At 40.1% G+C, this 142,495-nt stretch overlaps 11 protein-coding genes and 1 long non-coding RNA gene across 21 annotated transcripts in view; 4 read left to right on the forward strand and 8 right to left on the reverse strand.

Moving 5' to 3' along the window:
* Nucleotides 1-227: 227 nt before the first annotated feature.
* Nucleotides 228-13,759, reverse strand: LOC108893343 (pterin-4-alpha-carbinolamine dehydratase 2). Its single transcript, XM_018691302.2, has 4 exons — nt 13,550-13,759; nt 12,385-12,516; nt 1,927-2,007; nt 228-544 (listed from the first exon to the last, which is right to left on the reverse strand). The coding sequence occupies exons 1-4, from the start codon at nt 13,661-13,663 to the stop codon at nt 449-451; spliced, it is 423 nt and encodes a 140-aa protein (XP_018546818.1). The 5' UTR covers nt 13,664-13,759; the 3' UTR covers nt 228-448.
* Nucleotides 13,760-14,194: 435 nt separating this feature from the next.
* Nucleotides 14,195-26,677, reverse strand: txndc15 (thioredoxin domain containing 15). 3 transcript variants are annotated; one of them, XM_051078408.1, is made up of 6 exons: nt 26,614-26,677; nt 16,113-16,432; nt 15,734-15,880; nt 15,091-15,254; nt 14,790-14,920; nt 14,195-14,558 (listed from the first exon to the last, which is right to left on the reverse strand). In XM_051078408.1, the coding sequence occupies exons 1-6, from the start codon at nt 26,660-26,662 to the stop codon at nt 14,362-14,364; spliced, it is 1,008 nt and encodes a 335-aa protein (XP_050934365.1). In that variant the 5' UTR covers nt 26,663-26,677; the 3' UTR covers nt 14,195-14,361. The 3 variants fall into 3 exon arrangements, with proteins under 3 accessions (XP_050934365.1, XP_050934364.1, XP_018546816.1); XM_051078407.1 differs by lacking the exon at nt 26,614-26,677 and adding an exon at nt 22,191-22,254; XM_018691300.2 differs by lacking the exon at nt 26,614-26,677 and adding an exon at nt 17,457-17,664.
* On the forward strand, nt 19,161-21,620 carry LOC108893342 (E3 ubiquitin/ISG15 ligase TRIM25). Of its 2 annotated transcripts, XM_051078406.1 has the most exons (2): nt 19,161-19,939; nt 20,920-21,620. In XM_051078406.1, the coding sequence occupies exons 1-2, from the start codon at nt 19,337-19,339 to the stop codon at nt 20,989-20,991; spliced, it is 675 nt and encodes a 224-aa protein (XP_050934363.1). In that variant the 5' UTR covers nt 19,161-19,336; the 3' UTR covers nt 20,992-21,620. The 2 variants fall into 2 exon arrangements, with proteins under 2 accessions (XP_050934363.1, XP_018546817.2); XM_018691301.2 differs by having other exon boundaries at nt 19,166-21,620.
* On the forward strand, nt 23,623-26,038 carry LOC108893339 (tripartite motif-containing protein 16). Its single transcript, XM_018691299.2, has one exon. The coding sequence runs from the start codon at nt 23,757-23,759 to the stop codon at nt 25,428-25,430; it is 1,674 nt and encodes a 557-aa protein (XP_018546815.1). The 5' UTR covers nt 23,623-23,756; the 3' UTR covers nt 25,431-26,038.
* A 1,470-nt stretch (nt 26,678-28,147) lies between the features above and the next one.
* LOC108893345 (tripartite motif-containing protein 16-like) lies at nt 28,148-30,127 on the forward strand. Its single transcript, XM_018691305.2, has one exon. The coding sequence runs from the start codon at nt 28,178-28,180 to the stop codon at nt 29,855-29,857; it is 1,680 nt and encodes a 559-aa protein (XP_018546821.1). The 5' UTR covers nt 28,148-28,177; the 3' UTR covers nt 29,858-30,127.
* Nucleotides 30,128-34,039: 3,912 nt separating this feature from the next.
* lg20h5orf24 (linkage group 20 C5orf24 homolog) lies at nt 34,040-37,822 on the reverse strand. 4 transcript variants are annotated; one of them, XM_018691307.2, is made up of 3 exons: nt 37,358-37,822; nt 36,730-36,830; nt 34,040-36,232 (listed from the first exon to the last, which is right to left on the reverse strand). In XM_018691307.2, the coding sequence occupies exons 2-3, from the start codon at nt 36,799-36,801 to the stop codon at nt 35,606-35,608; spliced, it is 699 nt and encodes a 232-aa protein (XP_018546823.1). In that variant the 5' UTR covers nt 36,802-36,830; nt 37,358-37,822; the 3' UTR covers nt 34,040-35,605. The 4 variants fall into 4 exon arrangements, with proteins under 4 accessions (XP_018546823.1, XP_018546822.1, XP_018546825.1 ...); XM_018691306.2 differs by having other exon boundaries at nt 34,040-36,235; XM_018691309.2 differs by lacking the exon at nt 36,730-36,830.
* Nucleotides 37,823-37,967: 145 nt separating this feature from the next.
* On the reverse strand, nt 37,968-48,483 carry ddx46 (DEAD (Asp-Glu-Ala-Asp) box polypeptide 46). Of its 2 annotated transcripts, none has more exons than XM_018691304.2 (23): nt 48,330-48,483; nt 47,919-48,092; nt 47,330-47,452; nt 47,045-47,132; nt 46,780-46,948; nt 46,376-46,617; nt 46,114-46,224; nt 45,661-45,826; nt 45,216-45,336; nt 44,606-44,781; nt 44,121-44,242; nt 43,677-43,755; nt 42,443-42,525; nt 42,011-42,175; nt 41,639-41,801; nt 41,307-41,500; nt 40,866-41,003; nt 40,396-40,545; nt 39,976-40,203; nt 39,531-39,749; nt 38,896-39,040; nt 38,642-38,715; nt 37,968-38,444 (listed from the first exon to the last, which is right to left on the reverse strand). In XM_018691304.2, the coding sequence occupies exons 1-23, from the start codon at nt 48,344-48,346 to the stop codon at nt 38,397-38,399; spliced, it is 3,195 nt and encodes a 1,064-aa protein (XP_018546820.1). In that variant the 5' UTR covers nt 48,347-48,483; the 3' UTR covers nt 37,968-38,396. The 2 variants fall into 2 exon arrangements, with proteins under 2 accessions (XP_018546820.1, XP_018546819.1); XM_018691303.2 differs by having other exon boundaries at nt 46,780-46,951.
* Nucleotides 48,484-49,095: 612 nt separating this feature from the next.
* On the reverse strand, nt 49,096-54,766 carry camlg (calcium modulating ligand). Of its 2 annotated transcripts, none has more exons than XM_018691311.2 (4): nt 54,419-54,766; nt 53,036-53,496; nt 52,710-52,775; nt 49,096-52,064 (listed from the first exon to the last, which is right to left on the reverse strand). In XM_018691311.2, exons 1-4 carry the CDS (start codon nt 54,567-54,569, stop codon nt 51,873-51,875), a joined length of 870 nt encoding a protein of 289 aa, XP_018546827.1. In that variant the 5' UTR covers nt 54,570-54,766; the 3' UTR covers nt 49,096-51,872. The 2 variants fall into 2 exon arrangements, with proteins under 2 accessions (XP_018546827.1, XP_018546826.1); XM_018691310.2 differs by having other exon boundaries at nt 53,036-53,499; nt 54,419-54,763.
* A 2,203-nt stretch (nt 54,767-56,969) lies between these two features.
* Nucleotides 56,970-76,487, reverse strand: sec24a (SEC24 homolog A, COPII coat complex component). Its single transcript, XM_018691756.2, has 23 exons — nt 76,101-76,487; nt 72,580-73,206; nt 70,039-70,218; nt 68,782-68,844; nt 67,811-67,977; nt 67,058-67,245; nt 66,459-66,561; nt 65,603-65,729; nt 64,811-64,920; nt 64,525-64,637; nt 64,170-64,288; nt 63,829-63,884; nt 63,374-63,580; nt 62,584-62,707; nt 62,298-62,456; nt 61,919-62,092; nt 61,688-61,798; nt 60,449-60,624; nt 60,048-60,185; nt 59,618-59,722; nt 59,392-59,484; nt 59,097-59,200; nt 56,970-58,655 (listed from the first exon to the last, which is right to left on the reverse strand). Exons 1-23 carry the CDS (start codon nt 76,159-76,161, stop codon nt 58,541-58,543), a joined length of 3,420 nt encoding a protein of 1,139 aa, XP_018547272.1. The 5' UTR covers nt 76,162-76,487; the 3' UTR covers nt 56,970-58,540.
* Nucleotides 76,488-76,989: 502 nt separating this feature from the next.
* On the forward strand, nt 76,990-85,569 carry sar1b (secretion associated, Ras related GTPase 1B). The gene is made up of 7 exons (XM_018691757.2): nt 76,990-77,169; nt 80,370-80,445; nt 82,055-82,174; nt 82,428-82,493; nt 82,670-82,773; nt 83,177-83,308; nt 83,850-85,569. The coding sequence occupies exons 2-7, from the start codon at nt 80,388-80,390 to the stop codon at nt 83,964-83,966; spliced, it is 597 nt and encodes a 198-aa protein (XP_018547273.1). The 5' UTR covers nt 76,990-77,169; nt 80,370-80,387; the 3' UTR covers nt 83,967-85,569.
* Nucleotides 84,416-88,089, reverse strand: LOC127143672 (uncharacterized). The gene is made up of 2 exons (XR_007815238.1): nt 88,031-88,089; nt 84,416-87,843 (listed from the first exon to the last, which is right to left on the reverse strand). It is a non-coding gene; the product is annotated as an uncharacterized LOC127143672 (long non-coding RNA).
* Nucleotides 88,090-109,597: 21,508 nt separating this feature from the next.
* The window catches only part of jade2 (jade family PHD finger 2), a 169,315-nt gene continuing 136,417 nt past the window's right edge, over nt 109,598-142,495 (reverse strand). Inside the window, exons 12-14 of one of the 2 annotated variants that reach the window (XM_018691333.2) lie at nt 131,418-131,549; nt 120,218-120,363; nt 109,598-117,952 (exon numbers count right to left, since the gene is read on the reverse strand). In XM_018691333.2, the coding sequence (XP_018546849.1) occupies nt 117,155-117,952; nt 120,218-120,363; nt 131,418-131,549 (1,076 nt within the window). In that variant the 3' untranslated portion in view covers nt 109,598-117,154. The remainder of the gene's footprint in view (nt 117,953-120,217; nt 120,364-131,417; nt 131,550-142,495) is intronic. The other variant, XM_018691335.2, reaches the window with a different exon arrangement.

Consider the following 142,495-nt stretch of genomic DNA (forward strand, 5'->3'; position numbering starts at 1 on the left):
TCTGCAGAGCAATTACACTCTGTTCTAATTCCATGTGTGAAAATAAACACTGCTGAAAACAAGAAAACCACACGGTGACACACACAATGAGGCAAAATCTGCCAGAATCAGTTAGTGATGAAATTCTGAATTGAAACCACAGGGCAAGGTTTTCTGCAAAGCCTTAAAAAGTCTAATTCAAGAGTTAGAACAGGGCTACATCACTGTAAATCAATTACACAGACAACTCTGTTTCAAGTTTTATTCTTACAGAAAGCTTTTAGAAAATACGCTGTCAACAAAATAGAAACATGAAATTAGACTATTCTCACAGATTTTATTTAAAGCAAAAGCAGAGGCAGGATATGGACATGTGGGAGACAAAATACATTTCTTGGTTGGGACTGAAAGGGAAGCTAGAAAAACTGAAAAAGAGAAAATAAACTTTCAGAACTAAGGAACAAAAATATTACATGGAGAGTGAAATTTTGTCGATAAACTTGGCCATTTTGATGTCCCGTTTTGACAGTCCTCCACAGTCGTGTGTAGTCAGTGTAATCTGGACCTGTGAGGACATGTAAGCATTGTTTGCCATCACAAAGAAATCAGTGGTCGAGTAGAGATAATGATCATTTTTGTTGCAACTATTGTTTTACCAGAAAACAATCTGGAGTTGAGCATTTGATCATCAAGACACAGTTTTTTCATGGAGTGTCTTAACTGTTTTGCAATTCTGAAATAATAATAAGCCTTCTATAAGCTTTGATCCACATAAAGTGACATGCACTTAGATGCCAGTTAATTAGGAACACCTAGCTAAAACTAATGCTAATGCAGTCCTACAATAAATCCTACCTTTATGAAGATTCTTAAGTAAAACTGTTTTAATGAGGTGTTGATTCAACTGGTGGCCATTTTGCACGTGAACTGGTACGAACTGGTCACTGCACGAATACTGTCTCGTTATTTTGTGAGAATTGTAATAAATTCAGTGGACGTCCAACTCTTCCCTCAGCAGAATGCATTCAGAGGAGATGCTTTTAGCTCCACCCACTGACTCAGCCAATGAGACTGCTTTCAGGAGAGCTGCCCTGGCTCAGGAAAAAAAAATTCTAAACTCACATTTTAATATTGACAGAAAAAACAGAACAGACCATGAATGAATATTAATAGGATATTAACAGTAGCTCGGTATACAGCATCTATTTTGTCGAAGGCTGAGACTCAGTCAGTGTGGGATTTATGTGTAAGTGTCTGGTGGAAAGTGCTGTGGGGCCCAGAGACCTGTAGCACTATTCTACAGCCACTTTAATAAAGAGTGGATTAGGAGCAGCATTCCTCTCAGAGTGGCCCAGTCCACCACACAGTAACTCAGTGGCTACAGCCTAATGCTGAGAGATTTTCAGGGACTGGGTTTGTCATATCAACCATTACTTTATTTCTGAGGCAAAGAAAGTGAGAGAGAGAGTTTGTGTGTGTGTGTGTGTGTGTGTGTGTGTGTGTGTGTGTGTGTGTGTGTGTGAGTGTTGGGGTTGCGGGGGCTTCGTGGAGGGGAGGCAGAGATATTTGCAGAGCTTTTCACAAGAAAAACGACAGGATTACAGAGTGAAGCTACTGCTTTTTTTTTTTTTTTTTTGTTGCTCTGACTAATGAAGTGTGTTTCAGGCGTTTGAGAAGGGAGCTCTTCAGAACCTGTGGGGATTGTTTGACATGAAAAAATCTGACTTTATCCAGGGTTGATTGATCTTGGTGTGTCTGTAATTTGTTACAAACCAACCATAGAACTGTAAATATGGCATTAACTCAAACATGCAGCCATGATAACACCATTTGATTCTACAAGCAGTGATTTCTGTAATGGATACTAAACAAATGCAGCACTGTAAGTGAGACCTCAGTCACTATTATAAAGTGTGATTTGAACCATGATGTGGAGATGGTTATTACCTTATTATAAACATTGAACCATTCTGGGTGATGGTTCATCTTCTCTGCCTGCAGAGCCACCCGAGACATGAAGCCAAATGCCTGGTTAGGAGGAAACAATCGACTGTCAATCAAAAGCAGTTCAGGATGTAGATTTCTCTTCTAATAAAACCTGCAAAGCTATTCCCATAAAAAAATGCTTTTTTATGCAATGCTTTGTTTGAGGTTTTTGTGTGGTCTGTCCAAGTGTGGTGGACAAAATACTGAGATAAATCAACACTTTAACCAAAATTAAAAAAAAGAAATTAATAGAACTTTCATAAAACTGTTCTGTTCTACACAAACAACCAACTTGACATAAAAACATCCATCTCTAAACCTTACTGACAGAGATGACACTTTACTTCGAGTCTCTCTATTTAGCATTTATAAGCACTACACAAATGTGTGAAAAGAAGACATTTTATGTAATTGCAACTGTGTTTTAATTTCATTTTTCAAGTTTAATGTGACTGTTTTAAATCTCAGCTGCAGGAGTAAAGCTGCTGTTCTCAGGAACAGAATTTAAAGCAGCATGAAGGAGAGGGGAGAAGAGGAGGGGAGAGCTGCCTAAAATATATACTTAACATTAAAATATTCAATCAAAACATTTCATTTGATTTGACAGAATCTTCCTGGAAGAAAATCTGGATTTTGCAAAATTAAAAAAAAAAAAAAAAAAAAAACTCCAACACAGCGACAGCCCCTGCACCTCTGTTGAAGCATTGATTCAACTTTTTCTATTTAGGTCTGAGTTAATAAACTGAGGATGAAAAAAGTGAAACATGTAGTTGCAGACACATACAGCACAAGGAGCAATGCTGCCATCTGAGGCCCAGAGAAGCACACGTAGACAGCCGTCATGAATGCATGTGTGCATACTTCCACGTTAAGGAGCAGGGAGCTTGCATGCACATGCTCAGAAACATACACACTCTTCATATTTCAAGTTCGGCATGTGGCTCTCTCCAATCACAGGCCATCCAGGGAGTGATTATGGTTATTCTAATTATCTACAAAGAGAAGAGTGAAATCCCTCGTCATGCCCACTGTGAGCAGAGGGAAAGAAAAAAATCAGGTAGGCCTATTTCAGAGCAATTTCCCACTGCAATCTCAATTAAGCCCCTAAATACTTCCTCCCTGCCTAATTAAATCAACTGAAACGCCATTGTTTACGGGCCGTGGCTACGGACCCGTCCACCACCTGACATGACGAAACAGAATTACTCTCACAGAGGAAATTGCGTTTAGCCTTTTTAGTGCGTTGTAACCAATTTCTGAGACGTCCTGTTCGGTGCCCATGCAGCGCGACGTGTGTAACACGATCGGCAGCTTGATCAAATTGGTTATCAAGGAAACCGTCTCCTGATCAATTTAAGTAATTGGCATATTCCTGCAACTTGACCCCACTGGCACCAATTTGGAGACTGAGGCGGTCTGCTTTTTCTCAGCTCCCATTGGCTCTAATGGAGATGGTTAAGCAGCCTGTCATGTCAGGTGTTGTCCAAACATGTCCCCCCCTCTCTCTCTCAGGGCCGAGCTCAGGCTAATCTGCTGCTGAGGAACATTGAGTGACAGGTAAAAGGATTCTGTGTGAACACTTAAGGGTTCATGCACATTGTCCCATTTCACAACACACACCATGTTATTTCAAAAACTCACTCTTCATTATCTGAGATACTGGTAAGGGAGAAATCAGTTTCTGCCTAAAAAATCCAGTATTAGGTCTCTACTTAAAGCATGTATACTTTAGATTTTTTATACTAACAGTGTATTATAGGACAATGTGAAAGGGGTCGCTCATAGTGACAAACCTGAATCTGCAGCTCGCCTCTCACAGCTCTCATAGCATCGTTTTCAGCTGTTTTTAGTGAATAAGCGTCTCAGCACCAAACGGCAGACACACTCTGGTTCTTAACTGCTGGGTGTGTATATAAGCAACTGTTATCAACATAAAAGGGGACGATATCAGTGTTGTGTTCACATCTTGTTTCAGCTGCCCCCAAGTGGCCAAAAAAATCTGGCATTAAACCTGCAATAACTGTTTACTTCTTGGCTAAATTTGTGGATTTTCGTCAGCAGTCCAAATGCTGTATGCTGATTACGGCCGGGCTCATGACTGTAAGAAAATAAGGTTGCATTTTACTACAACTATTTCAGATATGAATCACTGGAGACAAACCGGCTCCTGGCCTTGATCAACATGTGTGGATAATGGGTGTACTTCCCTCTTTAATACAGGGAGGATCCCTTTGAACTCTACATGTCTGCCAACTGGGTCACGCCACTCTAAAGCAAAATTATCACAGTAACACAGTTGTAACTTCACTGACATTATGATGGGTCTGCAACTGCAAACATCTGCAGTCACATCTGTGTGATGCATTCCCACACATTTCCAAACTTGGCAGAGGAAGGAACTTCTAGTCTGGACCAATAATTGGTCACTTCACTTCAGTTTTAATTCAAGAAGTATATTTTTCTTCCAAAGCCAGCTCATGGCATGATGAAGCTTGCCAATGATTAAGAACAAATGCTGTATTAGTATCCAAATAAGTGTGTTTTTTATTTGCATTTTGAATCAATTGAATTGACAGTGAACCAACCCCAACCAGGGCTTATACTCATTATCCAAACTTCAAAGTGCTGTACAAAACGCGGGCTGCACCGCTTTTATCAGGCAAAGTGTCACACTTCCCAAAATATTACATATCCCTGTTTAGAATTCACTGATGTGCAAACGAACCACAAAGCAAAATGTTATGTGGAAGAGAAGGAGGAATGTGAAACAGAATACGGGAAGTCCAGCCTGCGTGCAACATGAACCCTGAGAAAATGTTTCAAGAAGACAAAAATGAGAAGAGAAAAAGCACAGGAAGCAGTAATCTCCCACTACAAATGAATTGGAGTTGAATGTCCAAAACACCTAAAATCCTGAAAAGGCCTGAAAAATTGTGCCCTACATCGGCCTCCTCTCACAGGTGGTGGTCCCTTGGGGGCAGTAAGCAGAGTAGCGGGACACAATGATGGCGAAGTGGTGGTGCTACGCCTGTCTGTCACCTGTAGGTCATCTCAACGCCCTCCACTTGGGCCAAACAAGAAAATAAAACCAACATTCAACTCCCAGCTGAGGTCTTATGTCAGCAAAGGTCAAGGACTCTCCCTCTCAAAGTGCTTTGTTTACCCCGTTTGCATTGTGCGGGCCACACTTCCCGAGTCAACAGGTCAGCCAGCCAGTCGGCTATCCATCCTTTTTGCCAGCCAGCCGTTCGTTTCCAACCGGCCTGACAAGCTGTAGCTGTCAGAGTCAAATAATTTGACATGACATTATGCAGGCCCCCATCTCAAATAATCAGAAACACCCGAAGGCAGACCCCCACTATGCCCCTTTCCCCATGCACCCGCTTTTGAGGAGTCATTTTGGTGCTATTACGGCATGATTGTCATACAACACTGGATGAGACAATTTGACGTCGGAGCAGAGTGGTGTTCTCTCTCTCATTGCGGCCGTGGGCTGGAATACAGGACTCAGTTTCAAACACATGTGTCTGTTATTTACAGATCGGTTTTCCACTGCCGCGCGGTCCAGGGGCTTAGAAACGCCTGCTCTGCCTTGCCAGGACTAAGTGCATGCAGATTGTGCCTACTCTTACTAGCCTCTGACAGACACACACACACATGCACTGCACACTGATGCATGTATGAGTGCGCACATGCGAGCCTCCTCGGTGTACACACAAGTATGTGCCGACACACACAAGAAGACAAGCCGCTCTCCTCCATTACACACCGCCATGACTACCCGATGATTACCCTGCGAGCCCCATCATCACCCGCGTCAGCGTCAGCCCCCTGTAAAACCTTCGCTCCTCCGCAGTGAAAGGCAAGAACGCTGTGAATTGCACGGCGGTGCTGGTGATGATGATGATGATGACCACACCTCTTATGTCTTATTTCTCTTCTTTCCCAAACAGCTCTTCACAAGCTTCCAGCTGGCCGGACAAGGCTACCCGCTAAGTTGACATGTAACTTCAAGCTAAATATCAAATAATTACGAAGCGAAGCTGCCAAGTGCTGAGGTTCTTTCATGTAGTAGAGAGCATGTGGGCATGTGTAACATCACTGGTATTAATCTTCTCAAATTAACGTTCTTAAGGTTGAGAAACTCCGAGAAGAGCTTCAATCTGATACTCTGACAAAGGTGATACATGCTCTGCAATGCTGCGAACACCCCTTAAGTGGCTAAGATCATGTGTAACAAATGTTCATGCATGTCAGCTCCTATTTGTGTAAAGAGTGTCATGTAATGCTCAAGCATGGCGTTAAGGCCAACTTATGCAAACCCTCTCATTAACTGCGGGGTTACCAGCAAGGGCTTAAAAAGACATTGGGCTCGTCAAAAGACAGCAGACGTCAGGGCCATCTTAGCTTACCCAAGGACTGATAGCCAGATTATCTAACCACCTCCGCTTGGGCGCCACACCTCGCAGCTTCCCTCCAGCCATTTTCACAGGATGAGGTGAATGCAGGATGCCACCAGTTCCCAGGGAAAGTTCCATTTTGGAGACAGAGGTGGGAACTGAACACCACTGAGCCGATTAACCAGTCTCTCACTCTGAGTAAGGGATATATGTTGTGAGCAATTGTCAACGGTGAGTTATGAATACATGTGTTAGGTGAGTTAGTTTTTGCCAAATTATTAAATATTTCTTGAACATTTTCAACAATTTAGAAAATTTTCCTCCCAAAAAATTCCGGGTCCTCTGTGTTTTCACCAGAATTGTACTTTTGTCGTGGTGGAAATGCCGCTGAAATGGCTTATTTACGACACCAAAACTGTCCACTGACTGAATTCTTTGAGGGTTAGCAGCTCTTTAAAAACAAGTTGACTCACCACACCCATTCCATAGTACAGAAAGCCTGGGAAACTCTGCTAACGTCATACAAAAAAAGTTCAATTGAATAGTTAATTAACCTGGAGCTCATTACTTCCAATACTAACTTGTTTATCAGGTAGTTTTTCAATTAATAATTTCATCCTTATTCAAAAATATTCATTCTATTATAATATGACACGAAGAAAACCATGCTAATCGTGGTATTTTTGTAGTCGTAGCAAATTTGTACTTAACTGGCCAAAATGATAACTGATCATCATAATAAAGTATTTGTCAAACAACAAACAAAAAATTTAATCAACTGAGTACTTGTCCAAAGAAATTACAGTTGAATTCTGAATTTAGTAAATTGTTCATAAGTCAGAAGAACCTATAGGTAGAGAGAACAAGGAAGCAGTGAATGTTAGCCAAAAAAAAAGTCTATATATATAGTGTGTGTGTGTGTGTGTGTGTGTGTGTGTGTGTATGTATGTGAAAGAGAAACAGGAGGGGTGCGGGGGGTGTGTGGGGGTGGTGGTGGTGGTGGCTCTGAGAGTTTGGTTTACCCAGGGGCTCAGTTTTAGTTGTAGGACAACTTATTCAACACAAGCAGAGCAAGGCCCATAACGAGAGGCAGAGGCTTGAAGGAGATTTGGTGGGGAGGGAGCCCCCGACTGAATATAAAAAGGAGGATCAGCCCCCGAGAACGGAGCGGAGGGAGCAGTCTGATCACGGCACTGCTCTCCTCAGAATTCACAGCGGCCGCCTCAGTCTCAAAATTGGAACTTAAATCCAGAAGCTGTGTGGACGCGGCAGCTTTTTCCGGTGCTTGTAATGCGGTTATTGTCTGTGGTGAACCGCAACTTTGATGTATTGTTTGTCTCTAGTTTGTGTCATGTTTCTTTTTGTTGTTGTTCTTTGTTGCATTATTGCACAGATATGAATTTGATTGCTATTTCATTTATGTATTACAACAAACAGGAGTTTCACTGCCCCTCTGCATCAGTCTAGGACACAGTTGCAAAGTTGTCCTCCTTGTCCTCGTCTACTTGGAGGCCTGATTGCTGACCATTGAAACACTGAATTTCAATATACATGTATGTCTTTTCATCTAAGGCATGAACATATACAGGAGTCACTGAATGGTTAAGAGAACATACATGCAGCAATATGGCCCCTACTAAGAAGATATTATCATATTAATGATGCAAACATTAACTACGTATCTAACAATATATTTTATCATATTAGTTGATGCTATGTGTCCCATCAAACCATGAGTTTTGTGCATACTTACGTCCCTTTCACTTAAAATGTCATTCATAAATGCCAATTCTCCTGGGACATGCAAGGAAATGTGTTTAATACTTGATTTCAATGTGTGCATTGATAATGGTTTGACACATGAGGCCACGTAACATGAGCTGTGTAAATTAACTAGGTGAACTCAGTTGATGAAGTATCCTAAATAGGGATAAAACTAAAGTTTAACCTTTGATTTATCTGTTGCTTAACTGGTCAATTTATCAATCATCAGTCTTTTAGTGTCATGATATTGTGGTAAACAGAAGTCTAAAAATTCAATGTACAGTGATATAAAACGGCAATGGACGTTTACCTGATTAAAAGTTTCTGCTCTTTAGTTAAGGACTGGCTTGTTCACTTTGCAAGAGAGGCTTGAGAGAACAAGCGGCCATTTTTCCACTCAGCAGTGCAGCTTTTGACTGATTTTACTTGCGGGGAAAGAAGGAATGTCATCGTTGTCAACCTCAGCTAACACAGCACAACAGTTGAGCATGCACAGCTCACCTCTCCTATACAAACTGCATCTTAAGGCTAAACATTTCACTTGTGTCGCATGAATGTTTCCACTTCATCCACTGAAATATAAAGCAGATGGTCATCTGTAAACATACATAACATAAAGCTTGATGCGTAAACAGTATCAGTGCCTGCAACTTAAAAACATGCACAATTCCAACCAAAATTTACAGTATTAAAGACACACACACACACACACACAGATGTTTCCACATATGATTGCAGGGATTCTCACTGACCAAAGCGACTCCAGAAAGAGGATTTCACCTCTCAAACCTGATTAAATACACTGGACTTGACGAGGAAAATAACTCACAGTTACTTCTCAGACTACTGCCACTAACAACGCACAGTATACCCACATGCCGCAGATAAATTACTGCACTGGTTACAAGAGCATCACAACACTTTCCACTTGCTGTAATCAAAGAAAAATAAACTCAAAAAAGCAAGTCCAGCTGTCATGTTCTTTTTAACATCATTTGCAGCTCTGAGTGGCTCTGTGCCTCATGTATTCAGCTCCACTTCAACAGACCGTCACTGTGGATTTACAGTCATGGATACAGCTCTACCGCCCCCTAGAGACCACAAGAGGAAGCGTTTCAACTCACAGAAAAGGGATTTGTTATTCTCATTATAAACTCTCAGGGATCTGATTTCCTCAAGCCCATCACTCGCAGATAAGTGGTGAATGGAAATCAGCCAGCATGTCGCTCTTCATCTCCATTCTCCTCTGGTAAAAGCCCTTTAAGAACAGCCATGAAAAACCAGCTAGGGAGTTTGTAAAAATGCATCAGAGAATTGGGGGGGTGGTGGTGGTGGCTGGAGAGAGAATAAAAGAGAGTGAAAAAGAAGGACAGAGAGACAGACGGAGAGAGTTGCCAGCATGTAAAATTGGAACAACATGAGCTCATTCCCCAATAACATGGGGCACAGAATGGGAATGAGAGACAGACAAAGACAGAGAGACGGAGATGGGGAAAGGAGGGTGGCAATGAGCAAGAAAAAAAAGAGAAGGCAAAGCACATCTACCAGAAGGAATGATGGGGTTGTTAGTGGTTTGTGAACCAGATGAAACATTTTAACCAATTTGATTGTTTGTGAAAGAAATCATTCTGATCGAAACCCCAATTGCTGCCAACTGGCTGCCTGGCGTGTCTCAGGGTAATGCGGCCTGACGTGTCGGGGTAAGAGGAGAGGCTTTAGAGCCAGGAGGAGCAGATGGGGGAGGTCAGCACTCGCCCCTCGACTTCAAACACGGGGAAGTGTAAAAACAGACTATTTTAGGGGCTAAAACAACTAACGACAGGATTAGAGGAAGTCCGCTAAGTGGCCTTGAGATGTTGCAGTTTACTTCGACCCAGTACAGGGCTGAGGCAAAGTAGCAAGCTGCCTGCCAGTGCTCTGTCAAAAAATATTTCTTTAAGCTTTTCTCATACCCCCAGAAGCATCAGAACTGGTATCATTATTATGATACTGCTGAGAGTGAGAGGTCTCCTGATATTGTCTGACTTGTCCTGATTTAATAAACCCAGCCCGTCTGGTACAACAAGTGCATTAAACACTTAGTGTGTTTTCAGTACTTCCTCAGGTCAGTCTGTTACTCAGAGAGACTGACTCTTTTCACAAAAAACACATGCTACAAATACCTATCTGTGAGAACACCCATCTGTGATGAAACATTCTAACCTCAAGGTCTTTTTTCTGGACCTTTCAATCGTATCACACAGCTTCATCAACTGGACATATATAGTTGTTTAAGGACTTGTACATGTGACGACTTGTTATCACGTGACCAAACTGTGGATTAGGATCACAATAACACCTATACAAGATCCATTTGCTGAAGAGGGCCATGGGATACAGTCAAAAGTTCTGGAAAATGCTAGTAAGTGAACCATGAGTTTAGAATAATTTACAGAAACACTATTTATATATCATATTTTCTTCATTTCCCAAGCGTGCTGAATTTTAAGTGCAGAATGTTGTATAAAGACTTGTTTCAAAAGTTTCCATCACAATTTCTCACAACTCATCAGGACAACATAAAGTATGAACCAACCAAAAACATATTCTTTCAGTGTCTGTTGTGCATAACTGCATATATTCTTCTGTGTCTATTGTTTATAAACTTTTTAGCACATTAGCACTATTATTTTCACCTCTGTTTCTGATTTAAATAATTCTTGTACAGTTTTCTTCAGTGGCTTGAAAAAGGTTTAAAAATTAAATACATTGTTTTACATCTGTTGCATAATAATATGCAAAGGATGCACATAGATATTAGATCAATATCAGTGGCACCAATTACATGCAGCACACGCTTAAGCAACATGAAGTGCCAAACTGACTGACATCACCCAAAATGCCTCAGTGTGATTAGGGTTGTGCACTAGACCCACAACTTGTTGAGTTCTGACCGAGATGCGTCTGTAGAATAGAGTACTGATTTGGCAGTGGAGCCTTGTTTAAATTCACAGTCTTGTTCAGTTGTTCTCTGATTAAATATTTTCTGATATAAATCATAACTTTGTTTGGTTTAGACTGTGTTTTATTTGGGAAAAGTTCTTGATCAGCTGCTTGTGTTGAGACAATGTTAAACACTGATGCTCTGAGAGGTTTGGTGTGTTTTGTGAAATGATAAAACAAGGAGGATTTTTTTCCCCATGATCTGAGGAACAGGTTATTCAGTTAAATTAAAACAGGTTGTGATTAAGTTTTCTGAAATAATTAAAAGAGTTTAAAACTGACACTTTTAGAATATCAAATTGTTTAAACTATACACAGACACAAAGAAAAATTGTGTTATCTAAGTATATATCATGTGTTTATATTTCAAGTGTATATCCAATACCCAGTCCTTGATATGATAAACCTGCCCGTTTGGTATTTCCAGTCCTCCAGTATGCTCTGTTTTAATTAGAGCCTGATTGTGTATGTACTGATCAGATAACAGAGATCAGGAATGAAGGCTTCTTTCAGAAACAACATTTAAAATAGTCATTATTGCTTTCCTTTACAAGTAAGAGTAAAAAACTCAGGAACTAAAAGAAACCAGTGAAAGCAGAGAGAAACCTGCCCCCCTGCTACACCTGTAACCAATCAGCGCATAAACACAGATGAATCTGTGTGTGTTTCTAATGGTTGGCGAGCCGGTTGTGCGTCTGGTGGTCTGCGTTCAGATCCCCATCAAACAAACCCCCAGCTAGTGTGCCTCAGCCCCCTGAAGACCACAGCAGATCGCAGACGCAGACAGATTTCCACTTCTACATAAACTAAAAAAATGACATGAGTTTCATCGCAGACTCTACCATCTGGAATAAAAAACTACAAAGACTGAAGCAGATGTCAGCTGCCTGTGTGTGTGTTCTTTCTCTCAAGTAAAAATAATATACACACTCTAACCAGCTGCACAGTGCCACAGATTTTGTTCAATCTTGTGATCTCATAGAATATTCATAACTGTTAACAATTTGAGGAATACGATTATTTTTATCTGACTTGTAAGTTCTTATACATTATGCAAGGAATTGACATTACCCACACCTGCCTCTAACCCACCTATACTGACTAAACCGTCAACCGCACCTATTTGTAATTTCAACTTTAAATCCAAGTCTAAACCCAAAACTAAACAAAGTGGCAAAATAACCTCACTTTACAACAAATGTGCATACCTCAATGGTCTAACATTTGCTATACAAAATAATCAGTACATAATCATAAATATATGCACACACACCTGATTAAAGGTTTTAAAATGAAGCTCTTTGAAGATGGCATCACGGTCCTCCACCTCCATCCAGCCTGTGGCCCTCAGCTCCAACACCAGCTCCTCTCGGTCTGCAGGGGAGAGCCAGTGGGAGTCCGACGACTGGAGACAATCACATGTAAGGAGTACATTGTGCATCATTTAGTTGTCATTTGTCATAGTTATTACATTGGAATAAAATTTTATTTTGTGTTTGCAAACACTGACTACTGTATTACAAAGAATACACAACTTAACAACACATCTCTAAAACTAACATTTTAACTGATAAATCACATTATAATCAGTGGTTCTTGGTGTTTATTTTCTAGATGTCACCCTTCACTCTAATTTCCTAGGTGCTATTAGCACTGCGTCCACAAGGTGTCAGCCTAGCACTAGAAATGAGTACTAACGCTGGCCCTAACTTTAAACCAAACCGGCAATAGCCACACAGATGTTGATGTACTTGCCTATATAATTACTGAGTATGAATACCAAACTTCATTTTTAATTAATAACAGTTTGTTTATAATGGCCGACTTATTAGCAAACGTACACTCACAACACTATGAATTTAACTTGTCTGAGTGTGTCAACCCACTCTTCACTTCGGCACTCTTAACAATCCACACATAAGTCATTCATATAAATATTATAAATATCATAAATTCACAAAAAATCACAAATATTCAACTTTGTGACACGGAAAACACCTGCAGAATTTAAGTCCTAAATTGATGAAATAGAAAAGTAAAGGTTGGAGAGGAAAGAGCGACTAATGCATTCATAACTTTAAAGTTAATATTGTCTGGCGAGTTATATACATCTAACTATTTACGCCGAACTGAAGCATAGCTCCTATGCGACTGAAATATGTCACAAATTCTACTAAATATATCTCTGGATTCACTGCTATACATTGAAGTGTTTAATTTGAAGTTGTTCGAATGGAGTTTGGCATATGTTTCCCCCATATGACCAAGAACTGAGCGGGCTCCATGGGGGCTGTCGTCAGTTGCTATGTCAGCGCGCGCAAGTGCTTGGCTTGCCTCATGAGATTTCAACACCTGCACAACTCCTGCCTCGTAGGCAACACGCAGATAAGATGCTTATAAATGCTAACGCTAAGACTGACAGTCACTGTGGCACTCACCATTTTAGACGAGTTGTTCCTGGAGGGCGGAGGTAGCAGCAGACTACTCAGCCGGGACAGATGGCTGCATGGCCATGAGCTGCCTGTTCTCAGGCTAAACATTAACCCAAACATAACCAGCGCTTTGTCTGCTATCCTCCCTTTCCACTATCACCTCTTCTGCACTCTGCTTGTCCTCTCCTGTCCTCTCACACTTCGCCATAGCTGTTCAATATAATGCCTGATTAAAATCTCAAATTTTACATAGGAGTCTGGTTATGCCAAGGTGACCACCTCAAGTATTCTTCATACACTGATATGGGAAGTGTTTTAAACCAGATCTTCCATATACAATCAGTTAAAATTCCGGAAGAGAAAATAACTTTTAAATAAATCCTAATTACATGTTTAAATTATTTGTACCAATTTATGTCATCTTAAAAAGGTGGAGGTTCAAGTGTTAGAAAAATTTAATGAAATTATTGTTAATTAACACTCCACTGCAGCTTTTGCTTTGTGTGACCCTCCTCCTACTTCAACTTAATAAAGTTACAGTTTGCTTGGACTTTGTACTTAAGGACAATGGCTGAGAATGTCATACACGGCATAGAAGAAAAATGCAAGCTCAGAGTTTTGACCTCTGTAATACAGTCAACAGCCCAGAAATGTTGACCCCAGAAAATCATTACATTCTTTATTATAAATCACAATGGCTCAAATCATTAATCTTGTCCATCAAGCAAATTAGCAACTGTTAACTTTAATAACAAACTAAATGGTTTATCAGATAATGTTTACATCCAGTGATTTGCGGCGTGTTTGTGGGCGTGTTTTCAGTCCTGATGTTCGTGCTCCTGTCCCGGGATGAGCCAGCGGATGCTGTCTGTCCGCAGGATAGCGTACAAAGTGAAGCCTGTGATGAAGAGGATGGAGAAGACTAGCAGCCAGTCGATGCTCTTCACTGGGACGCTGGGGAGGGGGCCCAAGCGGTCTGCGTCTGTCACATTTCTGTCAGGGCCAGCTTCAAACCCTGGAACAGACAGAGTTTCTTAGGAAAACAGCTGTGTAGGAATATACATGTACGTGGTTTAAAGTTTAATGAGTTTAGTAGTGTGGTTTAAAGTGAGCAGTGAGTCAAATGAGCACTCTATCTAGAGTCCATCAGTGGACTACATTAAATAAATTCATGACTGCCTTTAGGATTGCTCATGATGCAATCTTAAACATATAATTATTTTGGACTGATCCACTACATTTGTACCTGTCTGGTTAGCGATGAAGGAAGTTAGCGTCTCCAGCGTTCGGTCCGTGTGGTTGAAGCGAGCCATGGGTTTGGCCCCCTGGAACAGAAGGATGTTGGGCACTGCCACGGTCCCAAACCTCGTGGAGAGGCTGGGGGGAGGATGGAGTCGGACGAGACACAACAATGACAAATGATGATTCCATTTTAAATATATATCAGAGCCACAGACAACAAAGGGTGACTAAATTCAGAAATTCTTTAATGCCCCTTTTAAGTGGGCATCCACAGGGGAAGGATGACACATTTTAAAACCCTTCACCTGCTGTGTTGAGAGGCATCAAGTGCCAGGAAGTGCATGCTGGGAAAGACTCGGGGGAGGGCGTTGAAGTGAGGTGCCAGGCCGGCTGAGAACTGGCACCAGGCGGTGAAGAACAGCACCACAGAGCACTCTGTGCTGTTGGCATTCAGGAACTCCATCAGGTCCTGAGAGAAATGAGGAGCAGGGACAAAGAGAGGGAGGGGTTTAGTTTTCTCCTTATGAGTCAATTCAGTCCTCTTGTATTTTAATCTGAGAATTAAAAACAGAAGACTGTCTGGACTTTTTTGCTCTGACAATGAGAAAACTAGGTGCCAAGCCAAACAGTGTTCATTAAACAAGCATCAATATGAGGTGGTCAGTTACACACTGTTTTTTGTGAATTATGTTTAAAATACAACATGTGAATGAAATGAAACAGAATTGGATTTTTACTGGAGTTTACACAACAATACAGTCTTGGATTTCCAATTTTTATATTAGGCTACCAATATTATGAATGAATGATTACGAAAAAGATTCAAAATTTTAAAAATGTGTTTAACACTAAGTTGTCTAAAATGTAAGAAATGAAGGAAGCAGCATTCAGATGTGTAGTGTTCATGACATTCCTCAACTAGTGAGCCTCAGAGGGCAGCATGAGTACCTGAGAAGCGTTGAGGACGTGCACAGTGAAACTGTCCATTCCTGTGATGTTTCTTTTATCACAGTTCACCTTGTACGTCTTGGCAGTTTCTGTGGTGTTCTGCTCCTCAGTTGCCGTGACGTCCGCCCGCACTATGTCAAGGGTGACCTGAGGGTGAACAGCCAAGGATAAGTCACCTTCTGGCTACTGCTTAAACTGATCTTACCTAAGGTCTGCAGAACAGATTCTAAGAAGGAAATGACAATGTAATCTAAAGCAAAATAAAGCTTAAAGGGAAATGCCACCAATTTTACTGGCACTCTGGAGGAGGTGAGTATTCTTACCACCCACTGTTTAGGGTGCAATGTGCAACACTCCTATAGTGCTTCTAGTCACCAACCTGCTGTGGCGGCTCTGTGTTTCTCTCCTCTGGTGATGCTCCTTTAGCAACCAAAGCAGGTGAACCGCACTGGGCACTGTTCTCGTCACAAGGTGGGGAGAAGCCTGACTGGAAGTCTTTCACATTTTTGGGGAAGAGGGACTCGATGTCAGACGGATCGATGGGGGCTTCGGTGCCCATCACAGCATCTGCAATCTCAGCTGTCTTGAACTGCCTCTTCGGCAGAGATTCCAGGTCTTCTGATTCCACAAACTTGGGGCTGTTCTCTAAGTCGGAAACTGCATCTTCTGACAGCACGAGCTCCAGTGACTTGTCATTTTCTGAAATTAATAAATTTCAATGTATGCTGAGATCAGTACATGAGACATTTCTGTTGTAGATGTCCTGTTGTAGATATTCGCCTTTTGATAGTGTTTATTTCAAATAACAGACTAATTTCCCTACCATTAGCTGACATTTACCCCCCATGAAAATAGCTGACCCGAAAGCCCCAAATCTTCATATCTGAGGCAGGTTTTCCATTAAAGGAAGATGCACTGAAAAACAGGCCCGGTGAATAAATGAAGGTGAAATTAAACAGAAATTCAGACTCAATGATGTTCATTCAGTTACCAGGTAATAAGGTACACCAATTAAAGAAAAGAAGGGCTGCAACTAATGATTACTTTACTTACCAATTAATTTAATTATTATTTGATCAATTACTTGATTAGTTGTTTGAACAATTACATGTCATAAAACTGTAGTCCAAGGTGACAACTTCAAATGTGTTGTTTTGTTATACAAAGTGTCTAAAATCCAAAGATGTCCAGTTTCCAGTGATATAACGGAGAAAAACAGAAACTCTTCATATTGGAAGAGATGGCACTCTCTACTGGTGAGAATAGGGTCAAATTAAGCATCATAAGACATGGCTGTTAAGGGTGATGGTTAGGTTCAGGTTAAAGTTAAGGAAACACATATCAACAGGGAAGCAAACTTCCGTTCTCCCAGAATCTGTTCCCGTTGCGGATTCATTTTCAGTCTTTCGGCAAACCATTGTTGTTATTTGCCGTGAGTTTATCGCTAGCTTTTCAATCAAAATCCTAGGCCATTTTATTACAATGATGTGTTTAGGAACCTTTTATTAGCATCTATAATTTCAGTTAGTTTGGGGCAATGAACAGGGTAACATGTTAAACATTATTCAGCGGCCACTTTAGTTGATCTTTTCAAAGCTAAAACACCAAATTCAGACAAAAAAATCCTCTTTAAATAAACTGAAATCATCATGTTAACATTAACTATTACCTGTCAGTTAGCAGTGTTATGCTAGCACTATGTAGCTAACTGTCAGTCTCTTACCTTGTGCTGTCACTGACGAAAACCTGAAAACACCAGAATGATGCAGCACAAATAATAAAACATAGGAGATATAAAGCTTGTTCACAGTCCCCGTCATATTTTTCAAATGTATCCAGCTAGACACAAATACGAATATTATCATGACATGTTGAGATGTGAGCTCATGTTGTTCGGCTCATGGGAACCAATATATTTCGAACTGTGGCGGAAGAAAATAAATGCTACACCTCCAACTTCCGGGCATGGACCGTAAACTTTTAACGTAAAGTCTGTGGCGTGGACATGGACCAGCTACAGGAATTTACTTTATACTACAAAAAATAAATTGATGTTACGTTTTTTGTTTGTTTTTGCTTTTTTTAAAATTTTCTTTTGAAATCAACGAGGAACTACATGCTTGCCGTTTCTTTGTAATAAAATTGGACAGAAAAAATACAATATGAATGTTTCTTTACCAGACTTTATTTACTGAATAGTCTCATCATGTAGACAGGTAGAGATAAAGAGAAAATAAATATGAATAGTTTTAAAATTGTAAAGTTGACCCAGAAACCCATTACAATATGTGAATAAGTGATAGCCTGTTAAATGTATTTGACATAGGCTAACCTACGACTTGTATTTGTTTTCAGACAGAAATGCCACTCGTGTAATTACACAGATTTCTGTTATTCTTTGCAATCTAGTTATCTTCGATGCTGGTTTTAATATTTTTTCTTTTCCTGGTCCTGTGGGTATACTCCTGCAGCAGATAAAGTATAACAGGCAGATCACATTAGATTCAAATACAGCACACAGATTTTTGTCATAGTCAAACAGGAACAGAAAAGCAACAGTAACATTTAAGATTGAGTCATATGCAAATCACCCAGAGAGATTCTATGAAATGTGGCAGGTCCTGAGCACAGAGGGTCTGACTGGACATGGGTACTGGGAGGTAGAGTGCAGCAGTTGCATACAAAGATATCAGAAGACTCAGGACAAGGAGTGAATGTGGGTTTGGATATAATCACAACTCCTGGGCATTGAGTGTCGCAATTGTAATTGTGTATTTAACCATAATAATAATTCTACCCCCATCTCAGGCCCTCAGTCCTCCAGAGTATATCTGGATCACAGGGCAGGTACTTTGTCTTTCTACAGCATCACTGAAGCCGCCAGAGTCCAGACCACGTTCACCAGGTGATTGGCAGAGATTGAGTGGCGTGGCTGGAGAGGCAGCAACACTGATAACAGGCAAGCACACTAGAGCACAAAAAAAAAAAAGCAAGCTGAGGCCAAACACTCTGCTGTTACTGCTCTGTCGGGTTCACAGTAAAGTACAACACCCTCATCTGTATTCATGTAAAAGACTGGGTTCATCCAAGTTCATCCAAGTCAAATCAATATCTGATGTATAAATCAGGTCACTGGTAACTTGTTTTTGAACAAGACAAATATACACAGATGGAAAACAAAAGTACAAAAGTGGTCTGATAATTTTATTCTTATAAGGATACACATACTTAAGTATACATAAGTGTTTTTAATTTCCTGACAAAGACAGAGGCACCAAGTGTGACTACTTTATTCAAACTAAAAAAAAAAAAGAACTCAAAATTGTGTACTGCTTATCTTTCAGAAACAAACTACAGCCTAATGATCCCTCCCTTTCCCTCGAACTTTCAAAGTCCATTTAACAGATATCATTCGCTCCCTCCCCTCTCACAAACCTACCTCTTTAGAGGTGGGTGTAAACACCAAGGAGTGGTGCAGCAGAGCTGAAAAAGCCATACACTACAGATCAGTTAAAGAAATGAACTAGCTTTTGGTTTGGCTAAGGGCACAGTATTTATATTGTAACAGGGAGTGAAACTTACTGACTGATTCCTAGAGGAGAAATGGCGCAGCAAGTGATTCAGCTGGATCAAGAAAAACTGAGCTGTTCAATCTGTCTGGATCTCCTAAAGGAGCCGGTGACTATTCCCTGTGGGCACAGCTACTGTATGAGCTGTATTAAAACCTACTGGGGTGAGGATGATCAGGAGAAAACACACAGCTGTCCTCAGTGCAGGCAGAGTTTCACACCGAGGCCAGCCCTGGTGAAAAACACCATGTTTGCAGACTTAGTGGAGGAACTGAAGAAAGCAGGACTTCAAGCTGCTTCACCTGATCATCTCTACGCTGGACCTGGAGACGTGGCCTGTGATTTCTGCACTGAGAGGAAGCTGAAAGCCTTCAAGTCCTGTCTGGTGTGTTTGGCCTCTTACTGTGAGCAACACCTTCAGCCTCACTACGATGTAGCTCCATTGAAGAAACACAAGCTGGTTGAACCCACCTCCAGGCTTCAGGAGAATGTCTGCTCTCTCCATGACGAGGTGATGAAGATTTACTGCCGCACTGATCAGAAGTATATCTGTTATCTCTGCTCCATGGATGAACATAAAGGTCATGACACAGTGTCAGCTGCAGCAGAAAGGGCCGAGAGGCAGAAGGAGCTCGAGGTGAGTCGTCAAAAAATCAAACAGAGAATCCAAGACAGAGAGAAAGATGTGAAGGTGCTTCAACAAGAGTTGGAGGCTATCAACCTCTCTGCTGATAAAGCTGTTGAGAACAGTGAGAAGATCTTCACTGACTTGATCCGTCTCATCGAGAAAAGAAGCTCTGAAGTGAAACAGCAGATCAGATCCCAACAGAAAACTGATGTGAGTCGAGTTAAAGAGCTCGAGGAGAAGCTGCAGGAAGAGATAACTGAGCTGAGGAGGAAAGATGCTGATCTGGAGCAGCTCTCCCACACAGAGGACCTCACCATTCTAAACAAATATCCATCTCTGTCACATTTGGGTAAATCAACAAGTTTACCCAGCATCAAACAAAAATCTAAGCAATATTTTGAAGATGTGACAGCAGCAGTGTCAAAGGTCAGAGATAAACTAAAGGCTGTTCTGAATGAGGAAGGGGCAAAGGTCTCACTGAAAAATACTGGAGCGGATGTTTTACCGCAACATAAAGAGCCCAAAACCAGAGCTGAGTTCTTGAAATATGCCCGTCAAATCACACTGGATCCAGTCACTGCAAACATATTTTTGTCACTGTCTAAGAACAACAGAAAGGCAACGCTGATGCCAGCAGGAGCAGAGATGTTTTGGATTCACCCAGAAAAATTCTTTAAATGGTGGCAGGTCCTGAGTACAGAAGGTCTGACAGGGCGTTGTTACTGGGAGGTGAAGTGGAGTGGTAAAGTATTAGTAGCAGTTGCATACAAGGATATCAGAAGACTCGGGACAAGGAGTGAATGTGGATTTGGAAATAATCACAAATCTTGGGCATTAGAGTGTGATAGTGATGGTTTTACATTCAGACATAACAATAATTCTACCCCCATCTCAGGCCCTCAGTCTTCCAGAATAGGAGTGTATCTGGATCACAGGGCAGGTACTTTGTCTTTCTACAGTGTTACTAAAACCATGAATCTCCTCCACAGAGTCCAGACCAGGTTCACTCAGCCTCTCTATGCTGGACTTTGGCTTCCAGAAATGGCTGGAGACAGTGCTGAGGTGTGTGAGCTCAGGTAGACAGGCGTGTGATTCATCTGTGATACAATGTTCAGGTGTGCCTGAACTGCAACGATCAAACTCAATCAGTTCGATTGTGAAATAAAAACAAAATCATTTCTTATTTTATTTGCTACATAGGGATAAAACTGGTTGATAAAATTTGATTCTTATATTTATGCAAAATGTCTAATTAAATATTATATTAAATAAATAAATATTATCCTATTTAAATCAAATTTGGTTATTATATACTAGAAGATGAAAAAAAGCCATACATGTAAAAACTTATGTCTATTAAGACTTGAATTTTGTTGCTTTAGAAAAAACCATCTGTCAGATTAATGTAATATAAAGGTAAAAACAGGGTCATTTTAGTTGTGCTATGTCTTCATGAACTTCAATAAATACAGTTTTGAATGTAAATATTATCCAAAAAGTAAATAAAAAAATGTAAATTTCAATAAAATTAGTTACACTGATAATTTGAAATATAACGCTTTGAAGAATACTTTTTAAGTGTGTATTCAAGTATTGTTGCTTAACAATTATGTCAACTTTTTAGGAAGTATGTGTGCAAATATATTGTTTATCAATATTCTAATAAATATGTAGTTCATTATTCACCATCTGATCAGCAAATGCCTTTTCTTTCTTTTTTTTTTTTAAAACTGCACCAACAAAATGTTTAGGATTTAACCCCAAATGTTCTGATATTCTTACTTCACTGCCATGGTATCACAAACAAAATTTAAGATCTTTTAGTAACAGATAGACACACGGTAATTGGAGGTGATGGGTTATTTTATCAAAAATAGCACAATCATAAAAGGAAAACAAGTTTGAGCACTAATGTAACTTTAAATATTACAGCTAAAAATACCAATGTCAATAAATTTACCATTTTATTGAGTCTATTTTAGATAATCCTCCCTCTATAATCATCCTTCATGCTGCCGGGGGGCAATGAACCAAAATGTCAACGCCTTTCATCATGTAAACAAAATTTGGAGGAAAAAAAAGTTTTTAGAAACATGTAAGTTCTTACATCTTGTCCATACAGTTAAAACACATAAACTCAAAGCTAAACAGCAAAATAGATGTATGCACAAAAAACTGTTTCCATAAACTGCAATTAACTAAACTATTAACTGCCAGTTTGCAGTGTTATGCTAGCACTGTGTAGCTGTCAGTCTCTTACCTTGTGCTGTCACTGACGAAAACCTGAAAACACCAGAATGATGCAACATAAATGATAAAACAGAGGAGATATAAAGATTGTTCAAAATCCAGCTAGACACGTGAATATTATCATGACATGTTGAGATGTGTCCTCATGTTATTTGGCTCATAGGAACCAATGTTTTGTGCTATGGTGGAATGAAATAAATGCTACACCTCAAGCTTCTGGACCTAATAGAATGATTTAATTTATGTTGCAAAAAAGTAAATTATGCTTTTTTTCCTTTTTAAATTAAGAGGAATTAAATGCTTTTTATTTTTCCATAATAAAACTGGACAGAAAAAAATAACTTGAAGGACCAATGTGCAGGATTTAGTGGCATCTAGCAGTGAGAACACAGACTGCAATCAACTGAGTACTCGTCCCCTCACCCCTCCCTTTACAAGTGTGTCATAGAGTCTACGGTGGCCATTGGGTGACAAAATGGCATCTGCTGCATGAACTAGTCTGTCAAATGGAAAGGTTTGTTTATATAGCCATATTTAGATATTGTATTTAGTTATTAATCTGTAGAACTATAGGTAACAACTTACATGTACTCTCTCCTTTCTTCCTCTTTGTCTTCCGTATACAAGATGCAAAGTTGATATAAAAACACAAAAGGCGTTTGGTTTGTCCATTCAGGACTACTACAGAAACATGGCAGTGGGGGATGGCAGACGCCATGGAAGAGGACCTGCTGTAGATATAAATGGCTCATTCTAAGTAAACGAAAGCAGAATGAATTAATGCATAAATGCATTAGTTTTAGGTGATTATAAAATAATAAAAACATACTTATGTATACTACATTTCATTTCTGCCAGAAGATCCCTGTAAACGTAAACACTGGTCCTTGAAAATATGCTTGTTCTGTTTCTTTACCTGACTTTCTTTACTGATTAGCTTCATCCTGCAAACACATAGAGATAAAGAGAAAATAAATATGAATAGTTTTAAAGTAGTGAAGTGGACCTGGATACCCTTTACCTCATGTGAATTATTGGTACTCTATCAAATTTATCTGCACAACATAACTAATGATTTGTATTTGTTTTCAGGCAGAAATAGCACTGGTTTGTGTAATTACAAAGGCTAGATTCTTGTGTTTATATTTATTCTTTTCGCATTCTATTCATATTTGATGTTGTTTTTATGAAAATAGTTACTATTTCTTTTCCTGGTCCTGTCCAGAGTTGGCATACTCCAACTGATTGCTTTCAGCAGGTAAAGTGTAACAGGCAGCTTGTTGTTTTCAGGTGTTCTTAGTATGTTTATGTCACTTTGTGTCATGTATAGAAGCCACCACCAGAAGTAACAGCTGGTACATATTATTTCAACCCCAGAGCATGCCTCTCTGTAAACATATTCAAGGACTTACCCACAACAACAGGCCTATTTGGTTGACACGATAGAGTCCTTAGATCCACACACTGCTGCCCACATCTGCTGTGTGGTGGGCGGTCAGAAGATGACGTGGGAGCTAGATAACAAGGAAATGAGGGACAGGCTAACGAGTAACACAGAAAATGAAACTTAGGAGAAATGGCGCAGCAAGTAATTCAGCTGGATCAAGAAAAACTGAGCTGTTCAATCTGTCTGGATCTCCTAAAGGAGCCGGTGACTATTCCCTGTGGGCACAGCTACTGTATGAGCTGTATTAAAACCTACTGGGGTGAGGATGATCAGGAGAAAATACACAGCTGTCCTCAGTGCAGGCAGAGTTTCACACCGAGGCCAGCCCTGGTGAAAAACACCATGTTTGCAGACTTAGTGGAGGAACTGAAGAAAGCAGGACTTCAAGCTGCTTCACCTGATCATCTCTACGCTGGACCTGGAGACGTGGCCTGTGATTTCTGCACTGAGAGGAAGCTGAAAGCCTTCAAGTCCTGTCTGGTGTGTTTGGCCTCTTACTGTGAGCAACACCTTCAGCCTCACTACGATGTAGCTCCATTGAAGAAACACAAGCTGGTTGAACCCACCTCCAGGCTTCAGGAGAATGTCTGCTCTCTCCATGACGAGGTGATGAAGATTTACTGCCGCACTGATCAGAAGTATATCTGTTATCTCTGCTCCATGGATGAACATAAAGGTCATGACACAGTGTCAGCTGCAGCAGAAAGGGCCGAGAGGCAGAAGGAGCTCGAGGTGAGTCGTCAAAAAATCAAACAGAGAATCCAAGACAGAGAGAAAGATGTGAAGGTGCTTCAACAAGAGTTGGAGGCTATCAACCTCTCTGCTGATAAAGCTGTTGAGAACAGTGAGAAGATCTTCACTGACTTGATCCGTCTCATCGAGAAAAGAAGCTCTGAAGTGAAACAGCAGATCAGATCCCAACAGAAAACTGATGTGAGTCGAGTTAAAGAGCTCGAGGAGAAGCTGCAGGAAGAGATAACTAAGCTGAGGAGGAAAGATGCTGATCTGGAGCAGCTCTCCCACACAGAGGACCTCACCATTCTAAACAAATATCCATCTCTGTCACATTTGGGTAAATCAACAAGTTTACCCAGCATCAAACAAAAATCTAAGCAATATTTTGAAGATGTGACAGCAGCAGTGTCAAAGGTCAGAGATAAACTAAAGGCTGTTCTGAATGAGGACGGGGCAAAGGTCTCACTGAAAAATACTGGAGCGGATGTTTTACCGCAACATAAAGAGCCCAAAACCAGAGCTGAGTTCTTGAAATATGCCCGTCAAATCACACTGGATCCAGTCACTGCAAACATATTTTTGTCACTGTCTAAGAACAACAGAAAGGCAACGCTGATGCCAGCAGGAGCAGAGATGTTTTGGATTCACCCAGAAAAATTCTTTAAATGGTGGCAGGTCCTGAGTACAGAAGGTCTGACAGGGCGTTGTTACTGGGAGGTGAAGTGGAGTGGTAAAGTATTAGTAGCAGTTGCATACAAGGATATCAGAAGACTCGGGACAAGGAGTGAATGTGGATTTGGAAATAATCACAAATCTTGGGCATTAGAGTGTGATAGTGATGGTTTTACATTCAGACATAACAATAATTCTACCCCCATCTCAGGCCCTCAGTCTTCCAGAATAGGAGTGTATCTGGATCACAGGGCAGGTACTTTGTCTTTCTACAGTGTTACTAAAACCATGAATCTCCTCCACAGAGTCCAGACCAGGTTCACTCAGCCTCTCTATGCTGGACTTTGGCTTCCAGAAATGGCTGGAGACAGTGCTGAGGTGTGTGAGCTCAGGTAGACAGGCGTGTGATTCATCTGTGATACAATGTTCAGGTGTGCCTGAACTGCAACGATCAAACTCAATCAGTTCGATTGTGAAATAAAAACAAAATCATTTCTTATTTTATTTGCTACATAGGGATAAAACTGGTTGATAAAATTTGATTCTTATATTTATGCAAAATGTCTAATTAAATATTATATTAAATAAATAAATATTATCCTATTTAAATCAAATTTGGTTATTATATACTAGAAGATGAAAAAAAGCCATACATGTAAAAACTTATGTCTATTAAGACTTGAATTTTGTTGCTTTAGAAAAAACCATCTGTCAGATTAATGTAATATAAAGGTAAAAACAGGGTCATTTTAGTTGTGCTATGTCTTCATGAACTTCAATAAATACAGTTTTGAATGTAAATATTATCCAAAAAGTAAATAAAAAAATGTAAATTTCAATAAAATTAGTTACACTGATAATTTGAAATATAACGCTTTGAAGAATACTTTTTAAGTGTGTATTCAAGTATTGTTGCTTAACAATTATGTCAACTTTTTAGGAAGTATGTGTGCAAATACATTGTTTATCAATATTCTAATAAATATGTAGTTCTTTAATCACCATCTGATCAGCAAATGCCTTTTCTTTCTTTTTTTTTTTTTTAAAACTGCACCAACAAAATGTTTAGGATTTAACCCCAAATGTTCTAATATTCTTACTTCACTGCCATGGTATCACAAACAAAATTTAAGATCTTTTAGTAACAGATAGACACACGGTAATTGGAGGTGATGGGTTATTTTATCAAAAATAGCACAATCATAAAAGGAAAACAAGTTTGAGCACTAATGTAACTTTAAATATTACAGCTAAAAATACCAATGTCAATAAATTTACCATTTTATTGAGTCTATTTTAGATAATCCTCCCTCTATAATCATCCTTCATGCTGCCGGGGGGGCAATGAACCAAAATGTCAACGCCTTTCATCATGTAAACAAAATTTGGAGGAAAAAAAAGTTTTTAGAAACATGTAAGTTCTTACATCTTGTCCATACAGTTAAAACACATAAACTCAAAGCTAAACAGCAAAATAGATGTATGCACAAAAAACTGTTTCCATAAACTGCAATTAACTAAACTATTAACTGCCAGTTCGCAGTGTTATGCTAGCACTGTGTAGCTGTCAGTCTCTTACCTTGTGCTGTCACTGACGAAAACCTGAAAACACCAGAATGATGCAACATAAATGATAAAACAGAGGAGATATAAAGATTGTTCAAAATCCAGCTAGACACGTGAATATTATCATGACATGTTGAGATGTGTCCTCATGTTATTTGGCTCATAGGAACCAATGTTTTGTGCTATGGTGGAAGGAAATAAATGCTACACCTCAAGCTTCTGGACCTAATAGAATGATTTAATTTATGTTGCAAAAAAGTAAATTATGCTTTTTTTCCTTTTTAAATTAAGAGGAATTAAATGCTTTTTATTTTTCCATAATAAAACTGGACAGAAAAAAATAACTTGAAGGACCAATGTGCAGGATTTAGTGGCATCTAGCAGTGAGAACACAGACTGCAATCAACTGAGTACTCGTCCCCTCACCCCTCCCTTTACAAGTGTGTCATAGAGTCTACGGTGGCCATTGGGTGACAAAATGGCATCTGCTGCATGAACTAGTCTGTCAAATGGAAAGGTTTGTTTATATAGCCATATTTAGATATTGTATTTAGTTATTAATCTGTAGAACTATAGGTAACAACTTACATGTACTCTCTCCTTTCTTCCTCTTTGTCTTCCGTATACAAGATGCAAAGTTGATATAAAAACACAAAAGGCGTTTGGTTTGTCCATTCAGGACTACTACAGAAACATGGCAGTGGGGGATGGCAGACGCCATGGAAGAGGACCTGCTGTAGATATAAATGGCTCATTCTAAGTAAACGAAAGCAGAATGAATTAATGCATAAATGCATTAGTTTTAGGTGATTATAAAATAATAAAAACATACTTATGTATACTACATTTCATTTCTGCCAGAAGATCCCTGTAAACGTAAACACTGGTCCTTGAAAATATGCTTGTTCTGTTTCTTTACCTGACTTTCTTTACTGATTAGCTTCATCCTGCAAACACATAGAGATAAAGAGAAAATAAATATGAATAGTTTTAAAGTAGTGAAGTGGACCTGGATACCCTTTACCTCATGTGAATTATTGGTACTCTATCAAATTTATCTGCACAACATAACTAATGATTTGTATTTGTTTTCAGGCAGAAATAGCACTGGTTTGTGTAATTACAAAGGCTAGATTCTTGTGTTTATATTTATTCTTTTCGCATTCTATTCATATTTGATGTTGTTTTTATGAAAATAGTTACTATTTCTTTTCCTGGTCCTGTCCAGAGTTGGCATACTCCAACTGATTGCTTTCAGCAGGTAAAGTGTAACAGGCAGCTTGTTGTTTTCAGGTGTTCTTAGTATGTTTATGTCACTTTGTGTCATGTATAGAAGCCACCACCAGAAGTAACAGCTGGTACATATTATTTCAACCCCAGAGCATGCCTCTCTGTAAACATATTCAAGGACTTACCCACAACAACAGGCCTATTTGGTTGACACGATAGAGTCCTTAGATCCACACACTGCTGCCCACATCTGCTGTGTGGTGGGCGGTCAGAAGATGACGTGGGAGCTAGATAACAAGGAAATGAGGGACAGTGTAATGAGTAACAGAAAATGAAACTTAGGAGAAATGGCGCAGCAAGTAATTCAGCTGGATCAAGAAAAACTGAGCTGTTCAATCTGTCTGGATCTCCTAAAGGAGCCAGTGACTATTCCCTGTGGGCACAGCTACTGTATGAGCTGTATTAAAACCTACTGGGGTGAGGATGATCAGGAGAAAACACACAGCTGTCCTCAGTGCAGGCAGAGTTTCACACCGAGGCCAGCCCTGGTGAAAAACACCATGTTTGCAGACTTAGTGGAGGAACTGAAGAAAGCAGGACTTCAAGCTGCTTCACCTGATCATCTCTACGCTGGACCTGGAGACGTGGCCTGTGATTTCTGCACTGAGAGGAAGCTGAAAGCCTTCAAGTCCTGTCTGGTGTGTTTGGCCTCTTACTGTGAGCAACACCTTCAGCCTCACTACGATGTAGCTCCATTGAAGAAACACAAGCTGGTTGAACCCACCTCCAGGCTTCAGGAGAATGTCTGCTCTCTCCATGACGAGGTGATGAAGATTTACTGCCGCACTGATCAGAAGTATATCTGTTATCTCTGCTCCATGGATGAACATAAAGGTCATGACACAGTGTCAGCTGCAGCAGAAAGGGCCGAGAGGCAGAAGGAGCTCGAGGTGAGTCGTCAAAAAATCAAACAGAGAATCCAAGACAGAGAGAAAGATGTGAAGGTGCTTCAACAAGAGTTGGAGGCTATCAACCTCTCTGCTGATAAAGCTGTTGAGAACAGTGAGAAGATCTTCACTGACTTGATCCGTCTCATTGAGAAAAGAAGCTCTGAAGTGAAACAGCAGATCAGATCCCAACAGAAAACTGATGGGAGTCGAGTTAAAGAGCTCGAGGAGAAGCTGCAGGAAGAGATAACTGAGCTGAGGAGGAAAGATGCTGATCTGGAGCAGCTCTCCCACACAGAGGACCTCACCATTCTAAACAAATATCCATCTCTGTCACATGTGAGTGAATCAACAGATTTACCCAGCATCAGTCTTCAGTCTCAGCAGTATTTTGAAGATGTGACAGCAGCAGTGTCAAAGGTCAGAGATACACTACAGGCTGTTCTGAATGAGGAAGGGGCAAAGGTCTCACTGAAAAATACTGGAGCGGATGTTTTACCGCAACATAAAGAGCCCAAAACCAGAGCTGAGTTCTTGAAATATGCCCGTCAAATCACACTGGATCCAATCACTGCAAACATATTTTTGTCACTATCTAAGAACAACAGAAAGGCAACGCTGATGCCAGCAGGAGCAGAGATGTTTTGGATTCACCCAGAAAAATTCTTTAAATGGTGGCAGGTCCTGAGTACAGAAGGTCTGACAGGGCGTTGTTACTGGGAGGTGAAGTGGAGTGGTAAAGTATTAGTAGCAGTTGCATACAAGGATATCAGAAGAAAGGGAACCAGGAATGAATGTGGATTTGGAAATAATCACAAATCTTGGGCATTAGAGTGTGATAGTGATGGTTTTACATTCAGACATAACAATAATTCTACCCCCATCTCAGGCCCTCAGTCTTCCAGAGTAGGAGTGTATCTGGATCACAGTGCAGGTACTTTGTCTTTCTTCAGCATCTCTCGAACCATGACTCGCCTCCTCACAGTACAGACCACGTTCACTCAGCCTCTCTATCCTGGATTTTGGCTTCCAGAGATGGCTGGAGACACTGTTGAATTGTGTAAGCTCAAGCAGACATGAGTTTAAAGTGTAATTCATCTGTGGTGCTGTGCAGTATGTTGAGGTGTCTGCACTGCAGAGATCAAACTTAATGAGTTGGATTATGAAATGAAAAAAAAAAATTTAAAAAAAATCTTATTTGCTACACAGACTTAAAACTATTTGTTTGATAACATTTTATTCTTATGTTATATTTACTTAATAATTTCATTATACAGTGCACGGAAAATATTGCATATGCAAAATGTGAAAAATATTTTTTTGTCCTACTTAAAATTAAATTTTGTGATTAAATAATATAGATGCAAGTTTTTGAAATAAAACTGTTCAAGAAAAGTTTTCATCAGACTATTTTACTTTCTGATTTATTACACAACTTTTGAACATTCCACAACAATCATGCAGGAATAAAATGGGAATTATACAAAGCTTTACAGGCTTCGCCAACCACACTGTAGGAATAACTGAGCTTCACATCTTCTTAAAAACACTCAAAATGTGAGGTAATTTTTTTTTTAATTATCATGTACTGGCAAAAGACCATGTGTTGATTTAATGCTGAAGATGGTGAGAAAAAAAAATCACAAAAAATTATTTAAAAAAAACAAAACAACCATTAATATCTGTGCCTTGTGTGTGCACTAACATAACTTTAAATATTACAGCTAAATATGGCACCGTCAAATAAATCAATGAGTCCATGTTAGGTAATCCACCCTCTATAATCATCCTTTAATCCCTAATCCTTTCTTCAATGTCCTCCTGGAGAGTCATAAACTAAAATGTCATCAAATGTGGACAAAATTTTGAAAATGAATAGTTTTGAGAAACATATAAGTTCTTACACCTTGTCCATGAGATAAGAACTCAAACTACATAGTAAAACAGATGTACACAGAACTTGAAGGTGCTCTGAGATTACACCTAACATGCTGGCAAATTAATTCAGTCATTACACTGTCATTACCTTAAGGCCCTGCTTTTATTCTTACTGAAATCTTAGCCATGTCAAATGCCTGGCTAACCTCAATCACCTTTAATCCTGGTCTAAACATACCATTTTCACTTCAAGCACCTATATGCTGATCAGACAGTATTTAGAAATCCCAGTCACCCTGACATCAAAGCCAACATTTATAACTCGTTCTTCTTTTGTCAGTCTGAATCTGAAACATGTTCCTGGAGTTTTCTGTCCATATTCGAAACCAATTGAATACCTACTGCTACTGTCCTTAATAATAAACTTGGCACAAACTTGTTATTATAATATTAACTGAGTCGACATGAAAATCATTTTGTAAGCTTTCAATGACAACGGTATTTCCCATTAAGCCACAGAAAGCCAAAGTGGAACAGAAATCTCTGTGTTCTGTTCTAAAAGACTTAATTCAAAATCATGTTTGTAGTAACACAAATTATTACAAAATTCTTGCTCCAGCCTGGTCAGCAGAAAGTCATTTTTCACTGAAATGATAGACAAATCTGACATGAGGACAGCAATTCAGAAGTCTGGAACCAGGCTAAGCTAGGCTTTTTTTCAACAGGACATCACGCTGTTCATTCTTTATGCTAAATAAGGGTGGCACAGTTTTGAAAGAAATGTCTGAATTTATTGTTATTTAATTTCTTTTACTGTTAATTTTCTCACCAAACACTTTTAAACAAGTTCAAGACCTTTGTTTGTCTAGCTAACTGTGGAGCGGCTGCTAGCTAACTAGCACACTGCCCAAAACCTCATCAGGGCTGCAGTTGTTGAAACAACAGTAGATACCCAGTTAGCATAGAATACGGACAAAAAAAAAGAAAGAAAAAGAAAGAAAAAATAACAACATGTTTCAGCTTTTCAGAAACTAAGCCCCATTAAGACTTAGAAGCTATTGCAACAGAAGCTACATAGAAGATGACTTGGGACAGGCAAAAAGTCTTTTTCACAGCAGATAATTTCTGCTACTGGGGACATTAACGATATATTTAAGCATCCCAGGAAGCCATGACAGTGTGACGGTGGACCAGCATGAACAATACCAGGACCATAAAACTGAAGCAGCTAAATGGAATGAAACCATCATTAATTTTAGCATTTATATCTGTGCTTTTCATGCTGTCACACGTCAAAATATTCGCTGTAAAAAAAAAAAGGCCAATCTAGATAACAGTGCACTGGTAGCTAGATTGGCTACACAGTTTCCTACAAAGAAATGTAGGAAACTGTGTACATTGTCAATGTATTGCAATTTACAATGCATTCAAGAAACTGTCATGTTAATCACTTGAAACATGAAACACATACACCTGCAATGGCCAAGAGCTTCAGATGCATTATTTAAAGGTTTTGTATTAATCCAAACAATCATACTATAATTTATGGGATAGTCGTCTCCAAGTGCTTTTTCATTTACAGTTTATACAGGAGTTTTCATGCTAAGGTTATTTTGTGTGATGTTGGGATATTTTTTTAAAATCAAATAGAATAAATGCCTACAGTTAGATAACATCATATTCTTTGGTAAAGGAGGATGAAAAGGATGCTTGTATGTGACATTTCAGTAACCTTTGTTAACACTTCACACATCAACAAAACAAGTGATAAAAGGCCTTGTACACCAGTATCAAAATACAACAATAATAAAAACGGATAGTATCAAAGTTTCCACAGCACAATACATATGACAGATTATTGCACCAATTTTAATAATTTAAAATTTTGTCATGAGAGAGCAACTCAGTGAAGCTGTATGTACTATTTCTTCACTCTCAGGATTTGAATTCCCTATATATGAGTAATACCAAAAACTGAATGTTCACTAGGGCAAGTTGTAAGATTAAATTCTTGCACAAAACTAATTTGCCAAATGATGAAAACTTGAGCACAAAGCAGTGACAGGTACTCCAATATCCAAATGCTTATTTTGGATCAAAATCATATTTCACTACATGTGATTGACTGTATTTACAATGCATTAAGTAGGTTGTGAAATAATGAATATTAAACCAATAAACTATTGCATCTCTCCATTTCTTCCTTAAGCCTTTTTGAGCTCATGTTACATCAACATTTCACAAAAACACCAGCTTCTCCAACAGTCAGATTCAAGTGCTCTACAGGGCTATGATAATGTACCTACAAAAACATTATAAATAAATACAAAATCAGATATGATTTGACCTTGCAATCATTTTTAAAAAACTGACAGATTTGTACCGTTATTTAACGAGTGACTGTGCAAAGTCAGAGGCAATGTGTAGAAATTATAACATCAATGTATAAATGTCAAATTCTTAAGACTTGATTATAACTTGGTGTGATCATTGTAAATAAATGAGACCATGGGTGAGATGATGGTCTCTGTCACACGCTTGTGGTAGTGGTTATAAATGGTCCGCAAGTCTCCACAGTTGTTCTTCTCTGGCATATATTGATGAGGATCTTGCTGGGAGTAATTTTTATATTTACTGCCAGCTGTTTTCCACTGCTTCTGATATCTCTGAGAGCGTTGGCTCTCTGCTCTGGGGGAACAGCGCCCTCTGTAGCTGCAGCTGCAGCTTTCCCACTAATTCGAACCTGGCGACTCAAAGTAAAAACACAGAGTACAGGCCAGCAGTGGCTGACAGCCTTCTCAGAGATGGTCTCATTTGTTCACAATCATTTCCTCTGTATCAAATTGTAAATCAAATGTCTTGTAAGTGTTTGTTGATCTGTGAGCAAAGATACCAATAAAATATCTTACAACTTTTTACAACTACAATGTAACTGCCATATCAATCATAGTCAGTGCATTCAGTGACACATTCATGTTGCAAAGCTGATATTTTCAATATCAGTCTGCTCATTTTCTTGGGACTAATAGAAAAATCTACTTTATTTGTACTCAGATTTTGCTTCTCAACTAAGTTTATATCTTCGTTTAGACTAAATAATGCAACCAGTGGTTTTGATGTATAATGCAAAAGATACACAGTTATTCTTTGGGTGACAGACTTTCCCAGCAATGTGACAACATTACAAAGCGTCCCTTTTCAGTAAAGCCATGCAGTCTCTCTCTGTATATATGTATTTAGATCTGATTAGGCCAGAGTTGTACCAGTTGGGACATTATAGCAAAAAAAAGAAAAAAAAAAAGAAAGAAAGTCAGATTTGATAGTGGATATTGGACTAAGGATTTTAGGACTAAGATTAAGGCTGGATGTCCTCAATACTTATTTTTAGATTAGATATTAACAAATTCAAAAATTATGCAAATTAAATAGAATTTGGAGTAAAGTTTTTGTTTTGCTGCTTTTAGGTGAAACACAAGTAAATGCAGCTGCTTTTATTTGTGGTATTATGGAAATCTGAAAAAGCAAACAGTTACAAGACATGTAATTTTGGTATCTGTAGCAGCACCCAGCCCATGGCAAGCTAACAAAAACAGACCAGAGAAACCATTTCTACCAGGAGTACTCTGACAAATTTTCCTTTTCTTGAGTGAGAAGGGGTTTTGTACTGTCTAGTGGTCAAGATGAACTACCTCAAATTTGACTATTATGAAGAGCGATCAAGTACCAAGCAGAACGTAAACACTGTTCATCCACATGTTTACCCACAGACAAGTTTTCCATGACGATTAATGAGCAGCTGAGGCAACTGCAGTCCATATTAACCAATTTTTAGCAGGCTGTAAAAATATAAACAAACATTAGTTCGAACTTTGATTTTCCACAAGAATCTGTAAGTTGACTCAGCTGTTTTGGAAACATTTGCATGCAAATACTATGCAGCCATTTTGTGAGGTGACCTTTAGTGAGTGAACAGTAAGAGTTTAGTAGGAGGAGTCATGTTTTTTAGTGTTAAACCTGGAGCCGAGTGTTCCAGCTAGAATTAATTTTTGGGGTGCTGTTCGCCTGGGGGAATATCTGTACATCTATAGTTGAAGTGCCATTGAGCAAGGCACTTAACCCCCAACTGTTCCTCTCAATCTGCTCAAAAGCAGAAGACACTCAAACAAAAGATTTGAATCCAGTGATACGCCTCCCATTTCACACATGTGACACATAAAAGGTACTACACATAGCATTTTGTTTTTAAATGAAAGACCACGTTTCCATTAAACCTTCCTGCTGCAAAGACAACACTGCTGCTTGACCCTTATCAGATTTGATAGTGGATATTGGAGATATAAAGAGACATTTCTTGCTTCTCCTTCTTTCTTGCTTTGCATGTGTTTTTTTAAAGCGCACGGACAAGAGTGGATACCCAGCAACATTAGCTAATATGATATTCAAGCTGTGGTGTGATGAATGTACAAAGTAAAATTAGTCCTTGTTTTCACGCAAATTTCACACAATTGTGGCTATCTCAATGATAGTCTCCTTTGTTTATAGCACTTAAACATTTAAAAATGAATCATTTGTTGATGTTAAAATGCTACATATAGCACATTAAAAATCAAACTTGGTCATGAATTACCACCACAGTTGTTAGTAAGATAAAAGCCCCTTGCTCAATGAACATCCAGTATTACTTTTTTTCCTCAAGAAAACAGATACAGCAATGAGTAGTTAAACCTTTCACAGGCTATAGATCTCCAGCAGTAGCACTGAAAGACTAACAGTATTATATCAGGTGGCAGGCACACAGATGACACCAACACAAATCATAGAAAATCTCCTCCTCTCAGCATCACAGCAGACTGGGAAAGATTACAGTCATCCCCAGTATCTGGCAGGAAACCTGCACACATGCGTCTCTTATTCCACTGATGAAGAGTGAGTAGAAATAGGGTAGAGCCTTTACTCATTAGCTGTCTTCTCTTTGCAGGAAGGTTCACAGAGGATTTCTTTGTGTGGTAGGGGATAAGGGAAAGCCGCTCCGCTGCAGGTGCTACCATAAGCCAGTTTATTGAGGCGAGAGAGGCCTTTGATGCTGCCGGGAGGCCGTCCGGGGCTGACCTTGTACCCCGCCGCTCTGGTTGTACCAAGCGGCCTTCCAGGGCTTGTCTTGAAACCGGCAGCTCTGGTGGTGCCGAGGGGTCGCCCCGTGCTGGTTCTGTATCCGGCCAGCTTGGTGGTTCCCAAAGGCCTCCCACGTCTGCCCGTCTTCCCGACAGCCTTGCTCTTCTTCTTGGAGTCATTCGCCGCTTGGTCGCTGCTTTTAATGCCTGGTAGTTTTCCGGGTGAGCGGGGGTCGCCCCCGAGCACTTCCTGTCTCTGGCACACCATGGGCTTGTGGCTCTGGGTGGGTAGGGCCATGGGCGTCAGTGTCATCTGAAGGGACGTCGGAGGGGGAGGAGGGTAGAACTTGTTGGACTGGGAGGTGCACAGGTCAAAGTGGGAGGCAGGGTGGTGACCGTCCTCTGCTAGGCACGACGGCCTGCTATTCATGCAGAAATCACTGCTTGTCACCTGGCGCATCATCGTCTGCTGGGAGTCGGAAATAAATTGTAATGGTGTTATTATCACACAAAGATAAAAGGACTAAATATCTCTGGTCAGTACTGTTGTCAATGTCATCCTCAACTCTGCAATAAAACTTGAGGACGTCAGTATTTATGACCTGCAGAAAGAAAAGAAACGTGGGCACATTTAGGGCTTTAGATCCTTGCATTTCTAAGGTTGGGGTTTAGGTAAGTCCCAAGCCTAAAACATGCAAGTGGGTAAAACCCTAAATGTGTCCAGGCAATACAATACATATTACAATGTGTTCTGTTCTCCTCCTCTTGTTCTCCTGCAATTGTTTTACTCTGTCAGTGTCTGGATGTGTGTGTTTGTGTGTCCTATCCTGAATCCAGGTTGATGCTGGATTTACCCAGCCTGGGTATCTAAACCCATCAGTTATGCCTGTTTTCTTTTGTCTGTTTCAGATTTTGAGTAAATCTGTTCTATTATGAATATAAGTGCTGTGTGAATATACAAACAGTTTTGTAATTGGATTGTAGTCCACATGTCCTGCAGCCCTTTTCCTGATGGTAGGCGATCAGACAGTCCATTGGACAGGTATCCCTTATGGATTAAAGAGCTAAAAAGACAAGCAAAGTGTCATGGTGGAGGAGGATTTTCCACAACCTGGCAACCCAAAAACTGTATTATCAATGGCTCATAAGTGATTTACAAAACCTAAATCATCAGTACCATGCTAATGCGAGGCTATAAATACTTTCAGAAAAGCCAAAAGTCAGAGTGCTGCTGATGAGATCCCTGTCTTCTCTCCTCTGCAGATGAGGATGCAAGGAGGTGTGGACTTTACTATCACATACACCACACTGCCTGTAGTAATATTCATTCACAAAAAATATGCACAGGGATTCCGCATCTTTGCGTCCAGACGACAAAACCTCCTGCTCTGCGTGTCACTTTGCCCCCGTGTAACGTTACTCGTTTTGGCCTGAATAACGGTTTTGTTGGGGGAAAAAGAAAGGTTTAATGTCTTGACGAAAGACCGGAAAAGTGCGCACATATCTGATTTGAGTGGCTTAGATCTCAGCCATACAATCAACCTAAATACACCCTCCTGCCACCAGCGTTAGCACTATAAGGTTACTGTACCTCGATTGTTCGCAGATCTCGGAGCAGAAAGGGTTAAGGAGAAAAATGATCTTTCATCCCTCAAAGCGAGAGTCGATCCATTTTCCCAAATATTTTTCGCAGCAGAGGACACGGGCCAGCCAACGTGTGATCACCACATCGGATCGTTTTCGATGTGACTGTTAATAAAAGACGCGAAATGGTTCTGCTAAACGGGTTTTTATTTGCCAGCTCCAGCGGTTTGGATAAGAAACGCAGCCATTTTCCATTAAAAATTAATAAGACGAGGAGCGCAGTCTGAGCATGCGCAGAGAGGATTTGCTCCTTCCCCTCCTGAACCAGTTTGACACCCAATCGCTGTTTTCACTTTAAAAATTCATAAAACGGTTTATTTGCTTCCAACAAGCGGCAACAATGGTACAAAAGCCTGCCTTATTTATTTATTTATTCTTAATATAATTGTCCTTATTGTCCTGAAACTGAGCCATGATGAATTTGCACTGGTTACCAAATAGCACTTCCCACTCTTGATGAATAATAAACAAACGAAAGGCTACTGAATAATTAAAACAGTGGGTAAGTGTGCACAGTATCTACCAGATTTGTTAATGCAAACAGCTGGACACATGAGTTTACATCCTTAACAACACATTGTTTTATTCTGAGGGAAAGTAAAAACATCTTTCATCTGAGGCTTTCCTCATAAAGACAATGGCTGGTCAACAGAGTGTAATCTGACCAAATAACAAACACTAGAGAAAACGTGTCTTATATTTAAAGACATATTGTATTTAGCTTATTGTAGAATTGTGATGGTTTAATGACACTGAAAGTGAGAAGAGCATCAGATTTATGGTTTGTTGGTATAAAATTACTGGAAACTCAAGTGAAGCACAGAGAAAGCTTTGAGGGGAGAAAAAAAAGAGGAAAAATAAAAACGAAACCAGTTAACATTATTAAAAATATAGACTAAAATATTCTTCAACAAATCTGATGAAACAGGAGAGATGACAGGAGACTGCTGTGAAATGGAAACTCCTCCTTGGCCTTGGTTTCTGCTCTACAACACTTTGTACCGGCCTTTGCTCGTCGGCTGGTAGGAATTTTGCTAAAGAGAAAAAGAGGGAAAACAAAAGGACAATGAGCAACATATGTTATAGATATTTGCTGAATAACAAACTGCCACGTTAAACGTTTCCTCCTCTAAAATCTTGCACCAGAAAAATACGAAACAGGCACCAATTTAACCTGATATCAACATGATATCCACTACTGATTACTGATGTCAAGAAACAAGATACTTACTAATCTGATGAGCTCTTCCTTGATTAACCGTGTAATCTCCGTTTTGGCTTTCTGCACAGCCAGTTCATTAGCACCTAGAGAACAAACACAACTTTAATATACAGAATATGCAATTCTATCTAACACAAGTGAAGAGGAAACTTTTTAGATTCTTCAGAGATAAAGGGTGTTAGAAGAAAGGGGAACTACATTTAGAAAGTGTAAAAATTCCTAAAAAAAAACCTGCACTGAGACATTAGTTCCCAGACACATACTTTCAATAGCCAGATAGATCTTGCGTTCTCCCTCCTTGGGCTCTTTGCCTGGAGGGAAATAGGTTCCTCTGATGGTGATAGCGGCTTCAGAGTATTCTCCAATCCTCTGCAGAGCTTCTTTAGATGTCACCTTCCACCTGGCCGTCTGGGGAGGAACAGAATAAGGAACAGTGCATATGACTTAATAATTTCTTATTCTCAATTTACACCAGAGTTTCAAAGCAGAAAACAGCAGGATGATACCAAGTGCTCTGAATTTAAAAAGCATGTGAAATGCTTTATTCCTAACCAGCAGGGAAACCACACGGAACAATTTCTTAAATACTCTCTACTTAAACAAGTCTTCAGCATAAAAGGCCCTGAAATCAAATATTTGCAACAGTGGCATAGTGGGCTCTCCACAAAAATAAAATTTTAGATTCAGGCAAAAATATTCTTTAAAGTAAAAAGAGTGTATATCTTCATCTCTTATTTGTCACATGTGACTTTGCTAAATTAAAGTTAGTGGTTCTCAGTGAACATCCACACTATGGTATAATGAAACCCAAGCGTTGAAAAATCAAAAACCAAAGATCAAAAATAAAACCGGAATCTGCTGAATATTTTTGCACAGCCTTGCACAGTGTGCTGCTGACCTGAGGGAAGTCGTTGATCTCCAGCTCCTCTTCGTATCTTTTGACGGTCTCTGCCTGTTCAGCTGCCTGCCGCTCCTCCTCCAGCTTCTCCACAGGGGTGTAGTTCAGCTTGGCATTGATCTTCTCCGCCAGCTGTTCGGCGATAGTCTTGGCTGACACAGAGGGTGTCATGATGGTGCCGCCCCGCAGGATGGCGTTTGTGGCCTGTTGCATCACGTCCTGTGCATGGAGAGAAAGCTAGTTTGGCTTTTTTTGGTACAACATGATACATATTACAAACTGATCAAACAGTATAAAAAACACGAAAAGCATTGCAGAAAAAGACCAAAGAAAAGACACATCACGTGAAGAGCTTGTTGCACATTTTAAGTTTAAGTTACTCTGATAATCCATGTCAGTGTGCACAGACAGACTTGCACGTATATATTACATATGTTTGACGTACCTGAGCCTCGGCACCCAAGTTCTTCTGAGCATTGATCTTGAGCGCCAGCCTCTTGGCCATTTCCAGTTTCTGGATGTTTCCAGCGGACGTGGGTCCAAGGCCTGGCAGCCCTCCGGGAGCAGCTGCTGTGGTGGCAACTGCTCCTGCGGGTCCTGTGGCAGCTCCAGGAGCAGACAGATCCTTCACCCTCTTCTTGGAGTTGAACATGCTCTCGATTTGCTCCTCGATCTGAGGAGGGGGGAAAAGCAGGGGTGATGTTTAAGATGGGATGGACTGGTGGATGTAATGATTGTGTGATTGTAACTGGGGAGACAGCACACTTGAAACACCAATTGTGATGCTGAGAGAGAGCTTCCTGCTGCATTTTGTTCCATAAACATGATGCCAAAGTGACGAAAAATGTTTTAAAACTTTACTCACATCCAGGGCTCCGTCCTCATCATCAGAGTCCTGCAGTCCAAGAGCAGCTTTCTGCAGCTTCTTCCTCTCATTGGCCAGGGCGTGTTCTGTCTCGTCAAATTTGAAGCCTTTTCCTGAGAAGCCGCTGCTGCTCTTAATGGTCTTACCCTCCTGTGAGGATGAAGAAGAGGAGAAAAAAGGATGAAACAATACAAGGACTTCAATATCAAGGCGATGCTGCAGATTTAACATTTACATGGACCACTTTTAAAAGCTGTACCGGATGATCACCCATTAGGCCTACTGGCCAACTGAGACGCCACAAATTCCCACAGATTAAACCCACTCAACTATGACTCTTTTCACAAAGTGATATTATCATTCTTAGCAAATCTGCTTAATACAAAGCAAGTGATAAATGGATGAAGAGTGAAATATAAAACAGTGAGCTGGTACTGTGTAAGCTCAGATTCTGCTTTCCCTCATCTTACCGCTTTCTGTTGGTCTTTGAAGGAGGCCCAGAGCTGCTCCAATTCTGGCGGGACGGTGGAGCCCGACAGCTCCAACGCTTTGATGATGTCCCCAGCATAGCGAACCTGATCCTCTGTGATGAAGGTGTAGGCGTAGCCCTGGAAGAAGGAACAAGATGTAGAGAAAAGATGATGTGTCAAGATTTTAACTGTCGTCCACACAGAGCCAGAGATAACATCCTCTTTATTCAATGCAATCTTCTTCTTTATCATAACCTGATGCCTCCATTACCATTACCCACAATGCAACTCGACTACCGGTGTGTTAAGCAAGTAGCATTCGCACAGCTCCCTTTGGAGCCACAAACAGCTTTATACAACTTTTCACATTTGCAGAAGTGCTCCTTAAGGTTTAAAGCATACCCTGATGCATAAAACTGAGCTCCCCTTAAAAAGACTGACCTTGTTGCCTGCTCGGCCTGTGCGTCCAGCCCTGTGGACATAGTCCTCATAGTGGTTGGGACAGCTGTAGTTGACTACCAGGATCAGCTGCTTGACGTCAAGGCCTCTGGCTGCCACAGAGGTGGCTACCATCAGACGACAAGCTCCATTCTTGAAGTCATTGATGATGCTGTCTCTGTCGTACTGGTCAATTCCTAAGTGGTGCACAGGGAAGGAATATATGAAAGACCACAGTACTAGACGTGCACATGGCAGAAATTATTTCACCTTTATCTACCTACAGAGTTATGGTACGGCAAGAATCAAGAGTCTAGTGGTAATCAGTGCCTTACCTCCATGCAGTGACATGCATGGGTATGAAGCTTTCATCAGGTCTTTTAGCAGTCCGTCTGCGTGCTCCTGTTTGTCCACAAAGATGATGACCGAACCCTTCTCCTGGTAGTGACCCAGAATCTCCAACAGCTTCAGGAACTTCTTGTCCTCATCAATCACCAACTAGAGAAATGAGAGTATGTCAGTGAGAGGTGGGGGGTCTGATGGGATCTGACTAATGTGAATTTGAAAAAAAGGACAGCCTAACAAAAACTAAACAAGAATACTGGTAAGTTAGCACTACAGCTGGTTTAGATACTGGACAAAGAACCAAATGCTGTCTTTTAATAAAGCCTTTCCAATGAGAGTGACATGAAATGTAGATAATTTACCACGTGTTGTTCCACATCAGAGCAGACGACACTGCGGCCTCCCACCTGGACCTCAATAGGTTTAGACAGGATCCTCCGAGCTAGTGCCTCCATGGCTCTGGGGAAGGTGGCTGAAAACATGACTGTCTGACGGTCTGGACGCACGTTGTCCACGATACGCATCACCTGGTAGAGGAAAAAGACGACACATGGAAGTTAGTGAAATTTATCCACTCTACAGTTTTTTCCTCTTATGTATCTCACAGAAGAAACTGGCACTATTGTTAAAATATTATTTTTTCCAGGCTTTAATTCCTTCATTTGTGCTGGTTTTCAGTGTCTGTGCAGTTACACATCTCTTTGCCATTAACTGTGCAAGTTAACAAGTTAGCATTAGACAAAACATTATGAGAAACCATGCAGGCTAAAGTATAAATAATAAGTGACACCCACCTGTGGCTCGAAGCCCATGTCGAACATCCTGTCTGCTTCATCCAAGACCACATATGTTACTCTGCGCAGGTTGGTGACTCGACCTATACACCAAGGGAGCGAGCAAAGGGAGAACTGTTGACTTCAAGAAATGTCTGTCTTCATACACATCCTGCCTTCTTTGACACACATGTAACTAATCTAACACACACAGAAAACCTTTTGCGGCTACTTGACATTACTTGACAACAAAACAAGGCATCCTAACTTCGGCACATACTTTAGTGGTTTATTTTCAAGTGGCCAGGGTTTGTATTTAAAATGTTTTTTTTTTGTTTGTTTGTTTTTTTGCTTGTCTCTGGTCTTGCGTACCATCTCAGGGGCATGAGGGACCTGTAAAAGTCAGAAAACAGCCTCAAGATACAATACAAGAGATGGAGCCCCATCAAGCATTATCTGACCAAGCGCCTTTTCACCTACAAGGGAAACATATTACAGATTACCTCGCATGTGTGGAAACAACAAAAACCCCCTTTTACTATAATAACTGTTCAAGATTTACATAATGCACAGTAAAAGAGTCAACAAATATAACAGGTACTGCTTTCTAAAAACATTTCCAACATTTATTCACATCTTTATGTAAATGCTCAGTGTGGCACAGGGCTCTACAATGAGTTATTCTCAGAAGCCACATGAATGCCAAATCAAAAAATAATTAGGGAGACAGATGAGATATTATGGATGCATGAGAATCTTTCTCTGTGCTTTTAATATCAAGTTCCAAATGTGTGCTTTCCATCTCCTCTAGGCAGTTTGAATTTATTTGAGAGAATAAGTACTAAATTAACAACACAGCAGAACCCTGGTAGAGCATTCAGACTTCTCTCATTTCATATAGTAAATTACAAATCCTGATCATCCTATATCCATATTATGATACAAACATTATGATCATCTCTGGCTTGGAGACTGAGGAACCACGGAGGCAGCACCAAGTCCACCTACCTGTACTTGCCCTGATCTTCAGGAAACACATCACTGTCTTGTAGATATGACTGATCGCAAAGGTGGTCAAATAATGTCAACAGTTTAGTAAGTGGTACTGACTTGGTTCATTATGTACTTCATCATATTGTAACAGTTATTCCATGCAAGGTAATTAACGAAAGGTTCACAAGGCATTAAAGGTGCTTATTTGCATTTACGTCCCATCAGAATAAAGGAGTGAGAGGGTCAGGGTGTATGAACTCACCGCTGTTGGCCCCCAGCATGTCAATCATTCTTCCTGGTGTGCACACAATGATCTCAGCTCCTCTCTTCAGCTCAGCAATCTACAACCCAACAACAACAGACATCATCAATGCAATGTTCAAAGAGTATTTGTCTTCACTGTTCAGTGACAGGTGTTGTGTCGCATAACGTATTTACATGTTTGTCATCCCAGGAGAAACGGCAAAGCAATGCACTGTGCAGTGTTTGTTTGCAAAATGTGTTGTATGTGTATTTCGTTGGAACTTCGAGGGAACGACACTGTGAAATTTAAAATGCAGACAGTTTAAATGGTGGAATGTGAATATAGTTCAATAGGAAGTATATAAGGAGCGAGTTCACTAATAGTTTAGGAGATTTTTGTACCATGCTAGAGGCAGACAGAGGTACTGTTGAAAAGCAAAGCCCAGGCAACATTAGTGTTTACCTGTTCGCTGATACCAGTGCCTCCATAAACACACACCACCCTGAGGCCCAGCGGCTTGGAGAACTTCTTACACTCCTTGGTGATCTGTAGAGCCAACTCTCTGGTCGGAGTCATGATTACAGCTGCGGGAGAGTGAGGAAAACAGGATGAAAATAAAGAAATCTGTTTTCAATCTCTTACCAATTTAAGCACTCACATTTTCACGATATCTATAAAATTTGATACAACATATTGTGGAGGCATAACAGGGTTAAGCTAAGGGTTATTGTCCCAAAGCGACATTTGTATTTTAGTCTTCCTTTGACCTATATTTTGGCTGTGAACCAGGTCTTTGAAAAGAGGAGGAGAAGGACTTCACTTCCCACAATCCCAGCTCTTATTGTCTGTCTGAGCACACTTCACTTTTCATATTTTGTATTTGAACATAAATAGAAACAGGAAACATTTTTATTTATTCTGGATTGAAGTGATGCCTAAAGCCTTACATATGGGTCCCTCAGACTCTTCCAAGGGCCTCTGGTCCATGATGTGTCGGAACATGGGCAATAGGAAGGCTATGGTTTTCCCACTGCCAGTCTTGGCGATGCCAATGAGGTCTCGGCCTGACATGATGGCGGGGATAGCCTGTGCCTGGATGGGGGTGGGCTTCTCGTAGCTGTGCCTGGGTACATTTGAAGAAAGAAATTAACACAAATATCATGTGCTGGTGTCTGCTCACAAAGATTCACGTACTATCTGAATACGATTTTCAGCTGACTTGAAAAAGGAAAAATGTTACTAAATTTTACATATGTGTCAAAGGGCAAATTTAATGGGATACAAGTGGTTATACTTTTTAAATGTTATTTTTTATCATGGTTTTTGTCAAGTCATGTACACACTGGTCAAATACTTCTTTAGTAGCATTTTAACATAGATATTGCTGCATTAACTGGGAGTTACTCATTGTACATTAACGCAAATCTGCACTCAGGCCTTTCACACACAAGACAAGATGACTGCCTAACTAGCCTTTTATGAAAGTGATCATCATCTATGTCATCTTAAAAAGTTGCCCTCTCCATCACAGAAGTGATCACCATCAGTCAGACTCACTTCTTCAGTGCGTTGAGGATCTTCATGGATACCCCACACTGCACCCAGGTCTTGATGGGTTTGGGGCAGCCCTTCCCTTTAACAGTAATGCCTTCCAGCTCCAACCTGTATGCGTTCACCTCTGGATACATTCAAAAAACAGAAACAGAAAGATGTTATATAGGTAGAGAAGGATTGCAAAGACATACACTCTGAATACTACACCACAGTAATAAAAGTTTCTCAAGGAATATGTATGTACTCAAAAACACGCAATAATTACTAGTTTAACTGCTGGAAACAACTGCATTGTGTACCTTTGAACACTGCAGCCTGGCAATTCAAATCATGCACATACAGCAGGGTACAGAATATGAGGCAGTTTTCATATTATAGAACTCTGTGATTGGATGTGAGCTAATCAAAACAGAAATCACCATCTGTTCTAAATTTTCCATTTACTGACCTTCTGGAGTCATCCTGGCCAACTCAGGCACCTCCACATAGAAGTTTTTGCGGTACGCCTCATACTGGATCTTCCCGTGGTCCACAGGCTCCAGGATTTTCCTCTGTTTAGTCTGGAAGCCCGTCAGAGCTGTCTGCAGATCCACCTCCTCCTCCTCTGATGAGTACTGTGAAACACATCAAATAACATATCAGGAGGATCTTTAACAGAATGTCAAGCTTGGAGCCTGATTTATTAGGCTTCTTGTTATTAGTGAGAACCTCTATATCATCCCTGATAAACCAGGAAAATTGAAATATTATTTCATAAGCACATAACTTAAATGTAAGCTAGAGGGCTCAAGAGCTAAGAATGCTTTTGTAAGAGAAGCCTTCATTTAAATAGAAACTGGTTTAATCATATAATTATGTGACCTCCTTCACAAGCAAAACATTAAAATGGGGAAAAACTCACCTCCATGGCATCCTGGTCATTCTCCATCAGCTCACCCTTCTTCTTGTGAGTGTGAGGTCCTTTCTTGGTTTTAACAACTGTCACCACTTTGGTTACAGTCATTGCTCCTTTCTATTGAGGATTAAAAAAAAAAAACATCTGACGCAAAACAGAAGATGAAAACATCCATACAGGCATCTTGTCCCAACGCTGATGGACGCACAACACTGAACAATAAAAATAACAAATTTAGAAAAATACTGAAGACTACATTCACACTCACCTTATCATTTCCTTTCATTGCTCCCATGTTAAACTTCTTCACTTCCTGCTTCACCTCCTCCATGTAGGCGTCCAGAGGATCCACGTCGTCCTCCTCGGCCTGCGTCTCCATGGGAGTCTCCTTCTCCTTCTCCCCCTCCTCTTTCTTCTCCTCCTTTATCTCCTTCTCTTTCCTGTCCCCCTTCTCTTCCCCATCATCGTCATCGTCTCCTTCCATCGGCGCTGAACCATCCTCGTCGTCGTCTGGAATTAAGAGTCATTCATAAGGCTCTGTGACACTAAAGCTAAGGTCTGTACTGATCAAGTGAGCAGTTAAGAGTTATCATTATTAATATATTGTACAGTGATAACCTGGGAAGGTTTAAATAGAAGTACTGCAGGTTACTTTTAACAGTGCTTCCTCACCATCATCATCCTCCAAGCTCCACTTCTTGCCCTGCTTCATCTCCTCCAGTTCTTTCTTGATCTCTCCGATGTTTTCAATGGCCTTCTTCCTCTGCTCTTCTCTCCACTTCTCCACCCGCTCCTTCCGCTTCCTCATCTCCTCCTCCAACTTGTTCTGGTCAAAGTCTTGCTGCTGGACACAAAAGAAATATTTATCTTTCTATTATGCTTTCTATTAAGTGGTGACCTTTCAGTGGTGAGCAAGATCTGAATCTATGGCACTTACATCCTCAACCTTCTCATCCTCTTTCTCCTCTTTAGCCTTCTTCTTGTCAGATAAAGGATCAAGGCTGTCTTTTTCCTTACTCCTTGACCTGTATTGAAGATAATAAAAAAGAAAATAAAAGAAACAGCTGTGAGTGTGACCCTAATAACTGTCAGATTTTATAGTTAACTTATATACGCTGCACCAAAGATGCATTAATTTACAAGTTACATTTGATGATTTTTAAGGTTTTGATCACCAGAGCAACCAGTTATATGTGGAAGATATTTTTTTAAAAAGCCTCACTTTTCATCTACTCTTCTGCTCTTGCTGGGGCTGCCCGATCGGGACCTCCTGGCTCTGCTCCTACTGCCAGACCTCCTTCTGTCTCTGCTCCTGGACCTCCTCCTGTCTCTGCTCCTGGATCGCCTGGACAACAAAGGCAAATATATGAGATTGGGGGGGCAAAACACCAGTCTATTTTCAGGAGTAACTGGTGCAAAACATTATCTCAAATTAATTCAAATAATGATTAAGAACATGGATTTTGAAACCAAATTCAGACCCTCCTATAATTAACGGCAGATGTTTTATTAGATATGTTTTAAAGTTAAACAGACAAACTGAACACAGCACAGGCCCAATCCACTGGGTTTTACTTTTACAATTTTAACTGGAATGAACACAAGCATCTTATTTTTGATGGATCACGGCATAATGATTCTTAACTACAACCGTAAAAAACAGCATTAATGATGTCTGTATTGTATAAACTGTGGTGCAAATAATATCTCATTAAAGCTTAAGTGGACCAAAGAGAAAACAGAGACCTCTCTATTATTCTCAACTGTATCACTCACCTGTTGTACACACTACAACAACGTACAACACCCACCTGGCTCGTTTTCTGTCTCTGGACCGGGACCTGCGGCGGTCCCGGCTCCGTGACCTGTCTCTTCTGCTTCGGTCTCGGTCACGGTCGTCTTTCTTGGAGCGTTTGTCCGGGGAGCGACTCTTTGATCGGCTACCTGCTGACCGTCCCCGAGAAGCGGAACGCTTCCTGTAGTGTCTGGAAACCAAACAGCAGAATAGTAATGTCATCTGACAACGTGTTGCAGTAAAACTACATTAATAAAAACTTTTTAATTCACACTCCACACCTGTACGAAATCAACCGTTAGCTAGTGCGCACCGACACCTGGATGTATCAGCTAGCATGCTAATGTTAGCCATCGAAATTAAAACAGTTTAAGTTTGGCGGCAGCGGGAGGAAAAACGCCAAACTGACGTGATAATTCGGACTTACCTGGACTCACGTCCCATTGCTGTTCCACAAAGTTGGGTCTTGAAAAGGTGAAATTAGTTCGCAAAGTGATTGCAACGTCTGTTGAATGGTGGACGGTTGTTTGTGTATTTGAACTCACACGTCAGAAAACTGCGACAGTTCAATTCACACACTTGTAGCCCACAGCGTAGTGCGCCGCCCCGCGGTGGGAGGTCGGAGCGGTGAATCCAAAACATTCACTGAAGCATGAGGTGGTGCCAAATGATTATGCTTATATCAATATAAGCAGTGGCGTAGCAAATATCTTGGTCTCGTACATGTGCAGTCTCAGTGCCCCCTTACCCTTTTAATACATCCACTGTCACATTTGTACAAATAAATATATACTTGACAATACTGTACAATACTTTGTAACAGTGCTTCATTCAAACTATTTAATTAAGTATATATTATATATAATATACATTTATATTAAGTATACTAGGATTTTTAACGTTCTTAATATACTATTTGTTGTGCAGAAATATCAATAATATTATAACAAAATTATATGTTTAATATATGTAATATTTATTTTCTTGTTTTTAAAGGCTATTGTTAATATATTTGTTATTTAAAACAAATAGAGATAACAGTGAAATCTAGCAGTGCCGTTGGCCCTCATGGTACCCCACAAGGTCCCCAATGCTCCTCAGTTTCTCAACTAGTCATATAAATGACAAGGTAGTAATAACTTCAGCTTAAGGCTTTCCTAAGGATGGCCTATAAATAAACTATTGAGGGAAAATAGGTTTTCAGCAATGTTTATTCAAGTTCCCTGTTACATAACCAAATAAACAAATCAAGAAAGTCTAAACAGTTTGCCACACAAGTAGTATTTATTTGGTATGAACTGTCTGGTTATTCTTTCCTGTTTATGTTTATAGGCAGAAACTGTTTACATCATGTCAACACTAAATTTGTTCCTTAAGTTCAAATATGTACTGTAAGAGCCATTAAAAACAGTTATTCTGTAAACATTATCAAAAACAATCAAGTAGGTCAGACAAGTCGTAAGATAAATCACACCAATTCATTTACATGAAAAAAATATTCACATTAATAAATTAATTTGGATGAAATTAAAAGTATGCAATGAGGACATTTAACAGCACAGAAGTAGAGAGTATACTGTATATAAAGTATGTATCAATGAGGCTTGAAGAAAGCAAAGCAGGACACGTCACCAGAATTACTTGACACGAATAAGCGTACAAACTCCCACTGCCTCGCAGTGACAGTACTTTCCAGTAAAAACCCAAAACATTCCCATCAATCACACCTTTCGTTGCGTACATATACTGTAAGAAGTTTACTGCGTTTTTAAGCTCACGGCCGTGCAAAACAATACACTCCACATTCAAGGACTAAATACTTCCTCTGCCTTCACAACTTAAACAAAGGAGGAAACTTGTTTATAATGTAGGTGGACCCTTCTGAACACTGGGTGACAGATCGCAACAGAAAACATAACTTAAAAGCACTTGCCTATGAAGAGATCTGTCACAACACAAATACAGATGATTCATATCCACCAATTAAAGCAGAGTTCAAGTTAAGACACCCATTAAAATCATCAGGACCTGCTGCTCTGTCGAAACCAAGTTCAGTTTTTCGGTCTTTTAGTGGATGAAGAATTCAGCATCTCCTATGACAAAGCTACAAAAATTGTTTTCTAATGTTCCTAAAAACTCAAATTGTCTAAGGCTGGAGGCCCATGTGTTTAACTGTTTCTCATGTTTTGTGACCTCAGAATAACAAGCTTTGAGTTTTGTTCTCAATCCATTCATACTCATTTATTTAATTTATCCATGGTATTTTTGTCCCCTCTAGCCTTCTGTTCTACCCTCTAGCTCAGTACAAGACATTATGATCAAGATATCGGCTCACGCAGCTGTTTCTCTATCATTAGTGTGTTTAAATGTAGCTGACTTCAGGGCTGTGTTTTCCTCCTGAACTCCCCACAGAAAGCTCTAAGGTGACCGTGCAGCCATGCTGGAGATCCTTGTGAAGCTGTGGCTCTACTCTTCTTGCTAGCTGATGTACATACAGTAAGGAAGAGGGCCATATGTGGAAAAAAAAGTCAGATCTCTGAGATTAAACAAAAAAGGACAAAATAATTCTGAGTGTTAAATCAAAATCCTGAGAATAAAGTCAGAAATCAAATTTTCTGAATCTTGAAAGTAATCTCAGAGCACATATTTTCAATTACATAGTTCCTATGTAATTAAGCGTTTTTAAATAGAGGAGGTCCTTTGTTGGACCGCCACGGTTGGTGGTTACTATTTGTGATACAGCTGCAAAGCCTCAAGGTCCTCTACGGCATGAGGCACAGACATCACAACAAATCAGCAGGGGTGATGATATTCTGCATGAGGGAAAAGTAAACCACCTGCTTCTGTCAGTTCTTATGATACTCCGTGTTAAGCCCTCTGCTTAGTTCAGTCGTCGACTGTCAATCATAACGGATCAAGAACCTCAACAAATCTCCTCACTCCAAAGTTTATCAATTCATTTGCATTTCAGTCTGTTCAGGAACTAGATTATGTCAAAAGCTTTACCATAAAAAGGTCTATCAGCTGTCTGTGAAGTTTGGATTCAGATTTTGAATGGCATGAATTGAAAATGCACTGACCCTAAGCCTGCCTAATCCCCCTGCAGGGCTGACAAGAAGGCATTCATACATAGTGTTGTATAGTGGTTGGGAGATGAGCTGCCTCCAGAGCAGATTTGGTTTTACAGCAGGATCAGACGCCTACTGAGGAGTCTGGTTTGTGTTAGCTGAGAACATGACACCTTATCTTGCCATTGGAGTTTATTAAGCAATAGATGGACTCAGGGCTGGGCAATAATTCAGTATTACTGATGACATTTCAGTGGGATTGCATCATGGGAATTTGCCCATCCTGTGTTATCTTTTTACAAAATCCTGCCAAATCCTCCCAGAGAGGGCAGCAAATCGCTACCTTTCAGCCTAGTGTTAAGTTACTTTTTTATTATTTTGTTTTCCACATATGAAGACTTTTTATGATGTATATCATGATGTGAATCAACAATAGATTTTTCAAATTAATGATAAATGAGTTTTGGAAATATTGCCCAGCCCTTGAGGGACTCCAGTGTTTCCCATTCATGAGTTAAATGGAATCTGTGTCAGACTGATGATGAACTGTACTTTTCAGCAAAACATTTACCATTTTCTACACTTAACCTGACATCCAGCATTGTTAATGGCTGTACAGTCTTCACACAAACACAAACTGTTGTTCCGTTTCTGAGCACTGGACACTGGACTCTCTGGTTACATGTAGCTTAGCCTTAGTGGAATCCTGAAGCGCAGTAGTGATGAGCACTCGTCCAGCTGACGCGCGACCCTGATCATAAGACAGCAGGGGTTCGTTTCCAGACTGTCAACTGCAAACCCATGTCAAGAGGGTGTAAAATGAGCATGCTTTGTTGTTAATGGGAGACAGAGGGAGGGGTCAACAAGGAGGAGGTCTGGGTTACTGAGGTCCTCCTGGTCCATCAGGGAGTCTCTGAGCCGATGAACAGCAGGATCTCGTGTGAGAGGATGAAGGTGAAGAAGTAGACGCAGAGGTCAGAGAAGACGTCGCCCATCCTCCTGTAGGTGTCCATGGAGCGGTTGATGACCTCGGCTGGGATTCCAGACAGCAGCAGGGCAGCGGTTAGCACAGTGGTCTTGGTCTTCTTCTCCACCTGGAGGAACAGTAACACAGAGACACTGTGATGCATGGCTGAAACTAACAATTACTTTATTATTGATATTCATATAGCCAATGTATTTATAGTTAATCAAACAATTGTTTAGTCAGTACAATGTCAGAAAATTAGTTAGAATGACAGACAACAGCTGGAGCCAGCCATTTTGAACTTGACTTCTCAGTGATATTCACTGTGGGCGTGGCCAGCGGTGAGATGGCTGAGGCTACCAAGACTGGGCTGTCAGCCATAGCACAATGAAGTCAGAGCAACAACAAAGGGTCACATCCAGATGAAAAATAATTCTCTTAGGTAATACCAAATCTTGAGAGAAACTGTGCACCGATGCAAAAATAAAAGTGAAACATAAATCAGCCACAATTATGACAAGACCTTACTTAACCTTAATCAAAAACAGGCAGACCACTGCTTTAAAATATCCATCATGACAACTCCAATTATCTCCTCACATCAAGCATTACTTCTTTGAAGTCATGACCACATGCTGTCATATTGTCAAAGCATCTTTGAGTGTCATGAAAAGCACTATAGAAATCTGATGTATCATTATAATTATTATTACAGTATAAGAATATGCATCTAAATGATACTGTCTTCAATGCAATAAGGATGCAAACTCACCTTTGGAAAGTATTTGGACAACCCCATGTAGGCCAGTTCAAGGGTCAGAAATGGAGCAAATATTGACTAGAATGAAAGAATACAAGATTCACATCAATACAGCAAGCAATGTTTCTGGTAGCCAGATTCATTATTATTGAGACATAAACATTATATTGTATGAAAAGTTACCACAAAATTAATATCTGATACCAAAACAAAAGCTTTACAGCATCTTTACACCTGCATCTACTGCATGTGTGGCCTAACAGTGGGTGATAAGATAAAGCTCGTAACCTGCTCGTAACCTGTCACAGCAACAAGGTGTCTACATCGAGCAGACTCACCAGATACTTGCAGACAAAAACCCTGACAAAAACAGCGAGGAGGATGCTGCCGATGAGCCTGAAGATTCTGAAGGGATCAAACTCCTCAGAGTCAGACCCTCCGTCCTGGGGCGGCTTCTCATTGGCCAGCTGACCCCGCAGCTTCATGGCGTCGTCAAAACGGGACAGGTACTTCTGAAGACCCCGGCGTGGGGACCCGCTGAGGTCGTCTGACACCCGCTCCCCCCTGGGTCTTGGCCAGACCCCTCCGATGTCATCGTCCAGGGAGCCTCCGGGCAGCTCGCTGCAGTCTGGCAGAGGAGAACCCCTTCTCTCTGGGGTGGCGCTGCGGGAGCGGCTGCCGAGCACTGAAGCCTCTGGCAGGAAAGGTGATGGTCTCGGCGAAGATGAGGTTGATGACCACGGTTCTGTCCTGTCGAGGTCGAGGTGGAAGCGGGGTTCAGTGGGACGCCGAGATGCTCCTGCTGAGGATGTAAGACAACATCACTCACGTCACATTTAACTAGTGCTGACATGATAATTTATCAAGGAAAGTGACCCCAAACATAACAACAACAAGCCCAAACATAAATCCAGAGTCATGAAGAACAATCTTCAGCAACACAAACAGCCTAAATCCACAGAAGAACTGACGCAAGTTCTCTGAGATGCTTGGAACAACCTACCTAGCAAGTACCTTTAAAAACTGTGCACAAGTTTACCTGTGCCCAGAACGAACTAGTGGTGTTTTACAGGAAAGAGTGGTCACACCAAATACTGATTCTGTTTTTTTCTGCTTACTGCACATTGTATGAAGTTACCTATTCATAATATGTGAACTTTACTGCATGTTTTATGCATTTTGTTATTCTTTATGATTGAGTATGAGTAAGATCTGTGTTTCATTTATCTACAAGATAAATTTCCTCTTGGGGACAAAGAAGTTGAATTAAAAAAAAAACAAACTCAAATTTATTTACATTTGTGAAGACAGGAATCACTGAATTTGCAGCCATTTTTGCTATACAGGTAACTTAAATGATAATCAAACTAATAAATTTTCGAAACTGATATAATTGCTGATTAATTCTATGTGAAGCGACTGACTGACTGATGAATTGACTGTTTTAACTAAAGATGTGCAGTCTGCCAGGGCAGTTACTCTGGCACCAGAGAGTTGCTGGTTTGAATCCCAGGCTGGCAGACTGTGCCACATATACTTATATTAAATAAATTTGTACTGGCAGCTAATGTGGACATAATGATATAGAGTGCTGTTTGTAGACAAAGGTAATGTAGCTGTAGCTTACACAGCAGCAGCGGGATGAAGCAGGGAACAGTCACGACAATATGTTTCAGCAGAAGCAGCACTGTGTTGTAAACTGGGTTAGCATCATAGCATACCGTTGTTTTCAGACTCGTTTTTAGCGAAGCCCACGATCCTGTTCATCCTGTCCTCTGAATTCATGAGCAGTTTTCTCCTCCGGATCTCTGCTCTCCTCTGCGCCGCCGACAGAGAGCCTGTCTTATCCTCGTTGGCCTCTCCGGACTCCATGTTGAAAGAAATGAGCGTTAACTTCGGAGTCTATTCACAGTGCATACGAAATACTGATTCAACAGCTCGCAAGTGGACAACACAAAAGGTTCAGGTCAGTGAATTAAACGGTAAACATAACAGAATGGACCGGGAGAGGGGGGTCTCTAAAGAGCAGACGCACAGTGATGATCTCAGCGCCGAGCATGACAAAGTGGTTTAGGCGGTTTTTCAGCCCTCAGCGCTGACTTACAGGAAACACTGGCCTTATTTGGGGGTGGGCCATGATCATCCACATCGACACTGACAAAACTGTATTTATATCACATCCATTTAACTCACACCCAGGTTGGGAACCACTGCTTCAAGCAAATGGCCTGTCCGTAAGTACTGTGGCTTCATCCACTTTAATACACATTTTACACAATCAGAAACACACACAGTAACAGTAGGAACAAAACTGTGCAGCAAGGTTGGTAAATATCTGATGTTACTGCCAACGCAGTGTAACCACTCTGCACTGCTGTGGGGTTAGAGTCTTATTCTTGTCCAGGGATTTAGAAGAAAGTGAACGAGAGATAATGTATAAAATGATAAATAAAACAACTGCATCACCTTATTGGAGCCATCTTATCTATGAGTGGAATATACTGTACAGTGGTGGTTAGTGATTATACAACAAAAGTGCAGCCATGTTGTTTAAGGTCACATGAAAATAAAGTTGACGTTATTTCATTTTGAAAAGACACAACATGAGTCGATCCTGCCTTTTGAATAGAGAGGCAGAATTCACAATAATCATACTACTGGTCTTAAATTAATACAACTGACAACACTTCATAATTTCAGCACATATTGCTCCTGATGATATCAGCTTTAAAAAGTAATATTATAGTGTTCAAATTTTATTTTTATTGCTGACATTTGATAAATTGTGGTCTTGGGCATGTTTGATATTTGTTTCCAGGAAATGTGTCACTCAAAATGGTCCTCAAAACATTCCCTTAGATAGAAATAGGCAAAAAAGATTTATCTGTTACGCAAAAACAAAAACATCAGATGTTTTGCAAAGCAAGATTGTAAGTGAAATTGTGTATTTTTCAGTAAACCAGGCTTATTCTGTTTCATATAAGAGGCTTCAATAAGTCAGACCCATGTTACCATGGAAACACATTTCCCCTCAGCCTGGTCCTGGTCAAACTAGCTTTCAGGCTTTGAAATTCCATTTCAAAATGTGCAATATCTGTATTTAGTTCATTTTCTGTCTATGTATAAAGTTGTATATTTCTCTTCTGTTAATATTTTTTTATTACATTGTCATGTTTATACTGTTGTGTATATTTTTTATAACCTTGTTTTTATTTTTGCCCTTACTTGTATTTATGTCTTTCTAACTTTTTCAATCACTTATGCTGCTGCAACATGTAAATTTCCCCATTGTGGGACTAATAAAGGATTATCTTATCTTATCTTATCTTAATCAGTTACACTGGCAGCACATCTGTATCTTTTTCAGTCTTTCAACATGTATACTCAAATCAGCATGTGTTGGCTCTCTAAAACAACTTAATGTTGGTTCAGTTTGTTACACTTTTTCACAGTAAGATTTTTTCACAGTAAGCCCTGCTTTTCCAAAGCGCTTTGACAAAAAACCCCTCAGAATGTCTTAATCTGTGGTACAGTCAGTCACCTGGCCTCAACCCTGTTCAGCATGCTTTTCACTTACTGAAGACAAAACTGCAGAAAGAGCCACAAACAAGCAGCAGCTGAAGGCGGCTGAGTAAAGGCCCGGGAAAGCATCCCAGGAGATGAAACTCAGCATGTGGTGATGTCCCAGACTTCAGGCAGACTTCATTGACTACAAATGATTTTCATCCAAGTATTAAAAATAATCCTTGTATTCATAATTATGAGTTTTTCCAATTATTTTTGAGCCTCTAAAATGGAGGGACTATGTACAGTTAATGCGGTATTTTTGTTGAACCCCTTTGAATTAGGGCTGAAATCTGCACTTTAATCACATCTTCATTTCAAATCCACTGTGACAGTGCACGGAGGCAAAACCACAAAAATTGTGCCACTGTCTAAATACTTATGGACCTAACTGTATATCATGTCTGCTGGTCTGCACTGCTAAGCGTATCTTTCCATCCAGCTCATACAAAGAATACATTTACTGAATACTTTTTTAAAAATAACACAATTATTATTCTTTGGAGTTAGGTAGGAGATCAAGTCAGTCCATGTAAAAAGATTTTTATGACTGATTTTTTTTCTCATTCCCTCACAAGTCTCAAGTCATTGATGTCTAAATCCAAGTCAAGTCACAAGTCTTTTTTGTTCATTTTTGTCTATTTTGTCAAGTATGAAGTTGACAGAATCATGACTGGACTCATGTGACTCGAGCCCACAACTCTGCAATTTACTCTGTACAAACACAGGCTACTTTTATTTTCAGCAGGTTTTTTTTTTTTATGAAAGACAATTTTGTGCATGAAGACCAAAACATATTCATCTGCTCCTAAATACATTTTTGCTTATATAATACATAGATTACAAACTGTATGAAATCAGACCAAATCAAAAAAAACCTTCAATTCAATCCCAGTCAAGAGAAATATTGACTGTACTGGTCCATGTTCTGTTTTATAGTCTTCATCTTCACTGAATAAACACTGTTCACCCACCAAAACACAAACTACATTTAAAAAGTCCCAAACATTTTATTTTCTTAGCGTCATTTCACCTTAATTTTTATACTAAAATCATCAGCATTTCTTCGTCTTTATATAATGCAGTCTTTTCAATATACAAGTATCAATAAGCATGATTAAAAGATCACAATGGCTTTGTTATGTCTGTGTTAAAGAATTTCCCATATCCTATTATATTAAAATATTTCATATATAGAGTCTGTATTTAAACAGAGGTTTAATAATAAAAAGTGAGTTCCCATACAAGGCAATTATAGAATTTAATCAGATTGGGAGTCTCATAAATTAAACAATCAGAAAAAAAAAAGAAATTAACAAACAGAACAGCGATGTCATCAGAGGTGTTCTGCATGTCCAGAGAGAGAAGATGACAGAGAGTTTCTGAAGGACAGATCAGACCAATGAAAACAACTTTCCACTGCCGAGTCCACACATTCAAGGCAGCGATGACAGTGAGGTCGACCCACCTTCAAACACCTTTTCAACATGTCTGTCTTTTAACAACAGAGTCTACGGATTTGTTCGACACAATTATAATAACTGGGAAATAAAAAGCACACGGTCTGTCCTTCAGGTACGATATTAGAGTGTTAGAGCTCAGGTGTTCAGTATACAAATACTCCAGGTGACACCCAATAACAGTCTTTAAGCACAGACATACGAACCATCTTATAAACCTAACCTTAAGTAGACATACATACATACATACATACATACGTTTGATTTGTTTTAGTAAGGACGACTGTGCTTTTTCGCTTTTCACACTTCACACATCCGCTTGCTGTGACTATCTGATAGACACCCTAGTTAGACAGCATTGTTCTATGAGAATAAACACTGATCCATTCGATCGCTGACGTACATAATCATCATCATCGTCGTGGATTTCTTGCTTTTTTTTTTTTCCTCCTCCTTCCAACACATTGCTTCAGCTGGGTAAAAAGTGCCAAAAAAAAACAAAAAGCATCAGAATCGATTCTTTGTCACTCTCCGTCCTCGCACTGTCCGTCACGTAGTTTGATTGTGACGCTTCACATCAGTTCAGCTCAGAAGGTTTTCCTCAGAGAGATGGTGGACCGCAGCCTGAAATGGGGCAAAAGGCATCCTTGAGTCTGCCTCCTACTGCTTTCACACACGCACGCTCACATACACACACCATATACATATATATGCACACACATAGACCGATGCGCGTCCGTGCTTCAGTGACGACCCCCCCCCCCCCCCCCCCCACACACACACACACACACACACACACACACACAGTCCCACTGAAGATTATTTGGAGATTTGCTGTTGGAGGTGGAGCAGGAACTCGTAGTAAGACAGGGCTGACTCTGTTCGGTCCTCGATCATGTTCTGCATGAAGCTGGCTTTCAGCTGGCTCTCGTCCCTGAGAAAACAAAATGATAAAGGGTGAACAAAAATTTTGAGAGATATCGATTTAAATGACGACTTAAGTCTACTGGACTGCAGCCCTCAGTAAGTGACTCTCAATTCAGTTTCACGCATCCTCATGTGTAACCTCAGTGCTGCTCAGTTTTCTCAGCTTTGCATCACTTGTTACATGGACTGTAAATTGATCATTTCCAGCTTTTGAGGGTTCACTCTGTAGCACAGAAATAAATCTTGAAACAATATTAGATGACCAGAGAGGCTGGAAGACAAAACCAACTTCACAGCCAAAATGAAAATCTGCAAGCAGCTGTTGGCTGGTTTTAGCTTCCCCCATCCCTCCACCCCCACAGGAAGTGCCCATACTTTGTGCAGCTCTTGCTACTTTGTTTACTCTTGACTGTTTACTCTCAAATACACTTTACAGTCTGTTTCCCACCTGATGACGTGCAGAGAGGGGTAGAACGGCCTCTGATCCCTCAGCCAGCCAATGAAAGCTCTGGTTCTCTGTGACTCAGCAGTGTCCAGCTCTGGGAGCAGATACTGCAAGAGAAGAGCAACGGTCATGTTTTCATCATCAGACGGAGGATGCAATGAGTGAAACTATAGCTGCACTGTATGTAAGTTAACAGATGGGACCAGTCAACCATCCACTAGAAGTCATTCGTTCAAGGCAAAGTGGAGAAATGAATGAACGAATGAGAATGTGACTGCTGCAATATGACGTCTCCTACCAGGTTATCAGGCACGGCAGCATAGCTGGGGACTCCCAGGACTTGTGTGAGGAAGTTGGGGTGGCAGTTTCGTCCGATCCACAGGTACATCACCTTTTTGGAACAGAATAGGGAATATATTGAATACACTCACAAATAAATAGTGGGTATTGCAGTGTTGAGTGTTATCAATTCAGCCTGGTGTGAGACATCAGCTTTGTATCTTTGTTAGCTAGTTAAAACGTACTATTCCAGCATCCATTAGGAAAGCTCCCTCCCTGCTGAGCTTCTCCACAGACAGCTGCAGCACTCTGGGCTGAGGGATGGTCCGCTCGTTGATGTTCAAAGCTCCCTGAGGATGCGGGAAAAAGAGGATATTACTTTTATGTTCAGCCCACTGCCAAAAGAAATGTAGACAGTGAATTTAAAGTGTATTAAAAATAGTCTAAAACACAAAAAAGAAAGAACCAAATACCAAACCAAATTACCAAATACATATCAGTCAAGTTTTCTATTTGATACCAATTATATAATCTAAATAATAAATAAAAAAGCTCAGAAAACAGATATAATCTCTCTTTAGCATCATCTGAAACATCTGCTTCCAAGGAAACAATTTTTTCTCTCTCCACTAGCAGAGATACGCGGGCACTGAATGGGAATGTCATCCTCCTCACCTCATCGGTCAGATCATCGACACGGTACAGAGCAGGGTGGATCATCAGCATGGCGTAGGCCAGTGGCTGGTACTTCAGCTGACACATGGCAAACACCCGGTCATCCAGCCTGGTGCTGGTGCCTGTCCTGAAGGCTTTCTGCAGGATGAGCACACAAACACACGCAACTGGATCAATAAAGGCTCCATGCCTTGGTTCACTTGATCCTGGGACTAGAAGCACTCTCTTAAGGAATAGAAAATGCTGAATAGTTTTACTTTAATTTTTTTAAATGTAGTAAATTCACTTATAAGCAAGGAGAATACAGGAGACTGACCCTAACTCTTAACATGTTTATATTTTAGGTAGGGCTAGATGTACGCAGTTGCAGTGTAATGACTGGATCATGTGAAAAAGCCAACCTGTTTGAGCAGGGCAAGGATGAAGAGGGGGAAGAGCCTGAGGCAGGCCGGGGCCAGCAGGCCGGGCTGCTGGATGGTCAACACAGATTGACGATACGACGTCAGCGAGTCAATGGCGGCATTGGTCATCGCATCTCTGGCGTCACTCAGGCTGGCTGTCACTGAACGATCCACAGCTGCAGAGAGGGACACATTTCCAGTCATCTGAGCATCTTATTATTTCAAACCATTATGTACAGGATATTAAAATTTCTGCAGACCCTAGTGGTAGTAACAAAAATACAGATAAAGACCAGTTTTCACAGGTACTGGTCTCATTCCTCTTTTTGGGATTCTTAAAAATAAATGAAATCTAACCATGTTGTAAAGGGTGTAGGGTTGCAAACTAATTGGTGATTGTATGAATGGTTGGACTTTGTCTGTGTCCCAACTCTTATGACAAAAAAGCTTGCTGTTGCATCCAAGGTGGGATTTTGATTTTGAAAAACAGATGAAAGCTTATTCTTGACCTTGGAGTTTGAGACAAGGTGATTTCTGAATTTATGTATGTATAAGTTGATAACAGCGATACATTATAGTTCTTTCATTTTTTAAATGCAACCTAAGGACTTTTAGTAGCGTGTCCAGTAATGAGCAGTTTAGATCAGCTGCGTCAAAGTAAGGTGCACAACATCATTCACATCACACACAGCTGAGACAGATTATACGTTCAAAGTGGTTGTGTTCAAAACAGACAAACAGTCAAATGCTTCTGTATTATATTTTGAAGAAAGCAAATTATGAGCGTCTGTTCTCTAAGTGAATGTGAGATGAGCCTCGACAGATCTGACTGCTCAGTGTGCAATGGTTGCCAGGCAACCGCAGCTGTCACTACTCACATCCATCTGTCAGTGCTTATAACAGTGAAGTGGATGAAAACCCTGCAAGACTATTTACTACAACAATGAAGAATGATTTCAGAGTGATGCTCAATACAAATTCAAGTTTATCCATGTTGTCAAAAATTACAGGCTATCGCAAGGTATTTTTGATCTGAATGAAATCAAATTATCTGACACCGCATTAGTGTACGCAACACCAGAACATGTTGCTGTTAAATCTCAAGCTTTCCTATGAGGAAAATAACAACTTAAATTCTTCAGTTAAATTCAGTTTAATATGTATTTAACAAACTGTACAACCTGAGTGACAATGTCCCTTTTCAATAGTCTCATCTGATATGATATAAGTATTACATACCCATGCAAGCCAGCAGCCCAGTAATAGCCTGAACATCTGCCCCAGAAAAGATATCTGAGAGAGAACTGACCACAGGAAGACATAGGGTATGGACACGGATCCTCCTCTCGCCTGTAAAAGAAAAAGAAAAAAAAAAGAAGTTATTTGAAGAAAAGGGACCAGGATCGATCATTTCTGATTTTCACAGTGGATTTGGAAAAATAAAACAACCTTAGCTATGTGCATGTGTACCTTTACTGGAGGTGTAAAGCAGGGCAGCCTGGAAGGAGACAACCTGCATTTCGTCCAGGTTTTCCTCGATGGACATCTGAACTGCAAAGCCAGCGTCTGGGTTCACGTTAGGGAGAGACAACAGATCCGTGGAGCGCACAAAGAAGTTTCCGTGGAACGTGTGGATGGAGAGACCTGCAGAGAGAGAGACAGAGACGAAATCAATCAAACTGGAGCAGTAGCACCAGACTAAACACTCAACAAAAACAAAAACTAATTATATAATGCTGCCGAAATCAGTGAGAGAGGAACGAGAGTTAAATTTCAAATTCCCTGTCACATCTGGGATTGTGTATTTAGGTCAATGCTCGACCAAACTGCAGCTCGTGTGACAACAGACCTTTGGTGCAGCGTATCCTCATGACAGCCTCGAAGCCGATCTTCCTGGTTAAGTATCTCTTCAGATCCTTCTGGAAGCGCTCCACCTGAGCGGGGTTGTGCTGGTGGTGGTAGGAAGGGTAGTAGTAAACGCTCCCTGCTGAGTATCTGGATATGCAGCCTAGGAGAGAGAACGCACAGAAGAGGAGAGATGAGGCAATGATGAGATGCTGATTATCTTTTTTTTTTTTTTTCTTAAATCCTAAAAAAGAAAGATACAGTCTGTCTCAGTCAAGTGCAGGACTCACCAAGCGATGCCAAGTCACAGTACTGAGCGCTGAGCAGGAACAGGTCAACAGCCACCTGCTGGCCGGAGCAGTCCAGAGCCAGCTTCTTGTAGAAGTCTGTCGCTGGAGATAAGTGCTGGATGTCCTGAAAGGAAAACACACAAGGTGGGCCTGTGAGCTAAATATCTGTATAATGCAACTACCTAAAAGCAGTTCAAATCTAATTACTACTGAAAAGTTAGATGTTTTGTGTCAGATGTTTTCCATGACATGGAATTCTTGGATTAATTCTGCCTTGTTTGTCAAAGACGTTTTTCAGTGCAGCAAAACAATAATCAGCTATATTTTTGTAAATCCTCTGAGAATTTATAGTTCCCAAACCTCAATGACACAGGCACAGGAGTGATGGATAATTATTAACCTGCCATAAGTAAAACCATTAATGGGTGAAATTTGGGCAGCTTTGCGGCAATGGATCATTATCCTGTCATTAAAAAAGACTTTCTGTTAATCAGGGATTTAGAGTAACAGATGTGAGGCATTTTAAAAATATACTATTTTTCCTTTGATTATTTGCAATGGGTGCATTCTATACTGAATTTTGACTGAATAAATAAAATTGGTATTATAGCTCTATAATGAGCATTGTCACAATTTGTAGTTTTATTATATGAAATTATACTGTATATGATGTGACATCTGGAGGTTTAAAGTAACATAAAGTTGCTGTACAGCTCTTTAATCCTACTGCCTGATGTCCAACACACTTCTCACTGACGTCCTGGAGAAACATCACCATCAGAGCTCTTACCTTGGCAGATGCCCTCTGGTTGGGGTCCTCTCTGGACTGGAGTGCCCCTACACCAAGGTTGGGCAGTTGTGTCTGAAATACAGACATGCGCCCTCCGGTGGGCGACAGAAGCTTGAAGGCTGCTTGCAGAGCTGATCCCAGGGCAGACTGGGTCTCCATTGTCTTTTCAAATAAATTTGGCAGACTCTTCAGCAGATCCTGTACAAGCTGTAAAACAAATACAGAGTATGAGGCTTATTTTAGTGACATATCCCTGAGGGGGAACTTTTGTTTGTGTTTCATCTTTTATTCATTTACAGGGAGGTCAGAGCAAGACTTAATATAGAGAGTAAAGAAACGGGAAACATTATGCTAAAATTAAGCTTTAAACAGAGAAATATGACAAAATAAGAATGTTTTAGACTGTTGAATATTCATGTTTACAACACAGCTTTAATTAAGGTGAAGCTTCTTACTTCTTTGCATTCGTTGAGGTTTACTAGAAGGCTGTCTGGTGTTGGTAAAAAGATATCTGTGAAGCCCAAAAAAGTTATTATTTAAACAAATATAATACAATCCTATACACACACTGATATCACAATATGAGACTCGCTTCTACATGTGCGGCTACTATAAATCGATCGATTTAAACATTAAATTAAATCCTGAAAATTCCATTCACTGACCCAGGTAGTCTGTGATCTCTTGATACCTTATATATTCATCAGTTGTAAATTTCTGTTTAAAGTTTGCAGACAGTTGCTGTCAAGCTGCTATTGGAATGAGTGTGTGGCCTTTGCTGTTGGCTGTGTCTCACCTTCGATGTCAGACACGATGAGCATCTGAGGCTGGGAAAGTCCCTCCTGGAGGTTGTAGAAGTGGATGGTGCTGTCAAAGGTGATGAAGCCTACCTTTGTCCGCGAGTCTCCAGGAAGCCTAGGACACACACACATATACACTTAAAACTAGCACTGTGGCAACAGGGATGTTCTGCTTTCACCTTTACTTACAACACCCGATGTCAACCATGCATTAAGAAGTCATCCTGCTTCTGTCGATTTATACAACTTCATTTAATTCTGAAGGTTTTAAAAGCACTATGAGAAATTACAAAAAAGACCCTGCAGTCTTCCCAGCGTCTGTAATAACTGGAAATTGATTATTGTACATACGCATTGATGTTTTCCAGCAGCGACTGGCAGAACACATTCAGGTAGCCTGTCTCCACTGCATTGTGGGATACGTCCAGAACGAAGAGGTAAACAGCAGGCTGCGGTGGCCTCAGCTGGACAAAATCAGGGCAAACACATTACTTAACACAAGGTCGATAAAAAAAAAAAAAAGACACCATCAATCGCACATTCAGTTTACTACACAATTTGTACAGAAAACTGAGCGTGCTGATAACTGTTCAGATCTTAAAACAGGAACAAGGTCAAGAAAGCTGTTGAAACCCACCATGTATTCTGAAGGAGCAATGAACTCAATAGTGGCGTTCTGGACTTCAGGTCTTTTGTGTGGCTCTCCATATGATCTGCTGACTGGGTTGTACATAAACTCCTCTGGAACTACACACAGAGACACAACATCCAGTATGACTTTAATGTTAAACAGTATACTATGTACTTTGTGTGCAATTTAAAAAGAACCGTACCAACTTCAAATGCATTCTTTTATGCATTGTGTTATTATAATGTAATAATAAGAAATCATCATACAAAAAAGACACCTTCTTTTTTTCCCCTTTACCTCAATCTAACCATGTAAAAAGTCTCTCAGTCTGACCAAGAGGGCAACAATCTTCACACACTGCAAAGGCGAATAACTAACACCCAGGTGTTATACAAGATATATAAACATGCAAAGGTTTCCAAAACTACATAAAGCAGAGTAAAAAATAATGAATTTGAAAGTTTTTCCTGTCACATTGAACATGTCTGTCCTAAAACTCAGTGCTGGCTTCTCTGGTGTTCAGACAGTTAGAAACAAGAAACAATCAGATGTCATCTCCAAAATGTTAAATGTGACTGCTTTTCAGTTGCAATAACTTCATAATAGAATATCTTAGGTCATCACAACCGGCTCATTGAAAAATAAAAAAACTGCCTTATCATTTAATCAATTTTTTACTTGAAATAACAGAGAGAAAATTTTGCGGCTGAATTAATTTGGACTCTTCAGAACATTCTCACTGACAGTAGCTCTTTCAGATGAACACATTTCTTTCATCAACCCTCTCCCCTTTCTCACCATCATTGACCCGGTAGCACAGGTTGCACTTCCACCTCCTCTGGTCCAGGAAAGAGACGAAGGGGTTGATGTAGGTTCTGCAGGACCGACATCTGACAATGGTGCTGGATGTCACCACAGGAAGTTGCTGCAAGAGCAAAACCACAAAACAAAACAAATCCCTGTGTGAGAAGTGCCTACAGGCGAACTCATTTTCATGTTAGCAGCTGTAATTGGCATTTCGATAAAGACTTTCTTGTTGCTGTCCAAGTTGTGCAACGTCTCTGTTGCTTGTCCTCAATTAACACAACCATAAACACAAATTCACTCTGACTAAATTTACCTCTGGGCAAAATCTGTCTGAGTTTATTCTGACAAAAAGGTGTTGAGAGAATTCTCAATGTTTAATCAGTGAAAGTCAGATGTGGTTATTTTATTTAAACCTAAGAAACATAATTGAGCAAGAGTGTTGTTGAGCAATTCCTCCTGGCACCACCTTCCTTCACACTAATGTAATACAAATACAGATTAACACCCCTGTGTACTGCCTAGGGTGCATCTCTTAAAGGTATCACTGACTGCTGAGGGAAAAGATCATACATACATGTATCATACACTTTTATATACTATTTGAATTACTGAACATTCTGTTACAAGTTACTCACAGTGTTTACATACAAAACAAGAACAAGTAAGAAGCCAGAGGAATCAGGATGACAAATTTTTGCATCCTTTTGGATACAAGGATGCACAGCAATGTACAATGGTGCTTTGTGTCATCCCGTCACACTGTTGCCACAGAGATACTTTTCCTGTCTGACAATAACCGGGTTATTTAAGTTGATGTACAAGCACTGACTGATGGTGAGGTGTTTACCGAGAGGTCTTTGAAGGGGTGGAGCAGCAGGCCCAGCGGCATCTTGGCTTTATTGAGCAGAGACTGGGTCTGAGGGATGCTGGTCAGCGTACAACGGAAAACCCTGGAGAACCATAAACATTGAAAGTCATTGTACTTTAACTGCACACAGAGAGATCATGTTGTCTCTGGTATTTTGTGTGTAACAGTACATAGTTGACTGGATTAAGGGATGAACAGGCAAAAGATCATCGTGGGGTTTAATCTATATCTGATGAAAACTGCTTTTTGCTATACTTTAAGTGATTTTGTCTAGGATCGATGTCATCAAGGGCAAGTTAATGCTTATGCTGATCTACTGGAAATGTGTCCAGTAGCACAAATGGTAACCAGACCACAGGTACCATTTAGTTCTTCTGTAAGTGGTAATTTAACAAGCAAAAGATCTAACTTTAGGTGCATTTAATAATTTTCTCTACACAAAATTACATATTGTGGTTTGAAAAATGAATGTGTAAATACTTGACATCACAGTAATATCAGTTTTAAAGAATAACATAATCAAATGAAAGAGAATAAATATAGACACATGCTGCTGGTCTTAGTCCACCATGGCTTACTCTGGGTTGCAGTTCAGCTTCTGCAGGTCTTGGGGCAGGCAGGGTGCTGGTGCAGGGATCGGGGTTGGTGGCAGCAGGTTCCTCTCCTGCAGCAGGTTGACCACTCTCAGGGCCTCTGGGGTGCTGGACTGGAGGCTCATGGCCGCCAAGGATGGGCTCAGCTGAGCCGGCCCTGGGCCACCATGTGGCTGAAAGGGGGGAAAACAATAAGCTATTCAGATGATCTATTCGCCAAATTATTTAGCCACCCGTGCCTTCATTGACTTGACCTTTATCTGAGTTTTTATCTTGTCACAGTGCAGTACAAAATAAAATATTTTTTTACAAAATGTACAAAATAAAATTACACATATTTGCATTTTTAGTTATGGATGACACTGACTACAACCCAATGTAGTCAGTCCAATATATCAGTAAACTAATGTGACTAACTACTAAAACTAAAAAATTATCATTTGCTTGTATAAACTTTGTCATACTATAAAATGATCAGCTGCTGACTGCTTTGTGAGCTTTGCTTCTACAAATGCACATATACATTCACGTACAAATGCAGTTATATCTTAATGATAACTTCACGTTTCCATATAGTCTACACAAACAATAGGGTTTTTCATGTGCACTAGATGAAAAGCAAATCCATGACAGAAACTGCAGAGCACAATACTCTATAACCATTATGTGTAAACAAACAGCATATGCAAAATACACTAACAGTACAAAGTCAGTGCAGGGTTGTGACTTTCCTCTCACCTGCTGGTATGGCTGAGGTGCTTGAGTGTAAGGCTGCGTGGCGGCTTGCATCGCAGGGTGCATGGGGGAGGTGGCATTGTGGGGAGCCGAGGTGTTCTGGTACCCAGGGGGGAGGGAGGGGTAATGGCCCAAGTGCCGACCAGGTGGTCCGGGCTGGGGCGGGCCAGCTGTGGAAGAAAGTAGAAACCTATTGATTAGCAGGGACTGCTGAAAAAGAACCTTTTTACATGATAAGGCTGGCCTTATTCTATATTTTTGTTGCTGTTAACAAATCCCATGAAAAAAACCCAAAAACAACAGCAGATTAGTCTTTTTAAAAAGTCCACGTTTTCTTAAAACAGCTGGGCACTGTAGCCTTTAGCAAATGTTACTAAAACAGGAGTAAATGGTGCATTTGTTGGGGACTGTTTACAGCTGTGGATTAACACAGATTTGGTGGCTGATGAGTATTTATAGCAGCATGATGGTGTATGTGGGACTGACTCAAAATAAACAACTGTGGCAGTGTTTCATGGTAATTAAACAACGCGCTGCCCTGTGTTACGATTTGGCAAACTGATGTGTTTTTAATAGTTCAAGGAGGTCAACAGCTCAGAGGAATAAACCACATCAGCCTTGGTTACACAGACAATAGTTGTTAGAGGGATCAGTTCATTGTTGGTTTTGGTCAAGGATTTGTTGACAATAACAAAAATATAGAATTTTGCCAGATATATTCTTTAAATCTAAGTGAAATGAGAGATTTACATTTGGTTGTGCTCTAGGGGAGCTTTGAACATGTGATGCTGTGCATTTAGTCATTTGTACACAGAAATCACTGCAACAGGTCATCAATTTGTTACAACAGTACTGAAGAAGTACTAATGACACTTGCTCGTTTGCATGTGTAGCTGCTATGAAGTCCCACTTAGTAGACCAAGGCATGTGGTTGGTATGAAAAGGATCCAATATGTGGCAGAAAATGGCCTTACCCATTTTGTTGTCAACATGATTATAGTTGTTTGGTGCTTGGGGGCCATTGCCAGCCACAGTTCCTGTTTCAAAGCAAACACAGATGTGATATGAATAATTTTAGTGACATATTTCATTATTTCTTTCTCAGTGTGAGAACCACAGACAGTGGATGTGGAATAAAATGAACTACAGCGCAAGATGTGTACATGATGGACACAAAGGGATACTAAAGTACAACATTATCAACAGTACTAATGATGATTCTAATGGTGGAAACTGATGTGGACTTTGGTGCTTATTAGGTGTTTATTCAGAGGTCATAATAGAGATATGGTGAGACTGGATGACAGAAAGCACAACAATCTACTAACAAGAAATATAGGTCACCAGGGATGCACTGATGGTCAAAAAATACTGGGCTGAAGCAAGATTAATATCCAGCTGCATAACTGTAAAGATTTTAGAGGCCAATCACAAAGCTAATTTTATTATTTTTGTACTGTTTTGTAAAAGTAACAGATTGGAGCTCGGCTCATTCTGCAGAGCTTCATATCTGTTATCAATTTAAGGGATGGAAAAAAATGAGTGCATCCCTGGATACAATGGACAACAGCACAGAGAGGACAGGATGGGCACCACAGCACTGACACAGCGTCTAACAGCTACTGACAGATTTGACCACACCTGGACATTCAATATCGCCCTCCTGGCAGTCGGGCTCAGTGGGGGACAGAGTGCTGTTAACAGCCGCCCCACACTGAGCTGGCATGTAGAGGAAGGAGGGGAGGGAGGGAAACAATGGAAGGTGATCAGAAAAAAAAAATCTGGCTTGTAAAAATGACATACAGTTCCTGGCCCAAAGTGATATGATATCATGATGACCACAGGCAGTATTCTCACTTCATAATCAGCATGCAGCTACACAATGTTTGTAATTCAAAAGTCTCATTAACATCACATATAATAATAACTATAAATGTGGTGTGTTGAGTTTGATATCCAACATTTCCACAAACATACAAATGTAGCTGAAACAGACTACAGTCAATCTGTCTTGAAGACTCAACAAACAAATTCAAAATAAATTCAGCTCAGCTTGCTGAGGTCATACCAGGCTACTGCCACCTTTAAGACCACACCACAAAGTGAATCAGCCATTGCAAAATGAAAATAAATATACAGAGATGCAAAAAATAAAAACTGGTTGTCATAAATGAAGACAAAGTGCAATTAAATGTGTCAAGATTACAGAAAACAAACAAAAAAAAACTTACCATCAGGTTTGGGGGCTGGAGGTGTGGCATTGGCCATTGGGGGTCCAGTGGGAGGTGGTGTGGGTTTCATGGCTGGTGGTGGGCCTGTAGGTGGGGGTCCTGTAGTTGGGGGCCCATAGGGAGGCCTGTTTTGTTGGTATTTGTGGGGAGCCATGGGATTCACTGGTGGGGGGGCAGTGCCTGGTGATAAAGACCTTGTTAGGACTCCAACTAATGGCCGTTTTCATCATAGATTTATGCATTGCATTGCATTTATGCATATTATTTAAGACTCAGATACAGTTTGATTTTTCTTTTTGGTTAATCTTTTTCTCATTTAATATATAAAATGTAATGTAAATGAAAGTAGCAAACAATGTTCATCTCAATTTCCCACAGAGAAAAAATATTACGTCCTTCATTTTCAAAAGCTGGAACCAGCCAGAAAGCCAGAACCATTTTTTCTTATAAATAATAATAACAAATTACCAAAGTTGTTATTAAGCAATTTTCCATTGAATTTTCTCTTCAGCAGTAATTCTTGTGAAATGATGACACACTCACTCTCACTGACAACCACCGCCATCAAGGTAAAACAGTGCTGTGAGATAATTTAGGCAGAGTTATGACTTCCAAAATTATGATAACGTAACTGTGTCATGTAAAACAAGAGCACTCTGTCTTCTACATGATATGTGGAAATGCCAATGGCATGAGCCATCACAGAGGTGTTGTAACATTATAAGTTCTGACTAGAGGCGACAACAGCTGGTGGCAATACTGATGGCCGGCTAATGTGAGTACAGTGACAGAAACACGACCATCTCTACTGACACACCAGCCAATTCAAATGTATCTGGACCCAAATAAACTCCTGATTATGAATAAAGGCAGCAAGCATGTTAACCTTTGTGTATACAGTGTAGACAACACCAGTTCTTTCACAGTTCACTTTCAGTTTATTAAAATACTCAGTTCAGTTATTATTACAGCAGCCATCAAAAATTGTTACTGCCAATCATGACCTCAAATCATTATCTAGATGGAAAGAAAAATCTGTTATTTCTGGGCCACAGCTGAAGAAAGTATTACACTGGATGAAGCTGCAGATAATGACTACAATATCTTGGCACATTGAGTGCGGTGCATTTTATATTGGTGTTGTGACATTTTATATTTATTGTGAAACATTTTACTGATGCAATATTTAGTGATACTGGAGTCTATATAAAACTGCACCATGAAAGCACACTTAATAGAGCATAAACTCATCAATAGTTTCAGTTATTTAACATTACTGTGGCTGGTGGTGAAATGTGTGACATTTTAGAATTGTATTAAAATGTGTGAGATTTTAAAGAAAGAAAGCAGTCCGCAAAGTTTACATCTCCACAAAGACCTAATAAATTCTCCAGCAAGCCAACATGTTCACTGTCACCATTGTACTGGGTAGATGTGTCCTGATGGTGCTGCTGGGGGAAAGGTCACTAAATGTGAACAGGAATTTTTGAGCCAATCTGATCATAAGATTGAGAGATATGCTGGTAACAGACAGACTGAGGCAATTGTGAGAACTCTGTTTCTGTGCAGAAGTAATGCACTAAAGATAGCTTTCTAAAAAAATCAAAGTTAATTTACAAAATGCTGTGACAAATCATTCAGACACGGTGGCCACAGATTACACAACCAACTTCTATCATGCTCATATCACTAAGTAAAGCCACTTCCTTCTGAGAAAATGTTAATGACTACTTGACATACAGAGTTACAGAGATTCTCTATAAAGAGTCTTCTGTTTTTGACACTATGAGCTAACTACTTTTCAGTGAAGACAACCGTTAAACTCTTCCAGTAAGAAATTAAACTGCCTTCTACACCTGTCTAATATGTTAGAAATGCTGAGGAGATATGGCTGTGTGCATTCTGCTAGTTTCAACAAAACCTGTACCTGAAAGTGAAAATGAAATTTGAATTTTTCCTTAAAAAAAAGCTACATCATGCTGCTACATAAGACTCGCATTGGAAACAATAAAATTCTTGTTTGAACTTTGTACAAATTCAGAGTAAAGCCTGGGAGGGAGCCAGAGGCAGCAGTCAGCCAACATGTTCAGTGTAAGAGCAGAGGGCAATGTCCAGCTCCAACATATCAGCATTCCAGATACGAATATCTGCAGCACAAGCCCCTGAAAGAAGACAATGACTGCAAAAGGACACAAGACACACTAATTGTGCTATAGACAATTTATTAGAAGGGGATGGTGGTGAATATTTCACGTTTAGTCAATGTTTTAAAATAATTAGTGATTAAATGATGAGGACTCATGAGATTACTAGGCTAAAGTTCACTGGTCTGATTTTTTTGAAACCTGAAAGGATGATTCATCTTTTTATTGATTTGATCCAAGGAGTGCCTGCCTCATTAGTGTCTCATTTGCTCAACTGGGAATTGTCGTTTCATCTCTGTGTAATTATTTCATCCTTTATTTCAAAATAAAATTGTATTGTGTGTTTGGATTGCACAGGCTACAATTTTGGCAATTTTGGCTTTCAGTGTGCTCCTACCTGGCTGGGTGTATCCGTGCAGAGAGGTGGGGGGCATCCCAGGGCCTGGAGGCTGTGTGGCACTATGGGACACATGGGCCGGTGGGGGTGCAGAGCTGTAAGCTGCTGCTGCCGACGACAGTGGTGGCGGTGGCGGCAGAGTCGCGCTTGAAGCTGGGTTCACATGATTTCCCACAGGGCCGCGGGGAGGCGTGCTCATGGAAGCGGGTGGCCCCATCGGTGGGGGAGCAGTGTTGTACTGCCATGATGGAGCCATGGGCTGTGGCTGTTGGGGGTTTGGGTAGTAGCTGCTAGAAGACACTGCGGGAGGGGGGGGTGTGGCTTGTGCAGGGGGCAGCCTGGGACCAGGACTGGGGCTGGCAGACTGAGGAGGGGTATGGGATGGAGCAATTCCCAGTGGAGGCCTGGTCAACAACGGCTGGCCTGGGGGAGCTGGGTAGGAAGTGAGTGGTGGGCCAGGCTGGTAGGAACTGACCGGGGGAATGGGCTGGTATGCCCCAGAGGGGTAAAGTCCAGGGCCGGGGGGTGCGGGAGCTTTGGCCTGCATTGGATTGTAGGTTGGTTGGTGAGTCATGCCATAGCTGACCCCTGGCAGCTGCTGGAGGGCAACTGGATTCTGTGATGGACCTGGAGACCAGAGGAGGACAACAGGTCGATGTACAATTAGTTATCACATATTTCTCTTAAAATAAATACACATCCAACCATCAAAATTACACATTTCAAGTCCTCCCAGGCATGCTCATTAATTCTAAAATGTTCGACAATGTTACATATCAACTTCATGTTGTACATTCTTCGTTCTTTCAAACTGTTTACCAGCAGTGCTGGCACCGTGTTGAGCAAACAACAGGCTGTCGGGACTCTCTCTTGTGTACCAGATGCCAAAATGTGCCCATGCGTTGCAGCTCTCTAGGTTACAGTCTTCTCATGCTTGACTAGAGCCATTATGAAACGTTTCTGTAAGTTAGCCTTATGTTCGAAAGCTTAAAAGCCAAGCCATTAGCTTCCCAGACAGATGAAGCCAGCGATGTTGTAAATTCCGCGTCTGAAAAAGGCTATTGGTTGTGACCCAAGTGCATTTTAATTAAAGCAAATCCTTTGGTTTAAATCTGTTCAAAAAGATATATGAAAAACAGATGGCACAGTAATAGCAGTGACGACACCGGGTGAAAAGCACTCAGATCCAGCAAATGACCAATGAACTGACAGCCTGGGGTCTAATCTCTTTACCTGGATTTAATTCACCATGATCTGCCTTCAGTGACAGTGAGTGTGGGGCTCTAAGCCAAGTCTGGCCTTACTTTATTGAACATAGCAGCTGTAAGACACTTTGGCACTACTAAAAATGCTGCGATTGTATATTTTGCAGACACCGAACTAAAACATGGCATTTGTTTCTAAATTTCCCAAATGTCAATACCAGGAACAATGATGTCATACATAGCAGCAAACAACAAAACCCTGATCAAAAAATATAGTCATTTGGAAAAAAAGAAAGAAGCTGGTCAGAGTGGTAATTCACTTCAATGCATGTGTTACCTAAATAACAATCTGACAGGCATCAGTGCTTAAATTGCAGCGTCAGTGTAGTGCTGCTTGGACCTTAAAGATTACATAATGCAAAAGGATTCACTACGATCCACTTGGTCCTGCACAACATAACTGGACGCAGAGCTAAGTCAGCAGAGTGAGAAGGGATTAGAAAACAACTCTTCTCAATGAGCAAAGATAGATGAAGTCACATAATCCACCACAAATCTTTGTCCTTCCTGCGAGCAGGGAAATTTTAAGAACTAAAGCTCCTAGTCAGTTACAGCGCCCGTCCAAACAGAAAGCACCTGATGCAGAATCAGACCTTTTGGCCAATCACAAATCAACCGTGGTAAAACATAATGAAAGTTATTTTTTTGTGATGAGAACCATCCCTAAAACTAGAAAACAGGAGAGCTTTTCATGGAGAAATAAAGGTAAGTACAGTAATATTATTTAAAAAGCATCTTCATCATTTCAATCCTGTATTGTCAGTAAACTTGTCTTTTCTATTATTGAATGCCCATAAAAATGGCCTTAGGATATAGAAATACTTTACTATTGTGATCTTTGGTCCAGGTCCACTAAATACTGCCTCACTGACATCAAGTAGATGTGTGATGAGAGTAAGACATAAAATATAATTTGAATGAGAGAAAGTAAAGTATAAGCTTTTGTGAGCTTACAGTAGGTGGGTTAACTACAGTTGCTTTTAGTCTTTATACATGAAACTTACTGGCAGACTTTGTTATAGTCAGCAGGTGTGAAGACTGCATGTGACGTGTGGAAACAAATTGGTGTGGCACAACATGCATGGCATACACACTGATCACTTTGTCATGACTGATTACAGGGCTACTTAAGTCCATTTGATTTCGTCATTCATCTTAAAGATATCCCACAATAACAATCAATTTACAAGCATTGGTTGAAAATGCAGCCCATTCAGCTTTAGTGGCACATTGTCATGATTTGTTTCTATTGCCAGAAAAACAGATTCAGAAACACATTTGTCTATTGCTTTAAAAACCCCGACTGATACACTGTAAACTGGAGCTGCAGTTGCTTCGTCTGCACAGCAGAAGAGAGCTCACTCAAATGCATCAATAAGAAACGCTGCTGAAGGCTGCACACAATCACATTTTTGTCAGCTGTCACTGACTGCGTTTAGATAGATCTCCCTCAGCAGTTGTGTGGGAACCAGTAAGAAATGTGTGAGTAATCTCAAACTGAAATAGGTAATTAGTTGAGCCTGGAGAAAGCACCGCAGCAACATATCTGGATCATTCCCAATGTGCCACATGTACAGTAAAACCCTCAACGCAAACAAACCAGAACTACTTGGCCTGGTAAAAATCCGTATCACGCAACAATGAGGGAACAAATAAACATACAGATGGGTTTACTCACTGGCAATGAAACTACACAAGAAAAACCCTAAGGAGACAGATGCGATAAGACAAGTCAAAGCTCGTTAACTGTTCTAATTTGATGGGGAACTTCTGGCTAACCGAGCAGCTTGACAGGTGAAAAATACAAGTGATAAGGTGCTAATGGTGCGATCACACCATCGCAGCTGTGTTTACTGTTTACACCTGGCTGTAAAGTTATGATGAATGTTCACCCTACGATTTGTCATCATGTTAGTTTGCCAACTCAATAAACCAAAGGTAGCAAACACTGGCTAAATTCTGTGAGCAAGTTGGTTATACTTAGCGAACCTTAATGATAGCAACTATTTTAGTCACCGTAAGTCAGTAAGGTAACACAGGTCAAGATTAACCGCAGTTACGCCGACATAACTATAACTGGCAGCTTGCTCTTGCTTGGCTACCTTACGTTACAGTGTTACTAAGCACTGCAGTTAGCCAGGTTAGCAGGTAGCCACAGAGACAAGATCCAATACCTGCTGCTAGCGTTAGCTTGTTACTTGCGTTGATGGCTACTTCGCCTTGAACTAACTTTAACTACATTTAAACGTTACTCACCATTCGCATATGCCTGTCCCGTCCCCGTCCCGTTCTGTGAGTTGAACCCCGCAGTTGACATCTTGAAACAGACACCAGGATCTAATTTGGAGGTGCTTGGTTGGCGAATAGCTAGCTGCGTCTTTAGCTAGCTAACTAGCTGGCAGTCGCGGGGTACCGTTCAAACCTGTGGCTCTGACGATGTGGCGTCTTTAGTCAAAGCGTCGTCAACGTTGGACGTCTCCTAGTTTCTTTTTTAAAAAGTTAATTAGCTGACTTGTTTGGCGATTACAGGGCCATGACTCTTACCAAAACCCCGTTCAACTAGCTAGGGGTGAGTAACGACAGGCCTTGTCAGAGTAATCGTGTGAGACACTTCTCCTCTTTCACCGGAAGTTGGGATCACCCAGCAGGATCAACGTAAAAATCGTCGGGCATGCGCAGTGTGTACACGTGGCATTTCCTCCTGTGCTCTGGATTTTTCAAACGTACTAGGAACAAGAGGAGAAGATTTATTTACCTGTTTCACTCTCCGAATGTATGCACAACCAACAAATTATCAGTTGCTCATTTAATTGTAGGTGGTAGGATCGGTGAAATATCCGAAAATGTCCATTTAGATTATAATCTCCAGAGTAATGGTCACCCATAAAATAAGTGACATTTAAGTGCCTAACAAGATTATTTTCATGACTTTACGAGCGAAAAAGCAAACGATAGAAGCTACCGAGCTGGTGGGCAATTGTTTTGTGGCTTTATTTGATCTTTAAGCCAGTCACAAAAGCCCTGATAAAATATAATTATTAAATGTGTGTATTATTTTTTTTAAATAAGAGCACGTCTAAACCTTCTGAATATTTCAGTTCGCCTGCCGGAAAGATGACTGTGAAACATAAACAGGAAGCGGCTGGGCAGAGTTTTGGGGAGTAGTTGGACAGCCATTGCAGTGTCGTGGCTCAGTAACAAAACACGAAAAAGGAGAGGAAGACCTGGCATTTCGCAGGCTCTCTTTTTTATTTGACCGGGAGACCAATTTACATGAGTATAAGAGCTAACACACTCGTTAAACCAATCTACATCTAAATAACGGGTAAGTTTTTTAATACGTTTTCTCCTGGGTGACCAGAAAAGAGTCTTATGTTAGCGGTCGGCATCTCGGCTAGCAAATTATCCCGGCTGCTAACGATGCTACGTTAGCTTTGCTAACACATAGTTGGCTAACTCGCATATTATCAAAGAGCCCTTAGTAGGAAATAAACTGAAGTTGAGCCACCGTTATGTGTATTTTAACATCCACGTTTATTACTAGAAGGAAAATACTCGTACTATCACACGTCTCTCTTGATGTTCGTAAGCTGGTGAAGTATTTCTTTAGCTAACTGCTAATTAACCAACGTAGCTAGTACCCTTCGATGCAACGTCGCCTCTTGGAGAATTTGACACGTAGCTAGTGGCTTCCTGCTAGCCAGCCTGTTAGCCGGCCTCACCCAATCTATACAAAATAAGACTTAATGTTACATGTCTAACTTTGATTTGATATGTACTTATAGTTATGCCGTTTTATTTTTAATTTTTTTGACTATGCGGAACCTGACTGAAATCAATCATCCGTGTAACGTTAGCCGGTAGGGTAAAGGTTAGCTAACTTCAGTGCTACGTTGACAGCAGTTGTGATAACTAGGCATCCACTGTCGTTACTGTAATACGGATTCGTAATTTAGAGCCTGGGAAAATGGGAACTAATAGGGGGAATGTCTCCTCAAGGGAAAAATGTGTTCTACACCATATATCTAAACTAGCGCTGTTATGCTTTCACAAATAGCATATTTTCAAATGATTTTTTTGTGTTTAATTATGAGCCACATTAACAGTGGTTCTTCAGACGTTGAAGAATTAACTCAGAAAGTGGATAATAATAAGGGCAAACTATCAACACGGGTGGCTAGCGATTTTTGAGTAAGTGCTCTTAGCTTGAAACTATGCTGTTAAGTTCACCTGATAGATTTAATCAAGAACAGATGCCTCAGTGATGGTGAGTTTAGATCTGAGGGCTTTTCTATCCAAATTCTTTCTGTACACCTCCAGTAATTTTGACCTGGAAACTAGCAGTTTTTGTCACAACTTTTTTATCAGTCACCTGGAAGGATCAGTTGTTTTGATTGGTTGTTGTAAGGGAACATAATTGGTAACTATTGTGATATTCCATTTTCAAGAAAAAATGCTAAACATCCTCTGGCTTCAGTCTCACAAATGAGAGAGTTTGCTGCTTTTCTTGGTCTTACATTATAGTTCTATGATAGAACACTGAATATTCTTTATTTCTGTTTTTTTTGGCTTGACAAAACAAGACATTTAATTACATCACTTTGTGCTCTAGGACATTGTGAAGGACATCTTTGAATGGTTTTGGGTGTTTTCATAGACCAAGTAATGAATAATTTAACTGAGAAAATAACAGACTGATTGATCGATAAGGATAATAATCATAAGTTGCAGCCCTACTTTAATGTGGTTGGTCATGCTTGTTTTAAACTCACGTGTATGTACTTTCAAACTGTTTCACACTCACAGCTGCATCACGCCACACGTGGGAGCATCAGACTGTACTGCCAGCCCACAGTGTCGTAGCAACCACTGGAGGCGGGAGCAGCAACATATGGGGCTTGAGCGTAGCAGCAGCTGACGTGTAGTTCAGCTGTATTTTCTGTATTTGCGTGGTCTTGACCTTTGGCTACCTTATACTTTAGCCCTGGAGTTGTTTGCACGTTACGTAACTAGGGCTAGAGGTCGCCACCAGCTTACCTTGTTCTGATGCCTCTGTAATGGTCACAGAGAAAATTAAAAATTTAGAAAATGATGTGTGTGTTTTCAGTGGATCAAATGTCATGGTTTCATAGGGGGAAAACTTTGATGTAACCAAAAGCTTCTCCTTTGGTTATTGAGAGAGGAAGTTTGTTAGTTTTTTTTCTGCTGTTTTTTTCTCAGATTTTCATGACACTTACTGAAGCATTTGATCACATGTTGCTTAAAAGAGGGGAAAAAGAAGCTTGCGTGAACTAGAATGACAAATGAACAAAGCAAATGCTTTTCCTACACAGAAACGACAAGCTGTTCCATGTAGCAAGTCCGGGAGTAGTTGACAGTTGCAGCATGCCCTATCTCAGATCCATTTAGTTTTGATTGAAGTACAGTCTGGCTCGCTTATCGTGAAAGGCTAAAACTAGGCTTTATTTCCAAGGCCCTTGCAGATGGCTTGCGTTGAACAAAACACTCATGTTGCCCATTGAGGAGCTGTCAGATTGTATGCAATCAGTGCTCTGAAACTTCTGTCCCCCTGTCCAAAGACTCCTACTGGAACAAACTTATCATTGGCTGTTGAAAGCCAATCATTGTTCTTATCACCAATTGCCAGTATCTTATCTGATAGGTTGAGGCAGGCTTCATTCATAGTGGTGAGGGGTGCTGATTTTTTTTTTAATCTTACTGTCTGTCTTCTGATGTCTGATTCGTTCTCTTGTGTTCTGTTCACTTGTTGGTGCTTTCAGGTACTTTCCCGTGTAGAGTCTGGGACTGTAATAAAGATGATGTTAAGCCATAATTTAGTTCAGCAGTCCACTGCTGAAGAAAATAAATTTCTTTTTAGATCTGCATAATATGAAGTGAATACCAGTTACATTTAAAATTGCAGTGTTTTCATCCATATATTTCCTCATGCTAAAAAGTAGCCCTACCAAATATGTAATTTACTGAATTTATCTTCCTTTTTAATCTCCTTCCAAAAACCTGACCCTCGGCATTGTATATCAAAATTTTAATTTAAATTTGCACATTTCCCTACCATCTGGTGTTTTTAATGGAGATTTTACAGGCATGCCGAGCCTCTTAAATGCTGCCATTGTGAAAACGATTTCAGGTTCAGTATTTGGTTCATGCTCGGGATAAAGAGAGATACTGTTCAAATCTCCTCCAAAGTTTCCTGCCACAACAGTTTAGTGCTGACACTCATTTCTAAATGCATAGAGTTCAGGATAGGTAATACCTCTGTCCATGTGAAAGGAGACACTGTATAATGTCACTTGTGTATTATAATTGAATTATACATATTCAGAAGTGGAGTATTGGGAGAAAGTACCAACATTAGTTTACCTGTATCTTGCTTCAATTTTGCTCATTCGCTCTATGATACTGATGGATGTTACAGCAAAAATGTTCCAGTTTTTTTTCTTGTTCTATCTGTGTGTGTGTTCATGTCTTTTTACCCCTGTTTTTTTCCCATTGGTTGTTTTTCAGGATTCAACAGCTCCGGATATGTCATTCCTATTCGAGTGGTTTTATAACGGTTTCAATAGCGTACTACAGTTTTTAGGTGAGTACGGGTGATCAGACACATGAACTTGAAGTAAACAGGAATTCATTATTGAAGGCCTTAAAAAGATATCTTCTGGTAATTTGAGAATGAGTATATCTTCAGTGATGACAAGAAGAATGTTAGTTGTTACAGCTACCGGTCTGTCTCACCTCATGTGTACAATGAAAAGTGGGGCTAAGACTGTTGTGCACAATGGTAAGCTTTGTTCCTAGAAATCCACTCCTGTTGTGAGAGAGACTAATAAGACAAGGCAGAGTTTCTCTCTAAGTGTTTGTTTACTTTGTGCCTGCAGACACAAATCTGAAACACAAATACCCTGATGGCTCACCAGGCACCACTCCTGAACAGCAGATCTACAAAATTTTATGTTTTAGCAAAGTTACCTCCACAGCTCAAGCGCTTCAGGGTCAGGCAAAACTCATCAGTTTATTTCATAATCAAAGACATTACAAGGCTCTTTTCACACTGACCAGTTTCTAAAGTGGTCCATGTGGTAAGAAATGAATGAAACACCATCTTCACTGTCCAGTATTGAAATGTTTCTGTGTAGTTTGAATGGGCCTTTATAGCTTTTTGCTGAGAGCACTAACACAAGCTGACTTATGGCCTTGGTTCCCATTGGGGCCACACATGCTACTTATGGTCCTGTAAAGTGGCTTAGCTAAAAGCATCCACCAAATGGCAGATGTCATGAAAGGCGCATAAAGGAACTGTCTTTCAGAAACATGGCAAGATTTTTTCACCCCAGCTTTTTAAATTTGCCAGTGATGAAAGTGTCCATTTCAGATGTGCTGGAAAATCTTGTTATGTGTACCAGCTGCTCTTCTCCCTAGCGTGTGCTGTTCTAGTTTCTGTGTCAGAGCTGCTCCTGTGAAGCAGTCGTTCCTGTTCTCCCTGTCAGACAGGTTGCATGGTGCTGTTGTGAGTAATGATGACATCTATTCAAGCTGACTCAGTCAGAAATTTCACAAATCCACTGGGTATCTCTATGCTGACTCAGAGAGTGGTAAACTCAAAGCCTTGTAATCTTGTCAGCAAAGTTGAGGAAGGAGTGGCCTTGGTTGCACCTGTCTTGTGTATTCAGGTAATCGGAACGCCTGGAACTCACAATGAGAGTAAAATCTGGTTGGTTTGCCTTTAAACAAAAAGCATTTTTGTGTGTTTTATCCTGGAGAATAGTGGGTTATAGCAATGTGACTGAATACCATAGGAGTGGCTTAATTTTTTTGTTTCATTTAATGTTCACAGTGTGATGTAGAGATTAGAGAATGGCAAAATCTGTAGATGGACTACATTCACTGTTTTCATCAAACAACAAGGGCACTGTGTGAACTGAATATCTAGTACATGCCTGAGAACAAGTCTGAACATGGCAATTCAGGTGTCACATTGACGCTTTGAGGATTGATTTTTGTTTTTCAAACCCAAGTTCTTAAAGCTATGACCGAGCTTCAAAATCAGACTGATCACCTGAATTCAGATGTGGTTAGTTTTTCTTATGTGTGAAATTTTCAAAGACTGAGTTTTGAATATTGTGATGCAGACCATCTAAAAAGATTTCTAGTGTCCAGGCTTGCATTCTGAAATGCTTCTGGCTTTGTTTCAGGACTGTACAAGAAATCCGGCAAGTTAGTATTTCTTGGCCTGGACAATGCTGGTAAAACGACGCTACTGCACATGCTCAAAGATGACAGATTGGGACAGCACGTGCCAACTTTACATCCAAGTGAGTGTGGTGCTACTTTCTCTTTCTCACATGCAAATCCACACATGTTCACTTATGTATTGAAAGCCATCCATGCAAAAAAATAAAAACAAATCAGGCTGATTGTTCACAGACATTTGTTATCCATTTTCAAATAAACATTTTTCTTACAGCCCTGTTAAATGGCTATTGTGTTGACATGATTCGTGCTTTACATGTGGAAATACACCAGCCAATTTTTCAAATTTGCTCATTGCTCTTTTCTTTTCCCCAGCCTCAGAAGAGTTGACGATTGCTGGCATGACCTTCACCACCTTTGACCTTGGAGGCCACGCACAAGGTGTGTGTGGGGGGGGGGTTGGTATACTGATGGAGATAGACATTTTCCTCCAGGCAAGATACCTTACAGAGGGAAAAAGTAGCATGCAAATTCTGCAGCACCAACACTCCTGCTAACATGGCCAATACAATATACCACTGTAGATGACACTTTTGTTTGTGTTTTGCTTCACACAGCCCGCAGAGTGTGGAAAAACTACCTCCCTGCCATTAATGGCATTGTCTTCCTTGTGGATTGTGCGGACTTGACAAGATTGGCTGAATCAAAAGCAGAACTTGATGTAAGTACCTCCAACCTGCTAGTTTGACCTCGCACTGTTGAGAAGTGCTTTTGAGAGAATCCAGAACTGCTCTAAATTTTCTACATGTGCAATTTTGGTTAATTTGTTAGTGTTTTGCACCTGATGTCAATTATAAAACCTCTGCGCTTTTTTTGTCAGTTGTGTCTATAAACAAATGAAGGTGGTTCAAGAAATATTTTTTATCAAAGCAGGTGCAATTCTTGAAAATTTAGGAAATTAGTAGTTACACTAGAAGTAAATTACTCACAAAATCACTCCTGGAAGTCACTAAATATCATTCAGGCATCACGTTGATGCGTAACATAATGAGGGTAGTTTTTTTCTTTATCTTCTTAAGGACAAAAATGAAGCCCAAACTGTAAAATCTTTTCTACCCCTCCAGGCGTTAATGACAGACGAGACCATCGGAAATGTGCCTATCCTGATCCTGGGTAACAAGATCGATAGACCAGAAGCCATCAGTGAGGAGAGGCTGAGGGAAAGTTTTGGATTGTATGGACAGACGACAGGCAAGGTAAGAAGACGCAACAACAATATTTATGTGTAAGGACAGTATGTTATACACTATTTTACCAGAGACCAGACAAAAGTTGGAAAAGAGTTAGACTATGAGAAGATGAGTCTCCATCCTAAAACACTGACACTGAAATGTTACTCAGTAATGGCTTCAAAACAGACACAAACCCCTGCATTTCTGGTGAAATATATTACTGCTACCTGGTCTGTTTCTAAGGTTAAGTATTAATATCAGATTTTAGTTTGCTGGGTAGAGATTTTTCTTGCAGTAGTTCCCTTCTTTACCTGTTTGCCAAGTTGGAGAGAAATTTAACCCCTGTGTTTTTTACATATTTATTAAATGTATTTAAACCCAGTGCTTGCTCTTGATCTCAAACTTACTGCAACACAGATGATTTCTGTTTTTGGTTGTTTTTTGGGTTAAGAGGACAAGGTTACTGTCTTTTTTCTTGAAAAAGGTGGTGCAAAAACTTGACTTTGCATTTGATAATTTTAAAAAAATTGGATTTAATGTGACTTTTCTCCTGCTTTTCTCTTAGGGCAACATTCCCATGAAGGAGCTGAACACAAGACCACTGGAGGTGTTCATGTGCAGTGTGTTGAAGAGGCAGGGCTATGGCGAGGGCTTCCGCTGGCTCTCCCAGTATATCGATTAAAGAAGCCAAGTAGCCGTAACATACCAACACCACCACCACCACCACCACCACCATCAGGGGGGCGCTAAACCCAACCACTTAAAGACGCCCGCCATTGCCACAAGTACCATCATACTCAGCCCCATGTTTGGTTAAACAAGTCTGCCTCCACCTCCAGAGAAACCAGTACAACTTGATCCCAATAGACTTTTATTGGTCGAACATTTGGTTCTGCACTTACAGCATTCATACCTGTATGCGCGCACACACACACACACACACACAATACGCTCGTTTCATCTCTCTTTCTTTTTCTAAGAGAGTAACATAGCATTAGTTCCACAGCAAAGGGTGTTCAAATTCAAACGGATGAATCTTTTCTATATTGTGTCTGTCGTTTGCTGCCCTCTCTCCCTCCCTTTCTGCCATCTGTTGAGTGTGATGATAGATGCGTTATAACTGTAAATCTGTACATGTATCAAAAAATCCCCAGCGCCTCTTCCCCCTCTTCATCCCATTTTGAGCAATGACAGAGAGCAACATAGTTGTATACATTGCAGTACACTTTTTTTAACAGTAAAGACAGTCATTCAACATTATATTTAATCACTGAGTTTTGGTTTCTCCAGTTTTTTTCTTTTCTTTTTTTTTCCTACATGATTTCAATAAATAAACTGTGTGGCCACGTATACAGCCCTCACTATAGACATGTGGCTGTTTCACCCATTTATTAAAATGGACCAGTGCATTTATCTTAGTGATCCATTTATTTTGGTTACTTGGGAGTTAAAATACTTTTGTTCCAGACTTCTTTCTTGTGGGCACAGAAGCATTGAATGGATCTAAGTAAACTGTGGGCTCCCCTTTTTTAAAGAGAAGCATGGGGTGGTAGTGAAGCAGTGGGAGGAGAATTTTAATAGAAAAATAATACTGGCTATAACCCCCGTGAGGTTTGATGAAATCGTGTAGACAGCACAATGGTCAGTTGATGCAAAGAAAACTATTTAAGTAAATGAAGCTTTTGAATAAATAGCTTGATAATAACATGCAGTAAGAGATGAAGGGAGGAATAAACAGATGGTTGTAACATCTAGTAGTTGTCATCAATATTAATAGTTCATCCTACAGATGTATTTTGCAGCGCAGACCTTTTTACAGGGTGAATCTAGTGACCAAGCGTAGATAACAGAGGACACAATCCCATAGTGGGAACAGGTAGATAGGCCTACGACACCTCTAAGAAAGGGACCATGTATATATGAAATGTACACCAACATCGTACATGGATTTTGTATTTATAAGTGGTATCCTTTGATCTTTGTGCATTACCAGAAACTATTATGCATGCCTTGTTCTTTTGATTTTTAATGACCATTATTCCAGAGAGTACAACAGGAGGGAAGAAGATGCCAAAATTTACAATGAGAGCTGATTGTCATGTTTTTTTTTAACAGAAACAATGGAATTGCGCGTAATACACTCTTTTTCTGTCCCCGTCCCTTTGTGTCTCTTTCATTCCCTCATGACTACGTGATGAGCTGTTCCAACAAGGGTGGGACTTGCTGTTGTTTGCATCATAAAAATGTAATAAATGTTTGCAATGAATAACAGGCTTTAACATTGATCCACAATGAAGACTGATTTTTTTTTTTTTTTTTTTTTTGTCACTTCTTTGATGAGATCAGTGATTAAATACTCCGTTCCTTTACTTAAGAAAAAGTACCAGTGCAGCAGGAACACCAGTCATTCACTACAAGTTCTCCTTATGAAGAAAAATGCCCCCTGTGACTGATGAAGTGTTATATATTACATTATTAGATTGTTTGCACTTAACTGTTGAAGATGGTCAAGGTGGAGATAGTTTTTAAGTACCAGCACACTTCTGTGGTTTTACCACCAAGGGGTCTTGCCCCCTCTAGTGGGTCAAAAAATAAGTCCAAGTGAGATTATTAGTGGGATAATGTGCTACATAAATATGAATTAACATTTTGGACATTTCATTAATCTTGCCTGTTTGTGAAATATTGGAGAGTGTGACCTATTTAGACCTCAAACATTTATTTTAATAAAAACAACTTGAGAAGTTTAGAGGGAAAAACAATTTTGATGGAACTACAAACAACTCATGGGCATGTGAAACGTGCATGGGCTCCAAATAGACACTGTTTTTGGGGGGCGAAAAGGTGCAAAGAAGAATTGTTGGGAACTACTGGTTTGAAAATTTTGAATTTGAAAAGTAACTAATAATTAAAGCTGTCAAAACTGTGCAGTAAAAAGTATAGTATTTCTTCAAATACCTTAAAATAGAAATACTCAAGTGAAGTACAAGTATTTCAAAATTGCACTTGTAGTGAGATGACTGCATTTCATCATCTTGATCTAACAGTTGTAGCCTGAAGCAGGATTACATAGCATGTATACAGTTAACTGGAGGTTATGTAAATGTATCTTCAACACAAGCACTTTACTATCATGCCACTAGGTGGAGCACATTACATGAAAACCTATATCCTTAGGAGCACTGAGCAATTTATCTTCACTCTACACAGATGACAAGGTGAAGCATATTAATATGAATGATGCCAGAGGAATTCTTTAGAAGACAGGAACAGTTGCTGAGAGGATAATTTATTTTTCTCCCTTCAATTTTACATAAAGTGCAGGTGTAACACTGTCTGACAGGATAATAGCGTTGGGTTTATCCCACTAATTTATTGATCATGTCAACAAAAGCATCCAGTGCATGCTTTTCCTAGATTAAGTTCCAGGGAACCACAGGTTTGATTTTAGTATTCCACAAAAATCACTCACAGACTTAACAGCAAATGGATTGTTTTTATGTAAACAGTCGAGCTGTTTGTTGGACAGCTGGTGTCACTGTTTGTCTCCAAGGTTTCCTTTTCCAATAAAAAAAAACTGGTCACTGCAATAATAAATGACACCCTCTATTAATAATTGAATGTTGGAGGTTCCTTGACCACCTCCTCCACCACAAGGAGAGATTTTGAATATTGTTCCTATTCCCAATCGCAGCTCTTCCCAAGGTTTTACATACTGTAAGTCTGTATCTTAAAATAAAGGCAGTAGGATGTACACTGCAATGGACTGCCTCTCAAGCAAATTTCCAAAGTCCTGCAAGTAGATTTTCATACAGTATGTGAAAACTAAGAAATTAGTCCAAAACCTATGATATGAAATCAAAACTATAAGTAATATCAGTAATAATAATAATAATAATGATAATTTGGACAACATGGACAACTACTAGTTTGGTCCTTTAAGTTCACATTCTCTAATATACACAAAATTCTTCATAGTTCTTCACTTACATCAGGACATCTCACAGAGTATATATGAGGATATATCTTTATAAAGTCTATGGGTCATCCACAGAGTCCATGTCTTTCCCACACGCACTGCAGCACTCTCCTGTCACAATATCAGCCACACACACTCCCACAGCGATCAGCGGGGAGAAGACAGTCAGGACAACAGCCAGCAGCAGATGCCCACACACCCCACAGTGATGCTTCTTTCCCTGAGCTACCCCCACACCTTTTCCCCTGTTTCCTTCCCCTTCCAGGGCTGCGTTCACAGTCGGGGCCAGGGCTTTGGGTTTGGGCTGAGGTCCGAGACGTTGGCAGTGGGTCTCAGAACTGGTTTGTGACTCCTGCAGCGGTCCTGGCTGAGCCACAGTCTGGACAGGCTTACCACCATCACTGCGACAGAGGGAAATGTGGTTGCGCGGTGGGCTCGATGGGTCTGACTCCTGAGCTTCTTGCCCTGGATGAGGTGACTGAGGGTTGCATGTGCAGGACTGGTTTTCTACTCGCAGCACGAGTGGAGACTGACATGGCATGATGCAGGAGTATGAGAGGAGGGATCTCAGCTAGGTGGACTGTTGAGATAGAAAAGACTGTTTTAATAGGGAAAAGAACTAAACCCATACTGTAGGTTATTACTTTTTATATGGATACAAGAAAAGTTATCACCCTTGATTAAGACTATAATAATATGAGGGAAATGAAAAGGAATAAATTGTGGTAAGGTAAGGTAAGCGGTGAGTTAGTTATCAGATTTCTTACCTCAGGATGTGAAGTTTCGTGTCAGCTCTGCAAAGAAAACTGATGCGGCTCGTCTTCCCTCACTGCTATATTAGACACTAGAGGAGGTGACTTCCCCTTTCTGGTAACTTTGCTTCCATGTTCCTGCCAATCAGCATTCAAGACACACCTGAACCAAGCAACAACAATATACAAGAAGTTAACAAGAAGGGGTTGGACCTCCACTGTACACGGTCATTCAGAGGAAAATGCAATCTGATATTTTTTAAAGAAATTAATCCTCTTCCTGTATTATTAAACACAAGATGCTGAATAGCTTTGAAATTCCACGGCACTTGGTCAGACTATGTGAGGTGATTTTCCACAGAAGAAATTAAATCTCTATATGTACAGCCCAGTTTTGCAGCTGGTATTCTAATGAGGCTGGAGGTTAATTTAGAAATATGTCTTTTATATGATTTTGGAGTATGATTATCAGAGTAAAAACAATGTGAGCTCATTCTTACAGTTGCTAAAACAACCAACATTATTTGCTCAAGTACAGCAATGTTTAAAGAGCTCATATTCAGTGGATTCAACTGGTGATAACATCAATCCCACATATTACAACCAACCAAATTTTTGCTAAAAATAACAGAGACCAAACTCTATCATGATACATCTGTAGATATGAAAAAGTCAAAACAATAAAGATTGCAAGGGTTATTTATCTTTGACATAAAAGCAGAGGTGTCTCTGGAGAAAGAGTTCCACCCTGAGATGCCAAGCATTGTCAGACTCCAACATAATGTGATGGATGATGAGATAAAAAGCTTCATGGGTTTTTTTTTTTTTCTACATCCCTGAACATAAAAACATATTTGTCTCATTAAGTGGTATCATTTCCTGTACAACACACAGATTTCAACTGGTGACTAGACAGCTGAACGCACAGTTTGCGGAAATTTTCTTGAAATTTCCATAGACAAAAATAGAACAAAACAAAGTTAATAGTGATTTGAAAAAAAGTTGCTGCATGACTTACAGTGGTTCATTTCACAACGGTGGCCTAACAACATTTTCCAACAGCTTCTGGTTTTTAAGTTTCTTCTATTTGAATTTTGACCTGAAGCAACTAAGAAGAACAAAAGAAACAATTACTTACAGTGAAAATATCACAGATTCTTGACTTGGAGGTCAGAGAAGAATAATAGGATAATAACTGCATTTATCTGAAGCACCCTCAGTTTTAATTTTTTCTATGTGTTAATACAGTGTAGCCATGGCAATGTAATGAGTATCTAGACAAAAAAACGTTCCTACAACTGTAAGGCAGTGGAAATCCACATCAATATTCTTATTTACAGTGCTCGAACTTGACATGAAGAATTTTCCCCCAGGGAGCTGAAGCCCTCTTACTCCTGAGGCGCTCTCAATTTATAGCCCGAATGTTGTGAGTGCAGCTATATTCAGTTGAAGTCATTCTTATAAATCAGCATGTATGATCTGAAAAAAAAAAAGATCCAGATATGAAGTGAAAAATTCAATCTAATGACATTTTCACACATGAGGCCCATGGGTTCTCTGCTCACAATAATTAGCTTCACTTTATCAAAATCTCTGTGCAGGATTAATGATTTAAGAACATTAATCACCGACAACTTAACGCTCTCATTCATACAGGATGGATGTTGTCGCAGGCTTTTAATACAAATGTTTTCTAGTTCAAATGATTTCTTCCTGATAACATATGCAGGAAGGATGTTTATAGCTTGCAACATATTTCAGTGTCTTTCATTGTAATTGACTCTGGAGACTTGATTCGCCTTATTTTGAAACTGTACCTATTATATTGGCATCAGTTACAAGTAATCAAAGGACAATGAGACTAAAAAACAGTTGAATAAATATTCCTATATTTATGATGGTTGCTTGCAGGGCAGCAGTGAGTAAGGGAAAAACCAGAGGACCAGGGCTCAAGCCCCATGTAGCGCAGACTGCCACCCTGCCCCTGCTCAAGAGTCCTTGAGCAAGTTTCCCCAGAAGTTCAAGAAGCTATACTATGGGTGACCTTTGGCCCTTTTTTGGAAGGGTCTAAAGGATAATCAGTTCTGTTTTACATTATTGAGATGAGAAATGTGAAATTGTATTCACCCGTGTCACCAGTTTGAAGAAAATGAATATGTCTAGTTGCAGTACTAGCACAATATGGCTAAACTACAACTAGCATAACAGTCGGGGTAATAGAAGTGGCAGTACTTGTAACTGTAACTAGTAGTATCAGTTGTAGTGGAGGCAGTACCTGGAGTCTTCTTTCTCGTTTGGCTTGCATCCTGTTTAGTTTGTGTTCAGTTCCTTTCTCTTCTAATAATGTGAAATAAAATGATTTTTAGTGACAACTGACGGTTTAGTGACGGTAGTCAGATAATGAGAGGGATCTCACAAACAGAAAGAAAACAAAGCAATCAAGAGAGCACACAGAGATGATATGATAAACATTTTTATTGTATGGGACCTGAAAATAAACACTTGGATCAGATAAACTAGGTGAGGGATTGCTCTGGAGACAAAGGCTGGCATGGCTCCCCCCAAAACTCTACTTCCTTATTACTGAAAAAAAGACCTGTAAGTATAGTCATGCACACAGTATCAGGGGCAGACAAAAGGATGGAAACAATACATGAAAAGGGAGGCATCGGGGAGAGTATACCAGCAAGAAAGTGTCTTATGCAAAGATCCACCTCGGGGAAACTGAGAATGAAGGGGCAAATCTGGAGGACTGGGGGCAAAGAAAGGGTAATGACAAGCCTGGAACCCACATTCCCCATGTATAATGAAGTGATGCTTCTCTCAGGGAAGCAACATGTTTATTTTTAAAACAAGCTATAACTGTCATTTTAAGAAGACGAAAAGTTTCTAGGTATTACCAGATAGATTTGCTTAAACATTTCCTTTTTAAAGACACTAACAAAGACATTTCACACAGCTTGTTGTGACAGAAACTAATTGGAAGATAATGTATACTGTCTTTGCTTATACTTAAAAGATGAAAAAATATTAAATTAAAGGTCACCACAGGATCTCCACTATCTGCTGGTGTTTGATTATCAGCTCATGGAGATTATACCTGCCACCTCATCTGCCAACTGTGCTCTATTTAAACTGGGCCCTTGCCGCTATAGAATAAGTGCCACACTGGCATGGCTGAATGGAACACAGCCAATTATAACTGTGTAATTTGTGCTGCCCTGACGGGTGCAACAAACTCAGTGGAAGGATGTGGAAGATGTCAATCAAGTGAAGTCTGTGCATGCCCCCACAGTCACGAGGAAAGGCCTAATTGGGTAACATGAGTGAGAACACCTGTGTGGATAGATAACAGGTATTTAGGGTCTTTAAAAGTCCTAATCCTAAACTTAACTAAAAAAGATTTTTAAAAATATTGTAGGTAAAGGATAAAGGCTCAACAAGTATCTCACGCTATATCTCTACACAGCAGACAGTGACTTTATATACTGTTGGGTAGTTTGATCTACAAAATCTTATATGCTGAAAATAGATATTACTGATTGATTGCATTTTTTTAAGACTTTCATGACTGGCTCTCTGATTACCTGCTTGTCCCAAAGTTTCTCTGAGGGAGGTGAATTCTGATTAATCATGTATGAATGTAAACGAAACATGAACTTTTTTTAAAAAAAAAAACATTAACTGTGACAAACTCGGTTTTATTTATAGTTACACAGTAAAGCTACTCAGTTACTTTACACTTCTTTACCCTAATGTGGAACGAGTTTACTAAAATTTGTGAAACAGCGCCCCCCTCGATTACGACGTATGGTAACGTAAGCCAGCGTGTGTGGTCAAACAGAGTATTACAGTCTTACCTGAGACAAGCCAGGTGAAACTAACATCCTCTGATTGAGGTAGTTGTAATCAATCAGACAGACCATCACGTCAACAGTTGAGGAGACCGTGAATGTCAAATAACTGCTAAAGCTAAGAGTCATAACTTATAGAAACAGTGTGTTAGTTTGTTTTCTAATTTTACATCAGTGGAAAATTAAATGACACAGATATTGAGGACTTCGTCTCCACGAGGAAAATGACAATGGCCGTCGTCTTCAGTTGGCGTGAGTCAAATGTCTCCTTTCTCCGTTTCTGTTTTGCGATTTCCTTCACTGTTCTGATGGTGAAATGTCTCGCTGTAGTAGATGCTGCAGAGGTGATAAACGCTTAAATGTATGGTCCCTTGTCAGCCTGGATGTTGAAGTTGTTACATGTGTTGTCTGCACCGGTCGATGCTGCATAGGTTTGCAAGTCAAGTCACTTATCGTTGTGGTTGTTTGTGCAGAAGACCTTCTAGTTGCTTGTAAGAACTTTCTGGATAAGAAACATAAAGGAAGACAGTAGTTGACTGTAAACACTTTCTTCTTTTTTTCCTCTACATGTTTTGATTTTCAGATAGTTGGTAGTGTGTGCTGTTGTGCGTATGCTTGCCTGATGAAACAAAGAAAGTAATTTCCTATCTATCTATCTATCTATCTATCTATCTATCTATCTATCTATCTATCTATCTGTCTGTCTATCTGTCTATCTGTCTGTCTGTCCCAACCAGATGATGAACTTGATGCTTTTCCTTTAAAATGACGTAAAATCGATCATCAAAGTGAAACTAATTGATTGACAGACAATTCATTTCAGCTCTGGATCACTGTGTGATTGTCAGTGTTAAACTTGCTGATCTGCAGCTACTCAAGTACAGCTCTGTATACTGGCTACACTCATAAACTCGGACTATGTTGTATTGCATCACCATACAATATGAATATGTTAACTGTGCTTGGAAAGTTGCATCAGGAGGGTTCCACTTTATACTTATCTGACTTGACAACTTGACACATTTCTCACACTATGCCACAGCTAAAATGAGTTCTTAGTTCAGAGATCATAATGCTCCCTTCCTCTAAACAAGCTCCACCTCTACTTAAGTTCAAAAACAGCCTCACAGATAAAGATGTGTTCAAATTCCATCTAAAATACTCTTCCAGGAAGTTGTATTTCTGTGTTCTTACTCTCAGAAATAAGCTAGAGATAGAAGTTTCCACTGCAAAGTTTTTAGTAAGATGATTTGAACATACTATGACAGCTGTAAATTGTAGTGTTTCAACTTAAAAGTTATTATTCATTTGTGGTTAGGTGTTTAGTTTGTTTATTTCCTTTGCCCCCTTCTGTCACTAAATTTATCAGCTCCATTTCTTTCTTGCTTATTTTCTCTCTCATATTCTTCCCTCCACTTTCTTTCTGTCCCTTTCACCTTCTCCTAATCAACACTCTGGTAAATCTCCGAAGGAGAGGGTAACACACAAACACAGACACACACTGCAAAAACATTGGAAGCTATTTATAGTTGCTTGGGAGGGGGGTGCATGGAGATGTGTCCTTCACTGCTGTGGTGAACAATGCTGCCTGCCAGACTCATAAACACAACATACAAACACACACACATATGCCCATATACTACATGGACATACAGGGACCTCAGTTAATATCCTATAATATACAGGCCAACATGCAAACTAACATATGCACAGTAAATGTACATAGGCTTATACACATGCAGACTAATGCACATGTAAGTGAATGAATACATATGTCCACATGTTTCTAAATATATACATTTTTAACAATTAAGACAAATGTAAGAGAAAACAGTCAAATCTGCTAATCATACCATATCAAAGCCAAAGGGAGAGTGGGCAGGATGACAGAGTGGCTTGTGAATCAAGCTTTCAGAAGACTTGGCTGTTGGTTGAGTTACCACTCAGATCATAGGGATGTAAACATTGAAATGTGTACCTGGTATCTTATCCTCCATGCTGCTAACTTGCTAATACAGGAATGGAGAACCACTGTCTCAGGATTATTATTGTTGCTGGTGTTCATTTCATTTATAGTGGCCATAAGTTGCAAAAATAAGAACTCTCAGTTTAGTAATGTTGACTTGGTTTGGCAGTTTTGTATAGCAGATTGTACAAATTTACACAAGCTAGGGCTAATATTTTATTTTGATGGGTGCTGTACTTTCCTATTAAGGAAGCTATTATTGAATTGTAAATTAGGATTAGAAAGGCTTCTGGAGTACCAACTTGCTGTAGGAAACTGTCAGAAATTATGTTTCAAGAAGTTATTCTGATATTATAGGACTGTAATATAAACAACTAACACAATAAAAATGCATCATGGACTACTGAAATAGTGGGAGCAATGAATAGGAGTCTGTTTACCTGAAAACAATGCCAAAAATTTGTTTATGATTTTTTAATTTTGAAAATAGTTAGGTGTTTAAGACTTGAAAAAATGGTCCAAGTCTTGACTTTTAATGTTACAAAGATAAAGTCCAGTGGGCAGAAAACCCTAATTTCAGTTGTGTTTACCCTACTATAAGTTTTACATGAAATACAGGATCATAAAAACATCTTGGTAATTCTTTTTTCAGAGTTTACAGTCCTTTGCAGTCAGGCTTTATACTTATACTTTATGCAATACTGTACTTTGTGCTTTTAGTAACTCTGTAAGCTGTTTATCTTAACACTGACGGCATATTAAGATAAAGTGTTTGTTGATGGCTCTGAGGTGAAAATGCACTACAGCTATTACGTCATGTCATATCATGCCACCAGAGGGCAGTACCAGAGGGCAGCTGAGGCACTCTGTCACCATCTCCATGCTGGAAGTCTCTCTAAATCTATTCCTTTTTGCTATGACTGATGTACAGTGATTCCTATACAGTGAGACAGGACAGGAAAAATGAATGAGACTACAGTTTCTGTACGTTATGATAGATTGCTTAAGTACACAGTTTACAATGCATCAGATCAGGACCCCTGGACTCCTGTAGGACAAACCAGCTGATCAATACTAACTTTAAATTAACTGGGGTGTAATCAACTGGGGACCATCAAACTAATGTCAGTGTTTGTCACCTGCCATATCTCATCTCACTATCAGTGAGGTTACATTGTTTGTATTGTCACTGCAGATAACTGTGTAAACAGTTGTCACTTAATAGTAATTATATAGTATAATTAAATAATGGCTTTTGCTATGTGATACGGTGACACTACTCCCTCTCTCAAACTCTTCGTAAGTCTAATTTTATATTTCATAAAAATGTAATGATGAATTCCGATGTGAGCCAAGACACAGACTTGTCTGAAATATAAAATGCTGTGGGAATCTCTGAGCTAGGCAGGTGGTAAACCTGATATATCCCCTCTTGTGATCAATTTAGTTAATAGATAACTGCCTGAACGCACTCATTACATATACAATATGTATGGCATTTTCTGTGTGAAACAGGGCTCTTTCCCCTAAAGGTTAATGTTTTATAAAAATGTGTATTAATTTTTCATGTTAGCAGAGGTGGTCTTTATTCTGGGTGACCACCTCCAATAGAAAACACTGCAGGAAACCCTGCAATGTAATATTTTCTCTAAAATTGTGAAATGAAATGTCAGAAGAGAGTGAAAAAATGCCCTTTATGATCTGCCACAGGGCAAACTGACATCTTCAGATGTCTTTTTTTGTCCAGCCAGCATTTTAAAATTCACAGATATTCAGTTTGCGTGATAAAGAAAAACATCAAATCTTTATATCTGAGGAGCTAGCACGTGGCATGTTTGCTTAAAAAAATCTTAAATGATTTGAATGATTTTCAATTGATTATCAGTTATAGTTTTCTGTACTCTCTCTCTCTCTCTCTCTCTCCATGTACATTATATTTACAAAGTGAGTGTACAAAACCCACAGTGCCAAGATAACATTATCAACTGTCAGTAATCAAAGATTATTTAGCTCTTTTTATGACAGTCATGTGGCCTTTAGACAGACTGCCTGCATGCGTATCAGATTTAACCATGTGGTCTGTGCTGATGTGTTGTACCATCAAATCATTAACACTGATGATAATAATCTTTAGCTCTGACACTCTCACACAAATGTGACACTGTCACTATGTCTGTTGTGTTTCAGGCCTAGTTGTGTGACAGTGACTGAATCATTTATGCAGGTATACAACTCCTGACTAACGTACAGTATGTAGTGAAAAGTTATCGTTATCAGTTTCTGTCTCTTGGAAAAGGGCTATGGAGGCTGGTTTTGATTTAGATTCTGTGGTGAATGTTATGCCTGCAGGGAAAGAGTTACTTTATAAACATACATGTACATTTTTAAAATTAGATTTCACTTGAATTATTTACCACATTATTGACCAAAGGTGATCTGATGGATTACAAGTGAGGTTCAGTTACATACCCTCCTCTCCCCTGCCTCACGTGTAACAGCACACAGGAGGCAGTACTTGATGTCTTTCATAAAGTATCCGAGGAGAACATCCAGTTGTCCCTATTCTGAAAAGGTGATTGCCTGTTTGAGAGGAAGGAAGATGGCTATAATAACTATTATGGCAAGAAGGCCTGAGAGGGCATTTTGTACTGTGATTATGTCTACAGTGGTGAGGCAATACCTGCAATGTGCAACTGAATACTCGTAATCAGAGGAGAATGTTCTGAAGGGCATGATTGCTTTTATACAACAGTAAACAACACAATGGGCCTCATGTAAGAACATTTTTGTATTCTTCTCCTAAACCATCTCTTAATTTTTTGTGAGGTTTACTCGTGAGTGTGTTCCAAGTAGGTTTCACCAAACACAAATGATTCAGCTCCATTTTTGTGCAAATTTAATTCACAAAAATGTTACCAAAGCGTAAAAGACTTTCACACTGCAGAGCTTCATGTCCTGCTCTCAGAAACCAGCAGACAAAAAGATAAGACATTAAGCAGCGTCAGTAGTGGTGTTAAAGGACCTGAAGCAATTAGAAAATAGTAATGTTACAGCTATCAACAGTGTGTCATCAGAGCAGCGCTGTACCCAGACAGTCACAGGAGGGAATGGTTTGACGTAATGTTGGATGGTAGAAAAGCAAAGTGATCTATGACTAATATGAGAGGGGTCAAGGGGATGTGATGGTCGTGGAGATTAGATGAGAGAATATTATAGCCTACAGTAGATAATACTTTGTCATGTGCAACAGAGGATAATGCCAGACAGAGATCTGCATACAGACCCTGAGGAAGGTGTTGGAGTGAGAGAATTTTCCTAACAACTTCTGCAGAGTATCTGAAACACGCCAATAAAGTCATAAAATCCCTTGGTGTGGACCATTCAAGTACCGAAGAGAAAATTAAAAACACAAGAAAAACTGATGAATGCCACAAATTCACCTAAATTACTTGTACCTACCAATTAAAGAACAAATCGGTTCGTACAAGTGGCTCTGACATGAAGCACATTGTCTGGAAATCTCTCTTCAGTGCTGGTGTGCACTTGACTCTGCTCTGTTTATTCCCACGTCCTGTTTGTAGACCTTGTTGTAAACAGCTTTCTATACAATACATGTGGATAGTGTCAGTATTTGCTGTGTAAAGCCCTGTGAGGATACTCTTCCTGGGACTGAAGGTATTTTGCTGCTAAAATAAGTCATTTTGAAAACTGTATTGTTGGATATGTTTTCTTTAGTGAAGCAACTTATTGAGTTATTGAAGGCTGCCATTGGATTAGATACAGTATATTCAATAAGTTTACAGAAACCCAATTTAAATCCTGTGAATGTATTATGCCAAAGATATTCAGTATACACAGTAAAAATGTTGATTAAATATATATCTGACAAACAGAAATAATTTGGCACACCGTATTTTACTTGATCCAAGTGCTGGAGGTCCTGGTTCACAACTATTACGCTGATTTGCATAAATTATTGATTTGACATGGATGAAGGTTTAACTGGGAGAATGCAGCTCTTGACGTTAATGTAATGAGATCAGCTACATTGTTTTACTGAAGAAGACTTAACCCTCTGGAGTTGCTGGAAACACCCAGTCCAGCTGTGATAGAGTGGTGAGGTCCTGATGTCATGTCTGGGCTACCCTCCATTCCACTCTCCTCTATAACTCAATGTAATCTCTCATTCAACAATTCATTCACCAGTTTTTCTGGGGATTATCTTACATATTTGAATTGGCACCAATTACAGCATTTACAGGACTTGCACTAAAAACATGTGAGAACCAGGGAGAATGATTACAGCAATGGTTTGAATGGTCACCTGGGCATCTAAGTATTGTTTTAAGACATTAAAAAAAAGGTGAAACTGGGCTTAAACACACAGATATGAGAGTGGTATCAATCATCCCATCATCTATAGGATCTGACAGTGAAATGTCCTGCTCAGTACACCTCCTGGTCATAACTCTTAAATAACCAAATCTAATATGTTTGTGGGGGGGGGGGATTTTTTAGAATTAATCTCTCAAATTTAATTCAAGAAGTATCATAAACCCAGTCTTGGTCAGGCTCTAAATTGTAGTTGAGGAACTAAAACTTGCAGACACACTGGTCTTTGCTCTCTCCAACTGGTATTTTTAAAATAATTTTTCATAGTCCTCCCTCTTTCCTACTTCACCTCCATCACCTCCACCCTCCTTTGACTATTCTAAGTATTTACATGGGACCTGGAATGGGAAGCGCTGGATCACTTACTGCAGAACGGCCTGGACCTGGACCTGAACCAAGAGCAACAAAAACAAACCATCTTTCATGTCCACAGGATCTGGCATCTTTTTTTTTTCTTCTTCTTTTTAAAGCCAAGCCCTTAGCTGAGTCCATTGTTTGTTACTTTAAGAGGAACTAGATGACTTATAATTCATCAGGAACACGCTAAACCCCAGTGGCCTCTTGACATTTCAGCCTGCTGTTGTACTGGATGGTTTCAACACCTGACATGTGAAAAATACTGGTCTGGGCTGGATGTGTTACTGTGGTTGATAAGGATCTCCTGGGAGCAAGGAGTAAAAAGAGCTCAAGTGCTTGTGTCAGGACTATGATGGTCTGCTGGTGTGTATATGTTGTCGGTATGTGTGTGTACTGTATGTGTGTGTGTGCGTAGGATAGTATATCAGATCAGAACAGATAGAATTTTACCCCTCCCCGAGCAGAGCCACCCACCTCCTTCCTCTGTCGTTTGCTGGACGTCCTGAAACTGATGTGGATTTCACGGTTTCACAGTGGTGGATGTCAGCTGCCAACAGTTTCTCCAAACAGCTTTCTGCTCTCTATTGATTCTTCAACAATGTGTCAGATTAACTGACTGCCAGGAGAAAAGGCTGTTAAATGGATTCCTTGACATTTTGAATTTTCGTCTGTCGTTTTTCTTTGCCAGCCACTTGTCACATTGTGGAGGAAACTACTTTCTGCCTTGTGTCTTTTGGACTAGGACAAAGCTTATTAGCATTCCTCCTCGAGCTTGTGTATTTACTAGAAAGCTAATGAGCTAGCTGATGATCCACATTACTTTGCATTCCTCACTGACACATGGTAGGACAGTTAGCTGTAAATATAATATGATCACAGGAGGCCAGGGAAGATAAGTGATACACCACTGAGACTTACGGTATCACAAATAATGTGACTCATTTCTAGAAAAGAAAACAAACCTCACTGAAACTGGAAAAGCCTATAATGGGCCAAGTGTCAGAGAGAAGTGGCCATGTGGGAGGTAGATCAGTTTTTTTCATCTGTTATCTTCAAAGCTTCTTTAACCAACTCAAATAGTCACTTATCAGCTGATGATCCCAGTGGATTTGTCTTCCAGGTTTCTGCAATTTCAGTCAATCAGACTTACATTCCTGCAAGGTGGGAATCATGGATCAGTTGACAGACTGTGCGAGAGCTGCCCTCCAGTAAATGAATGCAAAATGACGTTGTACTGCCAGATTTCCCCACTTCAAAAGAGGAGGGGATGCCAAAAACTGCTTAGTCGTAAACATGAACAACTAAACTAAATCAGCTGCTAAACTGAAGATTCTTCCTCAGGACAAGGTTCATGTCTAATTGAAACATTGATGTGTCAAATAAAAATAACATTTTCTCACTGTCGCCTACGTATAATCTCATGTGAGACAACTAGGATTTTTGCCTCCACCCCAATATGATGGATTAAAGGGAATTTTGCTTGTGGTGCTCACAGTATTGAAATCTTCTATTTATAAACATGAACAGCAAGCACAGCTCGTTTCCACAAACACTTATTCATGATTATTCACAGACAGTAGAAAGCTGATTCTAGCAACAGATGTTGATGTTAAATCTTGTAATTTTGTGATTGATTACGCTGCAAATGAAGGAGGTCATGTGTTAAGAAGTGAGTTTAGGATTTTATCTGACCATGTGGGGTTTTCTTTATCAGCACAAAAAGTTCCTAACAAAAAGCTTCCAGCTGAGAGCTGCTCTCTGCGTCCACAGTGATTGGTTGACAGGTGACTAAATCTTCTGGGGTAATTTTACACAGAGTGCCAGTTTTATTGAGTAATCCAGCAATGGGCATGAAATCAGCTGCAGATGTTTATTTATTTATTATAGTTGTTGATTATTCTGTGTTGACTTCATAAATTTTGAGGTCTGAAAAGTGTTGGACAGGTAATTTTAGTTGGACAGGTAATTTTGACAGAGATATTGCAAGAGCATCTGCACTGCAAACTGCTTATTTCCTGTGTTCAAGTAGTGTATAGTTGTACACATCACCAGCTTTGGGGTTATTGAATAGTTTCAAATTGCCGGTGGATGACAATATGCTTTTAAAAGTTCTTTTCTTTTTTTTATCATGTTTCATTAACTGCAGCTGACTTCTTGTGAGCATGAAGTGACTTTAGAGTTAAAATACTTTGTGAATTACACTTACACAAAAAGGTCTCAAGTTAGGACTGACCTGTTTATTTTTATGAATTTGTCCTAATTCTGAGCTACTTTTGGCCTTAGGATGTTTTGTGAATACACATCAAATGGGCCCGGTATAATAAGATTTAGTGTAGATGTTTAATCTTGTTTTTAACTTCAATCAGTAAGAAATGTAACCTTCATTACTTAGGAACTGTAGAAAATACAGCACCAATAAACACAGTCAACAACATTTCTTCTATTGTTTCATAACAACACACAAAGAAATGAAGAGGGAAAAGATTTAATGTGAGGCTAGGTTTCCTCTGTGCCTCAATGGGAAGAATACATGACACAAGAACATGTGTTATCATAATTAGTCGCAAAGCTGTGAAGTTATTCTATGCTGCAGCCTTTCTCTGTGATTTAGACTAATAACTCAGGTGACTTCACATAAAAATCTTGCCTACCGCAGCTTAAATAACTGCTGCTTGTAAAAAAGAAAAACACCAGGCACTGTGGCAGGTGCATGCATGAAAAAGTTCACCCAAGTCCCCTGTGGCACATTCAGCTCTGAAGCTTCATCCTGCTGTTTACCAAACACCATCTGAGGATGTGAAGCTGGACGAAACAGGAAATAAAACCCTGAATGTATGCAAGAAAAAGTGTTATCTAAAGCTGCCTTTCGAGATCCCTGAAGTTGTGGTGGGGTAGTGGGTTAGTAGTATAACTATACATCAGATTGAACCAGTTAAGCCTTCACAATAGCCTCGAAAAAATAACATTTAGATTGCAAAGCAAAATGATTTTCAGAAAGGCCCCAGAGGAAAAGATTAAAAATGAAAGCTTTGTGAGGAAAGCCAGGTGCGTGAAGTCTCTCCAGGTGCTTGTGCTTTGTGCTGCTAAATTGATTTCCATTGTTATGAATATGTCTGTTTGTTTGGCTTGTTTCCAGGGTGTGTTTGTGTGAATCAGATAGATGGGAGAGTTGAAGTCTATCTTATTATAAGGCAGATAGAAGTGAGATAGAAAACATGTAGAGGAGATGGTCAGATTATGAGAAAAAACAGAGCTATGGTAAATTTAAAAAAAGAGCTAAAACAGAGAATTATAGGGTAGGTGATTAATCAACCTTTGTTTCTTTCTCTAAGACCCCGAAATAAACCCATGAGAACATAGTCTGCATTTACTGTGACTTCATCAAGTATTTAAGTCCCTGCCTTTTCCCAGTATTTTATGGTGCCACAGTCTGAATTCAAGAATAATTTAAGATGCATCAGCTTTCCTCAACTATCATGTGATTTAAAAATCTTTTTGGAAATGAAACACAAAAATGTGGAGCTATGGAGAAATCAAGAGATAAAAAAAAAAATCATGTACCCTCTTTGGTCATTTGTGCTCTCTCTCTTTAGCATAATTTATCACCTTTGAGCCATTAGTCTTTTCTTGTGTGTACTCTTCACATTCTCTTCACTTCAGCTGTGCAGAAGTGTGAAAGTATGCTACGTTTGAACTTCTCTCTCCAACTCTTTTTTATACTTGTTACACAACTTCTGTCACTTTTTATGTAAACAGTGTGGTGCAACACAATGCACGTTTCCCAGGAGAGACTGGATGACTGGATTTAGTCTGTAATAGACATGTATATTTGTCAGGACAAAGCCAAAAATCAATACCAGCACCTGTCTGTAGCTGACATTACTAACAGCCCATTTGATGAGCTTTATGGATCTTTGTACTGTTTTCTAAATAGGTCTTTGTGGTGGTGTTAACTTGTGGTGTTGGTGTGCAGTATCTGTTGGTGTTAGCAAAAACATCTTTCTCCATTTTCATACAAAAGATGAGTTTCATTCTAAGCTGATTTAATAGTAGGAGGACAAGCAGCTTTTCTTGGGTGAAAAAAAATAAATACTACATTCAGTTTGAAATACAAGGATACAAGGTACCAATACAAGGACGCTGCTCTGGGCGGAATTTTAATTATAGGAGGACCAAGGTTACCAAAAAACAGTAGGCAGTTGTGGCTGTAATTATTACTGACGAGCGCAGGTGATGTTCAATTTGCCCCACCTCCCTTAGAGAAATAAATCCTGTCTGAATAGGTCTTCTATCTGTCTGCTGTTTGTCTCTGCCGTGGGTTTATCAGAGAAAACAGCTCCCTGCTGTTGCTGAAAATGAGGCTCATAGTGGTGGAGAGAGTGAACCAAAACAGTTGAGTTGTGGGCCATAACACCAAAAAAAAAAAAAAAAAAAAAAAAAGAAGACAACAAAACACTCAGCAGAGCAGAGCTGGGTGATAATTCATTCTTGGTTTTTCACAGTGAGTCACCTCTTTCACGTTTTACATATTTATTGATCCATTGTTAACATGAAAATATTGATCAGTGCTGCGTTGAAATTATTCAAATGTGACATGTTACTTTGTGACAGCAACTCTTATTCACTTCTTCCTGGAAACATCTGCATCAGCTTGGCACATTTGGATTTTGCCGATATGGCTCGATCTTCAAGTCATTCCACAGATTTTCTCTGGGATTCACGTCTGGGCTTTGAGGCCGCTGAAGGACTTTCACATTCTTGTTGTGAAGCCACTCCAGTGTTCATTTGGCAGCGTGTTCGAGTCCTGTTGGAGCAGAAATGTGCTGGCCCCACTCTCAGGCCTTTGGCACTCCGAAACCTGCTCTCCTCAAGATTTGCCTGTGTTTGGATCCCTGCATTGTTCCTCTGGACCTCTGGCCAAGTCTTCCCGTTCCCCCTGGCCAAGTCTGAAGCTGCACCATCGTGCTGCGAGGTATGGATGGTGTTGGAGGGTTGATAAGCTGTGCCCAGTTCCAGCAGACACTGTGCATTCCAGCTGAAGTGATTTGAATTTTATTTCATCAGGTCACAGAATCTTTTGCGTCATGCTCTGTCTTTCACATGTCTTTTGACAAACTCCAGGCCGCTGCCATGTGTTGTTTTTCAGGAGAGGCTGATCTCTGTTCTAGCAAAGTTACTCCATCATGATTGAAGAACGCTTGAGATTTGTTGGAATGGTCTTGAGGTTCTTGGCTGCCTTCCTGATCAAGGTCTTTCTTGGCAGGTTGCTGCTGTTGGTCAAAATCAGAGGGGGGTCTGCTGATGACTCCAAAACCCTGTATATATATTTTTCTCTTACCCAGATCTGAGTTATGGTAAAGTTTCTTTACACTGATTTCAAAAGAGACTCTGTTTCCTTTTGAAACTTTTGAATCTACCCTGTTCATGAAAGGTTGGAATGATACATCACATTCAAAAATACTTCTTATGATATCTATAAAAGTGATCATGTTAAAGCAGATATTGGTATGTGCCATGATTCACACCATACTGAGTCTTTTGCTGTTAGATGCTTCTCTGTTTTTCTTTTGATTATTTGTGAAAATATTGTGATCACTGTAATAATGTAAGAGAGATTGTGAACTCATAACAACAGAGTTAACTTGCATGCAGGGGGAATTTTTAAAGAAGTAATGCTTAAAATCTTTACATCCCTGTTTTGTCTAATTTAAGACCCAACTGTATCATATTAAGTCAGAGAATACTCTCTGTTGTGACTGTTTGATAGAGTGCACAAATTGTGATGCATTCTTGTCCTGTTCCTTAATAGTCTAGTATATCAGTAGTCTTTAATATTAGTTGTCGAGTAGTAGTAATATAGAAGCAGCTGATTCAGTAAGATTGTTCTATTAAGTGAACATTTTATTTTGTTGTTTTTTCCATCCCATAGCCCTGTGCTCCCGTGCTAGCCTTTAGGTTTTTTGCATTTGGTCTCCAACTACAAAATTCACTGACCCTATCAAGAATTGAACCAGCATCCTCAGATCTACAAAGTAGGTAGCCTCAGAACTATGAAGCAGCGTTGAAATACACCCCAAATTCATAGTAATCAGTTAGATTGGATTAAGGACAGTTAGTCTAGCCCTTCACATTTCCAAATCCACACAAACACAGGAAGGTAGAAAAGCCAAAGCTCTGTTGTTCTGTGCTCTATCGTACATAAAACAAAATTTTGATGTTTGATGAAAACGTCTCTGCTGATCCAAAAAGATTAACGCATTTTCTATAATTTACAATAATGTCTGTTATGATAAGATCTATAATGAGTATACTTTTTCTTCTGTAAATCAGTTTAAAAAGACCAGTAAGACCTCAGTGATGAAGGATGAGAGGCAAGTTTTGTGTACACAGAAAGCACTGCTTTATTGACTGCACTGGACTGGACTGGATTGGTCTGGACTGGATCAGATGGGACTAGGACTCCATTAGATGAGGGTGGGAGTTGACGGGGCAGGGTCAGAGTTGGGTGGGAGGTAGGGGGCAGACAGGTTGGAGGGTGGGGTGGGCGGGGTCATAGTGGGATGCAGCCATCATTAAGGCAACACAAACAGCATGCAGATACAGTCACAGGAAACATCGTCATCATCATCATATTGCTTTTCAAAGTCTCGCTTAAAACATCGAAATTGTACAAAAAGGAAGAAAATAGGTTTTTCGCACTAATGAAAAATACATTTTTGATTTTTTTTCCCTCCTACAAAGAAGATTCTAATACAAGAAAATAAATATAGCAAAAAAAGCCAAAAAATAATTTAAAATAGCTCTTCTTTTTCATATATGTTCAATAGTTCTCTTTGCTATTAACAAATGGCACAACATTCTTTGAAACAAAGAATACAGAAGGATTAACTCCTGCAACATTCATATTATTGTATTGAAGAACCGATGCAGAGTGGAGGAGAAACTGGACACAGCAGCAGAGATTTTAACCAGAATGTTTTATAAGGACAAATAAGACAGGAGGAGGAGGAGAAGGAGGAGGGGAAAAGGCCTGTGTCCAGCTCTGCTCTGATTGGATGATGCTGATTGGTATTCAAATAGTGCCTAAATATGACCAATAAGATGCAGAATGATACCCAATAATATTTAAAAATGTCATGAGAGAGCAGAGAGAAGGGAGAGAAACTGTTCAAACAAGAAGCAGCTTGATCAATTAACCATCTTTCAACAAACATATTAAGTGCTTAAAATAACAGTAACATCAGGAAAAAGTCCTTATAGGAGATGGTATATTTGTTGGTTGGTTGGTTGTTGAAAGTTGACGAAGTTTTACAAACCAGAACTCCACTGAATTCTTGTTTCATAATGTGTTTTAAAACCTGTGGGAGAAAACTTTTGAGAATCGCAGGTCAGGAGAGGGGAGCGAGAATTTTCTTTTGTTATTAATGAGTCAGAAACTGCCTGCTCTGCACTGAGGGGAGATACAGAGAAAAACAAGAGGACAGAGTGAGAAAGGCCAGAGGGAGACATGAAGTGGAGCTGAGAGTGAGACGGAAAATATCAAAGTTAAGGGGAACAAGTGAGGGAAAGAGACACAGACAAACAAGGAGGGGAGAGAGAAATGCGTAAGAGTACATCCACAATAAGCTGGCTAAAACGATTCTGGCTCTTTGTCAGCACTAAGCCATGTCTTTCTCAACATATAAAATGAAGCTCGACTACGATCACCTGAGTGGATAATTGCTGGCCTTGTGTTTTACTGTCACTGAGCTTTTGGGACACAAATGACGTAAGCCTGATTAGGAGCTGTGTCACAATAAAGTTAGGAGGACAACTTTGTTTCCTCTAACTTCCTCTGTGATTGGATCAATGTTGGAGCACAGCAGTGCAGAAATTAGAGTTTGTCCTGCAAACTTCCTTTTAGTTAAACTGTGTGACAACAGAGGCAGAAATTTATATAAATGAGAACAACTGAACTGTGAGTTTGTCTGTATTAAAACATAGCACAGGTGTACGTAGAGCAAGAGGGGACAGTGGAGTTTTAAGTCAGCACATTTTGCCAACTGAGAGAGGATGAACATGACATTTAGCTGTTTCCTTACTGTTAAGGTGTTTCAGTGTGGATGGAGAAGAAAAATGACCTAAAAATGCTAGTCAGGACATACATCATCTTGACATATAAACAGCGTTTAGCCGGCTTAGTGTGAACGTTTGCTAAAGATGTGTTCAGACAGCAACCGAAGCACATTTTCTCCTTGCATTACTCATGCAGATTTGACCGCTGGGCCGTGTGTGCAGTCTGTTTGTTCACCCTTAACAACTGATTTACTGATCGTAGGGACAATGTATGCAGTGACCGTGTGTATGTGGCATCTCATCCTGACTGATCTGTTTAACAGTAACTTAATTTATTTATCCATCTCCTTTCTCCTCTCTGTACATTTACAAAGTAGATTAGAGATAAGCACAAATTTTTCTCTCGAGCTGAAAGGCCCCCCCCCCCCCCCCCCCCCGGGCAATTTAACAACTAATTGCGCCACAGGAGTTTTCCCATTCACGCTGAATCTAAGTTTCATCTTGTGTTCTGTTTGAACACACCTTAATTAATAGAGACTGGTCCAGTTCTCTCCAGATGAGGGGGAGAGGAGGAGGAAGAAAAGGAGGTGAGGAGAACAAAGTGAGATTTAAACACGGTCAGTGACCTCACTGGGAGAACAGCTGACCACCTTTAACTACATTTAACCCAGGGTGTTTCTCACCATGAACACACAAAGCCAGGATTCATCAAACCTGAGCCTCCTGCAAACACACACACACCAGTCTGCACACACGTCCTGTATTTTCAGATTAACGGCATACAGAGGGGACTGCATTTTCCCCAATTTAGGTAATAAAAACAGCTATTGCTCCCCTGCATGTATCAAAGATTGATCAGTGGAGGCAAATAAATACATATTTTTCTCTGAGGAAGGAGATAAATGTTTGTTTTGTGTGTGAGAGAGAGATAAAGAAGTCAGGTTATGAAAGCAGAGAAGAAGAACAGTAAGGAAAAAGATAAAATAACAGGGTGGTGAAGTTACAAGCGGGAGAAAAGAGCAGAGACAAAAATACAGTGCAGAGAGCCTCTTAACAAATGGTCTTAACCTGCATCTTAAATCCAGATTGTGTCTAGACGTGATTTATCCAGATTATATTTACACCTGGAAGTAAAACGTCTCCGGTGCTCGCACTGAAATCACTCTTTCCTTTAAAAAACAGATTCCCGCCCACGTCCTTTTGTTATATTTATGCTTTGTGTACAGTGCCCAGCTGAAGTTAAATTTAATGTGACCAAATGTTGTTTTGACCATCAGTGGGAGATGGCAGCTTGGGCCAAATGGATTGTCAGTGAGGCCTGGTTGCATTTACACCTCAATATGTCTGCAGTGATGTATGTCTGAGCAGAGTCTGAACCTCCCAGGAGCCTAATGGTAAAACCAGATGTAAAGGGAGGTTGAATAAATTGCAAAGACTGGGAGAGAAGAGGCATTAAAAGGGACTTGAGCCATGTTTCCATCCTGGTTTCAATTCTTAAAATAGGTCTTAACTGTTGGCTATGCTTGTACTTACAGCTCAATGCAATGACATATAATCACAGTCTGTGATTATGGACACATAAGTTACAAAACAATCCAAAGCTGGTATTAATATTTAAAAAAAAATGTTTACCTGGCCGGTTGTGACATTTAAAGAATAAAGCTAGCGTTACTTTGTCTTACTGTCATCTCAACAAATCCAATGAAAACACCAGAACAAGCATTATTATTACAACTGCTCAATTCCCTGAGTAGGGCTGAGTGCTTTGGCCAAAAAATAAATTCTCAATTTATTTAAAACTTGGGGATGATTCAGGATTTTAATGGATTTTTTTCTCTCAAGAAAACGCAATAAGACCAATATATGACCCAAGACAGTTACTGTAGCCAGCTAACATCTGTTACTTTTTGTCAGAAAATAATAGTTTTTGTTGCACATTGTATAACCTCCACCTAGACATTTTACACATTGTGCAAACATTACTTTAATATGAGTAAACTGTGCATTTGTTGGCGACTATTTTCAGCTGCAGATTGATACACAGTTGGTGCTCCAGTGAGTGTTTAGAGAAGCAGGATCGTGTGTGTGGGAATGACTCAAAATAAACTTCATTGTATGTCTTCATGGTAATGGCCAATGGTGTGACTCACTGATGTGTTTTTGGACAGTGATGGAATAAGATGTATCAGACTGTGGATACACACAGACAGTACTTGTTAGTGAAATCAGTTGATTGTTGGTTTTGGTCTTTTCATGGGATTTGTTGTGTAACTATCTTTAAGATAGTAAGACTTGTTTTTCGTTGGTCTTTACTGCTGAGAAATGTATAAATTCAAATACTTTTGTCTGAATACAAATAAATGTATCAACAAACTACATACAACCACAGAGGGTGGTTTATTTTGAAAGTCATGGTCTGTATAAAAATATTCTGAAATAGAACAGAATTGTTTTCTGGGCTGTTCATGCCATTTAATGCAAATTTTAGCCAATTCTGTTCTGCTTTCCTGATTTGATTGTTACAGTTTGTAAAGGAAATACTTGGATGGAGACCCAGCTGTATGGACAGAAAGAGAGAGAGAGAAAAAGAGTGAAAGATGGAGATGAAAGGGTGAGAGGGCAAGGAGAAGGGAAGGGCCTGGTGTTGTTTATATTAGCTGCTTGTTAACTTGACTGTGTGGACAGGCTGCAAACAGAACGCAGGGGGAAAGAACAAGTTGTACTCTTTCTCTGTCTGCCTCCCTGGCTCCGGTTCAGTAAATGTCTCCCTCCTCTCTTTCTTCTTTTCTTTTCATCCATCTCTCTACTCTCCTCTTCCCTTGCTCTCTCTCTCTCTCTCTCTCTCTCCAGGCCAGAGCAAAGCAACGTTTTCCCCTCCTCACGCGTACTTCCCACAACACGTGCCTGTCATTATTTGTCCTTAAAGCTACAGACATCCTTTTTTTCTTCTTTTACTCGTTTTCTTTCTTTCTTTTTTTTTTTTGGATCATCCTATGCTTCATAAGCGATTTGAAAAAAGCCACGTGCTGGCCAAGGAGGCTGATCACCGGACAGGAGAGGAGGAGAGAGGAGGAGTTGTGGGCAGGAGGGATACAAGGGGAGAGGTGTATTTTGGGGTTCAGGCTGAGAGGAGGAGGAGGAGGAGCAAGCAGGGAGGAGGAAGATGTCGGATGGTGGAGGCAGAGTAAGGTGCGCAGTTAGTGCAGATGAGAGCTTTAGTCTTAAAAACATTTTCTTGAATCTGCTCTGGAAGCAGAAGCAATCTCGCTGTGTTGAGCCTTAGCAGGTGGAGCCAGAAACAGTGTGTATCTACTTAAATGATGTCGAACAGAAGCCCACTGAAATGGAAAAGGGAAATAAATAGGAGGAAGTTATTTGGACGCATACTTCTTCAGGTTTCCTTCAACCTTTAACACAGAAACAGACCGACAAACTGCTCTGCTTGGTGTTTTGTGCAGAGCTGTGTGCTTTTAAAAGTTGAGAAGCTAACTTCACAGGAAGCCAATGAGTTATGTGAAAAAGTTACTTGATTAATTCAGAATTTGAATGAAAGAAAATTAACTCAGCAATGATTTTGATCATCAAGTCATTATCACCCAAGCAAAAAACTCTAAATATTCTCTGGTTCCAGCTTCTTAAATGTGCAGATCTGCTGCTTGTGTTTTCATATGATTCCAAAGTGAATATGTTTGAATTTTGAACTGTGGGTTGGATCAAACAAATCATCTGAAGATGTCTACTTGGGCTCTCAAAACATGTTTGCCATATGATAGATTAAAGGATTAATAATTAGTAACCTTGGCAGCCTTGTTGCAGGCTTACGGTGATTTATGTTGTTCTAAAATCTGGTTTCCCAGTCAACTCAAGTTGTGAAATCTAGCAGAGGTATGTAATCTATACGGCTGCAACTACTGATTATTTTCATTATTGATATATATATTTTTTTTTGATTACTCATCAATGAGTCGATTGGTCTGTGGAATATCAGAAAATAATGAAAAATGCTCATTACAACTTCGTCTGGCCCAAGGTGATGCCATCAAATTGCTTGTTTTCAGTTTATTCTGTTCAGTCCAGTTTTATCATGTATCACAAAGAGCAACATTAAGTCCTTGTGAAGCTGGAACCAGAGAATATTTGCAATTTTTTACACAATTATCATTTTGAATATAAAAACAGCTGCAGAACATTTGTCTGTTGAATGACTAAACAATTAATTGACTAATAATTTCTGCTCTGTGGCCCAGGCATTGCATTTCCTCTCATACTTCCCTTGTTATGCTCCTAGTTGTTTGTTTGCCAACCTGACTACCTGTACTGACTGTACTTCCCTATATTGATCTTGGTAACAGTTAGCTACCTCACATCATCATGAATGAATGACAAGAGGCTCTGTGATTCAAATCACTGCGATTCTTCGACTCCACCAATTTAGATTCAACTTGACAACTGAGCTCGTTTCTGCCTCCACAGCGGCTCTGCCTGCGAGAAGCGTTTGTATGACTAAACCTCCAATCTGTGCAGTGTGTCTGGGTTTGTGGATGTTGAGACCTTGAAGCCATAACTTTGCTGTAACGGAGAGGAGAGCAAAGCGCCAGTAAAAACAGAGGAAGCAGATAATGAGTCAGCTTTCTAGTTTGATATGAGCCGCGATGGCCAGCTAAAGCGTTACAAAAGAAATAAAAAAACAGCTTGCAAAGGCTTTTTCAAAACACGGAAAAATGAAAATGTCTCTAGTAGTAGTAGTTGAACAGTATTATACATTATTGTAGATGTATATAAACTCCAGCGGTAGGCATGTGGGTAGGTGGGTGGGTTTGCATGGCTGGCGCAGGACAATAAAGCAAGGACTGTCATTTATGTCCAAAACAGGAAGCACTAAGCAGGTCACTTGATCACATAACAAAGTCTGTGTTTCCAAACAGATTTACACAGACTATGAGAAAATTCAACTTTCATCAAGATTTCAAGCGATTTCAATTCTAGCCTTTTCAAGAAAATCCAATGTACATAATCTGCAACAGTAATCCCAATGACTTTGTTACAGAGATAATGACTGCTTTTACATGAGTCCAGCAGGTAGTTTGTGTTCCCAGACTTTCTTTAATTGAATGCTCACTTTGTTGGGGGGAAAAAAAACCCTGGTCTGAGAGAGGCTGGGGCATCAAATTAAATTTCTAAGCATTGTCCAGTCCTGGCTTCACTGACCTGACGACAGCCTCAAACCGCATTCTTACTGGACAAAGGAGCAACCACCGAGGAAGAGAGATATTGTATGAACAGCATCCTGATGCTCTTCAGGGTCCTCAAAACCACATCAGCGCAACCATCACGTTTTGTCTTAAAATAGTGGAGATCAAACTCTTTCATCCACCAGGAGGAAAACTTGGAATTTAAAGGCTGTTTTTTTTTTTTTTTTTTCCCCCCCCTCCATTCAAGTCAAACACGAATTAGCTTGTACAACAAAATTTCCGGTGGATGGCCCTAACCTACCTTTCTGCTAATAAAAAACTCTAAACATGATCTTTGTGCAGCTGAGGAAGTTCTGAGGAACCCAGCCCTGCTGGTGCAGTGATGTCTTTCCAAGGAATTTTACAACAGTGTCAGTACAGTAGACGGCAGCTGTGTGAATTGTGGGCGATGTTCCAATTACCTGCAGCAATCGGCGCTGGCATTTGACCGTCTTTTCTGCTGAAGTCTAGGAATTCATCAGTGTGTGTAGGTGTGTTTCTGACCTGCCATTACATGCACAATGCCCACCAGCTTATTTGTGTGGTCTAACATTCGTGCCAAAACCTGGAGAAGGGGTGGGGTGGGACTTCTGTTTCTGACACATGCACCAACTCACCACTGTATAGTTGTATATTTATCCATTACGCAAAATGTCTTAACCATGCGCTCTAAATAGAAGATGGCACCAAAAACATAACCTCCAGTATTTCACCAGATTTCCTGCTGATACTGATGCTTCACTCGGAGGCTAAATATTTCAACGCCATTACTGATATTACAGATTAGATATGGAAAAGAGAGGAAAAAAAAATCTCATGTGGATCTCCTATCACGTGAATTATTTGACCTGACAGAGTTGTAAAAAACTCAAAGATCATCAGAGCACGTTGTGGGCTGTGAGCCAACACCCACACCAGCGTACCACACAGAGGACAGTGATGCTTTGAAATTGTATTCTAGTGGATATTGATAAAAAGAACCTGCAAAAGACTCCAGTCTACAGTATCTACGAAGCGGAAGTAGAGGGCATTGAAGCCACACTGTAAATATAGAATAATAACCAGTTTGTGTTTGCTAAGGCTGCACAATACCTAGGAAAAAAAAAAGAATCAGAAGTGCAATTATCAAAATGGCAGTCTGCCAGAGAAGGTACTACCAAATCTACTAAAATCTGACTTGCAAACAAGAGAATCTTTAGAAACAGCAAGTCTAACTCATCTAACCTCCCTACAACTTTATGCAGAGGGTGGTGTTCTTCTTTTTTTCTTGCCAGCATTGTGCAGCCTTAGCATTTGCTACTACATGTTAAGGCCATACATGTGAGGCCTTGTCTAATACCACTGTCTACAAAGTCAGGCTACTTCTGAACATTGAATATTGAAACCAAGATTACATTTTTCTGTCTTAGCAACACATGAATGGTAACAACCACCCAGCGGAGGATTCTGTGGGCCGTAATGATACTTCACCACATCCTCGCTTCAAAACACAAGCTTTGTTGCAGTTATTGTTGTTGTTTTGTGTTGTTATGGTAAGTTTCCATGTGGATTGTAATAGCCAGTAGCCAACGTAGAAGTCCAAAATCATCCACCTGCCCTGTATTTATGCTGTTGTAAAAATTTAGAAACCGCTTTGGACAGTTAAAAAAAAAAAACCAAACAAACTAGAAAACCCTTCCTTTTGAAAGTTTTTTTAAAACACACTTTGTCTTTCTGTGGTGAAACAGAGACAGGTGTGGCAGACTAACAATGTGAATCTTCTACGATGGCTACACCTGAAGGACAAAGGAGACAGAGACACAGCGCTGTCACCTGTAATAATACTCTCCTGCTGTTATGGGGCATTTCACTCTTGAGTAAGCTCATACTTCCTGATGCAGTCAGGACCACATATACATTAAAAAAACACTAGTCGTCTTCTACATTATAACCCTGTTATACCAGCTCTGGTGTGTGTATGTGTATGTGTCTGTGTGTGAGCTGTATGTTGTGTTCAGTTCAGCAGCATTTGGCTTTTTCTGAAGTGGGAGGAAGGGGTTAATATGCGCGAGTCTGTGTTTAACGACCATCGCCAGCCCCGTCGTCGCTGTGGCGACAGGCTTTTCCTACGTGACCCCTCCCCGCCCGCCCCCGTGCATGCAGATGTGAGAGAATCCAGGTTCGGTTCATCGGTGGTGGTGGTGTAGTACAATTAACAGCGCCAGTAAATGGGGTTCATACATCACCCATGGCACCGTGCCTGAGCTTACGGTGTTTCTAAGCAAACCGTGTCGAGCTGGGTTGAACCAGGTCTAGAAACTGGATTAAACCGAGCTGATCTGGACAGCGCTGGCAGAGTTGTGTGACATCCTTATCTAACATTCTTCATCTTGAAAACCAGAGACAGAGCGCGTGTATGTGTGTTTGTGTGGTTAAGATGTAAATATGCTGCTTTGATACACAGATCTGTTCTTTGGCGTGGTCACTCCAGAAGACAGGGTTGAAGCTGTCCAAACAGAAAAAAAACCCAGAGGAAGTAGATTGGACTTCCACCTCTATTTAAATGTCTGTTCATCAGACCTGGGTAAAGCAGCCCTTAAAAATCACTTTTCATGCCTTATTTCACCCCCAATTTGGCCCCCGATGGGTGGGGTCTTAGCTGCAAGAAAGGTGAGAAAATGTAAAGAAAGTCCCTTCTTGTAGTTGACCACTGAGCCAATATCATCTGATCTGTTCCGCTCATCTGGTAACTCAAAACAAGTTAAAATGAGCATTAATTATTGGTTGAGACTATTGAACCCAGGGCTGATGGTCATATGGTCACACTGAGAGAAGGAGCATGCTCAGTAGTAGTCATGTAGGAGTTCAAACAGTGAAGCTTGCCAAATAAGGAAGTTTCTAGACATACACACATCACTTTATATATATATATTGTATATGATATAAAATATGTATATATATATATATGTATCTACGTCTTGTGTCACTTTTTCGATAAATTTTTTAACCTTTTATTCTTCTTTTTTAAAAGTTTTTTTTAACCCCTGAGAATACCATGGACTGCTTAAGTACAAAATACAACTCTGAGAGAACAACAAAAAGTACTTTAAAAAAAAAATTTTTTTTACAAACAACTCAATTTGTGAACTTAAGAGCGCAGGCCTCTGAAGCTGATTATTACATTGTCATCATTCATCTGACAGGAGAAAAGGTGCAGCAGAGCCATCGGTGACAAGAGCTTGGCCACTTCAGACGTCAGTGACAGCCATGTTGGTGCCATAAAACCACTCAATGCTTAGCTAAAACCATGGTGGGGCATCTCACTACATCAAAATTATAAATCGCATAACATGGATGATCTGAAGTATGACAAACTTGTTTCTCCTGATGCCTGTTGCCTGAAAGTAGCACAGCAGCAGTGACTGTTTTATATGAGGCTATGTCTAATTTTTTAGATGCCCTTAAAAGATGTTTTTTAATCTCTTAGGTCATATGGTGACACCTGAGCCAGCCAAGACTGTGAAATGTGGTTGAAAACTCCAAAAAATCATATATCAATTTACCAATGCCAAATGAGGAGAATCTGCAATGACTTGTGTTTGTTTCTGCCCCCTTTTGTGACTTTTGTCTAAAATGTAGGAATATTTCTACATGAGCTATTTAAATAATCAAGCATAATGGATTAATACCACTGAACTGATGGCAAGATGTGTAAACAGGTTAATCAGGATATAAAACTGACAGTAAGTTGTTAGTTTCTGTGTTTTTCTGTTCTCCCACATGTATCTATTGTTGCAGTCAGCTCTCCCATAGCGGCAGCAACATGGCGCTCACAGCGCAACCTGGCCAAACTCTTGTTTATTGACAGCTCTGGACTGCAGTGATCTAGTTATGGGGGCATAGAACAGTAGGCAGCTCTTTGCACCGAGAGCACGGTGTAGCTCTGCTTTGCTAACTGTTGCAGATGCTTCATTGATTAATGGCAAAAGCTGCATTTACATCCTTGTTTCAGGCACTAGACAATTGTTAAGGTGACAAGGAGCCCAATGCTGGCTACACTTGGTAACCAATCTGTCTGGATTACCTTTTGGTTTGATTGTTACAAATCCGATTGAGAAACGACTGATTGATCTGCTTACTGATTGTTTGGTTGATTAAGAAGGTGGGTGGGGTGGTGGGGGGTTTGAGAGGGGAGGCAGGGGCACAGGGCGAGCGACAGAAGGCACAGAGTTTCTACAATGATTTTTCTCCAAAGTTTCAGGCTTTAAAAAAAAAAAAAAGAAAAAAAAAGAAAACTCAGAATTAGGAAGAATTTGAAAGCAGCTGACAAAAGTCAGACCAAATATTTCAACAATGGCTGTGACGTGAGCAAAAGGGATTTGCTTATGGTAGTTTGTGTGTCAGTATATCTATGTCTGTGTGTGTGTGTGTGTTTGTGTGTGTGTCTCTGTGTGTGTGTCTCTGTGTGACAATCTGAATGAGCACCAGGGTTGGGGTCAATCTGCTGTTTTGCTATTCAAAAACTGGAAAAGCCAGAGATGTGTATTTTTTAGTCTGTGAAGATAAATTTGAAACTCTTTAGTGTACATTTTGAAACTGAATCAACATGTTGAAGAATTGACCCCAACCCTGAATGAGCATCTATTATACACACGAGTGCTTACATTACAGCTCTTATGACTAGCTAGTTGTGCTTTTCAAGGCTGAATACATGTTTGTCCCATGTCATCCCCGTACATATTTTTGAACAACTCTGGTGTGAAATTGTCTTTTCTGTTGAATATATTCAAGAAAACAAAGACTCATTGGATGTATCTCAGGCCATAAAAGACCAAAAGTGAAGCAGACCCTGAAACCAGCTTGAAGAATAGTAATAATAATGCCCCAAAGTCTTTGTTCCCAAGTCTGGCAGATACCACAGACATGAGGCCAGAACAGGGTACTTCAACGACCAGAAACAAAATGAATCTGAAACACAAAACGGAAAAAAAAAGAAGAATGAAGATAATGTTTGTTTCTTATTTGTTGAATGTATCACGTCTTGTGGTTATCTAACAACAGACTACAGTCCTGTGGAGAAGCTTTACTGTACGACAGGCAAACGGCTACATTCAAATTCCCCCCAAAAAACAAAGCAGGTAAGAGCTGAAGAGATTTTCCATTGGTAAATGTGACAGGGATTTGGTTGAACAAAGCCATCCAGCCATGTTTTGTAGACTGTACTGGGCACAGATGGAGAAACAATTAGCCAGCGGGGACTCTGCTTGGATAACTGTTTGTGTGTGTTGGTTTGAGTCTCAGTTCTTTAGGATGCCAGCACGCTCCTTCTCAACAGGTCCTCGTTCCCAGAATGCAACTGCGGCAGGCGGAGTTTGCGTCCGCCGGAGCGCGTGTCCGAATCGCTCTGCTCACCGTCAGAGAAGTACCCGTCAGTCTCGGCAGCGTCCAGCAGGGATGTGTCCTTTCCCGTGAGAGGCAGGTCCATGGACTCCAACCCCGCCACCACGCCTCCGCTGACGCCCCTCCCTCTTGATTTACCCTGGCGGGGCAGACGGAGCCGCGGAGCCCCGCCACGGAGGAACACCCCCGTGTCGGGAACTGTGACCCCAGGGCTGGAGGCCGGAGGTGGAGATGAGCTTGTGGTGAAAACGGATCCAGCCCCTGATGCAACGCCATTCCCCGTGTGGATGCTGTCCCAGGGGCCGCGGTCCTCCGAGATGTGACAGGAATCCATTTTGGAGATTGGCGGCTGTGGCGGCGGCTCCCCCTGCAGGTCAGAGCTCCTGGTCTGGTGGTGATGAAGGTGGTGGTGGTGCAGGCCTTTGGAGGAGCCCCTGGACCTGTCCCCTTTCCGGCCCACATGGCCAGACTTTTCCTCTGCCACGCTCGTCCAGAGGCTCTTAGCAGTGGAGGGGCTGCTGGCGGTGGAGGCGGCCGCTGCCGAGAGGAGCGTCTGGGCCTGGGTGGGAGGGGCGGCGGGCTGTCCTCGAGCACGGGGCTTGTTGCTCCCTCGTGATTTGCGGCCCAGCTGGGGCGTCTTCCAGGTGGACTGCATGGAGTTCTCCATCATAAGGTTCAGCAGGCTCTCCTCGCCCTGCAGGAGCTGCATGAGAGGGTGAGAAAAGAGGAGGTGAGGTATGGAAAAACAGTCATAAGAGATGAAAGAGATGCAATGAGAGGATAAGAATTCAAAGGAAAGCTGATCAAAGTAAATAAGAGGAAGACAGAACTGAATCAGTTCATGTTTCAAAGTGCAGTAATACAAGTTTTACACAAAATATTCCTGTCATATAAAAACAAAAAATTGCTCATATATCAGCACAATTAATTTGTCTTTTGCTTGTATGCTCACATTCTTCCCCGTAATGCTTTGGAACAAAAACTCCCACCCACCAACCAACCACCTACCCACATTTCCAACAGCACAACAGTGGAGGATGTGAGCAACTACTGTCACAATGACAAAGCTGACGTATTCTGACACCATTTTACATTGTGACTGTTCATGTGAGGTTTCTGTTGAATCTTCTGTGCTATTAAAAAAAGGTTAATACTATTAACAGTGTCAACTACAGGCCACTGGAACCGGGAACCTGGAACCTGTGGGGTTGTTTAATAATAGTCAGTGATCACTTAACACCCTTTTAAAATGTATGTTCAGTCAGCATCTCATTTTGCTTTATTGAAAAATTACTGTGTTCCTGTTCCTTATTTTTCTTGTTCTTTTTTTTGTTCCACAGCACATCTCTGAACAATGGAGTTATACCATGTAGTGTGGCTGGAGCCCCCTGCCAATCAATACACAAACAGAGCACATTCCTGAGGAGAACAGCAGGTCATCCACAGTGCAGCTCTGCTCTGACCATCAGCTCCTCTCATCGAACTGATCACCCGCCCTGAGATTTGAGCAAAACTAACACAACTCCAAACTCCACTCGAATAAAGATTCAATCTAAAGGTCTTCATCGAGTGCTGAAAACTACATAAAAGGTATATGAATGTGGTTTCAAGTGCATAGGCATAATTCTTTTTTATGGGTCTTTGACATCTGACAAAAGAGAAGTGCTCTTTCTTCACCACAGTTATAATCCACTGTACTAAATAATGCATCACAACAAAAAAACTGTTTTCTTTTGAAAACACTTGAGAAACTATTCAAGGTACTGTGGTAGCTTACAGCAAGTTTTGAGACCACAGTTAAAATGGCTAATAACTAGGGCTGGAAGTAACAGTAATTTATTTTTTATTGATTATTTGATTGGTTGATTAATCTGCCAATATTTCTATTCATTTTCTGAATGACAGTAAATAGTGACAAGTTGCTATAAATTCTCACAGATGATTGCTTCAAATGTCTTATTTTGTCTGACCATCACTCAAAAACCCAAACTCACTTTACTATTTACTGTGCTTCACAGAGAAAAGCATCATATCCTCATATGAGAGGCTAGAAACAGCCCATATTTGAAATTTTTGCTTTAAATAACTAAAACAATCATTCACAAATTAATCTTCTGAAGGGAAATGAAGAGAGAACAACGGCAGAAAAATCAGCATTGCCAAAACACCAACAGAATTTCTGACCTGGTTAGCATTACAAATTGAATACCTAACACTTAAACACTACACTCTAATACTGCACTGACTGTTGGATCAGCGAACCTTGATTGAAAAACAAGAGGCTAAATTTGAGTCTACTTCCATCCACACAAAGCACAGACATAGTTCAGTAAATAAAAAGTATATGTGCATTAACATTTGAAGGAAAGCTCTAATGTCTGTCTGCTGTAGAAGTTGTATTTACTTTTTGTAAAAACACCTCGCCTACACATTTTTCTGCTTTTGCAGACTTCAGTTTCATAATGATTTTGGCCCTTTTGCCCCCAGTCAAGTCCCCCTTCCTTGCCTAAGAACAACTTTTTGACCGAGAACTTTGGATGTCCATCAGCTCTGTAGACAGGATGGTTCCTTATTTGGCTCCTGGCGCCAGTTTTGTCCACCAGCGCAGTGGACTGGGATTCAGTTCAAGAGGTGATGGACTGTTGATGCTGCTGCTGATTTCAGCTGTTTAGATTTTGCCATGTGTGCTACCATTCACTGCCAAGAGCCAGACTGCAGCTCTGTCTAATATAATCCTTTTTTAACTGGTCTGATCCATTTGCTGTCTGCATGTACTGGAGCTGAGACAAAGGTCTGCTTGCAGACCACTTTTTATTTTCTGTGTACTGAACAAATTAAAAATCCATTACTGATTTCAATCCATTGCTGCTTTATCAAAGAAGTACTTGCTTTCAATATCATAACATTACAGTCAAATCAGAACCAGGCAAGGGATCATCATCCAGGTCCCCTGCTGCTGAAGCCCTACCTGGTCGGAGAGTAGGCTGCCACTCTTGTCCCCATGCTGGGCACCCAGAGCCCACTGACTCAGCATGTCATCGGCGGTGATCTGAACCGACTGGGCGAGCCAGCTGTCGAACAAAGAGTTGTCCAATGGGAAGGACTTTGACAAACCTGAGGGAGGGGTGTAAGCAGGGAGGGAGGTGGATGCAGGGGAAGAGGGAGATGGATGATATCGAGGCAGAGACACAGGGAGAGAGTGAGCAGTGATGAAAAGGAGTGAAAGGAAGGGTAGAGGGAGAGAGGGGGGAGAAAGACAAAGCAGACAGGTGAGGGGAGCTGCACATTTTTCATAAATAATAAAAGAAAAACAGAAAAGTTGCTGTAAAAATGTCAGTAGAGTTGAAGGGAATTGTCTTTCAAATGAAGGAGTAAAAGGCATAAATAGAGCAAGAGCACCACATTTTTTCAGAGCCACAATGCAAGACTTTTGTGCCAAACCTTAAATTCCACAAGTCTGTTAAAAACAATTCACTCAGTCACTTCACTCCATTCAAAAGAGGCACTTCAGTTCAAACAGTAATAATTGGGCTGAGATTTTTTTTTCTTTAAAACTGGCTATGAAATGATCATTTTGAATACAAAAGACAAGCCACTCAATTTGGATGATTTTTCCCAAATTTAACAGACAAAGCACAAATCTAAAGCAAAATAAATCGACTGATTGGTGAACAAAACTTGCCAAGTGTCCTCAGTCTGATTTGGTAGAACACAACATTTACAGACATGCAAAGCTGTTTATGTTAATTATACTAAAATCTCCAAATACATACGATCAAACTGGTGTTAATCTCTCACATAGCTCTACATGTCATTTGCTGTAGTTTGGCCTCATCACCATTCTAAATGGAAACGCAGAGCCTACTGTAGGTCTTTTCAGAAAGAGAAAAAGACAACTTGACACAGTGACATTTACAGTATATATCAATGAGCTTTAAACAATGATGAAGATATAAACCCATTTTACAGCAGTCTCCTTCCAAACACTGCGTTCTCCACACTCTGGTCTTTGTACAGGACTGTCACAGCCCAGGACTGTGAGCAGTGTGCGCAGTGTGTGTGTGTGTGTGTGTATGTGTGTATGTGGGAGGTTGTAGACAAAGCTCCTTGCTTTTAAGTGTGTGTGTTATAATCTGTCTGTATAATTAGGAGATTTTCATGGCTCCTTTTCTATCATTGTGGGCTGTGAAAGTGCTGCCAAAGCACTGTGAGTATGCCTGTGACATTTTAGTCTTTTTTACTCTGACACACACACACACACACACACTCATACATACACACAGTGCAGTACACACAGTGAGGCTTAAGGAGAACAGAGAATGGGGGGTGGGATCCATTAGCTTATGCACTTCTTCTCTCCTGTTCCCACAGAGGAAGGTGCCCACATTTTGGCTTGCCCATCTTTCACTCCTCACATCTTTACTTCCCCTAACACTAAGCAGTAGAAGAGCTAGGGTTAGATGTTTTTTGAATGTGTAATTATCATGTTCATTAAGGTTTAGATTTAGATAATTAATTCAAAACTAAAATTTAAGTAATATCAAATAGATGAAATGTTTGATACTAAGATAAATTACTACCTGAATGTTTTACTAACTGCTGTCAAAAAAGGAGATTAAATGGATATGCTGCAAATTTAAATTTTAAATTATAAGTATATTTATGTTCCTTGTACATATAGTATTTGCTTATTGCTCTTTACTCCTTACTCTTACTTCTACTATTCTATCTTTCTTTGTTTACTATCTGTTTTTTTAAATTATTTTATTCATTTATTTTTTTTTTAGCACAAGTATACCAAGACAAATTGCTTGTATGTACCAACGTACTTGGCAATAAAGTCTGATTCTGATTCTGAAATTTGGACCCAAATAAAAATGGATCAGGCTATTGGGACCCAACGAGAAAGGTGTGTTCAGCAAATTTTTGCCCCAGACAAATCTGTGTCTAATCACATCTTTCCATTCACTTTATATGCTATTGTTCCATTTCTAAAATTCGCTATAGATGATTTTTCTATAGATGAAAAATTATCATCTGTAAACCCAAGAAAAGATGCACAGAAGACGTGAACTTTCCATTTCTTCCAGAAAGGATGCACACACAAAGTGAGATGATAACTATGACACCTCCAAACATGAAAACATTCTACTCTCTTATTTTTATGAATAACTCTCACCCACAACACCACAAACACTGTCAAAATGTTTCTACAGCCAAAACACAGTCAAAGCGATTTGTGATGCTGTTTGTGTTGCAGACAAACAACCTTGAATGATTTTAGACCAATAACAATGGGAGCAAAGGAAAATGTTCTGTGTTCCTATAGCAGCAGGCATAATTTAATGTGCAGCAAAATCAAAAATGATCTTAAACTCCAGAGGGTGTGCCATCTAGTGAATGGAAAAATAATGAAATTTAGTGTTCTCGTTAAGCCAGGAACAACCACTAACCTCTGCACAAGAACACTGGGAATGTGTCATATCTTCTCTGGGGAACAACTGCCTCTTAACAACTCATAGCACCTTATAAACATGATCAAAGATGCCAATGACAAAAAAAAACTTGCACACAAGCATATTAAGAAATATCTCGAAAATGCAGATTTTTGTTATTTAAGCTTCCTTCTTTTCTTCTCTCTGCTGTCTTTACAGCCTCCATGTAAATCTTCACTGCCTATAATGATCTGCCAAGCAGGACGGCAGGAGGTGCTGTTAGGGTGGCTTTAACACCAGCTATCCACCACACACACACACACACAAACTTGCGCACGTACACGAGCCGGTCGTTTCCATGACGCAGCATGTCTCTGCAGGAGCAGGGAGAGCTCTGAGGGAGGGAATAGGTGACGGAGTGGGGGAAAAAAAGAGACAGTGAAGAAGTATGAAGACAGGAGGGGGTGATTAGAGGAGAGGAGAGAGTAAGTGGAGTTCAGAGAGAGGAAGGTAGGAGGGAAACCTATAACATCCCAGACTAGTCTGTTGTCATGTTCAGAATCTGTCACATACTATACATCTCAATATCAGTTGGTATACGTTAACATCCCATATTAAAGACCATCCTGGTATCACTCTGTTGTCGCTACCTCTTTACTGTCAGGGGGTGCACTGCAGCATAATAGGTGGGTTTTATTAATGTTCAACTAACAGCTTTTGCCCCCACATTTAACATGGTAAAACTGCCGCCTGCTTCCTCTCAGTGGCTTGAAGATATGATTTCTGTCGTTAAATTGAAGAATTTTATGAATACACAAAATTTGCCACTTAATTTCCTGCTCACTTATGCTAGAGGACCCAACGTCCCCAAACAGTATGTATTCCCAGGGTAAGCCCACTGACAGTGTAGCTGTATCTTTTAAACTGGATGACGACACTGACTCCTCCTCTGTGTTTAACTAATAGGATGCTACACCTGTTAGCCATGCTAACATGTAGGCTAACGCTATGTTTCAAAAGGTCCTGATGCATTCAAAGCCATCTAAAGCCAGTATTAAGTGACAGCAGTGGTTTGGGGAGCAGCCAGCCTTGGTGCCAGTGCACGCTACTTTGTCTCACAGCTACGAAAAGCCCCAGGATGGCATCATAGAACAGCTGATGTTGTAGCAGTGAGCAATGGTTCGCTAGCCAGCTATAGCCAAGGAATGCACTAGCAGCAGGACAGGGCCAACACCAGGCCTGTGCATGAGACCGTGTGTGTGTGTGTGTGTGTGTGTGTGTCTAGGTCTAAAGCCCTCACTACAGTCTGATGATTGTTCTCGGGTGCAAACCGTCTCCTTGGAAACTCCATGAGAAAGACAGAGATAGAAACACAGAAACAGAAACAGAGTAAAGGTGCAGGAGGAGCAGCAGAGGGATCTAAATACCCATCAGAGCGATGAGGCAGAGACAAGAAGTGCAGCAGGCAGAAAAAGAGCGAGCTAAATACTTGAATATGTAATTGTAAAAAAAACCAAACAAACTGTAATAATAATCACAGAATAGGACACAGTACTAGCAACCAGAAAGCTCAGCATCAATCAACAGGAATGAACCTGGCAAAATTGTTCTCTCCAACATTTTACTTCTCTACCTGTCTCTTACCATACGTGTCATAATGATCTCACCCTATTCTAATGTGTAATTTGGGCTCATTATCTTTTTCACCAAATGATATGTTGAATTTTGTGCTATTTCAACTTAATGCCTCAGAACTTCTAAAAGCTCTTTAAAGGAAAAAAAAAATCCTTAAAACACCTGTTAAATTATACAGCTATTATGATGCAACCTTGAATTTTTTTCAGCCTTGCTGTAACAGCACAGGCGTCTTTCTAGAGCTGCTATCCTGCACTGAAATTCAACAATAACAGACAGCGAGAGAGAGCAATTATGCAGGACACAGAGATATGTATTACCTCAGTAACAACTGCTTGAAAACCCCAGAATGCACTGCAAGGTGCCTTGAGTGAGGGGTACTTTTAACTTGTTGCCAATGGTAAGAACTCAAGGCTCCTTTGCTTTTACTGACACCATCGTGAATGCAAGTTAAAGGAAGGGACTTATGACAAGTAGGCTCACGGTATTCTATATTTCTGTGTAGTGTATTTGTGTCTGATTGACATTCAGATTCAAAGAGCTGCTACTCACACATGCCATTTCATTATCTAACTGGTACTTCAAACAACATGGCCCCATCAACGCAGCCCGCAGTGTTGTTTTAAGGCAGGCCTGATCTTGGTCTGAACACTGTCTACACCTCTATTAATGCTAGAGAATAAATCCACCAGTTCTGTCATAAAGTGAAATTCCAAAAGAATTATCTGTGATTGTGGTTATTGTTCTTCACACTGTCACCTTTATAAGATGCAATGATTTAATCTTCATACACGGATCTGACCCAGCGATTTCCATGAGACGATGTCCCTGCTCAAACCCTATACAATATGATGTCGGCAAAGACAAGATTTTCAGGTGTCAACGTCATAAACACAGCACCTTTACAAAGCCCGTGCCTGAATTTGACCTCTTTCTCTGTAGTCTGGTATTTACATTGGTTAGAGGTGTCATCAGTAGACACAGACCAAATTTACTTTGCAGGTGATTTATTTACTTCCCTCACAGTTATTATTTCAGCCACGATGTGATTGCCGATGCATAAACTTGCTGAATGTCCTTGAGTTTTGTTTCTCATTTGCAAAGTGGAAAAATACAAGGCCTGTTTAGAAAATCAAATTTCTGTTAAATGATCCACTGAATTCAATTTGTACAATGGCTAGTTTTAAAAAAATAAAATAAAAAATCATCCACTGGGTTTCAGAGATCAAGATGCAATAACTCACTGTGTCATCTCTCCCTGTAGCTGGCCAGTTGATTCTTTGTGGATGTTTTTCAGTGAGAGTAAATTGTAATGTCTAACACTCAAACATGCAGATTAGATTGGATTGCATTCTTTAACCGAATTTTGTCATGGATCTAATTTTTTTGGATGAAACTCCTTGGCGCCCATGAGAGTGACACCACCAGGAAGATTTCAAAACAATCTCCCTTTTCCAATCACCACTGGCATATGGGCCCCACTAATAAACAGTGGGGATAGGGGACAGTACATCTGAGAAGGAGTTATGGTACATGTCTGTCTTTTTGATCCCAGAACACTGAGAGGAAGACAAAGCCCTGGGAGACAGGACCAGACCCGACAGAGAACAGATGGCCTGACACACAAGTGTGTGCGCACACACGCACACACTCTGAGACTGTGAGATATGAACACATACGGCATGCAAAGACAAACAGATCAGATGACACACTGAGACAGGAATGATACATACATATATATATATATAAACACTGACAAAAGAAAAAATACATGCACACACACAAAAACAGACTAATGATACAGCTAAACACAACAAAAGCACACTAAATATGCAGAGGGGCTTGTTTGTCATGGAAACACAACGTGAATGGTGATTTCCAGGCATCTATTCTACATCAAGCTGCAGTCTATCTCTCAGCAGTCAGGTAGAAAAGACTGAGACAAGGGAGTAAGAGAGTAAAAGAGAGACTGAAAGATAAACAGAAAGCGGGAGTGTTATAACACAGAGCCAGTGATAGAAAAAGTGAGACAGATTCACTGGAAAAACAGAGGAGGGTGAAAAACTTAGATTAACAGAAAAGGAGAGGGAGATAATATCAGAGTAGGGTGCAAGTGAGGCAGAGCAAAACTACTCTCCTGTCCTCTGTTATCATCTGTGTTTATTGATCATATTCACTTGGACAGGAAAGTACTGTTGGCTCTGCGATGCTCAGCTCTGGTTAAATAAGGAAATGAAAGACAGTCCTGCGTCATCACTGTTTGTGTGAATGCATGTGGGTAAGTGGCTCAAAACATCTCTGCCAGATTGTAAGTGAAATGCAAAGGCACATATGATGATGGACAAGATTCTATATACTCTCTCTTGATATATATATATATATATATATATACATACTGTATATATGATTGGATTGGATGATTCTATATATTGCATATTGCACTGTCCATTTTTACAAGAGTTTGACCAGATCAAGTGTTTAATGACACTGATATATTAGAAATATCTAACAAAAGCAAATCTAGGCCTATAGGGAAGTTTAGCTTTGATGGAAGTGAGACCTCATCACTAAGTTGGTGAGCAAAATGTTATCATAGCCAGTAGTGGTGAGTGAAAAATCGATTCGATTCACACACATTTTATTGTTTTTCTTTTCTTACTGATTCACAAATTCCAAAAATTGATTCTTGTACAATAAGGTTATGATGGCATCGAAAAGCAGAGCTGAGTTAACTAGAGTTGATCTTCAATGGATTTAACCTACGGGGCCCATTTTAGATCCAATAACTTAATAATTAGCTTTGTAAGACAATCGTGAAACATTTCATGAATATTTTGTACACCATCACCCAGAGACTAACATCAGCAAAGATGAGCACCGAGCTCTCTATTACTAGCAAACAAGTTGGCCAACCAAGGCACACTGCACCACAAAATATGCAACCAACTCTGATCAGGGGAAAAATAACTGGCATCACAGCCTATTTTCATTTCAAAAGACCTGCACCTGTGGATAATGAAGGGTTTCCCAAGACAAAGCTGAGCCACAGAGACGGTATTCTCCACTGCTGGAGACATAATGTTAGTAAGAGCACAGCAGGGCACTCTTATCCAGAAAATTTAGACCAATTTTTGTTTGTTGGTGGTCAGTAAACTACATGTTAATTTAGCTGAATTTATTCATTGTCATGCTGGCAGAAGGCTGTGACATGCTTTCAAGTTACTGCATTTTCCCATTCTTAATAGCCAATATGAATGATGGCTAAAACTACTGAGGCATCTGAGTGCAGTAACACACACAGCATGATTTCTCATTCATACAAGAGATCCAACTCTCTTCCACTTACAAGCCTATTTCTCAAAACTCAACACAAAAAGTCAAAACTCAAAACTCCTACAAGTGGAAACTGAATCTTCTTGGATGTATGGATGGATTTTATGTTACAGAAAAATCTGTTACAAAAGCGTGAGGTTGAGCTTGGCAGTATACCATTTCTACCAAAATGCTATAATCCCTCAAAGTCAGAGCCCATTTAGTTATCACCAGAGCAGCTCCAGGTTTCATCCTTTGATGACAGCGGGAAGTCTTTGTTGGGTGGTTTTTGTAGCTCTGAGCAACTTTCTGTCATGTTTCGTTTTCTGAGATCACAGGAAGGAACCAAGCTCTTCACATTTCACATGTCGCTTTAGTGCTGCTTTCAGTGCGCTGAGATGTCCTGCTTATGTATTTTTAATGCTTTTCATGCGTCTCGTGTGCCGTATGTTGATGTGTCATTCTGCATGTTCTACATCAGCGAGAGAGAAATTTGTCCTTTTTCTATTTATGCTACCTTTTAGCTGGAGGATACTGCTGACTTGACCTCTGACCTCTATGGAGAAAGTGACTAGGGTAAGTGAGATGAGAATTTACTTTTAAGAACCTTTAAAGTGTTCAGCTATTATAAATGTTATCCATCGTGTGGGTGAGTTGCTCTTATGCTCACAAGAACTCAGATAAAAGGAGGATAAATGATATTAGAGAGCAGAATTAGTCATCAGAACTCATTTTCATTCAGGCTCTCAGATATTAATCATGTACAGTAATTGTCTGTGTAGCCCACAGCTTTTTAACAGAATGTCACTGCAGGAATATTCATACCTTATTAGATCTGAATACATATAAACAAGCATTATGTAAGACTACAAATCCACCCACTTGACATCCTACATATAAAGCTATTCACAGCAGAGGAGTTTGTTTTTAGAGAAAGCCTGAAGATATGGAGGACTTTGTTTTCCATTTTACCCACCTACACAAACATACTATATATATATATATATTATTTATTTTTTTCTTTCCCCTCATTGTTAATTATTATTGTGTTTTCTTACACAATAACAAAAACTTAAATTATGTTTTGATTGTTTTTCTTCTTAAACTTGACATTTATAGTTTTGTTGGCAACACTTTTTAAAGTCCCCCTATGTAGCATTTGTTGCATTTATACATACTAGATACACTTTTAATAAAGTCATTGTAAGCAGATAAATGTAACTCCTCCTGTGAACACCTGTGAGTGAGGTTATACACTGCTCAGCCACAACATTAAAATCTGCTGCCCATTATTGTGTAAGTCCCCCTCATGTTTCCAAAACAGCTCTGACCCATTGGGGCACGGACACAGGACCTCTGGGGACATCCTGTGGTGCGCCTGGCACTGGGACATTGGCAGAAGATCCTTTTGGTCCTGTGGGGCGGGGCCCCCTTGGATCTGGCTTGTTCTAGCGCATCCCACAGATGCTTGATCAGACTGGGATCTGGGGAATTTGCAGGCCAGGTCAATGCCTTGGGCTCTTTGTTGTGTTCCTCGAGCCATTTTCGAGCAGTTTTTACGGTACGGCGAGTGCTATCACCACATTTATTTGATCTTTACGCTATCAATCACTTCACCTCTGAACCTCTTTTTCAGATGGCTTTGAATGGTTACGTAATTTTGGAGTGAGACATTTCCAAAATAAAAGCCAAAGAAATAACCTGAAAAGGAGAGGGAAGGAGGTAACACTGTGTTTGATCCTGACAGCACCGCTCTGGTTCTGCCACGACCGACAGCACCAGCTCTCATCAGACTGTCACTGCTCTACTGTCCCATGAAGCAGTTGCATCTGAAAAAATAAACTGAGGTTGTTTTTGGGATGTCAGAAAATACAACTTTACGGGAGCTGCAGACACATTGGAGTGCCAACTCTGAAAACAAGGTAAATAGATGGATGCGAACAGATAGATAGATATTCTATTTAAAATCTGAAACGCCCATGCTACTGAATAGAGAGGTTTTGGTATCTGATTTAACACATCAGTCAACATGTTTCCAGCCCCGCTTACATGAACCTGGATTATTTCCTGAGAAACTCAAGCTCTCAGCCACGAAAAATAGTTACTCATAGCCTTCTCCAGGCCAAACATGTCACTTCTGTTCAGTGGAAAATAGAAAATAAACCTCTCTCACTGCTCATTGATGGACAAACTGCCTCAGAGTAGTAAGTCTTTTTGACTTTTATGAGGATGTCTGTGCATTGAAATGTTAATTTGCACCTCAATAGTCAGGCAGGTGGCTTGTCTCATGTTGACAACTTAAAAGCTGCAGATTCAATCACCGCAGCAGCAGTGTGTGTCCATCAACGGTCTATCAAGCGTCCTCAAGCAAGACACTGAGCCTTTATCTCCATGCTCAGTTCAAATCGCTATGGATACGAGTGTCAGCTAAATGGCTGTAAATTGTCAATGTTACAAACAAATATCTGCATTCATACATGTATAATCCACATGCTCAATCTCCATTTACTATGTCTTCTGAGCATCGCATGAAGCAGCGATGATCGGTATTGGATAATGGATCACCTTCTAACAGGACAGACAGCCATTATCATCCATCCTCATCTCAGCAATGATCAGGATTGGCAGTGACAGGTCTCCCTCTCTCTCATTCTGTCAGTGTCTCTCTCCCAGCCGCTCATTAATGATGAAGATTAGCACTGACAGAGCTGCTCTCTCTCTTTTCCGTCCATCATTTCTATGCCTGTTTTCACTCCCCTGTATTCACAACCTTCACTCTTTTTAACCATAAAAAAGTTTGACTTCTGATTATTATTTCACAAAACACAGGGCAATGAGGCTCTACGTACACCCCATGTTGAAGGGCATTAAATACTACAGTCAACCTCATCAGCTGCGTCTAATCACCCAGTTCCCCATAATTCCCAGTGTGACCATAACGTCTGCTGTGCCTCTTATGAGGATATTCTACGGTTCTACTGTCTAAAACATGGCGATTTATTCATCACTAAAAACCCGAGAGGAGGTCTGCATGATTTACAGGGATGACATTTTCATAATATCCAGTCTTATATCTCTGTATCTCCTCCCTCACTTTTCGTGTTTTATTGTTTGCCTCTCTGGCTGTCTGAGTCGTGATACACTGCCAACAGACTGATGTTTCACATCAGACCTTCAGGGCTGACTCCTAGTAAAGATTTTACCCTTGCATCTGATACTTGATCTGCATTCACTAACCCACAGAAAATATATGACAACACTGATGGTGGATGCATGAAGGCTGTAAAAAAAGAAAGAAAAAGCAATATATGGAAAGGATGCTGACAATAGCAGAATGAAACAGTATTATGTTGAGGTTGCAGCACTCTTGATGCATCAATATTTTATTTAAGTTTCTACATATACCCAAAGTCTTTATCAGGAGGACATCAAAATGAAATAATATTATCCTGAGATTTCCAACTTCTATAGTGTCTTGGTTGTTTTATTATTGCGTTTAGTCCTAGCGTATGAAGAGATTGTATATCAAAACGCTGCCTCAAATAAATTATTGATGCATCAAGGCTATGAATGTGCTGACCTCCTGTCAGCATGAGCTTTAATATGGGGACACAAACACACACATAGGCATATGTTCAGCCAATGAGGTGCATTTGATCAGTTTGGAAACACTGCAAACACTGCAGGGCGTACACCCGCCCCCGCACACACACACACACAAACACAAACACACACACACACACACACACACACACACACACACACACACACACACACACAATGTACCTAGCTCTTTAAGCAGGGAGCCGTTCTCTGACTTCCATCTCTCCTTTTTCTTCTCAGGACTACTCTTCCTTCTCTCCTTCCCTTTCTCCTTCACTCCATTCTGCTTCCTCTTTTCTCCCTTCTGGGTTTTCTCTGCAGGGAAACACAGAAGACGGGCTCAGGTTAGGGATTTCGATGATTTATTCAATTTAAGCTTGATTTAGCTGGAAAGTGTCACTGAGCCTGAGGAACGTCTTCCTTCCAAGTGAAATTTCAGTAAGAAAGTAGCGTACAGTGGATGTTAAAAGTTGGAGAAATATAGTGCAAAAAAGATACATGCTACTCAGTTACTTAAGGTTTTTCAGACTATTTGTTGACATTTTAGGAAATTATTTTCCCACAATTCAGCTGAGAGAAAAAAGTAGTGTTTGACATTTGGATGTAAACATAGCTTATAAGATGGATATTCGCCAGAGGGGGACATAAAGAAAAATGGTAAAAACAGTGGGAAAAGTCTTGAGTTTAAGGCCTGAGGAAGCAGAGTCTGCACACATTAAAGATATACTTGATTACGTTGGATTGTGTTATTGTGCCCTCCGGATATTACTGTTCATGTTTTGAAACACATGTGCATTAAGAGGTTGTGGCTGCTGATAGACAAATGTTTTCATACTGACATCATACTGGGTGAGCACCCAGGAGAAATAATTCCCAAAGGCTGATAAAAGTTACAAGCCAATTTTGTGGTTGCAGGAGAGGGAACGCAGCGTGGTGCAACAGGTGTCAGTGACATGTGGAAGGTGCAGGCTGACACTGTAACTCCTTCTACCTGCCCAAAAAGCCAGGAGATTTAGCTGGAAAACAAACATTTGGAGGTTTACACCATCTCTGTGAGATCCAGTGAAAGATAAATCTTATGCAAGAATGCTGTTACAAAACACATTTTGCCTTGGAAACTTAAGCTAAGTGTTGATCTTATTTGTACTTTAGAAGATAAGAGTGCTCAGGATGTAAGACAGCTGGTTCCTTAAGATGTCCATCAGATAAGAACATAATGTCTGAAAACGCCTTCATCACAGACTTGAAAAACTCAGGAGATCACAGCCAACTGGTTTTATTTCCATTTACATGTAATTATTTGGAAACTGGTGATGTTTTTACATCTTATACTGTAGGTATTAAGGTTTGTGACAGAATCACTGTTTAACTTCAGTGGCACATTTATACTTCTCCTCTACCGAGATAAAACCTAAATGCTCAGGATGCATGTTAATGCGTGTTGTAAAGTTTGTTTAGAATTCTAGTTAAAGTTTTGAGGGTAAAGCTGTCAGATTTGAAGCCCATGAGGCGCTGATCAACAAAAACCTCAGTATAAAACAAAAAAACAAAGATGACTCATGGGGTTCCCGCTTATCTGTGTGTGGATGCACAGCATTGCATGTTCTTGCATTTGCTCTAAATAAAAATCAGACACTCCAGTCCACCTTTCAGAAACCTTGAAAAGAAAAACAACAAAATCGCAACACTGTCTGACACGTTGTCAGATTCTGCCTCTCAGGAAAGAGACCAAGCACATATTACACGCAGACACATCAGTTGTGTGTCAGTCTTCTGGTCTGCGAGCATGCTGACACACACACCGTATGACATGTAACAGAGCCCTGCAGAGCGGCTCCCTGCTGAGAGCCGTCCTCTCACTCCAGGAGACCTCGCTCACTCCCTCCAGCTGGGAGTATGGCAGGTAACACAGCAAACACTGATATGTACACGTGATGAAAGACAGAATAAGAACAACACCTGACAACTGTATAATTCAGTCCAATACGATCATGTTACAATAAATACTAACCTCCACCACTACTTATCCTATCACTGAAGCTAATAAATAAAGATTTATATAGACCGTTTTACTAATAATTCTGAGTTCAGTTTTATATAATAAAGCAAGATTTTAGTGAGTCCGGCACTTTTCAACACCAAAACTACTATTAAATTCTAATAATTTACTATTTCAATAAACACTTAAAATAACAGTAAATAATGAAATTACATGGTATGGCAATCATACAATGTTACATTGTATTTTTGTATGATTTATCTGAACAAATGTACATACAAGTATGGTCTTGAAAAAAGGTCTTGAAAAATGACCTAAACCACTGATTTTCAAAATAGTTGCAGATTATTTTTCTCTCGATTGACAATTCAATTAATAAAGTAATTGTTTCAGCTTTAAATTCAGTGCTAGTATTTTTTTCCAACTCTGCATTCAACAGATACACACAAACACATTTGCACACGCAGACACACACAGCGTGTAATAAAACGATGCAGACACATCCAGTCACACTCCACTGACTCACATATACAGCACAGTGATGATCTCTCTCTGTGTCTCTCATTCCATGACATGGGAAGCCCTTATTGTTAGGACGTCTTGTTGTAACAGTCTCCTGCTGTTTACACAAACACACAGTCCTGCCTGCATGGCTCGCTAACTCTCCTGCTGCTTTGTTTCACTTCATATATATGTGTGTATGTGAGTGTGTGTGTTCTGCACTTGTGTGTGCATGCATTGGAACAGCAGGTGGCACCTGCAGGTTCATTACAGCTACATATACTGGGGTTTGGAAAAGCTGAATTTATTTGTTTATGTGTGTGTGTGTGTGTTGCACAACAGTCACTCTTGGGTGGTACAGCTGACACGGATGATCTGACACCTGCAGCTAGTTAGTGCTTGGAGCTAAATGCTAACACATCTTAGTTTAACATTTTAACTAACATTCATTTGCTGATTAGAATCAAACACAGGCTACTGCTGCAGCTGATGGAAACGCACCACGTGTAAAATCACTGGAACACCAAAGTTGTAGTGATTCATCCTGAGATGGACGTTTATGTCTGTACCAAATATCAGAGCGATCTATCCAATAGTTTTTGAGACACTTCACTCAAAAACCACAATGTTAAATTCATGGTGGTGCAGGAGGATGAGTCAGGGGATCACCAAAGTCATTAGACTACATTTGGCACCATAAATGTCAATATAAAATGTTTCTGTGCCAATCTACGGTGCATATGTCAGTAGGATTCATCCTCTGGGGGCTATGAATGTCAAAATTTCATCTTGATACATCCAGTAGTTGTCAAGCTGGAGCAGTGAACCACTGAACACTGCCATCCATACGGCCGGGCCACTTGCATGGCTACAATAAATAATGTTTAGCTTGCAGTATCTATGGTATTATACTGTAGCTGAATGGTCTGTGTGTGTGTGTGTGTTGGTCAGTACAGTAGATACCAACACTATGTGTGTGTGTGTGTGTGTGTGTTTCTGTATGTGTGTGGCTGTCATACCCAGCAGTAGGCTGTCCTCATGCTTGCTTTAGCATGGAGGAGCAGGACATGCATGAATGAAGCTGAGAGAGACCAGAGAGAGATTTCACACTGACCGTGTATACATGCTTGTGTGTGTGTGACTGAGAGAGCAAAGGAGAGACAGTGTGAAAGCGTAATTCATTAGGAGCACAACGCTTAATGTTTAGAAAGAAAAGGAAAAGAGAGAAGAAAAGAGTATTTGTGTGCAATGTAAGTTTATGTTATCTTGTTTAGAGATAGTCATGTGTTCAAAGGGCTTGACAGGTTTCATGCTATAGTTCCATTTCAGAAAGTGGAATAATAAATGCTGAGGAAACGTTATGGAAACTGACAGTCTGCATGGTGATTAGGAAGATGAAATCAGATGGAATGAGGCGTGAAAAAGTGTGGATGAATTTTATTTCCAGGTCTATGACGGATCATCTCCCGGGTTAGGAAGAGGCTCGGAAATGTCTCCTTGTGAAAATGGCAATAGTTTGTGAAAATTATGACTGTGACAAACATGCACTGAACACACACGTGGCTGCCACATTTGGACGGAAGAAATAGAAAACAACTGCGCATCTTGAATCTCAAAGATCAGATTGTATTTACGTCCAGCATTCAACTGACTAATCTGAAGTTAAAAGCCATTTGTGTTGTATTTGTTTTTAGTACAAAAGGAAGTTTCCAGTGTGCTGTTTGGTGTGATTTGCACTTGTCAGAATCTGATCAACAGAGAAATGGAGGCCTGATTGCCAAAGAAACAACTATAACCCTTTGTGACAGCAGGAACCTTTCCAGGAACCCAGAAACCTTTGTAGGCATTTTCTCTGTATATCAACCAGAGGAAAAAGGGTCTAATTTTAGTTCCTAGGCTGTAATTCTGGTGCCAATCTCTTCCTGAACATTCATTCAAACATCACAGCTGTGGAGCAGTAAATTAAAAAGAACAACATGACGACTACTAATTTTAACACACTGAATGAAAAGGGATTTAATGCATTTTATAAAACACAGATCAAGGTCTCTACAAAGTAATCTCAATTGACATCAAATATAAAATGCTAAATACTTGTTTGCTCTAAGTTCTACCCCTTTTAACATATTGTGATAAAACCTAATCCACAAAGACCTACCCCAAGCAACTCTGCAAAAAAGGTGATTAAAAAGCACAAGTCAAGGAAAGAAAGAAAAGAAAATTTACACGTCAGTCAACACCTCCTGAGGTGGTGGGAGATAGTGATCTGATCTGCCTGAGACCCCTTAAGTGACTAAGCATAAATGGAGGCTTAGTTCTTGGTACCATTTTGTCGAAAAGGGGAACTACAGGGTGACTTTGAAACCTTGCTGAATCCTTGCTAAAATTTGACGTGGAATTAGTATGAATATAGCAGGAATACTGAATGACTGTGTTAAACTTTTTTATAAAGAGGATTTTTAAAAGATTGCAGTTACATATCCCAGACACTTCTCCCCCTTTTTCCAATTTATTTTATGGCTTTTGCTGAAATTGCGGAGGCCATTAACGCCAGGGGATCTTTGAGGGAGCTCCCAGAGGGAATGCTTCTTCGCACAGCTCCTACATTGTAATTTCTTTCTTTCTTGTTTTGACAGGAGGACCATCTTATCCTCTGATCTACCAGGGACCATTTTTCGACATTTTTCCCATTTTTTTCCCTAATCTGATCTTGTTCTTTTATATGTTATACAGCTTGGAAAAAGGAGGAAAACTAAGTCTTTGGGTTTTCAAGGACGCCTGCAGGTTCAGCTTGTACATGTGCAAGCTTTCCTCCTGCAGGTTGTAATCTCAGCACAAATCCAACTATCAGCAGTGGAAACCTTTTTAAACACGTTTTTGTCAGATCTGTGCTTTTTCCAACCTCTTTTGTCTTTACATTCTGCTGTTGCCTTTCTTTCCATCTCTGCAATATTATCCCTCCCTCCAAACCTCCTCCCCTCTCTAGTTTAGAAGGTGCAACAGCACCAGGGGATTCGTCTTTTTGAAGTGTGTGATTAATTTCCCCTCTTTCTAGGTGCGCTGAACTGCAGCGTGTGAGTCGGCGTGTGTGTGTGTGTGTGTATAGCCACTGTGTCCCATTTCTTTACCTGAGCTCATTAGTGCAATGTGAGAAAGTTTTCTTCTCTCCCCTACTGTCTTTTTCCTCCCTTTCTCCACCCTCTCCTCTGTCCTTTCACACTCACGTTCTCCTTTCTCTCTCATCATCGCCACTCCTGTTTCCCTCTCTTCTTCCACTCTTTCTTTCATCCTATCACCTTCTTGTCCCTTCCCATCCTCCTCTTTCTTCATCCTTATTTTCTCTGTCTTCCACACCTTCCTGCACACAAACACACACACACTTTCTGGGAGCAGATCAGAGAGGCCAATACTAACCACTGTCAGCTTGTCACAGCTAGGTTTGAGCCAGAATGTAAATGCAGTGCACTTCCTGCATAACAATAATACTGTATGTGTGCACGCTTTCAAGAAAAAGCCCTACCTACAGAAAATAGCTGAACCTGTATTTTCTGTATTTATGTGTATCAGTGTTTCCTCCAAAGACCAAAAAAACATTACCTGCAGAATAATGTGCTACAATGTGCTACACAGCTACAGCTCTACACATGTGCACACAGGTGTGTTTAAATAAGATTATAGTTAGGAAACCAGAAACTGAGAAAGCTGTAGAGAAATTAATCAAGTGCCTGTTGACCCTGCAGCTAACTAATAAAAAAAAAACCGGCATTACCCTCAGGTTTCGATTGTGATAAAGATAAAGGTTTAAACGAGTCAAGCTTCTATCGGTGAAATCCTTGTTTTCCCCAAGAATGTTAGGAGGGGAAAAAGTCATTGGACATTGAAATGGTTTTTAGGTGCTTTAGAAAAAATTGAGCTGATTTCACCACATTGAAGACATTACACGATGAACTGTTGTAACAGTGATGATCCCTCAACATTTTATCTAGCGCTATCATCAGTTAAGAATTGTAATTTGTCCATTACTTTGGTTTATGACTACATAGCTGCAAAACTAATGACATTCCCATAAGTCTCCGCTGTACTTTGTGTTTAGCGCTAATTAGTTAATGCAAGCATAACTAAGATGACAACAATTTTAGCATTTAGCCCAAAGCACAGCCTCACAGTCCCATGCAGCTTGCAGGATTTGGAAAGTGATTCTCACATTGGCCAAACTGATGACCTTTTTTTTGGTGCAAGTAGAAAGGTTTTTCTCTGGTGTGCATCAGTGCTGGTCATTTCATAAAGAACCAACTTCTTTAAACCATGACCATGCTTAAGCAAGCATTGTGAACAAAAACTTGTGTTCTTTCATGTTAAGTTATTAATACTTCCAGTCTTGTTGAGGTTTTGAATCACTGTGTTGAACTTTTACTGATGTTATCATGCATGACTTATTTGCTGCTGAAAGATACTGGATGTAGTTTACTTCCTCTGCACTTTCAGCATCACGTAGCTTCACTGCCTGCGTGTGAGACTACAGGGATATTGCCTGCCTGCCTATCCGCCTCGCCGGTAACATGCTAGCATTCACAAAGCATGACGAGAGCGGACCCTTGACATGACAGACAGGCAGATAAACACGACAGACAGAGAGACGGACTGGCAGACAGAGCGTGGAACATGACAGATGAACTACTATGAGAGACAGACAGGCGGACAGAGGTTAGTGGTTCTGTTTTAGTTGGGCTAGAGGAGAGATGTGTGTGTTTTCCACATGGAAACAAGCCCAGAGGGAGATGAGGGGAGGAGACAGTGTTGCTGTTGCTGGTAGAGGATAAGCTCAGGGTATCTGCAGGTTTCTGAAAATCAGATTTTACAGTTGTGAAGCCTTTCTCAGCTACCTAGAATTGGATGTTAGACCAATTTTGACAGCTAGAAAAATGTAAACACTGGCAATATGGCCCTTTTTAAAACCACATCCTGTAAGACAAAGAATATTTTTCAGCAGTATGAGCTCCAGCATATTCAGCTTATTGTATTAAGTCTGTTCTGCATTTATTTATGGATACATATGCATTTGGATCAAAATCAATTAGATCAAATATAGTGCAAGTAAAAACTGATGACTGTCCTGATCAAATGGGCAAATGGTTTTAATTAACATAGATTTTTTCATTTTTTGTTTTCCTTCCTTTCCTATCCTACTGTGACTAATATAACTATCTGAGCACAAGTGGCCTGTGGTATGGTCTGAAAAAGTTAACTCTAGGCAGTGTTTTCAGTTACATTTAGTGCCACTTTAGTGTGTCATAGTCTGACAAAATCAGTTTGCATGGCCAGAAGGACAAAAGAAGAACAAAGTGTGACAACTGATGGACTGAGAGGGAGAGAGACAGGGAAAATATAACCCTTGGAGGACACTGCAAATGAGAGAAAGAGAGACAGAGAATCAGATAGAGGAGAAAATAGGTTACAGAGGAGGATAAAGAGAAATGGACAGTGGAAAATAAGAGAGAAAGATAAAAGAGGCAGAGGAAAGAGGTAGATACAAGGTGAGGGACACGACAAATCATTATAGCAGACAACCTCATCCTTCACTCTGCTGCTGCTGCTGCTCTCTCTCTCTCTCTCTCTCTCACACACACACACACACACACACACATACACACACACACACACACACACACACACACACACACAAACTATCCTCTCTAATCTAACTCCTGTGGCAGTGTGAATAGATATGGCTGTTTAGTGCCAGCAGCTCAGCTCCCGGTACCTGATGGCAGCAGTTTGCTGAGTCAGGAGCTCTGCACTGTGTGTGTGTGTGTGTGTGTGTGTGTGTGTGCGTGCGTGTGTCTGTTAGTGAGAGAAACAGGGAGTTAGAGAGAGAGAGTAAAGTGTTTGTAAGATTTAGTTGAGTGCATAGATGTGTGTGCAGTCTTTCTTGACAATGATGAGCACTGCAAATTGGGCACCCGAGCCCCACATACACACACACACGCACACACACACACAGACACACACACACACACACACACACACACACACACACACACACTCACACACTCACATATCCACTCAACAACACAGCCACAGGGGCAAACTGACAGGAGTTCACTATCATTACCATGCCAGTGAGACATCACTGGTATTACCATGACAACAAGCTATCACTGTCATCAGCACGACAGCTGCAGGTCACGACTAAAAGAGCTAACATGGTTCCTTAACATTACCCTTGACAAAAAAAGGTCACTATCACCTCTTAACAACTACACTTAACCATCGTCTCCATAACAATGGTTTGCCATCGTCACCATAACAACAGCAGTTTTGAAGTCTGGGAGCCAATCTGAAACTGATCGCTGAAAATCTGTGTGTGTAATTCAACCTAGACCTTTGTTGCCTTTGTTTTAATGATCAGGTTGAGAAGGTTGTTCAGTCGAGTTTTATTCAGCTGATAGATATCTCTAAGATAAGCGTCTTTCTATCTACTGATAACCTAAAGGAAGTTGTTAATGCCTTTATCTCTTCTAGACTCCAAGAGTACAGTGATTATTAGGCTTCCCCCTCTATTTTTGTATTGTTTTTAAACGGTAGACTGGTAGAACAATAACAATGCACTAAAGACTATAGTCTCATTTGTGTAATATGGGACTTATGGTACTTATTTATTGTCCCAAGAGGGCCTTACAGTGAGATGTGAGCTAGCTTTTTTATTATACTGGTAAATTTACTATGTTTGTTTACACTCAGCTGAGTATCATGTTTGTTTTTCTGTTTGAAGAGCTCAGTAAACCTTAATATGTATGCATAGTGGAAGGTTTGGTTGGCATCCTCTGGTTGGAGCCTTTGTCCTAGGTAAAGATGTAGGGCACTATGAACGCTGGAGGACCAAAATTTAGTAAATTAAGTGATAGCAAGTGAAGGACAGAGCGCAAGACTTTATGTTTTCTTTCTCTAGCCTTGACAAGGGCAGTCCTCTATAAGTTGATGAGTTGATACATCAGTCGAGAAGACCCAGAGCTGACACACTGCACTTTTTTTAGCTGCCTCACAGTATACGCAGCAATGCAGGAGCAGGCCATAAACTTTACAAACTAAATCCTGTCTTAAAATGAATGAACCACAAAACTGTGATGGAAGTAAAGACAGGCGATGGAAACGGAGGGCAGCACGACTCATTTCTGTTGACCACTCTGATACTCTTGGCTCCAATGTCTAGCTGACAGCGCTGTCAGCAGCCCAGCAGGAGAGACACTCCGCGGTGCGGTAGGATTTCATAACTGAGCTATGACCAAGGTACCAGCTTTTTCTTTCTCTGACTGGGTGGAAATCTAATGTTTTCACATCCCTGATGAGAGGGAGAATCTGAGAGTCGTGTGCAGGAGTATAGTGTGGCACTGTCACTATATGTGCACGGGGCGTGAATGGTATATTTGTAGATAAGGTGTAATAAAGACATCGGTAATAATGTTAAGTGTGTATAAAAATGAAAAATATAGATAAGAAAAAGCATGAACCAACGAACCACAAGCATCTGACCAATTAATCTACTGAAGATAACCCCCCACCCCCATCATTACTGTGGTGGCAGAGTGGAATTGAACTCATTTACACTTAAAGTTGCCCACTCCAACAGATAAAGGTAGTCTGCATGAGTGTCAGTTCAGTATCAAAGCACTGGTTTGAAATTGGTTATGATGCAAACTTGGAAAAAATAACATTAACATACCGTTTCTGTATGACGTCCCCAGTGTGCATGTAAAAGTACAATGTGGACTAGCAAATTAAACCCAGCAGGAATTAATTGTTAGTTTTTAATTTAAAAGAAAAATGTATCATTTAACAAAAATGGAAACACACAATTCAATAAAAGTGGAAACATAGTACAAAGCTAGAAAGACATATGGCCAGTGGCAGTTCACTATCACCCCTGTGTAAGCAGATTGCTAGGACCAGTCCCTAGTCATTCCAGTGGTGGTAAGTCACATAGGAAATGACTGAAACATGAGGATTTAACACTCAAGGCTCCCTACTTCTGTGCACTATTTTGTGTTTCTTCTATTTTATTCTATTCTATTCTATTCTAATGGAGATTTAGGACAGTAAAATTACTTCTATGGAGCAGAGGCTTGTGGCTTTTACTTTCTGTTTTCATCCAAGTCTCAGTTTGTTTTTATTCAAATGGCACTTGATGACTATATTTTTATCATGTAACCATGTAACCAGTTTGTTGTAGGCAAAAGCACTTAAAAAGTGAAATCCTTTATGTACAGTGATATATGCAGGATTACAAGTAAGGTGTCACCACAGTAATTGCAAATCTACATCTGTACCTGCCTACATCCTGGATTCCTCTATAAACAAGCCTTATCTGAGATTCTCAGATTCAGTCTTACAAGATAACGTCCAGATTAGAGTGAAAAGGTGACGAGTCCTCAGGCTCTGGAATAGCCTTCCTATGAAGCATCAATCAGTGAATCTGTTTTGATGTTTTCTTTTTTTAAACACCAGAATTATAAGTGTCTTCTTGTAATGTCATAATAATGAGTTCATGATAACTACCATTGAAACAAGGTCATTTATTAAGTATTGCTTCATCTGTGTGAAATGACATATCCAGGTGATACAATGACACAATCCAGGAAGGTAAAAGATAAATGTAGTCGCCTACAACTAGAGGTGAAAATACAAGTCGAATTTTAAAAGATTAAATGCTAAAGAGAACGCCACTTAACCTGATATACCTCAAAGAATATAAATCTCATTTTGA

Source organism: Lates calcarifer, linkage group LG20, assembly GCF_001640805.2.
Source record: "Lates calcarifer isolate ASB-BC8 linkage group LG20, TLL_Latcal_v3, whole genome shotgun sequence".
Taxonomy (NCBI): domain Eukaryota; kingdom Metazoa; phylum Chordata; class Actinopteri; family Centropomidae; genus Lates; species Lates calcarifer.

Coding starts and splice junctions, on each gene's coding strand:
- LOC108893339 (XM_018691299.2), top strand. CDS start 23,757: ATGGCGCAGCAAGTAATTCAGCTGGATCAAGAAAAACTGAGCTGTTCA.
- txndc15 (XM_018691300.2), bottom strand. CDS start 17,598: ATGATAATATTCGTATTTGTGTCTAGCTGGATACATTTGAAAAATATG. Junction 15,881..16,112: donor ACACAGAGCCGCCACAGCAG/GTTGGTGACTAG, acceptor GTTCACCCTCAG/GTCACCCTTGACATAGTGCG. Junction 14,559..14,789: donor CTTCATCGCTAACCAGACAG/GTACAAATGTAG, acceptor TGTCTGTTCCAG/GGTTTGAAGCTGGCCCTGAC.
- LOC108893345 (XM_018691305.2), top strand. CDS start 28,178: ATGGCGCAGCAAGTAATTCAGCTGGATCAAGAAAAACTGAGCTGTTCA.
- ddx46 (XM_018691303.2), bottom strand. Junction 44,243..44,605: donor AGAGTCTGAGGGACCCATAT/GTAAGGCTTTAG, acceptor ACTCTCCCGCAG/CTGTAATCATGACTCCGACC. Junction 40,546..40,865: donor TCAAAGACCAACAGAAAGCG/GTAAGATGAGGG, acceptor TCATCCTCACAG/GAGGGTAAGACCATTAAGAG.
- sar1b (XM_018691757.2), top strand. CDS start 80,388: ATGTCATTCCTATTCGAGTGGTTTTATAACGGTTTCAATAGCGTACTA. Junction 80,446..82,054: donor TAGCGTACTACAGTTTTTAG/GTGAGTACGGGT, acceptor GCTTTGTTTCAG/GACTGTACAAGAAATCCGGC. Junction 82,774..83,176: donor AATCAAAAGCAGAACTTGAT/GTAAGTACCTCC, acceptor CTACCCCTCCAG/GCGTTAATGACAGACGAGAC.
- LOC108893342 (XM_018691301.2), top strand. CDS start 19,337: ATGGCGCAGCAAGTGATTCAGCTGGATCAAGAAAAACTGAGCTGTTCA.
- lg20h5orf24 (XM_018691306.2), bottom strand. CDS start 36,801: ATGGACTGTCTGATCGCCTACCATCAGGAAAAGGGCTGCAGGACATGT. Junction 36,236..36,729: donor TACAATCCAATTACAAAACT/GTTTGTATATTC, acceptor TCCGACTCCCAG/CAGACGATGATGCGCCAGGT.
- sec24a (XM_018691756.2), bottom strand. CDS start 76,161: ATGTCAACTGCGGGGTTCAACTCACAGAACGGGACGGGGACGGGACAG. Junction 73,207..76,100: donor GGGACAGGCATATGCGAATG/GTGAGTAACGTT, acceptor TCTGGTCTCCAG/GTCCATCACAGAATCCAGTT. Junction 67,978..68,781: donor TCATGTTGACAACAAAATGG/GTAAGGCCATTT, acceptor TTTCTTCCACAG/CTGGCCCGCCCCAGCCCGGA.
- LOC108893343 (XM_018691302.2), bottom strand. CDS start 13,663: ATGTTTGGGTTAATGTTTAGCCTGAGAACAGGCAGCTCATGGCCATGC. Junction 12,517..13,549: donor GGAACAACTCGTCTAAAATG/GTGAGTGCCACA, acceptor GATTGTCTCCAG/TCGTCGGACTCCCACTGGCT. Junction 2,008..12,384: donor ATTTTAAAACCTTTAATCAG/GTGTGTGTGCAT, acceptor CCTCCTAACCAG/GCATTTGGCTTCATGTCTCG.
- camlg (XM_018691310.2), bottom strand. CDS start 54,569: ATGGAGTCCGGAGAGGCCAACGAGGATAAGACAGGCTCTCTGTCGGCG. Junction 52,776..53,035: donor TTTTTGTCTGCAAGTATCTG/GTGAGTCTGCTC, acceptor CTTTCATTCTAG/TCAATATTTGCTCCATTTCT. Junction 52,065..52,709: donor TGTCCAAATACTTTCCAAAG/GTGAGTTTGCAT, acceptor CTGTTCCTCCAG/GTGGAGAAGAAGACCAAGAC.